The sequence below is a fragment of the Urocitellus parryii genome, chromosome 12 (assembly GCF_045843805.1).
Source record: "Urocitellus parryii isolate mUroPar1 chromosome 12, mUroPar1.hap1, whole genome shotgun sequence".
NCBI classification, from domain to species: domain Eukaryota; kingdom Metazoa; phylum Chordata; class Mammalia; order Rodentia; family Sciuridae; genus Urocitellus; species Urocitellus parryii.
This window is the reverse complement of record NC_135542.1, coordinates 43,547,263-43,691,441: the sequence shown is the minus strand read 5'-3', so window position 1 is coordinate 43,691,441 and position 144,179 is coordinate 43,547,263. Positions and strand designations below refer to the sequence as shown.

The 144,179-nt window shown below is 38.7% G+C and overlaps 1 protein-coding gene across 1 annotated transcript; it reads right to left on the bottom strand.

Annotated features, from left to right (window-relative positions):
• Window positions 1-19,097: 19,097 nt before the first annotated feature.
• Window positions 19,098-20,989, bottom strand: LOC144249758 (zinc finger protein 322-like). Its single transcript, XM_077791928.1, has one exon. The coding sequence runs from the start codon at window positions 20,306-20,308 to the stop codon at window positions 19,109-19,111; it is 1,200 nt and encodes a 399-aa protein (XP_077648054.1). The 5' UTR covers window positions 20,309-20,989; the 3' UTR covers window positions 19,098-19,108.
• Between the last annotated feature and the right edge of the window lie 123,190 nt (window positions 20,990-144,179).

Here is a 144,179-nt window from a genome sequence, read left to right as displayed (position 1 = left end):
TAAAATTTGTGGTTGTAGAGGGACACAATACCTTTATTTTGTTTATTTAGTTTTATGTGGTGCTGGAGATTGAACTCAGGGCCTCACACATGCTAGGCAAGTGCTCTGCCACTGAGCTACAATCCCAGATATCTACATTTTCTTTGTAATATGTATATCTGTTTTGTTTCCTAGATAAAAGTAAGCATTAAGGAGCCCAAAGAAGTGTATTCTATTTTTGTCCCTGAATTTCTGAATCATCATAGATAAACCACTTCTCTACTGCTTGTCTCCTAATTTGTGAAGTAAGAAACTTCCAACTGGAAAATGCTGAGTTGTTCAGCATCATGCGTTGTTAGGGAGACACAAATCCAAACCATAGTGAAACCCCATTTGGGAATGACTGTAACAAACATGACAGAAAATAACGAATGTCATTGAAGAGGTAGAAAATGTGAACCCTCATACAGTGCTGGTGAGAGTGCAAAATGTTGCAACCACTTTGGGTAATAGTTTAGCAGTTTCTCAAAATGTTAAATGTAAAACTATCACATGATCTAGCCAATCTGTTCTACATTTTTACACAAGAAGAATGAAAACATATGACCATACAAAGACTTGTGAGTGAATGCTTATGGCAGAATTATTTATAGAGTCAGAAACTATAAACAAACTAAATGTTCTTCAATTTGTGAGTGATTAGACAGAATGGGAGAGATTCACATAATGAAATACTATGCAGCAGCAAAAAGGAATGAATTGCTGATATGCCACTTCATGGAGGAATTTCAAAAACATCATATTATGTCTGAAAAGCGTTCAGACATAAGACCACAATATATGATTTCATTTATAGAGACAGAAATTAGATGAAGGGTTGTGGGCTGGGGATATAGCTTAATTGGTAGAATGCTTGCCTTGCATGCACAAAGGTCTGGGTTCAATCTCTAGTAACACACACACACACACACACACACACACATACACACACACACACAGATGAAGGGTTGCCTAGGAGTAGGGGTAAAAAAAAAATTCTAATGGCCATGAGAAATCTTGCTTAGTAGAGGAGTGAAAATGTTCTAAAACTGATTATGGTCATGGCTGGTTAGTAGGCATCATTGAATTTCATCAAATAAGTGAATTTTATGATTTGTAAAACATTTCTCAATAAAGCTATTAGAAACATGCTAGGAGCAATAGAGGATGTCCTTGAACTATAGTACCTTTGAGAAATGTGCAGAAAAGAGAGACAGAAAGGCCAGAGTCAACACCTTTTACAAAAATAATTTCTGTGTTCTTGCACAGAACCATTGCTAGAAGTTAGGTGGTATTCTTCCTCTTTCAATGCTTCTCAGAATGGGATTGATTTTGTCTGTGATTTTAATATTTCAAATTGGTTAAGCATTTGCCCAGGAGAAACCATGTTCTTAACTATCTCCAAAGGATAAAAGGGCAGGTAGAAGTTGGCTTGGTGACTCTGTGGGGGTGGTCTTCTTGGAGCATGAACCTCACTCTACTGTAGTAAAGCTGGCTGCTGGATCATCTAAGGAAATACGAACTTAACTAGTTGGCACTTGCTGACCAGAGAACCTATGCAAATTGTTTAACATTATTCTTTGTAAACTAGTTACTAAATTTCATGCTTGTGTTTTCATTTAATTCTACTTCCTGTTTATTTTTTCTTTCAAACTTTTCCCACAAGTTTTCCATTCACTGAAATAATGAAATGTTAACCCTTCTTTTTTTTCTAAATATTTTCAATTCCCTTTTCTATTTTATTCTACATTTTATCTGTCTGTTTTTAAATTTCCTTTCCTTTTGGGGATTCTTGGTTTTTTCTTTTTGGCAGTCGTATTTGACTATGAGAATCCTTGAAAAATGTAAACTCTAGTAAGGAAAAATACTATGAAGAGACTTAGCATTTCAGGAAATTAATCTGCTTTTCTTTCTTAAGTATTTATTGATATAAGACTCAAGTGAAATCACGAAGCTGCAAAGATCAAATCATTTCTGGAATGCATTTCCTACAAAGATTTATTTTTTTTACTGCTTTTTAACTTAGTATCTTTATTTACTGCATTCAATGACACATACAGACTAAAGTACTTGCTAAGAAGTTAGTGCAGCCAACATTTGGTTTTATTCGTTTTCAGAATCAATTGTGGATTTATCTTGGATTCTTTAGAGACATATGAGAACCTAAATGTGGTTAGGAGGAGTTCAGGGTGAGAGCTCTGCACTGTGTTAACAGGTTGTCTGTGTAGACTGCTGCTAGCAGTCCTTCCCACTATCTCAGCATTGTCTCCTCTGTCCAGGATAGATGAGAATTCCAGTGGTCAGGTGATATGGCTTGCAAGGTGTAGTTCCTTCTAATATTAAATAATTACTAAATATGCCCTTGTCTTTGATTCTAAGCCACTTTATTATGAATAATACAGCTTTGTAGTTTTGTGCTCACCTGGGTAGAGTCAGTATGAAGTCCCACTTAGCCATTCACTGTATCCTAAAAGTGTTGAGCCACCAAAGAGTTAATTTTCTTAGATCTATCAAAGATATTTTGCACTAGTTTAGTGCCTAAGATACTAGTTTTAGCCAAGTCTAGTATCAAAATACTAGACTAGTGATCCACAAAAGTGGGTTCTAACAGACACAAACCCTCCCTATAAGCCGCAGTGGCTTTTTTACAACACATCTGAGTGAGGTCTACCTTTCCAGAGATTCCTTACCTTATAGAAGATGCAAGGAGAGCCTTTGTGGTATTGATCAACACTTACGTGGTGTATACACTTACGTGGTGTATACTACGTGCCAGAACACCAAGGGATGTCTCATTTAATTTAAATTGAGGGTAAGGGAATTAAAGCAGAGAGATAAAGCAACTTGGCTAAGGTCATACACTAGAAGGGGGCAAAGTTGGGATTTGAAAATGTCATACTACTGAATCCAAGAAGGGGTTTCTACAAAGGGCATAGTCTATGGTAAATTTAAACATACAACAGTTATTTCACAAATATTCAGATCCTCTACATCAACTCTTGCTTTCAATTCCAGTGGAAAAGGGCATTTCAGAACCAGTGTTTTAATATTTATCTTGTTCTGGATATGCATAGAAAATGTCTGTTGAGAAAAGTGCCCTTTGTTGAACTTTGAAGGAAAGTCTGTTTGATAGGGTATTTATAAGGGCTGCAGGTCAGGACATTCAGTTCCTGGATTGTGAATTTGGAATTGCTTTGAATGCTTGGGTGGGGATTAGTGAGAAGACAAGATTGGTTAGGCAGGCAAAGATAATTAAGCTTGATTTCAAGTGCAGGCTCCATAAAGCTTTGGTGACAGTACAAAAGGGCTGAGAAAGATAATTCAGCACATTGGAGCTGGATTCTTTAATACTCAAAATGAGAAAATTTAGAAAGTATTGCATAAAATGTGCTAAATTGAGCATGTATCTGAATGGATGGAAAAATGTAGTATTTATATATTCACTCAATTTTCTCAAATAATTTGTTTTGTAAGGAGCCAGAGATTATAGTGTTGTATCTTTGGTATTTGGGTAAATCAAACATGAGAAACTGTATGTATTTAGCATCTTTCTATGCTCAAAGGCAGATATGCTTTCTTACCACTTTTCCCTTATTTGGGAAGATAAAACCTAAAAATATGAAAATATGGTAACAATACAAGAAGGAAATTGTTAAGTGACAATTGACTGATACAGATAGAAGTCACTTTGAGGAGAAGGTTCAGAGGAGAAGCACTGATTCTAGTTTGGGATGGTCAATTATGCCTTCACAGAAGGATTGACGTATGACCTGCACTTGGACTTAGAATTTTGATGAGTGGAAAGAGGGGAACATATTTTTTGGTGAAGAAAAAAGTATAAGTAGACCAAAGTCAGCAGAGTAGCAAAATATAAGGTTTAAGAAGAAGAGTCTTAGATGCTATGTAAAGATTCTGAACATTTTGGCAAATAGAAATCTTTAAATGAGAATGTCAGGGGGCTGGGAAATCTGAGAGAAGCAGTCATCTATTATGGTGCTATTCTTGGTATTTAGGATTGAGTTTGATGTGAGCTGTGATCTGGGGTGGAAGCCATGGGAATGAAACAGGATCCTAAATAGCAGCCATGCCTGGGCTTAGTGGGGGGAGAAAGGTGGAGAAAGGTGTGTCAGAGTGCTTCAGTAGGTAAACAGGGAAATGAGAAAGCTGAGTTCCTTCCTGGGAGAAGGCAGCTTTGTTCTTTGATCTATGAGTCAGAAGTGAGGACGAGTTTTTTGGGGAAGAAACATCTGATTGGCAGGTGAAGATGCAAAGCTGGAGCTCAGATGGCATTAAAACACCAGCCAAAGCCATATCCAAGGATGAGTGTTTTCAGGACTTGAATAAATAGTACTTTAAAAATTATGAGACAGATCATGTGAATATCCACCTTTAAATGCCTGAATAGCTTCCTGGTACACTTCAAATAAATCCAAGCTTTATGATGACAGTGGACCCTCAATTACCATTTCCCTGCTCCCTCTCTTACCCCAATCACTTTTGATCTCTGTACTCCAGCAGTAATGACGTTTTTCTTCTTTGAATGTAACACTCTTTTCCTCTCCTCAGGACATTTTCTGTTTTTTAATTATTTCTTTTCTTTATTATGTTTTGGAACTGGGGATTGAACCCAGGGATACTACAACTCCAGCCATTTTGAAAAATTTTAATTTTCAATTTAAAAATAATTTTTAAATATATTTTTTAAAAATTTAAAATTTGTTTTAATTAGTTATACATGACAGTAGAATGAATTTATGCATTTTGATATATCATACATAGATGGGATAGAATTTCTCATTTTTCTGAGTCCACATGTTGTAGACTCATGTTGCTCATGTAGTCACATATATACATGAAGTAATGATGTCTGTTTCATTCTACTATCTTTCCTATTTCTGCATACCTTCTAAAGTAACGTTATTCTTCCCTAGTGCCCCCTGCCTTATTGTGGATTAGCATCTATATATTAGAGAAAACATTCGGCCTTTGGTTTTGTGGGATTGGCTTATTTAATTTGGCATGATAGTCTCCAACTCCACCCATTTACTGGCAAATGCCATAGTTTCACTCTTCTTTAAACCTGAGTATTATTCCATTGAATATATATACACCACATTTTCTTTATCCATTCATCTATTAAGGGACACCTAGGTTGGTTCCATTGTTTAGCTATTGTGAATTGAGCTGCTATAAATTTGATGTGGCTGCATTACTGTAGTATGCTGATCTTAAGTCCTTTGGGTATAAACCGAGGAGTGGGATAGCTGGGTCAAATGGTGGTTCCATTCCCAGTTTTCTAAGGAATCTCCATACTTCTTTCCATAGTGGTTGCAACAATTTGCAGTTTCACCAGCAATGTATGAATGCACCTTTTTCACCACATCCTCACCAACGTTTATTGTTGCCTGTATTCTTGATGATTGCCATTCTAACAGGAGTGAGATTAAATCTTAGAGTAGTTTTGGTTTGCATTTTTCTAATTGCCAGAGATGTTGAGCACTTTTTCATATATTTGTTGATCAACTGTATTTCTTCTTCTGTGAACTGTCGATTCAGTTCCTTAGCTCATTTATTGATTGGGATGTTTGTTTTTTTGTTGTTATTTTGAGTTATTTTATATCCTAGGGATTGATGCTTTATCAGAGGTGCATGTGGTAAAAATTTTCTTCAAATCTGTAGGCTCTCCTCTCATGTTATTAATTATTTCCTTTGCTGAGAAGAAGCTGTTTAATTTGAATCCATCTCATTTATTGATTCTTGATTTTACTTCTTGCTCTTTAGGAGTCTTGTTAAGGAAGTCAGATCCTAGGCTGATGTGGTAAAGATTTGGACCTATTTTTTCTTCTATTAGGCACAGGATCTCTGTTCTAGTGCCTAAGTTTTTGATCCACTTTGAGTTGATTTTTGTTCAGTGTGAGAGATAGATGTTTAATTTCATTTTGCTACATGTGATTTCCAGTTTTGCCAGCACCATTTGTTGACTAGGCTATCTTTTTTCCAGTGAATATTTTTGGCACCAATGTCTAGTATGAGATAACTTTATTTATGTGCTTTTGTCTCTGTGTCCTCTGTTCTTTACCATTGGTCTACAAGTCTATTTTGGTGCCAATACCATGAGGATTTTGTGATTGTATCTCTATAGTATAGTTTAAGGTATGGTATTGTGATGCCTCTTGCTTCACTGTTCTTGCTAAGGATTGCTTTAGGTATTCTGGGTCTCTTATTTTTCCAAATAAGTTTCATGATTGCTTTTTCTGTTTCTATGAAGAATGTCATTGGGATTTTAATAGGAATTGCATTAAATCTGTATAAGGCTTTTGGTAGTATGGCCATTTTGACAATATTCATTCTGCCTATCCAGGAGCATGGGAGATATTTCCATCTTCTGAGGTTTTCTTCAATTTTTTTCTTTTTTGTTCTGTAGTTTTCATTGTAGAGGTTTTTCACCTCTTTTGTTAGGTTGATTCCCAGGTATTTTTTTTTTTGAGGCTATTGTGAATGGAGTAGTTTTCCTAATTTCTCTTTTAGTGAATTCATCACTGATGTATAAGGATGCATTTGATTTATGGGCCTTGATTTTTTTTTTTATTGGTCGTTCATAACATTACATAGTTCTTAATACATCATATTACACGGTTGATTCACGTGGATTATGAACTCCCGCTTTTACCCCGTATACAAATTGCTGTATCACATCAGTTTCCCTTCCATTGATTGACAAATTGCCTTTCTAGTGTCTGATGTATTCTGCTGTCTGTCCTATTCTCTACTATCCCCCCCTCCCCTCCCCTCCCCTCCCCTTCCCTTTTCTCTCTCTACCCCTTCTACTGTAAATCATTTCTTCCATTTGTATTATCTTGTCTTGCCCCTCCTTTCCTCTTATATGACATTTTGTATAACCCTGGGGATCGCCTTCCATTTCCATGCAATTTCCCTTCTCACTCCCTTTCCCTCCCACCTCTCATCCCTGTTTAATGTAAATCTTCTTCTCAAGCTCTTCGTCCCTACCCTGTCCTTGTTTACTCCCCTTATATCAAAGGAGTCATTTGGTATTTGTTTTTTAAAGATTGACTAGCTTCACTTAGCATAATCTGCTCTAATGCCATCCATTTCCCTCCAAATTCTATGATTTTGTCATTTTTTAATGCAGAGTAATACTCCATAGTATATAAATGCCACATTTTTTTTATCCATTCATCTATTGAAGGGCATCTAGGCTGGTTCCACAGTCTTGCTATCGTGAATTGAGCTGCTATGAATATCGATGTAGCAGTGTCCCTGTAGCATGCTCTTGTTAGGGCTTTAGGGAATAGACCGAGAAGGGGAATAGCTGGGTCAAATGGTAGTTCCATTCCCAGCTTTCCAAGAAATCTCCATACTGCTTTCCAAATTGGCTGCACCAATTTGCAGTCCCACCAGCAATGAACAAGAGTGCCCTTTTCCCTGCATCCTCTCCAGCACTTATTGTTGTTTGACTTCCTAATGGCTGCCAGTCTTACTGGAGTGAGATGGTATCTTAGGGTAGTTTTGATTTGCATTTCTCTGACTGCTAGCGATGGTGAGCATTTTTTCATGTACTTGTTGATTGATTGTATGTCCTCCTCTGAGAAGTGTCTGTTCAGGTCCTTGGCCCATTTATTGATTGGGTTATTTGTTATCTTATTGTCTAATTTTTTGAGTTCTTTGTATATTCTGGTTATTAGGGCTCTATCTGAAGTGTGTGGAGTAAAGATTTGTTCCCAGGATGTAGGCTCCCTGTTTATCTCTCTTATTGTTTCTTTTGCTGAGAAAAAACTTTTTAGTTTGAGTAAGTCCCATTTGTTGATTCTATTTGTTAACTCTAGCGCTATGGGTGTCCTATTGAGGAATTTGGAGCCCGATCCCACAGCGTGTAGATCATAACCAACTTTTTCTTCTATCAGATGCCATGTCTCTGATTTAATATCAAGCTCCTTGATCCATTTTGAGTTAACTTTTGTGCACGGCGAGAGATAGGGATTCAGATTCATTTTGGTGCAAATGGATTTCCAGTTTTCCCAGCACCATTTGTTGAAGATGCTATCCTTCCTCCATTGCATGCTTTTAGCCCCTTTATCAAAAATAAGATAGTTGTAGTTTTGTGGATTGGTTACTGTGTCCTCTATTCTGTACCATTGGTCCACCCGCCTGTTTTGGTACCAGTACCATGCTGTTTTTGTTACTATTGCTCTGTAGTATAGTTTGAAGTCTGGTATCACTATACCGCCTGATTCACACTTCCTGCTTAGTATTGTTTTTGCTATTCTGGGTCTTTTATTATTCCATATGAATTTCATGATTCTTTTATCGATTTCTACAAGATATGCTGTTGGGATTTTGATTGGCATTGCATTGAACTTATATAGGACTTTTGGTAATATCGCCATTTTGATGATGTTAGTTCTGCCTATCCATGAGCAGGGTATATTTTTCCATCTTCTAAGGTCTTCTTCTATGTCTTTCTTTAGGGTTCTGTAATTTTCATTGTATAAATCTTTCACCTCTTTTGTTAGGTTGATTCCCAAGTATTTTATTTTTTGGGGGGATATTGTGAATGGAGTAGTTGTCCTCATTTCCGTTTCAGAGGATTTGTCGCTGATATACAGGAATGCCTTTGATTTATGCGTGTTGATCTTATATCCTGCCACTTTGCTGAATTCATTTATTAGCTCTAATAGCTTCTTTGTAGACCCTTTTGGGTCTGCTAGGTATAGAATCATATCATCTGCAAATAGTGATAATTTAAGTTCTTCTTTTCCTATTTTTATGCCTTTAATTTCTTTCCTCTGCCTAATTGCTCTGGCCAGTGTTTCGAGGACTATGTTGAACAGAAGTGGTGAGAGAGGGCATCCCTGTCTTGTACCAGATCTTAGAGGGAATGCCTTCAATTTTTCTCCATTCAGAATGATGCTGGCCTGTGGCTTATCATAGATTGCTTTTACAATGTTGAGGTATGATCCAGTTATCCCTAATTTTTCTAGAGTTTTGAACATAAAGGGATGCTGTACTTTGTCGAAAGCTTTTTCTGCATCTATCGAGATGATCATATGGTTCTTATTTTTAAGTCTATTGATGTGGTGGATAACATTTATTTATTTCCGTATATTGAACCAACCTTGCATACCAGGGATGAATCCTACTTGATCATGGTGTATAATTTTTTTGATATGTATTTGAATCCGATTCGCCAGAATTTTATTGAGGATTTTTGCATCAAGGTTCATTAGAGATATTGGTCTGTAGTTTTCTTTCTTTGAAGTCTCTTTGTCTGGTTTCGGAATCAGGGTGATGTTGGCCTCGTAGAACGAATTTGGAAGTTCTCCCTCTTTTTCTATTTCCTGAAATAGCTTGAAAAGTATTGGTGTTAGTTCCTCTTTAAAGGTTTTGTAAAACTCAGCTGTATACCCATCCGGTCCTGGGCTTTTCTTAGTTGGTAGTCTTTTGATGGTTTCTTCTATTTCCTCTATTGTTATTGGTCTGTTTAGGTTGTCTATATCCTCCTGGCTCAATCTGGGCAGATCATAAGACTCAAGGAATTTATCTATGCCTTCACTATCTTCTATTTTATTGGAGTATAAGGATTCAAAGTAATTTCTGATTATCTTCTGTATTTCTGAAGTGTCTGTTGTGATATTGCCTTTTTCATCCCGTATGCTAGTAATTTGGGTTCTCTCTCTTCTTCTCTTCGTTAGCATGGCTAAGGGTCTGTCAATTTTATTTATTTTTTCAAAGAACCAGCTTTTAGTTTTGTCAATTTTTTCAATTGTTTCTTTTGTTTCAATTTCATTAATTTCAGCTCTGATTTTAATTATTTCTTGCCTTCTACTTCTTTTGCTGTTGTTTTGCTCTTCTTTTTCTAGGATTTTGAGATGAAGTAGGAGATCATTTATTTGTTGGTTTTTTCTTTTTTTGAGGAATGAACTCCAAGCAATGAATTTTCCTCTTAGAACTGCTTTCAATGTGTCCCATAGATTCCGATATGTTGTGTCTGTGTTTTCATTTAACTCTAGGAATTTTTTAATTTCCTCCTCTAAAACCCATTGATCACTCAGCAACCTATTGTTCATTCTCCAGGTGATGTTTGATTTTTCCTTTCTTCTTTTATCATTGATTTTCAGTTTCATTCCATTATGATCAGACAAGATGCATGGTATTATCTCTACCTCTTTGTATTGTCTAAGAGTTGCCCTATGACATAGTATATGGTCTATTTTTGAGAAGGTTCCATGTGCTGCTGAGAAAAAAGTGTAGCTACTTGATGTTGGGTGGTATAGTCTATATATGTCAATTAAGTCTAGGTTGTTAATTGTGTTATTGAGTTCTATAGTTTCCTTATTTAACTTTTGTTTGGAAGATCTGTCCAGTGGTGAGAGAGGTGTGTTGAAGTCTCCCATGATTACTGTATGGTGGTCTATTAGACTCTTGAACTTGAGAAGAGTTTGCTTGATGAACACGGCTGCACCATTATTTGGGGCATATATATTTATGATTGTTATGTCTTGTTGGTGTATGGTTCCCTTGAGCAGTATGAAGTGTCCTTCTTTATCCCTTTTGATTAGCTTTGGCTTGAAATCTATTTTATTAGATATGAGTATGGACACTCCTGCTTGTTTCCGTGGTCCATATGAGTGATATGATTTTTCCCAACCTTTCACCTTTAGTCTATGTACATCTTTTCCTATCAAATGCGTCTCCTGTAGACAGCATATTGTTGGGTTTTGTTTTGTGATCCATTCTACTAGCCTGTGTCTCTTAATTGGTGAGTTTAAGCCATTAACATTTAGGGTTATTATTGAGATATGGTTTGTTCTTCTATCCATATTTGTTTATTGATGTTACTAAACCTGATTTGTTATCCTCTTTGACTACTTTCCCCCCTTTACTGTCCTACCTCCCATTGTTGGTTATCAATGTTATTTTCCATTTCCTCTTCCTGTAATGTTTTGCCAAGGATTTTTTGAAGAGATGGTTTTCTAGCTGCGAATTCTTTTAACTTTTGTTTATCGTGGAAGGTTTTAATTTCATCTTCTAACCTGAAGCTTAATTTCGCCGGATACAAGATTCTTGGTTGGAATCCATTTTCTTTAAGCGTTTGAAATATGTTATTCCAGGATCTTCTAGCTTTTAGAGTCTGTGTTGAGAGATCAGCTGTTATTCTGATTGGTTTACCCCTAAATGTAATCTGCTTCCTTTCCCTTGTAGCTTTTAAAATTCTCTCCTTATTCTGTATGTTGGACATCTTCATTATAATGTGTCTAGGTGTGGATCTCTTATGATTTTGCACATTCGGCGTCCTGTAGGCTTCTAGGATTTGGGATTCTGTCTCATTCTTCAAGTCTGGGAAGTTTTCTTGTATTATTTCACTGAATAGATTGCTTAATCCTTTGGTTTGGAGCTCTGTGCCTTCCTGTATCCCAATGACTCTTAAGTTTGGTCTTTTGATATTATCCCATAGCTCTTGAATGTTCTGCTCATGGTTTCTTAGTAGACTTGCTGAGCTATCTATGTTCTTTTCAAGTTGAAATACTCTGTCTTCATTGTCTTATGTTCTATCTTCTAAGTGATCCACTCTGCTGGTAGTATTCTCAATTGAGTTTTTAAGTTGGTTTATTGTTTCCTGCATTTCTAGTATTTCTATTTGTTTGTTTTTTATTACCTCTATCTCCCTGTGAAATTGATCTTTTACTTCCTGGATTTGTTTGTCAATGTGATCTTTCATTGTCTGATTTTGCTGTCTCATGTCTTCCTTGAGACTCCAGATCATCTGAAGCATGTATGTCCTGAGCTCTCTATCTGACATTCCATCTGTTGCAGCTATTACCTCTTCTAAAGTTGAGTTGACCTGCATTGCCTGTGGTCCTTTCTTTCCTTGTCGTTTCATACTGCTGGCGTTTCTTTCTGCTTGGTGAAATTGTTGTGTCTTTGATATTTTCCCCCTCTATTTATTTATATTGCTCTTGTATAGTTGAAAAATCACCCTTGCAGGGCAGGTAGTGGCTGTGATCCTCCTCCAATTAGTGTGATCCGTCTACCATGCTGGCAGGCCCTAGGTCTGCTTTGCTGGTCGGTCAAAGGTCCACCTACCCAGCAGGCGCCAGGGGCACCTGTGTCACTCCATAAGTTGCTGGGCCTAACCTCCCGATGGGTTGCAGGTTTGCCTAGCTTGCAGGCACTGGGGGAGGGGCCGGTTCCGCCCCTCAGCAGGCTTTGGGCCCGCTCTGCTGGTGTTCACAGTCCCGCCTACCTGCAGACACTGGGGGAGGGGACGGGCCTAGCCCTCAGCCGTCCGCCGGACCTGTCCTAGTGGGTCCGGTCCGCGTTCCCCTCCGGCGCGTGTAGCTGCAGTCACTTGGCTGGTTGCTGGGCCTGACCCGCCCGCCCGTGGCTTGCAGGTTGGCCTAGCTTGCAGGCACTGGGGGAGGGGCCGGTTCTGCCCCTCAGCAGGCTTTGGGCCCGCTCTGCTGGTGTTCACAGTCCCGCCTACCTGCAGACACTGGGGGAGGGGACGGGCCTAGCCCTCAGCCGTCCGCCGGACCTGTCCTAGTGGGTCCGGTCCGCGTTCCCCTCCGGCGCGTGTAGCTGCAGTCACTTGGCTGGTTGCTGGGCCTGACCCGCCCGCCCGTGGCTTGCAGGTTGGCCTAGCTTGCAGGCACTGGGGGAGGGGCCGGTTCTGCCCCTCAGCAGGCTTTGGGCCCGCTCTGCTGGTGTTCACAGTCCCGCCTACCTGCAGACACTGGGGGAGGGGATGGGCCTAGCCCTCAGCCGTCCGCCGGACCTGTCCTAGTGGGTCCGGTCCGCGTTCCCCGCCGGCGCGTGTAGCTGCAGTCACTTGGCTGGTTGCTGGGCCTCTGGGCCTTGATTTTATATCCTGCTACTGAGCTGAGTTCATTTATTAGTTCTAGAAGTTTTCTGGTGGAATTTTTTTTGATCTTATAGAATCATGTCATCAGCAAATAGTGATAGTCTGAGTTCTTCTTTACCTATTTGTATCATTTTGATTTCTTTCTTTTGTCTAATTGCTCTGGCTAGAGTTTCAAGGATGATGTTGAATAGAAGTGGTGAAAGAGGACATCCTTGTCTTGTTCCAGGTTCTAGCAGGAATGCTTTCAATTTTTCTCTATTTAGAATGATGCTGGCCTTGGGTTTAGCATATATAGCTTTTGCAATATTGAGACATGTTCCTATTATTCTTAGTTTTTCTAGAGTTTTGAACATGAAGGTGTGCTGTATTTTGTCAAATGTCTTTTCTGCATATATTGAGATGATCATATGATTCTTGTTTTTAAGTCTATTAATATGGTGAATTAAGTCTTTTGATTTCAATATGTTGACCAACCCTGCATCCCTGGGATGAACCCCACTTGATAGTGGTGCACTATATTTTTAATATGTTTTTGTATGCAATTTGCTGAAACTTTATTTAGAATTTTTGCAACTAAGTTTATCAGGGATATTGGTCTAAAATTTTCTTTCTTTGATTTGTCTTTGTCGGTTTTGGTATCAGGGTGATATTAAGCTCATAGAATGAGTTTGGAAGGGTTCCCTCCCTTTGTATTTCATGAACATAAAGGGGTGCTGTATTTTGTCAAATGCTTTTTCTGTGTCTATTGAGATGATCATATGATTCTTATATTTAAGTCTATTGATGTGATGAATTACATTTATTGATTTCCATCTGTTGAACCAACTTGCATCCCTGGGATGAATCCCTCTTGATCATGGTGCACAGTTTTTTGATATGTTTTTGTTTTTGATTTGCCAGAATTTTATTGAGAATTTTTGCATCTATGTTCATTAGAGATATTGGTCTGAAGTTTTTTTTTTTTCTTTGATGTGTCTTTGCCTGGTTTTGGGATCAGGGTGATATTGGCCTCATAGAATGAGTTTGGAAGTGCTGCCTCTTTTTCTATTTCCTGAAATAAATTGAAGAGTATTGGAATTAGTTCTTCTTTAAAGGTCTTGTAGAACTTGGTTGTGTATCCATCTGGTCCTGGGCTTTTCTTGATTGGTAAGCTTTTGATGGCTTCTTCTATTTCCTCACTTGATATTGATCTGTTTAAATTGTGTATATCTTCCTGACTAAATGTGGACAAATTGTATGACTAAAGAAATTTGTCAATGACTTCAATGTCTTCTATTTTATTGGAGTATAAGATTTCAAAATAATTTCTAATTATCCTCTGTATTTCTGTAGTGTCTGTTTCATCACATATGCTGGTAATTTGAGTTTTCTCTCTTCTTCCCTTTGTTAGTGTGGCTAAGAGTCTGTCAATTTTATTTATTTTTTCAAAAAACTAACTTTTTGTTTTGTCAATTTTTTCAATTGTTTCTTTTGTTTCAATTTCATTGATTTCAACTCTAGTTTTAATTATTTATTGCTTTCTACCACTTTTGCTGTTGGTTTGCTCTTCTTTTTCTAGGGCTTTGTGATGTAGTGTGAGTCATTTATTTGTTGACTTTTTCTTCTTTTAAGGGATGAACTCCATGCAATGAATTTTCCTCTTAGTACTGCTTATATAGTGTCGCAGAGATTTCGATATGTTGTGTCTATGTTCTCATTTAACTCTAAGAATTTTTTAATCTCCTCTTTGATGTCTTCTGTGACCCATTTTTCATTCAGTAGCATATTGTTTAGTCTCCAGGTGTTAGAGAAACTTTTAGATTTTATTGTCATTGATTTCCAATTTTATTCCATTATGATCTGATAAAATGCCTGGTAGTATCTCTACTTTTTTGTATTTGCTAAGAGTTGCTTTGTGGTATAGTATATGGTCTATTTTAGAGAAGGATCCATGTGCTATTGAGAAGAAAGTATATCCACTTAATGCAGGTTGAAATATTCTATATATGTCAGTTAAATCTAAGTTATTGACTGTGTTATCAAGTTCTATAGTTTCTTTATTCAACTTTTCTTTGGAATATCTATCCATTGGTGAGAGGTGTGTTAAAGTCACCCAAGATTATTGTGTTGTGGTCAATTTGACTCTTGAACTTGAGAACAAGAGTTTGTTAGAAGGTGAGATATGAGAGGCCTTGGTAGGGAGAAAGGAATAAATAAAATTCCAGAGTTGGAAAACCTAGAGTGTCTTTAGAGAACGACACAGGTCCAAATGTGGTTAATTGCAATTGCCTTTGATGGAGGGGTGGAAATAAAGATAGATTGGGACCTTGGGAACATTTGTGACAACTTGAGGTAGGATGTGTACATTCTTGACTCAGGTAGTCATCTTGGAAATACTTTTGGAATAAATGCATTCTGTATATAGCTTAGTGCTTGGGTTGATATGAATTTCTCTCTTGATCAAAAAGACTTGTCATATTTTTCAGTGCACCATTGATGCATAAACAAGTACCTGAAGAAGAATGAAAGGAAGATATTTAAAATAATCAGTAGCTGTTTATGCAAAGGGCAGTAAAGAACAGAAGGGGTTCTAAGGCAGAATTATTGGCACATGGTAACTCCATTAATGAAACTTTTTCTTAAGTTTTAAAATGTCTGTGTTACATTATAAACTAGGGAGTGGAATCACTTAGAAATGAGGAAGAAAATCAGTGAATATTGAAGTTGGAAACATCTGGGCAAATAGCAAAAAAAAAAAAAGATCAGTTTTGGTTAAAAGTTGGAAAGAATAAGTTGGAAATAAAAAATTAATAGTGCAGTGGGAATTAGTGAGTGGTTGAGTGGTTGAGCAAGAACGTCAGAAACCCCTGTGTGAACATGCTTTTGAGGTAGAGTTGAGGCTTTCAATCTTGGTCATTCATTGACAGTGACCTGGGCCAGACACCTACCTTACCAAACCTCATTCCTATTCAGGTCAAACATTGTTGATTTAAGTGAGATATTGCACATAAATATCTATCAGTGTGTCTGGTACCCAAATAGTTCTCAGTAAATAATGGTAACTTTCCACTTTCCCTCAACTTTCATTTAGCATAACTACTGTGCTTCCACACCAAAGATGAGTTAGTAAGATGCAGTAAATTTTGCTTCACAAAGTCAGAATTGGCTTGCTATTTATCCAGCCTGGTGCCTGGATGTCTTTTCATATTTGATCTAAGTAAAGACCAAATTCCATCTGGAGTTTATAAAACATCTTTTACTTGTCATTTTCAAACAGATTTTTCTGCATGTGTCTTCTAGATGGTTTGAAAGCTGTAAGGAGAAAGAAAATGGTGAGAAAAATTTCCAAGGTTAACTATATTTCCTTATTGCACCAAATAATTTTTTATTACTAAAATCACCAAAATTTATTACCAAAATTGCCAATTAGACTTTCCATAAAAGAGGAATAGTAAATTTTTTATTTAACATATTCAATTATCTTACTAATTCTAACATAGTAAACCCTAAGTTATTAGTTTGTCAATTACGTCCTCCATCCCTGAGTCTAGGCTTTTCTGTCTTGTATATATTTGTAAACTCTGTTTCATATTATCCTTCAAGCCTCTCATTATCTATCTCTTAAGTTGTGAGGCTACTGATTTAAAACTTGATCTCTGTGATGTTAAGTTTTTTCTTTTTCCATAACAGAATGCTTTCTTTCTTTTTTGCTTTACGTCAGTTGCAACTGTTTTGATATATACTCTGTACATTCTGTTCTCTATGCTTTTGCTCACAGCATTCCCTCTGCCTGGAGTACCTTTTCACTCATATATCTTTCTGATTATCTTATCTTTTGTGACCTGGCTTACATCACACCTTCTCATTTATGGTTTTCCTGATGCTTCTAGTTGCAATTGTAGTTCCTCCCCTGTACTCCTAAAGCAGTATGAACTTTTATTGTAGCCCAGTATCTTTGTTTTATTAGAGTTAATTATTATGACAGAGATAGTGGTTCATTCCCTTAACATACCTTTTCTCTCTTCTCTTTGATAAGTGTAGAATTTTCAGTTTTTCATTACACATAAGCAGCATTCTCAGCCTTTCCTGTGGGAAGAAATGCCACAGGACTACATTCTGGCCATTGGGATGCAAGTGGAAATGTCATGTATTAAGGGTACTTAATGGGAAGGTGATTATTCCTTTTCATCCCTGTCAGCTCTGAAAGATGCTTTTTCATTTCTGGAACTCAGGCAGCCAAACTGGGCAATGGATTGCAGCTGTATGCAAAGAAAAGGGGGAGGAATTAAGAAGGAAGCTCAGATCCCCAACAACTTTAGAATTAATGTACCAATCCTGTCCTACTACAAGTCTTCTTTGGATTTATTTTACATGTGGGGCAGACTTCTACTTGTTCCAGCTACTGTTTTGGTGCCTATTATTTGAGCTGAATGTATTCTATTGATATTATTATTACTATTCCCATATAGGCTCTCTTCTGCACCCAGCCTGCCCTCTTTCTCCTCTTACCTGGCTGAACTGCTAGAGGGTAGGAGCTGCGTTATACCACTTTTTCATTTGTGTTAGAGGGTTAGGTTCTCATTCATTTTCAACAAATACATTACCATATGTCAGGCACTGTGTTAGGCAGAAACAATTCAGACATAGTTCATATCTTAATAGAAGCACAAAATCTAAAGAAGCAGATAGATTGTTATTAATCAATGATAACTATGGTTCTCAATATTTATTCCATATTATTTTTACCTGGGAGATTTTCAAAACTACTTAGCAATGTGTCCACTAAATCCTAACAACTAAACAGAAAACTCAGGAGATGGGGACTGAGTATCCATGTTTTAAGAGCTTCCCAGGTGATTTTAACGTGCATTGAAGATTGAGAACCATTGAATTAAACCAACAAAAAGGCATAACAGTGACTTTGATCTGATTAATAAGGATACCATATGAGATCCAAATCAGTTTCCTGTGACTGCCATAAAGAATTACAAATGGGTGGTGTAGAACAACAGAAATTTATTCTTTTACAATTCTTAAGGCCAGATATCTAAGATGTTGGCAGGCCACACTTCCCTGGACGTGCTAGAGGAGAACTCTGACTTGCTTCTTCTAGCTTTGAATAGCTCCAGGCACCCCTTACTGTCCTTGGCTTATGGTCACATTATTCCATCTTCATGTCACCTCCTTTTTTCCTGTTTATCAAACTTGTATATTTCTTTTTTTTTTTTTTTACAAGGTTACAGTCCTTTCCTTTATTGAATTTCTGAATTTTAAAAAGTGAAAATAAAGCAATCATTAAGTGGTTCAGATAAAAGAAAAAGCATCTTTTCCTGAGTTACCCAACAGGTCTACTCTGACCCGCCCCAGCTTTCCCCAGAACAAGCTTCTGGGTATCTAAAAAAATGATTTCCTTACTGACTCCACTTACAGTTCTACCCCATGGGTCAATTAAATTTAAGACCAGTTCTTACATGTACTATATATACACAGATTCTCACCCACAATTTATAATCAGACCTCTCAATGAGGCAAGCTTCTCTGCAAAATGGGTTCTTTGGGCCCAATAAAATAGGAGCTACTAGCAAGGCTTTTCCAGACTCAAGGTATTTATGTGAGCGCCTTGATATACCACAAGAGCTGATCACTGACAAGCTTTTTCTCATTCAGACACTTATCTTTCCTCAGATTTTTTTTCTATTTTCTTTTTTTGCCATACTCAAGACAAATATATAATTTTTCACCAGTATGCCTTCTCTGATGGGTAAGAAAGTCAGAGTTCTGTTAGAAGCCTTTCCACACTTGCTGGGGCTTCTCCCCAGGTGGGTTTTCTGGTGTCCAACGAGATGTACATACTGTCTGAAGCTCTGCTGACACTGAAGGCATTTATTAAGAAGCTGTTTTCTGGTGTGAATTCCCTTACAATGAGGAGGGCTGGGTACTGCAAGAAAGCTTGTATAGGCAGTGCATGTTTCCTACCTGTGCAAACCCTGTAGGTGATCAAGCTCAGACTAAGGGTTTTCCTAAACTCAGGGCACCTGTGGAGTTTCTCACTGGAGTGGCTGTTAGGGCAGCTCTTGTGGGTGAAGTATTCCTCATGCTTCCTACAATTGCAGGCTCTCTGGTCCCCACTGAAGTTTGCACTCTAGGCCAAGTCTGAGATTCACCTAGATTCATCCTAATGAGCTCTGATCTGTAATTAAATTATTCATGGTATCATAACTTCTTCCCTGGTCAGGACATTTGTGAGGCTTCTGATGCATGAGCGGGGCTGAGCTCAAGAGCTTTGTCACCCACATTACAGATATATGGTTTTTCACCAATATGATGTTGGAGAAGGGCTGAGCTCTGGTGAAAGCTTTTATCACACACACTGTACTTATAATGTAGCTCCTCCGTCTGAGTTCTCATTTTCTGTTGGGCAACAAAGTCCATACCTAACAGGAAGCCACTCTCACATGTAGACCACTGATGTGGTTTCTCTTCCACATGAATTCTCTGATGCACAATAAGGTCTGAGCTACAGCTGAAGCCTTTCTCATACTCAAGACATTTAAAAGTATGAGTGTGAGTTGCCTGGTGTCTAATGAGGTTGGCACTGCGAGTAAAACTCCTCATGCATTCCAAGCATTTATAGGGCTTCTCACCTGTGTGGACTCTCTGATGCACAATAAGGTCTGATTTCTGGCCAAAGCATTTCTCACAGGCACCACACTTATAGGGTTTCTCCCCAGTGTGAACTCTTTTATGTACAATGAAGGCTGAACGGTGTCGGTAACTCTTCTCACACTTGTTACACTTGTAGGGCCTTTCACCAGTATGTGTTCTCTGGTGGCTAATAAGGTCTGATTTCCCACTGAAGGCTTTTTCACACTCCAGACACTTAAATGGCTTCTCACCTGTGTGGGTTCTTCGGTGCCTTATTAGGTTGGTACTTCGACTAAAGCACTTATCACACTCACTACAAAGATACGGTTTCTCGCCTGTATGACTTCGCTGGTGAACAAGCAGATCAGAGCTCTGACCAAAATTCTTGCCACAGATGTCACATGTATAGAATTTTTTACCTGCATGTGTTCTCTGGTGTCCTGAAAGGGCCAAGTGGTGCCAAAAGCTCTTCTCACATTTGTTGCATTTATAAGGTTTCTCATAATTGTGGATCCTCTGGTGGGAAATAAGATCTGAGCTCTGGATGAAGGTTTTCTCACACATATCACATCTGTAAGGTTTCTCCCCAGTGTGGGTTCTCTCACACATAATAAGAGCTAAGTTTTCACAGAAGTCTCGTTCACGTTCAAGGCACTCGTATATTTGATTATCTACTGGAGTAATCTGATGCACATGAATAAAAATCTTTTTACCCTTTTGAGGGTATACATGATATACTTTCCTTTTCTGAGTTCTCTGATCCCATCTTTCTTCTGAAGTGTACATTTTCTATGGCTCTCTCCTAGGGAGTCTTCCACTGGTCTTCTTGACCCATCTTTGTCTTCTTAGTCATTCTGTTTTTAAGAACTTGGAAGGTTCATCTATGTTAAGCCTTTCAGTCATGAGCAATTTGCCTTTCCAAGTTTCCAGAATCATATACATGAATTTCTTACTTGGTATTTCTAAACCTAGAATCTAGATGAAGAAAACCTGCATTCACTTCCTGGTCCTGAGAATTTGATTTCTCAAGGCAGATAGCATTTTCTTTCACAGTGTAAGAGACATTAGGTCCTCAGATCACTTTCAAATTCATAAGAAAGATTCAAGACTGTATTCCTTTTGGCTCTAAAAGGTCTCTAGACCAGAACTATTCACAATACTGAAGTCCTCCCTCTCCTTTGATTCCAGCTACTGGGCACGCTAAGGCAGAAGGATCACAAGTTCAGGGCAGCCAGGTCAACTTAGCCAGACCTCGTCTCAAAATTAAATAATAAGAGGACTTGAGGTGTAGCTCCGTGGTGGAGTACTTGCCTAGCACGTGCAGGCCCTCGGTTTCATCTTAAGCGCCGCCCGCGCCGCCCCTCGGCCTCAGAGGACACTTCCGGTGCGTCTCAGAGGCTCGCATCCGGTTCGCGGCGACCGCAGCCTCGGCATCGGGGAGCGACTACCCGGCTTCCGGAAGGAAGGCGAGCGGGCCTGGAAAGCCGGCAACAGCCAGAGCCACTCCCGCCGCCCCGCTCGGCTAGGGCCGGCAGTCCGCGGGGTCTCGGGGCCGACCGGGACGGGACGGCTGAGCGCGGAGCCCTCCGGGCCCAGCTGGGAAGCAGCCGCCTCAGCCCCGCCCTCAGTCTTGTATATTTCTTATAAAGACAATTTCCACTAGATTAAGGGCCCAATAAGATAATTCAGGTTGATCTCTTTGCCTCAAGATCTCTAACTGATATCTGAAAAGATCTTGTTTTTTTTTTTTAACCACATAAGGTAACATTCATAAATTCCAGGAATTAGGATATGAACATTTTTGGAGGGTTAACCATTGCAAGAACTTATAGTATGTCAGGTATTAAGACAGCTTTCATGCATCTATTCTTAGTTAATTCTGTTTTTTAAAATTGCGATTTTGGTCTTGAGGTCGCTCTCTGGGTAGTGGCCCTGCATTGACTGGGCTCTAGGGGAGATGGTTGTGGATGTTTACTGTGGGTCTTTCATGGGATGCTCCTTTCTCTGGCAGATGGCCCAATGCCTAAGTGTAGACCCAAGGCCTGATGTCCCTGGCAGTCACCTGTGGTTCTTGTCTGATCGAGGTCAACTTTATTCCGATGGATATCACCACACTCTAGGATAGCTCCAAATGGGAGGAGAGTTAATTTCATATCAAACTGGACAACTGAAGATCAAAGATCCTCATTTGGACAGGCGAGACACAGAGAAGAGAGCACAATAAAACCCATGAAATAACAGAAGTAGTTTATTACTCTCAGATCCCAGAGAGAAGAAAGGAGCTCATGAGGGCCAGTGGGAAGGCCAGAGACCACAGCATGTTCACCCAGTTTGTGGAAACCCGTACACTGAGTAGGGGAGAAAGCGAGGTGAGGAGCACAGGGAGAGGGGTTGGGCAGAGAATGGATGAGCACCTTTGGGACTATGCCTCTAGGATCCATGGGACGTACTGGAGAATGAAGTTGACCAAATAACTTCATGTATGGATATGTCACAGCGAAGCTCACTATTATGTACAATTAGAACACAAATTAAAAGTGACCTTAAAAAATCCATGGAGTTATTCCTATGGGAATTGTGGATTGGCTGGTTTAAAGAGAACATACGTGAAGGGGAGACCTTAGTGATTTGTGCTGAACATCAGACTTTTTCATAGTCAGCACTGCAGGGTGTGCTAGGTTTTGAGTTAGTGAGATGAGAAACAAGTTTTGTGGTTATGGTGAAAAAACACACATACTGGGAGGGGAGGTTTTAACTGGACCAAAGGTATGGGGTCCAAACAACTTATATCAGGTTCTAAACAACTTATATCAGGCATAAAATAGCAACTATATTATAGAAGTTTGTGACAAATCCTAATGTTATATCTGTGATATCTAAATTTAACAAATATAAGTATAGAAAACTATGACTTTTTGATAGAAGACAACTACTTTGATATTGTTCTTGGACTTGATTTTTGTCTTTAAAATTATATCTACTATTAGCAATATCAACAGTGCTGTATAGGGTATAATGTCACATAACGGGCAAAGATCAGCCTAAAAAAATATTGTTTCTGTGTTACTGCTGGGACTACCACTCAAAATAGAAAGTTCTGATACAGCGTTTGGGTGAGGGGAAGGCCAATGGTCATGTTGGAGATGAGGTACAATTAATTTCCCTTTGGTTATTGACATATTGCAGGTATTCATATTTTGAATGAACACATAAGATAGGAATATGTTTATTTAGAATACATGATTGTTTCTACTTATGAAAAAGCAAATGAATAGAAGATCACTGCTAATGTTTCTTTCACAGTTTGAGAGAATGAAACAACATTCCTGTAGTTTTACGTGCCTGGTCTCTGTAATACTCAAGGCAGGTTGAAAAGCATCTATTTTGATGCTTCACTTCATCTCATGATTTCCTACTAGCAATGAAAACTGTATACTTCACATTGTATGTACCCAAATATGCAGTTACTTGTATATGTAGCATATTCTCAGTTTCCTTTCTGCATTTTAAGTTCTAATGATGATTGATATTTTGGCAGGAAAATGACTGTTTTTAAGAAGACAGGTCTTATGTATATGTTAATCTCAGTTTAAACATGTTGTAAAGAGTGGAAAATAATACCTACCTAGTAGGGCAGTCATAAAAATTTAGTGACATTATGAACATAAGAGGACCTGGTACACAGCTATCATTCAGGACTTGGTAGTTACCTTTCCTCCCTTTAGATACCTCTCCTAAAGGATGATTGGTAACATTTGCTAGATTCTGATTGCCCATAAAGATAATACTTTTTGCTGAATACATCAAGGAGGAGATTGATCATGTGCATTAAAATCTTTAATTCAATTTAGAAAGTATATTAATGCTAAGAAATGTAATTCCATAAGAAATTTTTATTATTTAATATCAAGAAGACTGTAGAATATTTTTATAGAATGTTCTCAAGGAACTCCACTGGTTCTTATTTTTTAATGTAAATAACAGTTAGGCATTATGACACTGGTCAAAATTGATGAAACTTTAACCCAAGCCTCTATTCATAGCTAAAGAAAAAGAAAAGAAACCTGGGGAAAATGCTATTTTATTAAGTTCACCACTTCACTTCCTTAGAAAATCTTTGTCTCATAGAAAATGGTACATATTTAATTGTACACAATAGATGATGGGGCTTATTATTTCAGAGAAAGCTCAGAATGGGTGGAAACTAATTAAGGGAGAATCAGGTCTTTTAAATCATAAACACCCGCACATACCCAACAGTATACAAAAGAATGAAAATAAAAGCTCAGTACCTAATTAAAACTCATACTATCTAATTATGCTTTAAACAGTACATAATTAAAACATGCATGCATTTAGTAGGCTATTTTCTGAAAGTGAAAAGTGTTTCAAATAGTAAGAAATAAAAAACATCTAATTTGAGCTATTTCACCTAAGAAAATTCATCAAGTCTAAAACGTTTTAGTAAAGGACAATTCCATTGGATTTTAAAATACTTGCCTTTTGTAAAGAAAGACCTTCCCTCTGTATCCGTTTATGAGAGATGGACACTTTAGCTCAATGCTTTATGGGGAACATTACTGATTTAATGACATTGCCACCTAGTAACTGGAGGTTTCCTATCTAAGGTTAGGGTCTTTGCACAGGCTGTCAGTGAAAATTTATCTGAGTGCCCCAGAATGCCCTAGGAGGGGACTGGCCTTAATAAGAATACATAGTAAGTCCTCTTGGCTAACTTTCTTCCCTACGCCCTTTTCTCAGAACCTAATTTGTGGTCTGTTGCCATTCCTGTCCTTTTTGTCACAATGAGGAATGATTTACTCATCAGGTGATTTTAACTGGAGTACCTCTGAGTGCTTCAGGGCCTGCTTCATGGGGTGAAGGGGCTGCTAAGAGGGACAGACCCTGGTTCACTGACCTTCTTCAATCAGGACAGTGCAGCTCCTCCCCTGTTTGAGTAATTTTAGCTTTACAGAGAAAGTTAGTAAACAACAAATATTAGACTTTGACTTCCAGGACAAACATTTTCTGACACCCTAAGAAGTCGAAAGATTTTTAGATTGAGCAGCCTTATGCCCTCCAATGAGACACAATAGGTGTCAACATTTTTACCCATTTGCTGAATCATTTCAGAGAAAGTTACACCCCTAAACAGTTCAGCATACATCTGCTAAAATTAAGGACATTCTCTTGCTTAGGCAAAATATACTATTATTGCACATAGAAAATTCACAATTCTCATATTTTTTAACACTTGGTACATACTTTAAGTACAAAGTTTGAGCTGTGGCCTATTATTCTAGAATAACTCTTATACAATTTTATCTTTAATGCATTAAATTATTGGAGAAATTAGACCCATTGTCTTATAGAAAATCTACTTTTTGAGCTTATCTGTTGGTTTCCTGTAGTATCTTTTGTTTCTTTATCCCCTGAATTTCCTATAAACTGCAGATGAGGCCAAAAGGCTTGATTAGACTTGATTTTTGAATTATTTTTGAAAAAAGTATTTCCACATGAAGCTATAGCTCACCAGTAGATATAAAGCATCGTTATTATCGATACTTGCTTTGATCATTCAGTGAAGGTGGTAATCACAAGATGTCTCTCTTGCAAAGGTTAAGTTTTCCCTGTTGTAGTTAGTAGTCAATCTGAAGGGTGAGACCAGCATGACGGGAATACTGTGGTCCATCAGCTTGTCTTCTCATGGATCTATCCATTGATGATCCTTGACTGAATTATTTTTTAAAAATTACTTTATAAAACTATTGTTTCTTCTCCATTTGCTATACATTCTTCTATAAGAGTCTTCAATCACCAATTTACAGTAATTTATAGTTCATTTTTAAAATATATGTTTAACTCTTCCTTTGATGGCTCATTTTCACAGGTAAGAGCTAGAATAAGGGGCTGGAGCTGTGGCTCAATGGTAGAGCACTCACCTAGCATATGCGAGGCCCTGGGTTCGATCCTCAGCACCACATAAAAATAACATAAAGGTATTGTGTCCAACTACAACTAAAACATCCCCTAAAATATTTAAAAAAATAATAAAAAGAGCTGGAATAAGTGCTACCTCAAGTGTGTTTCCTCCCTACCCCCTTCCTGCGTCTCCTCTCTTTCTTTCTTTTCTTTCTCATATTTTCTGGCATTACACAAAATAAAGATGAATGGTAAATTTATGCGAATAAATTAAAAGTGTGTTTTTTCTTAGAGAAAGATTTTAATCAGCCACTGAAAATCACACAGTTAGAGAAAGACAGTGGAAGAAATGCAGAAGGTCAATGTGCTTCTTGAGAGGCACTTTACCCCTGCTTTTGAACAGGGGTTCCACATTTTCATCTTGCACCTGACTCTCAAACTGCGGAGACTGCCTTCCTCTGCAATCTCTTCCTCAGTATTATGTTTGTGAGATTCAGTGACAGGGCAGCATGGGGTTGAGTTTGTTCATTCCTACTGCATAAAATAAATCTCATTGCACAAATGAACCTTTCATCTTTGCTATTCTCAACATTTAGCTTGCTCATTGCGGTCCGAACAAAAAGAGTTGTGAACCTTCTTATATTTATCTTTTGGTGAAAAATAGTTGTATACCTAGGAGTGATATGTTAAGTTATATTAAGGGATTGTATATTGGTTATATTTTATTGGATAACACCAAATAGGTTTCCAAAGTGGTTATAATAATTTCTGTTTCTAAGCATGATATAATGGGAATTCTAAAATAGTTTCATATTCTCAACAACACTGGTATTATGGATTTTTTTATTTGAGACTAGCTTGTGATTTTATTTTGAAAAAAATATTACTAAGGCAGTTGGGTAGCTTTTTTAAAAAAATGTTTATTGGTTTTTGAGTAGACTATAAAAAGCCTGTTAACTCTCTTGTACATTGTCTGTATGTGTGTTTGTGTGTATGAGTGTACACTTTCTCTTATTTGTTTTGAAGGAGTTCTTTTTTTTTTTTTTTTTGGGTCCTGGGGATTGAACCAAGGGGTGCTCTACCAATGAGCTACATCCCCTTTTTAATTTTTTTTTTTGTGTTTTGCCCTTTCTATTTCTTTAGAATATCTTGAGACACAGAGGTTATTTGTGGTTATATAGTCTGAGTTATGACTCTCCTAAAGATATTTTTATGTTATTTACTTGAAGTCTTATTAGTTTATCTTTCACCGTTAGAGCCACATACCTATTAGAAATGATTGTTGAGCAAGATGTGAAATAAAGGTCAAGATTCTTTTTTCCCCCTTTGGAAAACAGTTGACTAGGTTACTGGATAAAGACCACCTTTCCCCCACTGTTCTGCACTCCACCTTTGTCATGAATCAAAGGTTTCCTATATGCATAGTTTTGTTTCAGATTCTATTTTTTACATTTGTTCTACTTGTCTTTGTTTGCTATAAAAATATGTGGTTGCCTGGCACTCTAGAACAAACCTATAATTCCAGTGGTTTAGGAGGAGGAGGCAGAAGAATTGCAAGTTCGAGGATAGCCCCAGCAATTTAGCGAGACCCTGTCTCAAAATATAAAATAAAAAAGCTGGCTCAGTGGTAAAACTCTCCTTCCACCCCATTCAATCCCCAGTACCCAAACAATAATTTAATAATAATAATAATAATAATAATGCATGGCCATTATTAATATAGCTTTTCAGTATGTCTTCATATCCAGTAGAATACGTCTCCCAACTTTGTTCTTCAAATTTGTCCTAGATATTCTCAGACTTCAGCATTTTGAAATAAATTTTGAATCAACTTGTCAATTTCCACAAAAAACTCTTCCTAACTTTGATTAGGATTGGACTTAATCTATGAAGGAATTTGGAGAGAAACTAATAATTTTATAATTAGTGTCTTTGCAACTTCTGAAGGCAGGCTAAGTCTTCTTTAATTTATCTCAATAATTGTTACATGTATTTTTTTCTATTGTAAATAAAATATTAAAATTTTATTTTCTTGTACTTTGTTCCTGATATATGAAGACAATTTTATGTATATTGTATGTTAATGTAGCCAGCAATCCTGAAATATTCATAAATTCTCATAATTTGACTATAGATTCTTTTGGATTTTCTAGGTATTCTTATTTTTGTCTGCTTCATATAATGATAGCTTATTGTGCTGATATTAATGAACTATATCGACTTTCAAATGAGATACCAATTTGCATTCCTGTAATAAATTGAAAATATTTTTCGAAAATTAGCATTTAAAATATTGATAGATTTTATTTGCTAATATCTTCTATATCATTTTGCATATATTTCATCATTCCTTATGCTGTTTCTCCTCTCCTCTACCATTCCTTTTATTCTACTTTCCCTTTTTTGTTTGTCAAAGATCTCCAATATAATGTTTGATAGAAATGCTGATAGCAGACAGTCTTGTCTCCTTCCAGCTACTGAGGACAAATTTTCAATATTTCCTTAGTAGAGATAATATCTTCTGAAGGTCTTTGGTTATCTTTATTTTCCTAGATATCCTTATGCAGAATAGGTAAACTTTCTTTTTTGATTTTTATTAGATTTTTCAAAGCCTTTTTTCCCTGCAACTATTGAGAAAGAAAAATCATGCAATTTTTTTTAAAAAGTTTACTGTGCTTATGTAATGAGATACATTGATTGACTTTCAAATGTAATACCAATCTTGCATTTCTTGCAGCCCAGAGTTTTTTGTAAAGCTATTAAATTCAATTTTGTAAATATATTCAATTTTTTTTCTAATTTATCTTCTTCCTTTTTCTTGCTAATTAATGTTCGTAATGTTCGTATGAGATATGTCCCTCTCATCTACATACATTGATAATCCTACCAACCGATGTTATAGAGTTAGCTTTTAATAGTCATACATACTTTAAGGAAACTTAAAATATATTTTCTTAGGTATCTATCATTTCTATTGCATTTTCTTTCTTCACAAAGGTTCAAATTTGTTTTTAGTATCCTACTCTTTGATCTGAATAAGTATCATAAGCAATTTTTGTAGAGCAGATCTGCTGGTGACAAATTTATTTATTTTTCCCTCATCTGAGATTATCTGTATTTCATTATTACTCCTAAAATATTTTCACTGGATATAGCATAAAAATTCCGAGTTGATGTTTTTTTTTCTCTTTAATCACTTTAAAGATATTTTTCTACTGTTTTTTTCCCTCATAGTTTCTGATGAGATGTCCATAGTTATTCAAATTATTGTTCATGATATATAATATAATATTTTCTTTAGTTGTTTTCAATATTTTTATTTTTGATTTATAATGGATCAATGCATAAATTTCTCTGAATTAATTCTGTTTGATATTCTCTGAGACTCTTGGCTCTAAACTGTCATTTCTCATCAAATCTGGGAATATTTTTCCATTAGTTTTTCAAATATATGTTTCCCTAATCTTTTCTTCTGTGACATAAACAGCAATTATATGTTAAATTTTTTTGATATTACCCCATAAATTCCTTTTTAAAATTTTATAATATATTTCCTATTTCTAAGATTGAATAATAATGTTGTTTAAATCAATAAGCTTCATTTAAAAAAATAATCTTAGATTCAGGCAGTATGCGCTGAGTCAGAATGACCCTTTTCCAGTTACGGTTAAGTTTACAATGCTATAAGTCTTATCTCAGTCTATTTTTTTGACAGATTAATTATAGTGTAAATATGGCTCCCTTTATAAAACTAGCCATTATAAGAAAACAAATACTTTTTTTTAATGTGTAGAAAAACAGCCTAAACAATTCAATGGTAATAAAGATGAGAAAAGTCATATGTCTATTGTAACCATATTTAGGAACACATTGGTGACTTCTGGTCCTTTGCTGTAGTGTGGTCTTAGATAAGCAGATCTGGTATCACCGAGGTGGTCCTTAGAAACAGAGGCCCCACCCCCTCCCTTACTGAGCCAGAGTCTGCACTTAAGCAAGATGTCCACATGATTCTCAGGCCCATTAAAGTCTGAGAGGCACTAATCTAACAGTCTGGTTTGGAATACTTTCTTTTGGAAAATTTTTGATTGACTAGTGGGAGTGATTTCACAGTAATACAAAGTCCAAATGACATGGAAATCTTGAAAGGGCAAGTTTTTCTAGAGAGAATCAAATGCTTTCTGAACAAAATATTTGTATTCACTGCACATTTATGATAAAGTTTGATAACCATTTGTAGTTGAAATTAAGTTCTTCTAAAATGCACACCTCGCCCAGAGACTATTAGAGAGAAAGAAATCCAGATACAGAGACAAAAACATGACTTCATCAAGTATTTACAGCCAGGAAAAAATACTGGTGAATGCTTGGAAAAGATTCATTATTCATTGTTGAATGGTATTTTGATGATGAGACTGAAAATACTTCTACCAGCAAATTAATGTAAATTAACCTTATTATATATTGATGTATAAATTGTTCTAGAAGGAAGAACACATATGAAAGACATTTTTATGGTAACATTTTGTATAGAGGAGAACATACACATAAAATTATGATATTTCAACTTCAAAGATATTAGAGATGATCTAGACAAAACCCTTCATTTTAAAAATTGGGAAAACTACCCAGACAGATTACAAGCAAAAGAGTAACAAGACTCCTGGATATCTCTTCCCACTCCTACTGCTTCTGGTTTACTCTATAGCCTATCACAATATGAGATAATATGTAAGAAAAGTGAATCCAATGATGCAAGTTGTCAGGTAGTGTGTATTGTTTTGCAGAATGTGGTGATCACTATAGGTTGGAGAAATTGTGAAGAACATCCAGGCTTAAACTGGATCTGTTTCAAACCACTCCTCCATCCCAACATGAGTCACTTACTCCATTTGACTTTTTCCATTATCCTTAGCTTCTGACCTATCATTCACATATTTATTAAATTCATGCTTTAATATCTGTCTCCTCGTGCCCCCTCAGGAATATATGTTCCACAACAGCAATACTGTTTTGTCTGTTGTTTTACTGATGGGTCCCCAGCTCCTAAGACTGTCTGATACATGGATGAATGAATAAACTTATAAATGAGTGAGAAAAACAATTTTTAGATTTGAAAACTTCTTCATTTGGAAAATAATGAGAGACAAAAGAGGCAGAAGAGGTTGAGGCTAGAATTTGAAAAATCTGAATGCTGATCACAGAATTTAGAGCTTGTAAGAAATGGATTCTTGAAGACCAAAATTGCCATATATATGTTTACCTTCATCAAATTATTGTTTGCTTTTTAAATTAAAATTAATACTTTCCTCTGAAGTTCCTGATAATATGAATGTTTAAGATGCACTAAAATATTACTTTGTTATGCTGGAAAAAAGTCTCTGGAAGAAAATTTTTGTTTTGATTTTGCAGATATATATATATATATATATATATATATATATATATATATATATATATTACTTATATATAAACAGGATGTATTTTGAAAAGACACATAATTAAGCCAAAGGTAAGTCCTGTTATTACCTACATTATATACTGTAAAGTATTGCCCAGTAGTTCTCAGTCAATTCAAGTTGAAAATTATCAAAATGTTACAACAAGGCTTTCCCCCACACAGCAGAACATATTTTAGATTTTTTTCCCCAGTGAAGATTATGTTCTGTTGCTTTTGGATGCAGAGGCCTTTAGTTTTATTGTAAGATAAAAGCAGTCAAAAAGCAAATGGAAATACACTGGGAACATTTGGAAAATTACAATTGTTTGGCTTTAACCTCATAATCTTTTTTTTTCCCATCTGTGGAAACCACTAATATCCCTCTTTTAATTTAACGATGTCTGGAGGATCCTTCATTGTACTAAATTACAAAAGTTTTTGGCTGACTTATATAGAACATAGATGTCAGTGACACACATTTTGAAATAACAAATCCTGGATTTTCTGAGACTTGTAAAGCAATAGAGCTAATGCATAAAAGCAAGAAGGGTCTGATCAAAATTCCAGTGGGTAATTCATGCTTCAGTTTCAAGACCATGTGTTTTCTTCCTATAAGGCTCTGTTTTGCTAATCCCATGAAAACAAATAAAATATGCATGGTATCTCCCTGAGGTTAGCCAATATGTTGGTCCTACTCAGCTACCTCCTAAATTCCTTTGGTTCTGTTGAAATTATTTATATGTGTATGCGTATATGAATGTGTGTTTGTGTGTGTGTGTGTATATATATATATATATATATATGTGTGTGTGTGTAAGTGTATATCCATGTGTGTTTATATATGTGGATGTATATTAAGTGTGTTTATGTGTGTGTATATGTATGTGTGCCTGTTTATGTGTATGTATATGTGCATGTGCATGTTTTTATGTGCATACATGTATGTTTTTGTATGTGTGCAAATTATATAACTGTGCTGAACAGCAAGAAAGAATTTCATGAGTCTACCAGATATTTTGTATTTTATTATCATTATTTTTATTTTTTTAGTTGTGGGGAATGAACCCAGGGCTTCCTGCATATTCTCCAATGGAGTTACACCCTCAGCTCCAGCATAATCTTTTTTTTAATTGTAAAAAGCAGATAGGATCAGATTGACAAAGGAAACTGTAATCTGACATAGACACAGACCAGGTTTGAAGAAGTCAAGTGCAAAACTGAGAACTATTTTTATCACAAGAACTGTGAAAAAACAGCGCAAAGTCAACTATAAATAAAAATAACTTCTTGGGTAATTCCCAGCATGAGTGGTATAGTGATACCTAGTAGAGGAGACCCATTATTACTCAAAGCAGCCAGAGACTGGAGTTTGGTCCAAAATCCCAAGGACCTCTCTTTTAATAATGTCTAGGACAAGTCAGGCATGCATTCTGAATAGTGTGTCCTTAGGTAATTTCATGGTTGTGCAAACATAATAGAGGATATTTATACAAACTAAGAAACTACAACATTTACAACATTAGAATAATACATTAGAAACGAAAACATTACAATAATACATTTAAAATGATAATGGGTGATATCATTTGATGAGGTCATTGCCATTTATGTAGCCCATTATTAACTGAAATTGACTGTTAGGGTTGTAGAATCCAATAGACTGAAGTCTAATATTGTCTTGTCTTTCATAATTCTTTATTTTTAAAAATATGAAATGATGGTGGAATGTGATGGACATTGTTATCTAAAGTACATGTATAAAGACACAAATTGGTATGAATATACATTGTATACAGAGATGAAAAATTGTGCTCTATATGTGTAATAAGAACTGTAATGCATTTCATTGTCATGTATAAATAAAAAATTAATATGAAAATAAAAAATAAGAAATTAGAATCATCTTTGAAATCCAGTTTCCAACTATATAAGAATATAACTCAGTCTAATAGACTCCTTTCTTGACATTTACTGCATGTAGGAAATTGTGCAAGATTATCTTTGCTACATGTTTTCCGAAAACACAGTTGTGTTTGAGATTAAGTTACTTGAATAATACACTTGTGAAAGTTATTTCGGATACCTGAAATTATAAAGTCATGTTAATGTAGGCAGTCAAATAACAATGTTATGAAAGCAATTAGAATAATACATAAAGAATAATAATATTCTTAATTTGTATGAATTTAAATGGTTTCTATTCCCACACTGAATTAAAGGAGGCAAACAGGCATATTTTATATCAATAAACCATACTATCTGCAAATAAGAAATACACAAACTTTTATGGAAAAAGCGACATATAATGAAAATTGACAATTCTGTATAAATGTAAAATAAAAAGGAGACCCAGATGGGTTAAATATACACAAGATTACAGACATTCCAGTAAGAATTACTTAACTAGTATAAATATGTAGGTGACATATATTATTTCAAACACCTATGGAACATGTATGTATAGAAGGAAGATTTGTCAAACCACAAAAAGAACTAGCAGTAATTCAGGCCAAATTGTTTGATCATAATGTAATAAAACTTAAAAGAGCAACTAAGAATATCAGAAAGTTATACCAATAAAAAAATATCACCAACAATCCTTTTGAGTAACTTCCGGTTTATTGAAGAAATTGAACTGAAATTTCAAACAATTTAGGAGCAAGTTACAGTAAAGAATGAGCTATAAGAACTGCTGCCTAACATGGTATTAGAAGAAAAATGTAAAACATTAGAATAATAATTTTAAAATGATAAAAAATTAATCTAACAGAAATTACCTGGGGCAGGCTCAGGACCCAGAGCTGGGCGGGTCCTAATGGGGGTGGTTAGGGGTTGGATTGATATGAGGGAGTGGTGAGCCTTTCTCAGAAACACCCTTGGGGAGGAAAGCGGAAAAAAAATTTTAAATGACACCTGTCACTCAAGATGGCCATCCAGATGCTAAGCAAAGACCTTATAATACTAATCTCATTATCAATAATATAAAAAATATTAAAACTCTTACTATTAAAATATATATAACTTGTTGCAAAAGCATAAAAACAATGAAGTAGAAGAAAATAAAATATCATTTAGGAAAAGTTGATTGTAGATTAAATATAACCAAAGTCAGTAACATTAAATACCACTGAGCAAGAATACATATAAGGGAAAAAAATCTGCTATGACTAAGTCTAAAATAAAGAGCTGTATCTTTCCTTGGAAATTGGTGGTATAAAGCATCCTGAGACAGGTTTTTGTGATGAGAATTCATTAAGAACAGTGAGTGTTATCTCAGCCTTGACCCAGAAGTTCCTCTTTTGGTAAGATAATCCTCTGGCAGCTTCTCAAGATAACCTGCCCAATGGAGAACAATGTCCAGTGGTCATTAAATAAGTAATGATTCAGCAGTCATTTTCTTTTATGTTCAGCTCAACTTTTACCATCAATCCAAAAGCTTTTGGTAAAGCCTTTGTATTGGCCCTTATAGTTAGTATAAAGGCATCTAAGTGAACTAAGGCAAGTGTTCTCTCTGAAGGATGCTGGGAAGACTGAAGTGGGGGAGTGTGAGGACCCCAATATCCTGTTTACCTTCCGTAGGGTCAGGATAACGAATTCAGGTACCAAAGCGGACCCCACCCTTTTGCTTTCCTTTCTAATGTGTGGAAGCATGCTTTTATAAGTCCTGGAGGCAGAACACTACCTTCCGATCTCAGTGCTGTAACATTAATTATCCTTGACAGTGTTACAGCACTCCAGATGTTCCAAAGACTTCAGTGTTCAAGACTTTAAGGATTCGTGAGCTCCTCCTACCTGCTTGTGAAGTCCATTTCAGACACGAGATAGATGTCTGAGACTTGAAGAGCACATGGGTTGACATAGGCCAAACTGCCCCCAAAGTAGAATAAATGGGATCAGAACCCAGGTATCTCCAGTCTTTCAAAAACGACCAAATCCTCTGTGTTCTACAGCCTCTTCTAGTTGAATCCTTTCATTCTGTGTAGGTTTGGGATTGGGGATTTGTATGGGAAACTGAAAAAGGCTATTTCTCTGGAGCATTTGATTTCATGAAGTAACAAGAGGTATCACTTTTATTATATACATAAACAGGGTATAATATGTTCATATTTTTAAATTTTTGTCTTTTACTTTTTGTACTCTAAACTGCTAATTGCTTATTTTTTTTAATTTTATATCACCAAGATTGGATAAGTTTGGAGAAGAGGATGGAATTTTCAATTTGACATTTAGGATTTTCTTATTTTACCCGCTATTTCTTTTGTGTGTGCAGGAATTCAGGAGGCATGCACATACATAAAAGAAAGCTAATAAGTTTTAAGGTCTGTGTTTTGTCACTTATTAGCTGTTTCATTATGAACAAGCTACTCACTTTGAATCTTGCTTCCTCTTCTGTAGAATGAGAATAAAAATGCCTGGCTCAAACACAAGGCATCTTCTGTCATAGGCCTTTGGGATGCACCCTCAAAGTTTATATTTTGGAAACATAATCTCTAAGGTGTTTTTCAACATTTTAACTTGAGGAGTATCTTTGAAAGAAACACTTATTTCTTTGTCAGATGAAGAAACTGAGGCACAAAGAGGTTAATTAGCTGGCTCAAGGTTTCTTGGCAGGTGAGAACTGGGATAATGCTAGGTCTTCTATTTCATGGCAGGTGTGCATTGTACTATACGTCTTTCTTTGTATGTTTGTGGGGGACATCGTTACCAAACTGATTGTTTTTACATATATATTTTTCAGTCTCAAAAAAAATCTAACTTATGGGCATAAAAGAGAGCAGTTTCTCACTTGGTTCTCTGAGACTAAGCTACCCTTTGCATTCTAAAGAAGCAGCATAAATGGGCGCCTAATGTGTCCCTATCAAGAAAGCATCAGATGTAGCTCAGTGGTTGGATGCTAGCTTTGCATTATGCAAAGCCCTGAATTTGATTCCCAGAACCACCAAAAACTCATTGACAGACTAGCCACCACTATGTTGGTATCGGGTTCACTGTCTGTCAAAATAAAATGTCCTGCATGAACTTTTCTCTGATTTACTAATGGTTTATCAAAATATTATTATAATAATCTATTATTATGTGAATGTTCATTGAATAGTTATAAAGATGTGTCTTCAAAATGAGGAATAAGAGTTAAGAGATGAGTGACTAGCTGGACCCTTGCTACCCTTCACCTGGTCTCCTCCAGAAATGCCATCTGACCACATTGTGGCAGACTCTGCAGAGAGGCTTGAGTGTCCACACACCGGGGCTCTATTGAGATTAAACGTTTTGGAAAATGTGTACCTCATTAAACCCACAAAGCCAAAGTCCCTGCTACACACAATTCACTTTCAGTGTGCAAGTTGCTATGGGCAATTATCTTCTCAGTGCTCCAAATTTCATGTTTTTCAATTTTTCACTATGCTGGGCTCATCCTTCCATTCTTTGCTCCCATTTAAACCCCATCTGTTTTGGGGATCTGCTGCCTAATTTATCAGGCACCAACCTAACCATTCACATCCTTCACTTTGGCCCTAGATCTTTTCTCTGACCCCTTCCTTAATTGATATTTGGTTATTTCCCAAAGGCACTGCTCTTCCATGTTCCTGGTGCACAGAGCTCCTTATTTTTCCATTTCCTACATTAGTGCCAGGGGGAGAATTCAACATCCATTTCTTTGAAGTCCTTATTAATGCTTGTGCCATGTAACTGCTTCTCCTTCTGCTAACTGCAGAATCCAATACTCTCTAAATTCTCAAGTATACTTAAATGAAATTTATCCACCTAATTTATAATAAAACAATATGTATTTTGTCAAATAATACTCAGGCGTATATGATTACAGACAGTGAGGTGGTTTTGCTTGCATTCATATGTAGAATTGCTGCATATAGAAACTAACGTTTATGCTGCATTGGTGATTCCAATAACTTAAACTAAGCTGACATTGATCAGCTTATTTTTCAAAATGTTGATCAAGTTTCACAATTCTTAGCAAATTCTAGATAAGATCTTTTTGTGTCTTACATGGCTCTTGCATTCCTGAAAAATTCCGTGTATATGAAAACAGCACAAAGAGTGTCTTGGATTTGTATTTAAAAAGGAATTTGTTTTCAGAATCAGATAATTGTAAACAGAGTTATGACCCAATGAATGCCAGGAAAGGTATTTTAAAGTTGTAAGGACACAGGCAATTTGTGATTGTGGAGCAGTATCCCACACAGGGACAATTACAGCACAGGTGTTTTCACCCACTGCTGCCTTGGAGAATGACCCACATTGTCTTTTTTGCCTTGCTGTTACATATATAGTCTTCATTACAGCATATCTAGAACCTGAGTGAATTTGTTTATTCATGAATTTGTGTCTTTTCCTAAACTGTAAGTTCCTTGAGGACAGGAAAATCTTTATTTTTATATCAAGAAAAGCAAATACTACTTTGTGCTCTAAAGGACATTTGATGTGTGAATATATTATGCATGTAAATAGAAGTGTGTGCGCGTGGGTGAGCATTTATGTATGTACGCTCTCTTTTCTTTTCTTTCTTTCTTTTTTTCTTTTTCTTTTTCTTTTTTTTTTTTTTTTTTGTTACTGGGGATTGAACTCAGGGCACTCAACCACTGAGCCACAGCCCAGGGCTTTTGTATTTTATTTAAAAACAGGCTCTCACCGAGTTGCTTAGAGCCTTGCTTTTGCTGAGCCTGGCTTTGAACTCAGAATCCTCCTGCCTCAGCCCCGAGCCACGGGGATTACAGGTCTGCACCACTGTGCCTGGCTCATGCTCTCTAAGTTTTAGCAAAATTGAAAAGAAAGGACTGAGAGTTCTCACATACCCCTTTCCCACTCAGATGCAGACTCTCTGATCAGCATCTCTTACCATAGCCATCACTTGCCATAACTGATGAACCTACATTGATGCATTATTATCATCCAGAACTCATACTCTACCTCAGGGTTCACTCTTGGTGCTGTATATTCTTTGGGTTTTGATAAATGTATAGTGACATACATCTGACATCATAGAATCATACAGATTATTCTCACTGCCATAAAAATCCTCTGTTTCATCTATTCCTTCCTTCTTTCTTCCAAACCATTGGCATCCACTACTCTTTTTACCTTTTCTATAATTTTTCAAGATTTACTTTTCTTGCATGGTATTTCAATTATCAACTGCTGCATAACAAGACATTCCAAAATTCAGTGACTCTTTGCAGTTGTTTATTATTATTGTTAACCATAGTATCGGCTTCTTGGGTTGCTCTTAGTTGGACTCCCTCAGAGTTACTGTGAGGTGGTGGTTGGCAATATTTTCACCTAAAGATTTGAATGTACCGATTTCCCAAGAGCTTCTTGAGTCATGTCTAGTGTCTTAGAATGGCCAGAACAGGTGGGTGCTGGCCAGACCAAGAGTGTCTCTTTTAACGTGGTCTCTCCGCATAGGTCAGGTTTCCTCACAGTGTGATGCTAGCAGGAATGTCAGACTTCCTATGTAGCAGCTGGCTTCCCTGAGGGAGCACGGTGCCAACGAGAATGCAGAAGCTGGCCATTTCTTTTAAAGGCTTGGAATGGATACAATATTACATTTGCTGAATTCTACTGATGGACAGAGTCTCAGGTCCAGCCTATGTTTAAGTGGGTGGATAAATAGATCCCATGTCTTCCTAGGGAAGTAAAAAGAGTTTTGGTGTTTCTAATACATTACAGATGGAGAGAACGATGGAAGACATGGCATTTAAGTCTGGACTGAAAGACTGATATTTATAACAGATAAAAATAAGATGGGTAAAGGACAGTCTAAGGAGAGGAAACTGAAATAATATGCTAGGAGAGCAAAGTCCAGAGCATTCCAACTTCCTGAAGTGTAGTTAGTAGAAAAGGAACTGGTGAAAAATAAAACTAAAAGATAGGCTAAAGCCAGACCACGGAGGTGCTGCATAGCATGCCGACTGTTCTAGCTGAAATTAGTAGGCAGTGACTGAAAAAGAATGTCGTTTAACCATCCCAATTTGTCCTATCTTGATGAGATAATGGCTTGCCACTTATGCAGCAACTAGAGTTTTAAAAGTCATTTTTCTGGTAATCTATTCAATACAATAAGGGATGATGTGGATTGGATGGTAAGAAAAGGATCAGTCTGAAGTCGTTCTCAGCCTTCTCATATCACCTCCAGTAGGATTGTTTCCCTTCACTAAGTTCCCTTAGTGCTCTCTTCAGTTTTACTACCACCGTCAGTCGCAGCCTGTGGTGTCACAATGATTTCTGCCTGTGCCTGTGGCTTCAGTCCCAGGACACACTTCTCAAGGACCTTTTCTTATTTGGTATCCATACCTCGTTAAATGGATGATTCAGCTCCATAAGGTCAAAATAACACCAGAAGACAACTGTATTTCTTACCAGTTGGCCAGAAAATTCATTCCTCTCTTTCTTCTCTGTGATCTTGAATCATAGATATGGTTTAGCTAATCATATCTTTTCTCAACAAGGTCAACGAGAAAGAAGAAATTAAAATAATAATCACTTCTTCATCCTTTGTAAAAAAAATGGACTTTGGGTTGAGGGCTGAGGTACTATTTCCTACTCTGCCTCATTGTACTCCTATACTTTCTCCTTTAAAATGTCATTTTGTGAAAAGATCTACATAAATGACAGAACCCACTTGAAGGCAATATGCTTGTAGAAATGTTATGCTTAGTTAAAATTGAGATAATCTGTAAGGGGAGGAAACCATATAAAGTTTTTGACTGTAGTAAAACAAATTTAAATGAAGGAAGAGAAGATGTTTATGAGAGAAAATCTATGAATTTTTCTTCTCTTGAGTATGCACTCATACACATCTACTCAAACATTTGTTCTTTATACTATTTGAAATAAGAAAAGCAAAGTAAAATGACAGCCATTATGAGTGATTTAGAAAAGGGCTCATTATGAGTAATACAGCAAAGGGCTCCTCTTCTATTTAACTATGTCTATTTCTGTAACATGTTAGAGTTTTTTTTTCCCTAATGTTAGAATTGGGACATTAATAAGTAGATAAGATCTTATATGAAATTAATTGTGCTTCTTCACAAGCTGCTCCTGGGTCACACATCCAGAAATGAGTACTTAGCAGCTTGGAATCTTACTGTTCCTCCTTTGATGTGTGACTCCTGGATTCTTGCTGAATCCCATTGCTCCCAGATTCGCTCATCTGTAAATCAGGAGATTCCCATGAGGAGTTGGCACATTATATTTGAATATGGTTTCGTAAATAGGTGTTGAGAATTCAAGTTAAAAGTGAAAGAGAAGTTCACAGATATTCTTTAGGTCAGCCTCTGGACTTTAAGAAAGAGACTGATTGTGTCTGTCCCAAGTATATTACCAGCTAGCCACAATTATCTTTTATATTCCCCAAAGTTTGTAGTCTTGGGGTGCTTGTCTTTCTAATAATATTTGAAAACACCCCAGGATATACTGGATTTAATTGAAGTGAGACAAGAATCTTGAACTTTTTATTTGAATAAAGAATTCAACATTTTTATGCTATTATTACTACATTTATATAGAAAAGAAGGAAAATGAGAATACCCAAAGTGCTCTTCTGGCCTAAAAAAGCAAAAACTGCCGGTATTAATACCTTTCAGAAAACAAGGGTGTCAGTTTGAATATTATTACAGAGGTGAGTGATAATCAGAATATTGACTATTAGAATTGCCAGCTTAGAAGCCTAAGAGTGTTGGGAGCCGGCGACCGCACCCTGAATATGGCGCTGGTCTCTGCTTCTGCTTCTTTAGCGGTTAGAGTTGTTAGAAGTAAACAACTCCTTGTAAGGCTGTGGGGCTGGGCTCTGGCCTGCTTCTGCTGCGCTGTACCTATTAGACTTTCCCCGCGTGGTGCTAATTCATTGGCGGGGCTGGGTACTTAAGCTAGGGCAGACCGACCGCTGGCTCTCTTGTTCCTGTTTTCTCATCATGATTCAAGGGTCCTGAGTAAACTGCTGAAAGAAGAATCCTGTGTCGTGTTTCCCTTGCCGGCGAGGGGTCGCGACATAAGAGGTTAAATATTATTTGTTCTAAAAGATGCCTTTATACAAATAATACTTCCAATGACAGTTTCAGTAACTCAGCATGGGTTAGATTATATTTCCCACGTTTCAAGTAGTATGAGATTGTAAATGTCCTCCATTTACTCCTTTATAAAAAGGAGAACTTGCATTTAGGAGCATGTGTGCTTTCAAATCTTAGCATTGAATATCTTAGCACCCAGGGGAAGAGAAAGGGTGGCCTAAGAAAGTAATAACTTGAAATACAGAAAAGGAAAGGACACAGAGAGTTTTTACAAAGGAAGCTGTGTAACATCTAATGTTTTGTATTTACCATCCTTCTGTTTTCTGACTGTTATGAGCATTCCATCTTAAATTTGGATTTCTGTAGCCCCTCTTAACTATCTCACTGTGGGGTGATACTCCACCTCAGGGAGGATTTTTTCTGATGTATTTTTAAAGATTTCATTTCTTGTAGCAATTCAGAAACATTATTTATACAGTAGTCCCCCTCATCTTTGATTATACATGACAAGAATTCCAGTGGATTCCTGAAAGCTTGAATGATACCAAACTCTATGAATACTGTGTCATTTCCCCCATATTCTGTATAGTGGTGCCTCTTAGTACTAGAGTTTATCTGTCTTTCCAAGTTTTATGCCCTGGTGTCTCTTTTCGATCTCTACTCTTGAATTTTGGGGCTTTATCATTCGGTAAAATAAGTATTATGTACAAGACTATTGTACTAAGAGAGTGGGCCTGATAATGGAGATGATCACTAAATAGATCTGTTAGGCAGAGGGATGATTCACATCCCAGAAGAGATGGAGTTGCATGGCACAATTTCTTTATGCACTCAGAATGTTGTATAATTTAAAATGTATGAATTATTTGTTTTCTGGAATTTTCCATGGAAGATTTTTGGAGTATGATTGTCCATAGGTAACAGAACTATGGAAAGTGAAGCTGTGGATAAGGGGCAAATACTGTGCATGTAAATGAGCACTCTCTTGCTTATTTTATTTTCTATTTCTTCGTTTCCTACAAGGATACCAGCTGATATAAATAAGCTGTTATCTTTAGTGTAATGTAACTAACTTATCAACTTTCTTCTGTATGGGGATGATGAACTAATGGATATACATCGAATGGACTGGAATACAGTTGGAGGGACCTTTAAAAGAGGTGAACGTATCACACCTTCAGTGACGAAGGTGAAACTCCAAGCCACTCCCAGTGGAGACCAGAGTTGGAGAAGCCTTCTCACACTGTGCCTTTGTTTTAAAAGGTTGGTTGCGTTCTTGATCTCTCTGACTCATGAGATAACCTCACAGGTTGGACACTCTGTACCATGAAATCATGTGGCCTCAGCCCTTCCTCAGGGAGGGTGAAACTTTCCCTTTTGGAGCTTTGGGAGGTTAAAATTTGCAAAGCCTTTAAAACTTCAGGTGTTAAAGCGAAACCAAGCTGTGATATACTCTATAAGGGTCTCAATTAAGTGAGATCATGTATTTAGTTACTAATACTGTTTTTCAAAAATATGATAATACTTATGACAAAAAAATCCAGAGATAATAGTCCCTAAATATAGACCAGAGAGTTCTTTATTTCTCTGGGGTGACATGGGAAACTACTAATTCTACCACTCTTTATTCTGACTAATACTATGCCAAGAACTTTTAGGGTTACCCCTGCAGATACTAAACTGAAACTGTCACTTCAAGTGAAAGACTCTTTTGTGAGGTGTTGTGAGAGCAGACCCTACATGCAGAAATGCTTAAGGAATGTGTTAAGACTGTGTCTTTGTCACACAGAGAATGCAGTAGCAGTCGCTCAGTGCAGGTAAATCATTTTGGAAGAATTAGCTCTGTGGTCTTGAAAATAAATTCTTCTCTTACAGTTAACACTCAGTGACAAAACCAGGGACAGTATCGATGGGACAGAGCATTTAGGAATTATTAAAGCACTCACTGAGGACATAATAGCACTTTTGGTTTTAGGGCCATTTGTAAGTCTCGTCCTTTGCATTTAATGGAAGAAACTGGATTACAAGCCTCTCTCTTGTGACAGTTCTCAAGCAAGAATGTGTTTTCAATGAGAAAATAGTCAATTTGGTGCCTGGAAGAAAGGGAATATTAGAATAGCAGTTGGGACTTAAACTTTTTTTGAAAAGTTTTTCTTTCCTTTTTCTATTTTTTCTGTTTCCAGATAAAACAGAGAATTCCAGGGCACTCAATAAGGATTCAGGTAGGGAGCCCTGTATTTATGGGAGATCAGTTAAAATCTAGCCAAGAACTGTAAGTGAAATCAAAAGCATGCCTCTGATTGACAAGCTTATGGACGAATGCTGTCTCCTTGTATACTGTTCTTTCTCATGTGGACTAGGTCAGGAAGGTCTGGACAACTTTAATACAAAACTGAATTTCTATTTTTAGGATTAGTTTAGTATTTCTAGATAGCTAAAAAAAAATAAAACTTCATTTCTCTACAAGAAACTTCCCATTTTCATTTTGGATCTGGGACCAAGGCATCATTAGTCCTGGTGTCAAAAACAAAACAAGAGCCAGAGACATATTAGGGTAAGAGGTTTCAATTGAAGATAGTAGGTCTGCATACTTAGCTGATTATTAAAAGTCAGCAGGCTGTGAGGAGGACTTCTGGTGAGGTTCTGGTGCTACTCACTCTCCATTGGAACTCAGTCATGTCTCAGTGTCTTGTCCCTGATTGTCCAAGGCTACCACACAGTTTCTTGCAATTGCAAATGGAATATAGTCACATAACTTACTAGTGTTGTGTAATTATAAAGCACAACATCATTTAGCACTTATATTTTTCTAGTGAGTGATCACTGGGAAAGTATTTGGAAATATCATATGCCATCCATTAATATTTTATCAATAAATATTATTCACCACATCAATAGACTTAAAGATAAGAACCATATGATCGTCTCGATAGACGCAGAGAAAGCATTCGACAAAGTACAGCACCCCTTTATGTTCAAAACATTAGAAAAACTAGGGATAACAGGAACTTACCTTGACATTGTAAAAGCTATCTATGCTAAGCCTCAGGCTAGCATCATTCTGAATGGACAAAAGTTAAAGGCATTCCCTCTAAAATCTGGAACAAGACAGGGATGCCCTCTATCACCACTTCTATTCAATATAGTTCTCGAAACACTGGCCAGAGCAATTAGACAGACAAAGGAAATTAAAGGCATAACAATAGGAAAAGAAGAACTTAAATTATCACTATTTGCAGATGACATGATTCTATACCTAGAAGACCCAAAAGGATCTACAAAGAAACTACTAGAACTAATAAATGAATTCAGCAAAGTGGCAGGATATAAAATCAACACGCACAAATCAAAGGCATTTCTGTATATCAGCCACAAAACTTCTGAAACGGAAATGAGGAAAAACACTCCATTCACAATATCCTCAAAAAAAAATAAAATACTTGGGAATCAACCTAACAAAAGAGGTGAAAGATTTATACAATGAAAACTACAGAACCCTAAAGAGAGAAGTAGAAGAAGACCTTAGAAGATGGAAAACTATACCCTGTTCATGGATAGGCCGAACTAACATTATCAAAATGACGATATTACCAAAAGTTCTCTATAGGTTTAATGCAATGCCAATCAAAATCCCAAAGGCATTTCTTGAAGAAATAGATAAAGCAATCATGAAATTCATATGGAAAAATAAAAGACCCAGAATAGCAAAAGCAACTCTAAGCAGGAAGTGTGAATCAGGTGGTATAGCGATACCAGATTTCAAACTATATTACAGAGCAATAGTGACCAAAACAGCATGGTACTGGTACCAAAACAGGCGGGTGGACCAATGGTATAGAATAGAGGACACAGAGACTAATCCACAAAGTTACAACTATCTTATATTTGATAAAGGGGCTAAAAGCATGCAATGGAGGAAGGATAGCATCTTCAACAAATGGTGTTGGGAAAACTGGAAATCCATATGCAACAAAATGAAACTGAATCCCTTTCTCTCGCCATGCACAAAAGTTAACTCAAAATGGATCAAGGAGCTTGATATCAAATCAGAGACTCTTTGCCTGATAGAAGAAAAAGTTGGCTATGATTTACATATTGTGGGGTCGGGCTCCAAATTCCTTAATAGGACACCCATAGCACAAGAGTTAATAACAAGAATCAACAAATGGGACTTACTTAAACTAAAAAGTTTTTTCTCAGCAAGAGAAACAATAAGAGAGGTAAATAGGGAGCCTACATCCTGGGAACAAATTTTTACTCCTCACACTTCAGATAGAGCCCTAATATCCAGAGTATACAAAGAACTCAAAAAATTAGACAATAAGATAGCAAATAACCCAATCAACAAATGGGCCAAGGACCTGAACAGACACTTCTCAGAGGAGGATATACAATCAATCAACAAGTACATGAAAAAATGCTCACCATCTCTAGCAGTCAGAGAAATGCAAATCAAAACCACCCTAAGATACCATCTCACTCCAGTAAGATTGGCAGCCACTATGAAGTCAAACAACAACAAGTGCTGGCGAGGATGTGGAGAAAAGGGTACTCTTGTACATTGCTGGTGGGACTGCAAATTGGTGTGGCCAATTTGGAAAGCAGTTTGGAGATTCCTGGGAAAGCTGGGAATGGAACCACCATTTAACCCTGCTATTGCCCTTCTCGGACTATTCCCTGAAGACCTTAAAAGAGCATGCTACAGGGATGCTGCCACATCGATGTTCATAGCAGCACAATTCACAATAGCTAGACTGTGGAACCAACCCAGATGCCCTTCAATAGATGAATGGATAAAAAAAATGTGGCATCTATACACAATGGAGTACTATGCAGCAATAAAAAATGACAAAATCATAGAATTTGCAGGGAAATGGATGGCACTAGAGCAGATTATGCTTAGTGAAGCTAGTCAATCCCTAAAAAACAAATACCAAATGTCTTCTTTGATATAATGAGAGCAACTATGAACAGAGCAGGGAGGAAGAGCAGGAAGAAAAGATTAACATTAAACAGAGACATGAGATGGGAGGGAAAGGGAGAGAAAAGGGAAATTGCATGGAAATGAAGGGAGACCCTCATTGCTATACAATATTACATATAAGAGGTTGTGAGGGGAATGGGAAAATTAACAAGGAGAGAAATGAATTACAATAGATGGGGTAGAGAGAGAAGATGGGAGGGGAGGGGAGGGGGGATAGTAGGGGATAGGAAAAGTAGCAGAATACAACAATTACTAATTGGGCATTATGTAAAATTGTGGATGTGTAACCGACGTGATTCTGCAATCTGCATTTGGGGTAAAATTAGGAGTTCATAACCCACTTCAATCTAATGTATGAAATATGATATGTCATGAGCTTTGTAATGTTGTGAACAACCAATAAAAAAAAAATTAAAAAAAAAGAAATAAGTAAATAATAATATATATTTAAGTAGAAAATTAAATAGATGAAAAGATGTGAACCTAATTAGTTATCAGAAATACATAAACAATTGTCAACTTATATATTGTTTTATGTTATTCTGTTGGAAAATTGTGTCCTTCATGGGCTACCTTGTAGAGAAACAGGAATTCTACTCTACTGCTGGTGTGGATATATACTGAAGAACTCTTTGGCTTTTTTTAGTAAGTCAGAATGTATGTATAATCTTTGGCATACAATTCCTCTTCTAGGTATATAACTTTAAAGAAATTAAAAATACAATCTCTCATATACCTATTAGAGGAGAAGTATACAAGGAAGGTTATTGCTACCTAATTTATAATTGTAAGATAAAGGATATTACAAATTTTTCATAGTAGAAGAAAGGTTAATTGTGGTTCAATTAACTTCAAAGTAGATATACCTAATTAGTTCAGATTTCACCGTACAACCAAATCTCCAACAAAAAAAAAAATATTTTATGTGGGAAGCTCTCAGTCTTCTGTTTTCTATAGACTTCATGTTCTTAGGAGCTTGGAGGAGTGCAACTAATCAGTTCTGTTTCTGCACAAACTTTAGTTGGTTAATATTTTCAGAATTTGTTTTAATATCCTGCTATCCATTGATACAGCCTGTGAAACACTGATGTATTTGGAGGGCTTTACAGAGATTCCTTTGCAATCCCTCATCTAAGATAAGTACTTTGATAACTCCTTATAACAAATATTCTAACCAGGGAAATACAGTCTTTAAAAGTGTTTTTCTAATTATTATTATTATTTACATACTAAAAATGAACATATTCATACTATTGCATTCATAGGAGCATATATATTTTTTGTTTTATTCTTTATTTTAAAAGACATTTTTACTAAAACAATTAATTGTACATATTGTATTAAAGGGGTTTGGTGTGATATTTCCATTTTATATAGCACATATGATTGTTTCAAAATATGAATAAAATCAGTGGTCTCCAAAGGAAAAGATAAGGCTGCATTCACCATTTATAGAGCTTTCTCATATTTAAGACATAAAAGATAAAGTGATTTTTATAATAAAATTGAATAATATTGAAAATTTTTGGAGGGTGCTAATCATGTTAAGCATTCTCAGCATCCCTTTATGTTTTTATTTCTCTGCTATTAATTACAGGAAAAACATGAGGAAGTAAAAATTTTTGTGCTACTCAGTAACATATCTGAGAAATGTCAGTTATAACCTATATGAAAAAGACACACTGAGTGTTGTCTCACATATCATCCATCTATAAATCCATCTTATCAATTTATTTATCTAAATATAGTTTAAATTCTCTCTCTTATTTATTAATCTTAAAGTGAAATTTAATTTTTCCAATGAATCATAAAATATATTTTTATTATTTTATTTTAATATTAAGGGAAGAATCCTAGGACATTTATCATTGGAAGTGTATCTCTAGAGACACCATACCATGTGTTTTTGCTTCATCAACTTAAAAAAATTTCAGTAACTAATTTTCCATTTCTTAGTATTTATTGATGAAACTAAGGGTGTAGTTGAGTGTTCATTTCTTAAGAGAAAAGAGAAGATTAAGTAGGGGTGGGACAGTGCAGAATTGGTAGGACTGTTACTTTGAAGTGGAAGAATGGAGGAGTCAGTGACAGAATGAACAAGGCTTGTGGTCGGAGCAAATGCCCGTTTATTGAGGAACAGCTCTGCATATTTATAGAGCCAGGGGTGGTTTGACAGTTGGCATGGGGTGCTTTTTGATTGGAGGGTAAGGATCAGGTGAGCCAGCAGGGTGCTGATTGGTGGATAAGGATCATGTGAGCCAGCAAGGCTCACCATTGGACAGCTCTTCTTGGGGGATGAGGAAGTTAGTCTTTGGAGCCGGGGTGACTCCCAACAGTCAGGGCACTCCAGGGAGTTAAATGTAGGGATACCAAGAGTGGTTAGAGAGATACATACAGTTGAGATTATGGAGGGACTAGTTTCTAGAAATGAATTTTAAATCATAGTAATGGGATTGGAGTAGCTGAGATATCATGGAGGACTCGCCATTTGGAGGAGAAAAATTCAAGAAACTGAGAGGCTCTGGTATCGGATCAATAATTTACTCATATCCAATTCATCGAGAATCTAGGTGAGGAAAGTTTTAGAGAAAGTGTAAGTCAGGAACTAAAATGATCGAGAAATGAAAGTGTCTTTGGGGTCAGGGGTAAAGAGTGATATAATCCAATGGCATAAAGTTTAGTATCTGGGATTTTACAGAGAAGGTGAGAAACGGTATGGGAAAGTCAGTAATGCACAACAGCAACCCTGTGTCCAGTCCCAAGGGTAGAAAGGCTGTAAGTGGTTAAACAGTCACCACCAGAAGGATAGCAGAGAAGCAGTGACCTGTGGCAGAGCCAGGTTTCTATCAGGAGAAGAAGGCAAACAGAATTGTAAAGATGAACTTGAAGGGGCTGGGATCAGGGCTCAGTGGTAGTGTGCTTGCCTTGCATGTGTGAGGCACTGGGTTTGATTCTCAGCACCGCATATAAATAAATGAATAAAATAAAGTTCCATCAACAACAACTAAAAAAAAATTTTAAAAAAATGAAGATTCAGGGAAAATTGCATATGATGCACTAAAATGCCTGAGAACACAAAGAGTTGTTTTAGGATTTACAGAAGGTGGGAAATAGGTCAAATAGGGACACATAGAGCCTTATAAGTATTAGAAAGGGAGAAGATGGGTGATCTGAATAATATGGTTTTCAGTGAACAACATAAATACAGATAAAGAAGGTAATGGGATTTCTTTAATATGGTCAAATTTATCAGCCTTTTTTCATGATTAGAGCATTTTATGTTTTGTGAAGAACCCAAAATAAAATAAATAAAACATATTCCTCTGCATTTTCTTCTAAATGTTAAACAAAGCTAAGAAATTTGCATTTAAAAAAATCATATAAGCAACAGGGAACTAGAAAATAATTTCAATCAGAGAAATAAAGCCACTGGTTTGAAGATTACTGTTAGTGCTATAGATAAAATGGGCTGAAGTGGGAGAAATGTGATTAAAAGACAATTTATAAGCCTATTGAATTTTCTTAATGGAAGATGACACAGAGAAAGAGAGAGGGTCAGGGGTAGGGAGAGTGCCAGCGAGTGCGCATGCCCTTGCAAGTGAGCAAGCTGGCTGGGCACATCTGGGGTAAAATCAACACGATGCTGTGATTGGGTGTTGGGTTTGAGGGTCAGGCAGGAGTCAGTGATGACTCTGGGGTTTCATTATTTGATTTCAAGGAAAAGAATACAGCTCAGAGGTCAACATTTCTATATTTAGCATATTATGTTTTCTTAGGAAATAGTACTTGGATATGCAGTGAAAACCACCCCATGACATTTTCTGAATAATATGAGGCACACATATGTACATATGATAGGAAGATATTTTGTGCCCTTGTGTATATTCTAAGTTTGATATTTGGAAGGTAAATGTTATGCGACATGGTTATAAGTGGTTTCCCTTTTGGCTTTTGGGAGAACCACAACAGACCTTTTTAAAAATATAAGAATTAGACAAAGTCACACAAAACCAAATGTCAAAGGAGATCAAATGCTTAGCTCTGTGACTGGCTCATGGGATAAAATCAGGAAGATTTTCTGACAGTTCCCCAAATAGCCTAATGAAAAGGAAATATAATTTCAAATGCACCGGAGCAGTAAGTGTGGCAACAGTACAGCAGATGCTACATGTTTTTTGCTATAACCCTCATTCTGAAGGGGTCAAACGCGGGTCTCCTGTGCCTAGAGTGTAATCTGGTTGCCTCGTTGCAGTGAAGCCCTCCAGTATAGGGATGCTTTCTAGTCAACACAAGCAATACATCACATCCCACCCATCTTCTGGCTCAGAAAGCACACTGCCTTTAAAAGTATGTTTTAAAATGTTTTAATTAGAAGTTTATCTGCAGCTCGCACTACCACAAACTTAATGCATTGCCCTTTCATTCTCTTGTTTCCTGTAACATATGCTTTCCGGAGGCTTCCTACAACTGCTCTATTTGAATAGCTTACAAGTCCTTTAGGAGGGAATTTAAAATGACAGCACACCATCACTCTGGCAACTCTCTATTTTTCATAAGAATTCATATTATATGAGGTTCAAGGACTTCAGTAGCAAAATAAAAAAAAAATACATAAATTGTCCAGTTCACCTTCTAAAGGAGATAGATTTTTAACTGTCAACTAGTGTCAGTCTTAAATTTTCAACACAGGTTAGTTTTTGAATAAGTAAACTCTTAGGTTTTCCTTAACTTGCCACAGTCTGGCTGAGCACAAAATAACCAAGCCGCCAGGAGGCACTTGCAGGTTCAAACAGGAACTCCTTTATTGCCACTGGCACTCCCGCGCACTCCCTGGGAACTCTCTCTGCTCTCTATGGGGCTCCACGAGGACTCAAGGGGAACTCAACGGAACTTAGAACTCAAAAGTAGCGGGCGCCTGAGGCAGCAGGAGCCGCCCTATTGCCAGACAGCAGGGGTCTATATACAACTGAATACACAGCCTGTTTCAATCCAGCATCATCCAATCACAGCAATTATACACAGCTTAACTTAATGATCATCATCTTAATGGCTCACTGGCATCATCTCTCAACCACTCCTTCTGGCAAAATGCCAGGTGCCATCCCTACTCGGCTGTGGCTCTCAACATTAACTATTTAGCCAGTCTACCAATAGATTTTTCATCTGGGGAAAGATCTGTTACTCTGTTATTTCTTTAATATTGTTAACTCAAAAAAGCTTCAAATATTGAAGATGTAATGAAGTTCTTTAACAATGACAATATCATAAATGTTTAAATTGATGCAAGGTTAGAACTTCACTTGGCAATGATTTTGCTGGCTATAAATTTCAAACAGTGGGACATTTATTTATTTATTTTTAAGAGAGAGAGACAGAGAGAGAGATTTTTAAATATTTATTTATTTTTTAGTTTTCGGCAGACACAACATCTTTGTTTGTATGTGGTGCTGAGGATCGAACCTGGGCCGCTCACATGCCAGGCAAGCGTATTACCGCTTGAGCCACATCCCCAGCCCCTGGAACAGTGGGACATTTACATTGTGTTGGGACTTAGGCAAGGGTGTTACCAGTACTATGGGGCCAGGTTAACTTCTCTGCCTTAGTTTACTCATCATGAAAAATAGAGAGTAAAATGGCTACTTGATAAGGTTCTCCAGAGAATTAAAGATGATTTATGTAATGTTTTAAAAGCATAGTCGACTTTCAATAAAATATGGCTGCTGAATATTAAGTACTAGTCACGGTGCAGTTGTAAAGCTTGTAATAAAGAGTTTATTTTTGTCTCTACAGGGTAATCCCGTTCAAAGCCAGTGTTAGATGGTTTTTAAAATATTGGTCATTCCATTGTTGTTTGATGTTGATTCCTTTCCTTTGGAGAACTGGTGAGTTTACAGTCAGTAGACCCTTCCCTCTTCCCAGGGTGTCTCGTGGTTTCTGATTTTCAATAAGTGCTTTGAATCATGGGATCTCAGACCAGTAAGGGATATAAGGATAACAGTTCTACTTAATTTCTGTTTTTTTTTTTGTTGTTGTTGTTTTTTGCCTTTTAAAAAAACTTCTCCCATGAAGCACACATTAAGAAAAGAAAGCAACATAGATTTTGGAGTCATACCTGCGTTTGATTCCCAGCTCTTTCATGAATTCATTGTGTATCATTGGCAAACTACTTCATTTCTGTGGGACTATTTCCTCACCAGAAAAACAACAGATAGTTGTAAAGATTCAATCAGAGGTCAAATGGAAGGCATCTGGCACAATGTCTGATATTGTAGGGTTTAATGTTATTCTCAAGAAATTTACCCAAGGCCACGGTGCTGGTGACATCAAAGAACTTGCCACAACCCAAACGTCTCGATTCCAAAGGCAGCATTGCTTCAGCAGTGTTCAAGGGGTGACATGTGGGCAAGGAGGTTAGGAGTATAACAAAGCATGCATAAAGTGGCATCAGATCACAGAACAGCTAATGTCCCCCTTGCCATAAATAAAGGCAAAAAGCAAATCAGAGCAGAAGAATTTTTCAATCCATATAATCAATAAAAGATTAGTATCCCTAAACAAACAAACAAACAAACACCCTCCAATAAATCATCAAGAAAAGCAAAACTTAAAAGATTCTGATTAGAACATTTGCAAAGATGGAAAACTGGAAAAATAGGATTTTTCAGTAAGACAGTTCCTTTCTTCCAATCCATTTTTTGTGGCCCTAAAAACCTTTGCCAGCCTATAGAAGGATCTGGCACAGTGACTGGCTCACAGCACCTCAATAAATATTTTGAATAAATGAATGAATGTACTGATAGACACTTCCCCAGCTTTACTGCCTGGTGCCCGCCCATTGGGAATCCTGCCTCTGGTGCATCCTCAGCATCCAGAGAGACACCACTCTGCAGCCGCCACCAGCTCTTCTATGCCAGTGTGATGCTGCTGGCTGGCAATGCCACTGCTGCTCCCACCTGTCTGCGCAGTCTTCTCCCTCTCCCCGTTTCCCATGTTTTCAGAGACTTCTCCTTTCTGAATCATGTATTACCTGCTTGGCTAGGGGCGATAGAGTGAGTAGAGTTCCCACCGCCAGACTAATTGGTTCCCAAATTCTTCATGAATTATTGTGACACTCTTTCAGTTAACATCTACAGAGCTGACCCCTCCAGAGTGTGTCCAAAACGATTGCATTGGTGAAAGGCAGGTTCTGCCTAGGTTTACCGTTTCCTTCTGATCGTAGCACATTGTTTATAAATCAGTTTCCCTGTAGCACATTCATGCTTTCTTCCTGATGAACTTTCTCTCTTTGAAATCCATGGCAACTGGCTTCTATCAACACTGGTCTCTTGGGCTCTTGAACCCACCTCCAACAAGTCTGTGCTACTGAAGTTTCTTCATTTGCTATGTAAACAAGTATAGCCCAGTGGGAGCGTAGATAAAGCTACAGTCCCCCTCCATTCACTGAATATTTCTGAGTCTTAGCTCTAGATGAGATAATAATAACTACTGGCAGAGTTGTAAGGATTAGTGAGATAATATAACACCAGGCATATGGTAGGTAGGCTTCTAAATAAATGGAAACCATATCATCAGGGTCTGTGAGCAGATTTCCTAGAGCTAAATAGGGTGCTCAGTGTTAGAAAAAAATGGGAATTATGGCAAACTATCAAGGCAAGGCACAGAAGAAAAAGAAAAAAAATAGATTAGATTACAAAGACAGAGTGGAATAGTATTGCCAAAGTAAAGGTAAAGCTGCTAGTTTTTAATTTTTTTTTAAACATTGTTTTAGCTGTAGATGGACACAATGTCTTTATTTTATTTATTTATTTTTATGTGGCGCTGAGTATCGAACCCAGTGCCTTACATGTACCAGGCAAGTGATATACCACTGAGCTATAATCCTAGCCCCTAGAATACACTTTTAAGGCCAGTACAAGGTAATCTCTTGCCAGAGACTATCTTTCCTAACTACCAAACCAGCAGTGCTCTGCCTACCGGATGGGAGGTGAGCCAGGCTCACAACTCCTATATACCATTCATTCGCTAGTGCCACTCTGTCAGGCTACGGTGTCTGAGCAGCTTAGTTCAAGACAGGACTATTTATTAAGGAAAATAGAGGAAAATGGGGAGCCGGGGCATACTGGAAGGACCCTTATACTACAACGATGTTCTTCTGATGCTAGTAGAGGAAAGAGGGAGGGTTGGATGGAAAATACTAATGGTGTGAAGTTCTAAAAATGTTTGAAAAGATGGATGCTGACTCCTTGAGATGAACTGCAAAGTCTTCCTTAAGAGGAGTCCTGCATCTCCCAGGAATAGACCTCCTCTGAGATTCCTCCTGCATGTGATGGTGGTCTAGGTGCCCATGAAGGGGTGGATTTCAGAATGTGGAAGCTGAGGCCAGCAGTCAACTCTGTTCTTTGTAGGGGAACAGATGAAAGGTACACTTATGTAACCACCACATTCAGTATCAAACTTGGTGTTCTCATGTCCTTGTCTCATTTAGAGGCAGAGTAAAGATATTCACCGAGATTTGTCTTTGTTAAGTGTACACATTGCAGTGTTTAAGAACAACTACAAAAATAAAGAGAAAAAAAATTTAAAATCCAAAAGGATATACGGAGGAAATAAAAGAAGCTGAAAAAAGTGAACAAATAGAAATCACATAATAAAAATGTACAAATGTATCAAAAATTGCATCAGTAATTCAAATAAATAAAAATGGACTAAATTCTCACTTTGAAAGGCACAGTTTGTTAGATGGTAAACAAGGCACAAATGATGACGTATGTTTTTACAAGTGTCATACCCAAAACAAAAGGATGCATAAAAATAGGATTTAAGGAATGGAAAGACATGAAAGACAGACAAAATAGCACTGGATTAGTTGTGTTAAAACCAGAAGACTTCAAGGCAAAACATGTCACCCATAGAAAGTGATTGGGGTCTTTAGAAAGTTTTAACTTTTTTGTGTGTAAGGATACATTCACCAAATAAAACTTGATAGACTGCAAGTGAGAAGTTGATTAATCTTTCATGCTAGCGGGAAGGTATAACACAGTATATGAGTTCAGACAAAAATATATCAGGAAGGATGAACAATATCTGAATATTAAAAATAATAATGCTGACCTCTTGGTAATATAAGGAATGCTGCACACAATCATTGGAAACTTTTCCAAGTATAACTAGAATATTTAGGAGAATTAACCACATATGCAATCATAAAACATGATGCACTTCAAAATAATCATACTGTATGAAAAATCAGTTAACAAAAATAGTGGGGAAAAGGCATGCAGAAATGAAAAAAATAGAATGGAAAATAACTCATGATTCAGGAAGCAGACATGGGAATAAATATTAAACTCAAAACTTGAAAAACAAGGAAAAAATAAAGTAGAATTAAATGTACCGAAAATAATGAGGTAAACTTAATAAAAAGAGAAAATAGACATATAAAACTGAGAATCAAGAAAGCCAAAAGTCATTACTCCTGACAAGTACAACATTGACAAATAAATAAATAAAAATGGCAATTTTTATCAACACAGAGAATAAAGGTGCAAATAAACACCATTTGAAGTAAAAAGTGTATATATTGTTTAAGTTAAACAAATGAATAAGTGTATTGTGAAAAAAAATATGCAAATATGAGGCTTAGATGGATTGAAAAAAATCCCTAGAAAAATTTAACCTGCCCATGAAGAATAGAAAATGTGTTAACGATAGAGTCGTACCTGGCCAAGTAACATCAATTAATTCTTCCAAACACCAAAGAGGAAATAGTCTAAATTTTTAAAAACAATTACTCCTCAGAGAAGGAAATACAAAAATGAAAAAGAACAGTTGAACTCATTTTATGAAGTGACAAAGATCCGATGATAACAAGAGGTCAGTAAGCAATAAGAAAACTAGCAACGCTCTGGTGGGTGACGCATGTAGGGTGGGTAAGACGAACAACCAAAGGCAGGTCTCGTGTTCTCCTGCAGCCATTGACGCTAAGCAAAGGGGATGCCATCCTTTGAAGTCCACTGTCAGAGGAAAGTAATTCTTGTAAAGGTTGGTGTTTTAGACTCTTAATTCTCAATCTTAAGTTTCCCTCCTTTAAGACTCACAGTTTTATGTCCTATCTCCTCCAGAGTGACCACACTCTAGCTCAGGTATAGCTTGTCTTTCTGAAAACCACTGCTGCTCTATTTCTACCAAATAGATAAATAAGAGTAATAACCTGCCATCTGGCCAATTTACTTGCAATTAATGCCCTAAAGACCAATTTGCTCATCTTTGCTAGAATATTCTCCCCACCAAGTTCCACTTGGTTAAAGATCAATTCTTCATGGGATATATATTTAACTATTTTTACTAGTTACTGATGTACCTTTATTTATTTATTTGTTTATATGTGGTGCTGAGAATCAAACCCAGTGCCTCATACATGCTAGGCAAGTGCTCTACCACTGAGCTGCAACCCCAGCCCCAGGATTCATATTTTTGAATGCAAATATGTCTCAATATTTACAGGGTTGACTTTTCCTTAAATGCAGTTACCATTTATTTTTTTTCTGATTGATACCCTGAACCCATGTCTGCCTCTCCAAGTAAATGGCTATGAAAAAACAGTTTTAGGTGCTTGGTAGTTTTTGATGATTTGGAAAACTATCTTTTAGAAAATTGTTATTTTGGTAACTTAACGTGAAGTCCACAAAACTATTATGTTATTCACAAGATTCAGTACTTATTAGGAAGCATCAAGATGAATAAATTATGGTCTCTGTCTTCTGAGAAAAGACTCTTTCAAGTCTATGTCCCTAGTACTTAGCATACTCTCTAGTATGCCATACTAGAGAGTATGAGTGAATGTTTGAATGAGAAACTCAGTGTCTGGCGAGGGATGTAGACATGAATAATGACAATGTAAGGCAATATTTGCAACAACCGATGTATGTTAAGACAACTGCAGATATGTAAAGACTGATGGGGGAGCATGAGTGCATGGTAGAATAGATTAGAGAAACTTAGCAGAGATGTTTAAATTAATCATAAAGGATCTAGTTTATGTTTTGCTACTTGTATTTTGCAGACACACTTAGTAAGCGAATAAGAGACAGAGGTCATTATAACCTGAAAGACTAACTTGAACATAGCACAGGGGCTATGGAAAGGTACTCACGGGGGTTATTTTCTATTGCTGCCTAACCCATAAGCACAAAAACAGCACACCTTTGCTCTTGCACAGACCCCATGGATCAGGATTGCAGGCATGGCTTACCTAGGTCTTCTGCTCAGGGACTCCCAAAACAGCACTTGCGTTGTGAAGTGGGCTGCATGCCCTTGGGGAGCTAGGGATTTTCTTCCAGGTTACAGTGTTTAGCAAAATTCAGCTCTTGGTGTTCTTGAGGAAGGCCCTCAAATCCTAGATACTGCCTGTGTTTCCCAGCTTTCTGTCCTTCTCCGTTCATCCCTTACCGATCTGACTTGACTCTTCAAGGCCGGCAGAAGAGTCTCTCTAGTGCATTTAGCAATACAGAGTCATGTAGACATTGTGACTAGATCATGGCAACGACATTTCACCACATTTGTTACCTAAGATAACCTCATCACAAAAGTGAAAGCTAATCATCTTGGCTACGGTATATTGGCTAGAAGAAAGTGACAGGTCCTGACTACACTGAAGAGGAAAGGATTACACAACAGCTTAGACACTTGGGGGGAGACTCATTGAGGTCCAATTCAGGCTACATCCACTACATGTAGTTGGGGAACAATAGAAAATGAAGCTGCTGCTTTTGAGAATGGCAGGGATTGGATCTTACAAAAGGGTTCAATGTCCTGTGGACGTCTTAGTTAGCTTTTCATTTCTGTGACCAAAATACCTAAGAATAACCCAGAGGAGGAAGAGTCTGTTTTGGCTCATGGTTTCAGAGGTTCAGTCCATTGCTGGCTGATTTTATAGTTCTGGGCCCAAATTGAGGTAGAACACCATGACAGAAGGGTGTGGTGGAGGAAAGCAGCTTAGGACCCAGCAACCCAGAAGGAGAGAGAGAGAAAGGGAGAGAAAGGGAGATCTCTCTCTCTCTGCTCATCAGGAATAAAATATAAAACCCAAAGTCACGCCCTCAGTGACCTTCTTCTTCTAGCCACATCCTACCTGCATATAGTAACCACCCAGTTTATCCATATTAGTGCACCAATTAGGTTACACACCTCTCATAATCTAGTAATGAACATTCTTGTGCACATTCTTGCATTGTGTCACACGTTAACTCTTGGCGATACCTCATCTCTAAATTACAACACTGGGAAATTGAAAATAAATAGACTAAAAGACAGCAAACTAAGTCTATCCCTACGTGTTTTTGGGTAAAACTTTTTAAAGAAATTAGTAGCATAAGCAAGTTTGCAGGGAACATATGCTAATGTGTCTCAGATCACCACGAATATTTGAATAACATGGAACTATTTCCTTTAGAGAAAAATAAGTGATACAGCATTTTTTTTTTTTTTGCTTTTCTGTTCAGGTAGTTTAAATTGGTTCACTTCTACAGTCTTGCTGAAAAGAAAGATGCAGACACTCTGTCCAACTGCTTTGAGTTATATAGCAGCATTTTATTTGAGGAAGCTTTCCTAGCTGTTCTCCTGGAGCATTAGAGAATTGTAAACATCTGACCCAAATGTTGACTTTTATCTTTTATGACTCTCAAGGAGGAGGAGGAGGAGGAGGAGCAGGAGACGGGGAAGGGGAGGAGGAGGAGGGAGAAAGGAGAAAAGGACAAAGGAGAAAGAAGGGGAAGGGGAAGGAGAAGGAAAACCCAACAACTGAAGGGAAGTGTATCTACCATCAACTCTTTCTGGAGATGACTTTGCTTTGAGCTTCAGTGAAGTTGAAAGGACTATCAGGATTACATTGGGTTCCCATGTCCCATAGAAAACTGCAGGTTGAGAATGGGTGTGTCAGGATTTATAATTTGTTGATTTTGTGAACCTGTTTTTCCCTGATGAGAGATTGTCAATGGCAGTCTAAGTCTCCTTTTTCCAGCATTTTTAAACAATGGGGAAGTCATACATATGATAGTATAGGGAATAGTTCCAGAAGTTCCCATGCATTCATAACCTGTCTTCCATAGTCATCAATACCCTGTCAAACTTGTTAACCTATTCTCCTCTCTCCTTTGCCACATCTATTCCTTAGAATATGTTAAAGCAAATCCCAGACTAATTCAATTTCATTTGTAACATACTCCTGTCTATGTCTCTGAAAGACACCCTTTTAAAAATAACCATCATGTCATTAAGTCATCTAAATATTAAGTAATTTGATATTATAATCTAATATTAAAGCCGTTTTAAAGTTTTCTTAATTTTTTAAAAATTTTATTTTTGATTATTTGACAGGAGCCTAATGAAGTCCACATCTGTGTTTCACCAATAAGTCTGCTATATCTTTCCTCTTTATAAGTATTCTCCCCTCACCTTTTAAAATTTCCACCTAAATTTGTTGTTGTTATTAAGACCTAGGTGGATTGTTTTGTTTGGATATTGTCAATTGCTTCACTTTGGAATTTAATTTAACTTTTATACTTAGGTCAAAATGGTCAAGCATTGGAAATTTTATATGATTCAGCTAATTATTAGGTCTACAAGTGGGATCGAATTATGCTTCAAATTTCTGATAAGAATACTTCATAGTGGTGAGAACTTCATATTTCATAACTGCATGTGAAATCTAATGGTTGTTTTGTTTTTCTTTTTGTAATGTTAGGATTAATCAGTATACTAGGGGAAATCAGTTTGATTCAGCTCTTAACCTGGTTTAAGAAGCTCTTGATCCTTTGTTTCATTAGAGCTTCCAATGTGGTGCTATTATTTACTAATTAATGTAATTTTTTTTTAAAAAAAGAGTAATTGTTTATCAACTGTTTGGTTACCCAGAGGAACAAGACACATGCTTGTTTCTTTGCATTTCGTTAACAGCTTTTAGAGTTGTGTGCTGATTCTCTAAGCATCCTCCAATGGTGAATAATGAGTTGGTTTTTAATTTCCCTTTTTAGAAGAGTCTAAAAACAAAGGATTCCTTTAAATTTCATGAAGACAATAATTGACTCTGATGCTTAAGTTGATATGCCTTTGATTAATTGAGTCTCTCCAACTTGATTTTTGAGTCTTTTTTTTTTTACAACTCACAAAGACTTTGCTAACTTCCTTGATTTTTTGAACGGAAAAATGTTGTACATTTATTGTCCTAGACCTAGAATCAGCAATTTCTTGAAGGTACCACTGTTTGTTCTGGTGGGAAATGCCATAGGAAACATTTTAGGGAATAAAGGTGCCTGCAGGTATCGAATCATCATTTCTAGGTCTTTTTAGTGGACAGAAGTTGGAAATGCATATTTTAAAAAGATGACCCATCTTTAATTTATACTACCTATTTCAACTAACATTATTTCTACAGGATTTTTAATTAACATCCTGATTCTATACTTGTATTTCTATTTTCCCACAGCAAACGTTTTACTTCCAAACTATCAACATAATTGCCTACCTGTTTTATCCTACTCACATACCCAAAGTTCAGAATCATAACCTCACTATTACCACCACTAGGGATACCAAAAATCAAGATTTCTTTGCAGTTCCTTTTTGCTGTTAGAATAATTAGTTTTAGGGGCATAGGGGCAAGCCATTGTGTTTCTTAGTTGAAATAATTTCTCTCCGTGTGGTTAAACCAAAACTCAGTTCTCAGTCAAATTCATTTGTTTCATATTGATTCCAACTCATAAGAGTTATTTTATTTTATTTGTCTAATTTTTTTTCTTAGCCATTGATGGACATTTATTTTATTTATTTATTTAGATGTGGTGCTGAGTATTGAACCCATTGCCTCCCACATGCCAGGCAAGTTCTCTTAACACTGAGTCACAATCCTCACCCCTATTTAATTTTTTGAATAATTTTGTTTTACAGTTTTAAAAATATTGCATGATTTTATAGGAGAGTATAATAGTTTTAGAAACGATCCTTTCTCCTTCTTATGACTGGTAGTAATCCAGCATGTAAATGTACTAAAGTTTATTTAATAAGTCTTCTGTTGAATGGGCCTTTGGGTTTCTACTCTTGCTGTTATGAGCAATGACACAATGCCTTTATTAAGAGATTTTTTTCCCAGGGGACAGAGTCAAATCATTATTGTGTAAACCATCATTAACAGGAGCCTGCTGATTCAAATGGAAAAAGCATATGTACTTGTACTAAATGTTGTTTAATTCTGTTCTCTACAGGTTGTTCCGTTTGGCATTCCACCAGCAATGTATGAGATTAATTTCCCCAAAGTCTAACCAACAGAATATATTACTAAACTTAAGATGTTTTGACAGTCAGGTGAAAAAGATATCTATGTAGTTTTAATCTGCAGCTACCTTATTAAGAACGATATTGAGCATATTTTAATGTTATAGGACAATTGACCTTTCTTTTTCTGTTAAGTGTATATACATATCTTTTGCTAATTTTCTATTAGTTATTGGAATTATTTTTCTCAATAATAGACCATATTTCTTTTTGTTGACTCCAATTCTTTTCTTTCATGTAAGTTGCAAATATTTTTTTCTAGCTTGTCATCTTTTTTCTATTTTGCTTACAATTTATTTTGCCATACTATTTAAAATGTTTGTCATTTATTAATTCCTTTATTTATTGCTTCTTACTTATGCTTGTTCTCTTCCAGGTTATGGAGAATTTACTCAGGCTTTATTCTAGTATTTGTATGTTTTTAATTTTTACATTTAAATATCTTACCCAATAGCATTATTTTCTGGGGTAGGTGTGAGAAATAATCCAGTTTTATCTCTTTTTTTTGTGATATGGATATACAGTTACATCACCATCACTTGCTATGAGTTTTTCTTTCCTCCACTGATTTGCAATGCTGCTTGTTAAATATACCGGGTGCCATATGCATCTGGTCCAGGTATATTTAACAAGATATTCAATTGTGCTTTATTGATTTGTATGTTAATCCATTTTCCTGTGCCACATAATTTTACTTTTAGAGGGCTTATCTTTTGCTATATAGTATATACCATTGTTCCCATTCCATTCTGAGTCATTCTAGAGATATCTGGCTATTCATGCTTATTGCTATTTTTAATAATAAACTTTATAATTTACTTGTCTAGCCCCAGGGAAAAAAATGTTTCTTTTCTTACTGGGCTCACATTGCATTTGTAATTTAACTGTAAGATAATTGCCTTTTCTTTGTTTTTGGTACAACTCTTCTTACTCAAGAACATGGAATATCTTTCTGTTGTACAAGTTTGGATTTGTATCCTTCAGGAATGCTTCATATTGTTTTGTTCAGTAGATGTTGAACATTTTTTGATACATGTTTTGCCTAGGTCATTTATTTGTAGGGTAAATGAGAGGTTTTCCCCTTTTGTTATTTCTTCTTACTCTTTCTGTGCATGGAACATGATAGGTTCTAAATCATAACGTGGTATTCTAGACTTTGCATTAATGTGGTATTCTAGACTTTGCATGTCTCTCTTTTCGACTTTGTTTTCTACATTTTTTTGGTGCAAACTGTGCACCCAGGAAAACCTCCCAGGGAGACCTGTGTTTTCCTAGTACCTCAGCATTGCTATGCTCCCTCTGGCCTTGGTTTTTCCTGATCCTTCTCTTTCATCTTCAATTCTGTGAACCCCTCTGTACCTCTTATGTCCTTTCTTCCACATGTATCTCCCACAGCATTTAGGTCTCTGTTCATCCATGTGCTGCCTGACTTGAGCTGATTTCAGTTACCATCTTTGGATGTACTTGTCTATTATCTGATGCAATCTTCTGCTATAAAAATGACAGCAACTGTGCTTTGCTTCACACATCTATTTCTTTCTTGTTACTCAGTGCTTTGTAAATAGTGTCTATTCAATAAAATTTAACCACTGATTTTAACCAAATATTTTAAATTGTTTCTGGTTACTCTCACCAACTAATCTTTGGAAGAACTTGAAATATTCTTATCCTGGTGATCTAATATTCTGCTTCCCAAAGACAGCCCACTAGAAGATTAAGGGAAATTTCCCACAGGCAGGTACTATAAGCCAGGGTTTGATGTCAGCTCTTCTAAGAGTCCAGGGCTTTTTCTACTAAACCCTTTGACCTCCCTCTGCTGAAAGGGATAAATCCATATTTATCCTAAATAAGCCTCAAGGGTCTCTTCTCTCAAGATCAAGCCTTGTATCCATCTCAAGGAATAAGTTGATGGAGTTTGAGAAAGAAGGAGAGTTTGGAGTCATTAAAACTTCAGTTTTTATGACTGCACAATTCAAGCCGTGGTCATTGTTAATCTTGAAACAAGAATGACCAAACTGCTTGTTTTAGAAATAAACCACAGAAACCTGAAAATGGTGACAACTCTCTTAACCTTTTCAAGGTATTTGATCAATAGCTAGAAAAATAGTAGCCCCACTTGACTAAAGCATCTATTTTGAGGCCACAAATAGACTTTGACCAAAGAAAAGGTGCATCCTTCCCATCTGTGCTCTGTGCTGTTCTTCCACACACACTACTTTCAAACCTCTTCCTACTTGGGAGACATCATGGCTCTGTGAATAGAAGCAGTGGTTTAAGCAGAGACCTAATTCCTTTCTTTCTTTCTTTTTTCATTCCTTACTGTTCATTGGGCATGTAACTTAATCTCTTTGGCTTCCTAAACCTTCCCACCATGGTGGCAGAGACTGAGAAAACTTTTGTGGAGCATTTTGTAATCAGGAGATTAAATGTGCTATGTAAAATCCCTACCAAGTTGTCATCAATCATAATCAGGACTTAAGTCAGCTGTCAGTATTGCAAGGAAGAGCAAGTCCGCAGGGTAAATTGGCAACCCCTCTGAGCTTTCAAATGCACAGAACTTGCTGACATCAATACTGCAGCTATCCCAAGATTGGAAAATCAAGGAAATGACTGCAGTGGAAGAAAATGGCATGTGCAGGCTTGGTATCAGAGAATGCTCAGTGAAGGAAAAGAGTAATCCAAAGAGGATTTGTTTAAAAACTAGAGGCTACTGGGATAGTGAAGCTGCAAAATCCTTCCTGCCTGCGTCTAGCCCTGTGAGAACTTGAAGTGCATGCCCATGCATTGGCATCTGACAGGAGAAAACAGAGTTTCTTCAAAGGATCCAGAAAATCTCCTGGTGTCGTGACTATGCTCACTCAGATTCCAATTCTCTCCCGTTGCTCTAAAAGGTTTTGTGCTTGGCGAGTCATAAATGCTCAGTCAATGCTACCTACGGCCACTTTATTTGGAAAGAGAAAAATCTGCTTGGATTGGTCACTGCACACTTAAGAATGAAGCATGTAACATTGTTGCCACAAATAGCAAAATGTGTGCTTATCTGTTTCCACCTGAGCTAGTAAAGAATCATTCCCAATCTATTTTTTCCCCAGAAAAAAAAATAGTTGGAAACTTTTGGAGCTCACCCTGTTTTATCTCTGAAACTATATGTGATTCCAGTGTAGCGGTTCTTTGACCGTTTCCTCTAGACAAAAAGTTATTACACAGCTATGGCAGGACATTGGCTCCTGGACTTGCTCATAGAATTCAAGCTTGAAGCTCAGTTTCTCTATCAGTCTAGAGCAAAGGTTATGATTCCCTATTCAGGTGATGAGAAGAAGTACAAAAAGGCTAATAACTCTTCTTCAGACTGGCCCTACAGGGACACTAATAATTGTTATGTACATATTATTTCTTGACTTCTCTTTCCTCCTTTACCACCAGCTGGCTTGCTGAGTATTCAGGCAGCTGAGCTCAGGGACTCCAGCCTCCTCCTTCTTGAGAAACTCTTGGCCTCCTCAGTAGATCTGCATCCTTTTGCTATGTAGGCCTGACCACCAACTACAAACAAACTCCTAAGATCGCCCCAGGGACGCAAGCAAGGGTGAGTGCATGCTACTCTCCATCATGAAGGTTCAGTTCTTCCCACCGTGCAGAGCCCTTTTCCTTATCCCTGGTTTAAGAGGAACTATTTTTAGAGCGTCTCTGAAGGCAGTTTTGCCCACAGAGTAACCTCGGAAGATAATAAGAGCAGCTGTCATTTGTTGAAGGCTTAGTTGTGGATGTGTTGTTGTGGCAAGTCTTTAACTTACACCACTATCTCATTAAAGCAACTTGAAGCTCAGAAAGATGTGTAACTTTTCCAGCACTGCACAACAAGGGAGTCACCAGGAATCCTACTTAGGCTTGTCTAGCCTATATTTTTCATCATTATTAGTAATGTCAATAACAGAAGCCCAGGAATCCTCAGGCTATGAAGTTGGCCACATTTTCTTCTTGGTGTTATGCAATGAATAAATAAAGATTTCCCAAGATCAAAAAAAGCAAGTGAATATACAAAAAGATAAGAACCGAGATTATGAAGATGCCTGTGGATGCCGCTTTGGTCATTTAAGAATTTTACTTTCACTACATTATGTAGCTACACATGGGGCAGGGTCAAACATTTCTTCTTGCTGGGGATATAATTTCTGAAGGCTGTTCTTTGAAATGGAACTGAACTCAATGCCATGAAAGAGTAATTACCATTAGCCGCTGCTTCTGCAGCATCATATTTAACAGGGCTTCACAGGAATTGTCATAATGATATGAAATGGGGTTTTGGTTTTCAGCTTAATTGCAAAGAGAAAATAGGTGCTTTTTAAAATCCACCAAAGAGTGTTTGATAGGAGTGCTTTCATCTCCAATAAGCAGACTACACTGGTTTGGTTTGGTTTTAGGTATCAGGGATTGAACTCAGGGGCACTTTTCCATGGTGCCACATCTCCAGTCATTTCTATTTTTTATTTTTGAGACAGGGTCTTGCTAAATTGCTTTGGGCTTTGGTAAGTTGCTGAGGCTGGTCTTGAACTTGCAATCCTCCTGTCTCGGCTTCCTGGGTTGCTGGTATTACAGGTGTATGCCACCTGTACACCATGTAAAATAAACTACATTAATTTTAATGAGATAATGCACCTGCAAAGAAAATGCAATTGCAGGACAGAAAGCTCAGGTTGGACAGAAAAGTCTAGAAGGTGAGGTCGTCCTGCAGTTTCAGCATAATGCTGAACACTGACCTTCATGCTCTCTTATCTAAGCAACAAATTAACAAAAATGTAAGACACAAGTCTAGAAAATGAATAAATCACTTAATAGAGGTCCTTGTTTTCAGTGTAACACAGTGTGAGGAAAGATGGTACCCCCAATCTTAGTGTCCATTTCACTTCCTATGACAGTTCAATACTCTGCTGAAATGTCTGCAAAATCGTGGATGAGAAAGGCTGATATGGTCAAGGGCATGAGTTCAGTCTCAAAAGAAGACTGTTTTGTTTAAGGGCACATTTGTTATGCTCCCAAACTGAAGGGACCCTTTCTCCAATGGATATTCTGAGCCATAAAGTCCTATGTCAGAGCCACCTGCATGGAAGTCAAGAACAGCTTAAGTAAGTAATCTACACTTGCCCTGGGCCTCCTCTACAGCTACCAACTTTTCAAATCACTTGGTAAATTGGGGAAAGTAGAATATATATATCTCAGGATGTCTTGCTTCTTTCTCTAACAAAGCCTGTCCAACACTGTACTTTTTTTCTTAAGCAATTTGCTGCTCCATGTCCTATAGATATAATGTGTTTAATGGAATAAATCAGCATGATACCTGTTTTAGTCAGCCTTTTCGCCGCTGTCACCAAAAGACCTGACAAGAACAAGTAGAGGAGGGAAAGTTTATTTTGGGGCTCACAGTTTCAAAGGTCTCAGTCCATTCCTCTGGGCCTGTGTAGTGGAGGAAAGCTGTTTAAGACAATCAGGAGGCAGAGAGAGAGAGAGAGTTGTAGCTCAGCTCACGAAACCCCAAAGGCATGACCCCAGTGACTCACCTCATCCAGCCACACCCTACCAGTCTGCAGCTACCACCCAGTTAATCCCTGTCAGAGGATTAATATGCTGATTAGGTTGAGGGTCCCATAAATCAATCATTTCTCCTCTAATCCTTCTAGAATTGTCTCACACGTGAGCTTTTGGGGGAATACCTCATATCTAAACCATAACAATGCCCACATGCTTGCGAGGTATTCTTGAGCACTAGACTGTGACAGACTTGGGAGTCTGACAACCCAGAGTTGACACCCCCAGGACAGGTTAGGGACCATTTTGTCCTCATTAAGTGAAGGCAAACTACTTCTAGTGTTGTAAGAGGCATTATCACTGAGTTCTTGTTCCCATCACAGTTTTTCCTGATCTGCCAGAAATCAACACATATATAACTTTTGCTATTTTATGGTGGCATCTTTGTGGTTCAAGAGGATTTGGATTATATGTTGGTAGAGATGAGGGTAATGCCAATATGTTCATTTGGTTTTTAAAACACAGTAGTTCTGAATTCGTAGATCAGGATCCAGTTGAGCATTTTGCAAGATGGAGTAAAAAAACTGTTGTGTACTTATTCCAACTAGATATTTGTGAATTTTGGTCTTACCATGGGATGAGGAGAACATCAATAAAAATGTATTTGGGTAAAAGATAAAGGGAAAATAATAGTATGGTTGTCACCATTACCTGGTGTAGGTATTTACTGAATTAATGTATTGGACCTTTTAAAGATTAAAGATAATGAATGAGAAGGAGATTTTAAAACATTGGTTTCCTCTCCCACCACAGTGGTGTACTTCTTTTAAGGGCAGGTATCATCTCATCTACCTTTGTGCTGCCAAACCTCTCTGGCATATAGCTTGGCCACAGAAAAGAAAAATCAAGAAATTTATATTGAGTTAAATTGAAGAAACTTTATAATTTATATTGCACAATTCTTTCAGCACTAGAGGGTAGCAGTCAGGGTATTAGAACAAGGGAACTAGATGAGCTTGAGAGATACTCATGCTATAAATTGACATCTTGTCTAGAACAAGGAAAAGGACATGTTAGTAGGAAAACCATGTGTATTAGAATCAGAGAGACCTCGGATTTTAATTGTTATGCTGGTTGTTGTTATTTTAATGGGCAGCAGGAGAGGTTCATGTTCTGCACACCCAATACAGGTATGAATTTCAGCAAGAATATTCCAGATTGCATAAGGCTATCCAGGCTGTGAAGGGTTTTATACATCATTTAATACAGAATTTTTTCTTTACACTGAACAAAATTGAGATCATGAAATTATAGCTACTTAATGGAAAAATTCATATTCAATTTATGTCTAAGATCATACAGCTAAAAAGGGGCTAATATATACTAGCTCCATGACTTTGAAGCATCAACTAATCCACCCAAATCTTAGTTTTTTCATTTGCTGGGTTTTTGCAGGATTATGAACGTAAGTGTCCAAAAAAGTGCCTGGCATAGCAGATGGCAGCTTATCGGTAAGGTTATTGATTATAGACTACTGGACAAGAGTTTTTCTCTAGTCCATTGGAGTTATCATGATTTAAAGATTTTCTGCTTTATAAACATCAGGTTGCATGTTCATAAACTTTCTTTGTAGCATTTTTTTTTTGGGGGGGGGGGTATGGTGCTAGGGATTGAACCCAGGGCCTTGTGCATGCTAGGCCAGCAGTCTACCAACTGAGCTACATCCCCAGCTCCCTTTGTAGCATTTTTAAAACCAGCCTTTTTAAAGAACTCTTCTCTTCTCTTGAAATTCTTCTTTCTAATCTGATAATAACATCAAAGATAACATCTCTTTTATTCAATGTTCCCTCTCCTACAGGGAGTTTCCACATGCACACAGTTTCCTGTACTTTCCTGCCTGAGCGTGTTCTCTGGGAGAGTGCTTTCCTTCACTAGAAGGGAAGTTCTGGAGAATTTAAAGTCCCAGGAATGACTCTCCAGTTACATGGGTCAGGAGGTGGTGGATTCACAAATACCCCAGGTTCCTTGCCTCTTCGTGGGATAATTCTGAGATTGTTCCACTCCTTCCTAGCAGGTCCTTACTGGAATTGTGCCTTTATGCATTCATTAAATGCTCATATTCACTTTTCTCCATTAATAAGCCACTTTTCCCTTCTCCAAGTGCTTATTAAGACCACCTCCCCAAATCCCTCTTTTATCCAAATCCCTGCTTTAGGGTCTTTTGTCAAGAGAACATTCCACCCAGAATACCAATTTGCCTGATTATACTGCTCTGATTCTGCCACTTAAAATCTGCTAGAGAGGAGTGGTCTCATCTATAATGAACATTTTATTTGTTTTACTTCAGAAGATAAGTTTAAGATCCAAGTTCAGAAGGTACTACACTTTTACTTTATATCGATGCTGCAAAGTTTCAGAAAAGGCACTGATACTCAATTACTAGTTAATAAGAGGGGTTTTTTTTAAAGCTTATTTTTTTTTTGGTGGGGTTCTTTTTTTCTTTTTTCTTTTTTTTTTTTGTCTTTTTTGGAACTGGGGGTCGAACCCAGGGCTTTGTGAATGCAAAGCAGACGCTTTGCCACTGAGCTACATCCCAGCCCTTGATAAGAGTACTCTGAAAGAAACTGGGAGCCCAAAGATCAGTTATGAACCTTCTGTGCTTTTGAACAATCCAGACGAGAGATAATGGGAACCCGGACCAGAGCTGGACATGTGGCATAGGAGGCAACAAATATGAAAGAATTCTGAGAACTGAAACTCACAGGATTTAGTAATATTTCCCCCACTTCTTCATGCTTTGCTCTAAGATCATTGAGGTTTCCTTCTACAGAACTAAGCCTTAGACTTAGGAGATAGAGATTGCTTCAGGTTCTAGAATTATGGAATATTTGCACTGACATCAAGCCAGTATTATTTAGAAGAAAGAGCTGTGACTGATTGGACTTGTCATACGAGAAAGCTGAAAATAAGAGAGGGGGAAATGGGGCTTTCAAAGTCGAGCATCTTAGGTTGGGGTGGGAGTTGGGGCAAGGTCTCTGTTCAGGCTCCTGGATCTTTGTTCTGCCCAGAGTTTCTGTCAATAGAGGACAATATAAGCATTGATCTTTGGGAAAGCTTAGATCTTCAGCCTTGATTTTTTTTTTTTTTACATTTGGATTTTATTTACCAGAATACTAATGATATTGTGCATTTCTTTTTGACCCATTATTATTAAGTTAAAATTATTTTTACTGACCATGTCTTGAAAGTATTCTACACTGTCTCCCTAGTGATAATATTGCTTTGGTCTTGTGCTTTTTTATTTTTCCATGAGAATGTATTATTATTTTTGAATCTTATTACTACCTAAAAATGAAAGCAGAATAGCTATTCTCCCCATTTTACACATGTGAAGACTAAAGAAAAGAGAGAATGATTTGTTGGAAAAACATTTATGAAAGTTCTGAGAATCTGAAGACTCTTGGGTCTTTCCTTATGAATTAGCCTGTATTACATTGCTTGTCGAGAGCAAGGAGTCTGGAGCCGGATTGCCTGAGCTGGACTTCTAATTCTGCCACTTGCCTTGAACAAATGGCTGGGCCTCTCTCGGACTCAGTTTTCTCATCTTAGAATTAAACAAGAATTAAATACATTAATGCAATTTAAAGCACTCCAAACAGGGCCAGACACAATTATCATTCTGTCTATTGAAGAAGCAGTAAGTGGAAATGTTAACATTGTACAACCTAAATAAGTGTAAATGTAGGAGATTTTAAACATGCCACCTTAAGAGATGGAATACTTTTCTATAGAGTTCTAGGTTACCTTTACCTTCTTCAGTGAGTGGACCAAATAGAAAAAAATGGTCTCATTGTTTTAAACTTGAAGTAGTAGCTTTATGCCAAGTTCTTCTGTTAGCATTCAGAGAGCCCTTGCATTAAAAGCACTGGCCTCACAAATTGCTGTTCGTTTTCCAAGTGATTCAGCCCACCCGTTTCCCCCAGTGCGGAGAAAGCCACCATTCCCAGTCACTGACCCAGTATTTCAGGAAGATGGGGAACTCACACAAAGTACTTCACCATTACTTTCAGGAACTAGATGGCTGTATTTAAATCTGCTAGCACAAATTCATGGGTGATATATGTGTCTCTGTCTACTTCTTTCTCTTTCTTGAATACAGAGCAGGTTGTTAAGATTGGAAGTTGAAAGATTATAACTGTGAAATCTATGGTGTAAATTTTAATGCATGTATTAGCATTTCAGGTGTATTTTATGGATGAAAACAAACTAAATTATAGTTTGTGGTTTGATGGTGAGAAATTAACAGAAAAATATGAAGTGTTTTTTTTTTTTGTTTGTTTGCAATAGGGAATGAACGCAGGGGCATTTCACCACTGAATCACATCTCTGGCCCTTTTTATTTTTTTTATTTTAAGAGAGTGTCTTGCTAAGTTGCTTAGAGCCTTGCTAAATTGCTGAGGCTGGCTTTGAACTTGTGATCCTCCTGCCTCAGCCTTCCTAGCTGCTGGGATTATAGGCTGCATCACTGTGTCCAGCTGAAGTATTCTTAATGTAAATATATTTTTGACCTTAGGGGCTCTTTGGTTTACATTGTGTTGATAAATGTATGAATCTTACAATTTGTCATAAAATACACAGAATATTTTAAGAAATTTGCCTTTTGAGTGTTGTAGACATTTCTTTGTATTGATTCAAATGATTTCATTATGTTGGAGAAAGGACTTGCTTTATTTTTATAAACCCATTAATTTTATGAAGGTTAGGGATTTGGATGTTTTGTAGAGTCATACCTTTTATTAAACTGGCTTGATGTTATTCTGCTGTGTTTTTCTTCCTTCAATATTATGGTGAAATCCTTCTGCTCTTAGTTCTGTAACTGCTATTTATATTCCTAATGGAAGATAAGGCCTTGGAGGCTTCTAGAGTTTCTCTTACTGCAATTGTCTACTATTAAAAGGTTGTTGGTCCCCTGAGATGGAACAACACCCAGACTTGTTACACATTGTAGTTTAATATCCATCTCATAAGAACTGCTGGAGGTCGATCTTTAATTTGTCAGTGTCTTTCACTTGAGGCATTGGTTTGTGAGAAATCTGTATCATTTTTGGTAATTCCCACCTATACAATAATGGCAAATCAATATAAGTTGATGTGTTTTATTTCTAACTGTTTAAACATAATATAGAACAAAATTGGTCATCAGAAGACTTGAGGTTTAATCTGAGTTTGCCTTCAGCTTGCTTTGGCAATGTCACCTCCCTGTGCCTTGGTGTCTTTGTTTATGTAATGAAGAGGGAAAGACGGGGCCAGCTCTGAGCATCTTAAAGCTCCTTTTCTCTTTCCCTTTCTGAGCTTCTCCATGGTGGACCTGGACTAGCTTTGGAAGATTCAGAATGTGATGAGGTTGGTTGAAGTTAGAAAAAAAAAGATACAAGGTCACTTGGGGACTGGCTAAATTAAACAGTACAGAAGGGAAAGTTCAAGTAGGGACTATTCAAAGGTCCTATGTGTAGGCCCAAAAGGCTGGCATCATTAGGTGAAGTTCATTGCTATGCCATTGACAGAGCTGTGGTGGTAGGAAAGAGGGAACAAATTCTCTGAAAGAGGAGTGCAGAGAAAAATTGCTGTTAGCAGGCATTGTTCAGGGTCAGGTGTTACAAAAGCATGGCTCTGGATGACAGGATAGACAGGGTCAAGAGAAGCAGGATCTAGCCACAAGGGGTGGCTCAGAGCAGCATGGGAAATGCCACAGCTGAGAATCTAGAGGGCTGTTGAAAGTTCAGCCCTGGGATACAGACACTGGGTCTGTTGGTAGAAAAATATTAATGCTAAATTCTGCCAGCTGTAGGTGACGTGTATTTAAGAGTAAGCATGTCTCCTGAGGGATTATGGATAAAGACAGGGAGGACAGACCTGAGCTGCTATTGCTCCTTCTGCAAGACCTTATTAGTGCTTTTCAAAAATTTCCACTATGCAAAAAGAGAATCAGAAAGAAGATGCAGCAGGAGGAGAAATACTCAGAGAAGAAAATTTTGAAAACTGAAAGGATCTGTTTTAGCTAGAACGGGAAAGATGTTTCCTTGGTTACAGATCTTTATATGTGGTAGAATTACGGTGAAAACATTTTAAGGAAAATTGCTTGATTGCCAGGGATATCAGAGTTTTTCAACAAATATTTCATTGAATAGAAATGGTGACGGCACCTGCTACGTGCAAAGCTTTGAATTGAGTGCTCTGGGGGGATATGAAAAATTATACTGCCTCATTCCTGTCCCCGAGAAGCCCGTTCTTAAGTTTAAGAGGCAAAGCAGCAGATGAAATGGTAACACAAGACTTAAAGGTCCATACATAATGGTGGTGTGAGAAGGACTCTCTCCCCTCCCGAGTTCTGGGCCAATGGAGAAATGTGCCCAGCAGCAAGCACCTAGGGCAATGGCTAGCCTTTCCTCTTTGGGCATAAAGGCTACATTGAAATACATGCAGCTGGGTAGGGATCTCAGTGGGATGTTTGACCCTGGAATCAGAATTAGACTTAATCTCTTAGCCCCATAGTGCCTTTGCCCTCAGGGAACAGGGAGAGGCCGGTCTTTGTGGAAGAGTGAGGTTCCAAGAAGAGAAGGACAGCTGAGCCCATTGCAAGGTTAGTCCTCCCTATGTTCCTGAGATGAAGCGAAGAGGCATTTTTTCCTAATAATAAAAAAAGAAATAACAGCATAAGAAAGGAAGAAAAGACCCAGAAAGTGTCAGACAGGTCCAGATGTAGGTGCTGGAGAAAGGAAGGAACTTCCAGGCAGACAGCGCTGGGACAGGTGTGCCAGGCCGAGGGGTTTGAGTCTTTTTTTTTCTTAGTGATGATAAAGTGGCACAGAAAAGCTCCTGCTGGTGGGGATGATGTGGGCAAAGCATTGAGAATATGAGAAAGAATGTGGGCACTGCAGTGGGGTAACGAGAATGGACACTGGAAGAAAGAGTTGAGGTAGGGTGAACTGAGAAGTGGGTGCTACTGAGGGGAGGAAAAGAAAGGGAGGGGAAAGGAGGAATGCTGAGCTCATGGGCAAGATCTGAGTTCTCATTCACTGTTGGTACCTTAGTGTGTCGCTAACCTCTCTAGGTCTACCTCAGTTTCCTTAGTTGCATGAGAGAGTTTAGACAGCTAGGCTTCTCTATTTTTGTAGAGCATGGCCAGTTCTGTTGGGAGGAGCAGGTAAAACCAGAAAGGTGAAAAAAATAACAGAGCGATGTGCAGCGTTGTTCTCAGATGCCTGAGAACAATATGGGGATGAGGAGGCTGTCAGTGATCAGCAGAGGTTTCTGGGAACAAGGCTGTGTTATTTCCTTGAGTGCCGGTGGCATTTGTCATGGGACCAACCTTTATAGCCATAGCATGCTCCACAGACAGAGTGGAGAGCACAAGGAAGCTCATCTAGAACTCGCTTAGCCTTCAGTGCTCAGATCCAGGTAAGGAGCGTGCAGGGTCAAGCATGGCCTGTACTCTGGCGACACAGCAGAGAACTCATAGGAAGAGTAGAGGGGCAACCTTGTTTAGGACTCACCTTCCCCAGGTGACCCATTCTAGAACAGATTGGTCTTTAGAGGAGGAGAAGAGAATTTTCTTTGCACCTTGAGGTTATTCACTGGGACTCTCTTGGCCTTTACAAATTCATAAATCTACTAATACTTTGGGACAAAGCATAGTCAAAGTAGTAACCGACCTTCAATATCTTTCTGTATTCCCCTGAATGTTCAGTCTTTCATTATTTTTAGTGCATATTTGGTGAGGTTTATTATGTATTTTAAAGAAGCAGTATTTTATCTAAGCTTAAAAAAATGGATATATATTCCAGAAGGCTCTCATCCTAAAGAAGGGAATCTGGGGGCTATGTGGAGAGGAGCCAATCTGTAAAGTAGTTATTTTCAAATATGATACACTTAATACTGTGTGCACAGTTGACAGACTTTTAATAATGAACTGATGCCTAATTTAGCTCAGTCACAAACAAATAACAATGCCTTATTAATATGGAGCACCGAGTGCTGAGCTGGTCTCGGTTTAAAATCCGTTCATTCATTTACTCATTATCAAATATTTATGAGCTTTATTGAGCACTAAGTCCTGTGTTGAGAGCTAAGGACATAATGGTGAGCAAAACAGCTGGAATTTCTGCCTTTTGGGAGCTGGTTTAGGATAAGGTAGAGGTGACAGGGAGACAAATGTGAGCAAATATTGCAAATATCTAATTACAATCCGTGAGACTTGCTTTACAGGAAAAATACGAGCTGCTCCAGTGATTTCTAATCAAACCAGCAATCCATTTCCAAGGCATGGGAATGCAGATCTCTCTGTCCTCATCGAGTCTAGATCAAAACATGCATTTGTAATCCTTGGTTGTTTTCCAGAATATTCTGTTTTATCTCTCCCTCTTCGGCCCTATGAACTCCTTCATCCCTGCTGGTCCAGCTCTAATGTTGGTTTCTTGTTAGCCAGTTTGAGATAATCTCATTGAGCCTGGGCTGAGGACGGCCCTCCGCCTGGCCTCAGTTAACCCCCAACTCCTCCTCTCAAAACGGCATGGCCTCGGTTTAAGACCATGACCTGGCTCTGTGCTTACCTCACTCTGCTCCCTTCAAACAGCCATGTTTCCTCTGTCCATACATAGTTAACCTGAAAGCTGTGTCAGTTTATTGAGGTACACATCAAGAGTGAGTGGTGAAGTTGTCATCTACTTACACCTGGAATTAGACACGTCAGAGTCCTGCTCTTGGGCCCTCAGGCTGTGCTATGAGACTTCACCAAGAGCTCTGAGAGGTGGTCTCCTAGGCTCCCAAGCTTGGGCATACCCCAAAGGGTCATTTCAGTTCTGGTCTGTGAAGAATTCTCATTCTGAAACCCTGTACTGAAACTAGGTTTGCGATTGTAAAGTGCTTAATGAATGTTTGCAGAACCTGAAGAAAAAAAGAAAAAATATATATAAATGGATGAACAATGACTAGAGGAGGAAAAATAATCACATTCTAGAAAAGCCTGGTCAGTGGCCAGAAGTTCTGTTGTCCTCAGGAGAAGGGCCTTTAGCACCCCAACACAGGTTAAGGGGACTACCTGAAAGTCCACAAGTATTTGGAGGGGTCACCCAGGCCATGGACAGATTCCAGCAGGCTGATGCAGACCTGAGGTCCCTTCTCATGGGCTAGAGACATCTGTCCTCTGCTAAGAGACTGAGCTTGGCACAAGTATCCTTCTCACTATTAGGTGGGGCCAGGGAAATGTGTCACTCGGGATCTGAACCCACAAAAGTAGACATCATTCCATGAAGCCAAGTTTTGGTCTTGGGGAGGAGAGCTCTAAGATCTCTTAAAGCAGGAAATGACTTCTTGAGGCATGGGGTGGGGAAAGGGAAGGGGCAGGATTTTAGAAGTAGACTGTAAAATGTTCTCCTGCAGCTAAGCTCCAGCTCTGGAACGTAGGGTTTATTTCTTTTGAGAGCTTCATCTACAGCTTAGCTTCCTGGGTCCTGTGATTTCAGCTATCCCTGTCAGGGAGTAAACATGCAAACAGGGTTCCACCAGACGGTAGCTGTATAGAAACAGATGGGAAACCTTTCTGCAAGCAGTACCCTTTTATTGTTTTAAAGAGTGTCTCTGACTAGCACTGTCAGTACCTCATCATTGCAGCACGATTGAGCCCCAGCCATGCACCCTGCCCTTTCTGTAGCCTCTCAGCTGCTCCTTCCACGTCACTGACTGCTGAACCATCCTCTCTTAGCAAGCTCGCAGGCTGATGCTGCATTGCAGCAGAACGTGGCAGTACTGCGAGTTCACGTCATCTCTCTAGCCACTCACATGGGTGTGCCGTGCAGGGCCTGTCTGGATTTCAGGGGACTCTGTGCACAGGTACAGTGGAACTAGGGGCTCTCTCTAAAATGGATGCAGAGCTGAGCTACAATGGATTGAGGTTTGGAGACTGCACAGCGTGACAGGAAACAGGATCATTTTTGTTTACAGTCCAAGGTTGGAAAGGAGCAGCAGATCAGAAATGGAGTGTTAGCTCGTTCGTTGTGCTTGATTGTGAATTTAGCCAAAGGTTGCATTCTGGATTGTTCCCAGGATGGTGTGAGATTCTGGGGAAGGCTAGAAACAGTCACTTCTGCCTCTGGGTAGATTGAACTCTGAACCCTGATGCTGGACAAGCTAGTATGAATTAGTCAGCATTACTGGGTACCTACTATGCATAGTGTTGTTCTGAACCTTGCTGGGAAGAGGCAGAAAAATAAAAATTGGTCCCCATGGCTTACATTTGAGGAGAAAATGGGATAAGTTTTAATGAAATTTGTGAGTGTTCAATACTCAACATGGATTACGTGAAATAGAAAAGAGGAGGAAGAGAACATGAAGAGGGCTCCCTGGAGGAGGTGGGCTTTGAACTGAACCTTAGGGGATGAGGGCAGACAGCAAGGAGACTGGAGCTGCACCTAGCACGAGATGCACCCTGCAGACTTGGAGTGACAGAGGCTTCCTCCTTGAAGACATCAGCTCTGGAGGAAGAATTTCACTCCTCCCACCTACTAACTTAGGGACTTTTAGGAAAGGAGGCAGTATTAATCCAAAGGATGGCCACCAGGATTTCAATAGCCTTTAATGCAATTATTCAGTGCAATTGAATTCAGCCTAAGGAAGATGTTATTGAACGTGATCTGTTCAGAGTTGTGGAGAATACGGCGTGAGGAGACCTGCCCCTGTCCTCCAGGGGCATAGACATCACAGAGACGCTTATGCCCAGGGGATGGTGAGAGGGGCTGGAGCAGGAGCAGGGACAGTTTGATGAAAAGATAAGGGGTGCAGGCAACAGATCTATGAGTCCTGTCCCATAGTCCCTTGTTTCCTTTTGCTTTCTAGTAAATCATTTAATCTTGTGCACTTCTAGTTTGTTTATTTGTAAAATGGATTGACTATGCCTTTTCTTTTTCTTGATAAGAGAGTTTGAAAAGCAGATGGGATCAGGCATGTGAAAGCATTTTGGTGAGCACACACCAAGGCAGGGAAGTGCATCATTGCCACTCGTGAATCACGCAGACCTTGTCTTTCAATAGTGCCCATGGCTCATGATTGAAGTGTGCTAACCTCTCACAGTTACTTTCAGTATATGTTTCTACCAGAAGCATTTTGATAGCCTACTTTGAATTCCTGTGGATTTAAAAGGAATAAAGCTCTCCTTTAAAGAGATCCCACCACATTTTTTCATTAATATAGATTGACCCTTACATATAATTGGTTTGACTTTATGTTGTGTTATATGCTGTAGATGCAAGATAAAAGAAAATCATATTTGTGTAATGTGTTTGTCAAGATGCTGGAAAGAAAAATAAGAGAAGAAAGAAGGAGGATGATTTTAAAAATACAAAAAGGCACATGAAATAAATTATACACTGATTAAAAAAAAAGCAGAGGGATACTGGATGGAGGTCAGGAATCCAGAATTCTAGTCCAAGCCTGCTTTGAGCTCTTGTTACTTTCCAAATCTCTTACCTTTTTGGAGTCTCTCTCTCTCTCTCTCTCTCTCTCTCTCTCTCTCTCTCTATATATATATATATATATATATATATATATATATAGTCTAAGATGACAAATGATAAGCATTAAGATTTTTTTGCCAGCTTAGGAATTCACGATTCTAATCTTAAAGGGAAAGATGACTTAAGGCTATACTAGAGAATATCTAGGCCTTTGGGGTCAGAGACTCTGAATGTCAACAAAAGTTCATCCGGTTTCCTGGGTAAGCTTCCCTTAGCTATCAGCATTCTGATCTACCCTCTGTTCGGATATAATTATGACTTATTGCGTGTGTCCCAGAGGAGCCATGAGTGCATGTCTGTGAGACAGCCTGAGTTGCTCACATGAAAGGTGGCCCATATAAATACGTGGCTGCACAGTCTGTTAAGGAGTTGCTGGGTTTGCATAGATGCTTGCTTCAGAGAGGTTGTCTGGAAAAGGCAGGACAGAAGATGGGGTATTCAGCATTAGGTAAGTTATGAAAGAAAGAAAACCTAACAGAGAAGGAAGAGACGGGGTAAAGAAGCAATGCTGGTGAAAATATCATAAATCATCTTAGAGTTTCATATAGAAAGGAAGGCGAATATGCAGTCTCATCCACCTGTGACATTGCTGGCTTTCTTCTACAAGGATGTTTAAACATTTTAAATGATAGAAATTAATTGTAAAGATCAACATCTTCATCATTGAAGAAATGTTGCTGCCAGACACCTTTTTTGTCTGAGTCTGGCCATTTCATTCTGAAAACTAATCTTCCATTTTCATAAGCCTATGGTAGCATGTAACCCAGAGCAAAAGGCCTCAGGCAAAGGCGATGGGATGGAGAGGGGTTGGTGGTGTCCTCCTGTCTGTAGTGATGGCTTTAAACATTGCTTTCCACTCACTAATTCAGGGCCAGATTCCAAAGATCTGGAAGAAATGGCTCCTGCCTGTCACACCCATCTCAGATGCTGTGTGGGGTCACAGGCAGAGCCAGAGGAAAGGCACACTGGTATCTCACAGCCCAATCAGCACTCAACTCCAGACCAGTCCCCTCATATGCTCCAATGCGCATAGCTCACACACCCAGCCCACGGATGGCTCACGACAGCTTACCTTAGCTCCAGAGCCCCCAAGTGTGTTCATGCTCCTTTGCAGTCTCAAAGTCTAATCTCTCTCTCTCTTCCTCTCTCTAATCTATCCATCTATCTACCTACCTATCTACTATCTATCCTCTTTCCTTTTTGTTTTCACTCAGAAATTTGTGGGATTTGTTAGTCATTCACCTTTGGATGAGAAAAGAGTTCCTCTTAATTCACGCCATAAAAACATTCATACATTGCTGGTGGGACTGAAAATATGTGCAACCACTATGGAAAGCAATATGGAGATTCCTTAGAAAACTTGGAATGCAACCACCATTTGACCCAGCTATTCTACTCCTCTGTTTATACCTAAAGGACTTAAAATCAGCATACTAAATCTAGGTGTCTTTCAATAGATGAATGGATAAAGAAAATGTGATATATATATATTTTTTTCCAATGGAGTATTACTCAGCTATAAAGAAGAGAGAAATTATGGCATTTGCCAGTTAATTGCTGGAGTTGGAGAATAATCATGCTAAATGAAATAAGCCAATCCCCAAAACCAAAAGCCAAATGTTTTCTCTAATACATGGATGTTAATTCACAGTAAGGTAGGGGGTACTAGAGAAAAACAGTACTAGTTTAAATTAGGTAGAGGGAAGTGAAGGGAGGAGAGAAGAGGGAAGTGGGGATAGGGAAGAGTAAAATGAAACAGACATTATTACTGTATGTATATATGTGACTGCATGACCAATGTGATTCTATAACATGTACACTCAGAAAAATGAGAAATTATATGCCATCTATGTATGGTATATCAAAGTGCATAAGTGCATTCTACTATCATGTATAACTAACTAAATCAAATAATTAATAAAAAAGTATATAATTAAAAAATCTTCTGATCTACCTATATATTTCTGACTAAATCAGCATGGCTAGTTAATAGTCTATTATGTCATCTGGTAATTGTATCTTTCTTCTTCAAGAACTCTGTTTTTAATTTATAAAATGAGAAGATTATGTTAAATTGGGCTCGTACTTTTGCAGCATTCTATAATCTACAATGAATCTCTAGCCCACCCACCATCTTGAACAGGAATTCCTGGCATTTCCAAGTAACTTCTTTTTCTCACACATGTGATTTATTTTATTTCAATTCATTTTTTTTGGGGGGGGTAATGCTGGGAATAGAACTCAGGGCCTTAAAGTGCCTGCTATTGCATTCCACCCCCATTCCTACATGATTCTATCTGATCAGGGATGTACATATGTGAATGAACATATAGATATTTTAAAAGGAGTCCCAGAAACATCTGACTTATCTTGACTTTGTGCATCAGAGGTGTGAGCATGGGTTGGGGAAGGCCTTCCTAATACCTGCTAGTATTTTGATGAATGAAATTGCTTTAACAAGGAACAAAAATTTTATTTTATAGAGAGATTAGAAAAAACTGAAGAGGGCTGTGGCTGTGGCTCAGCAGTAGAGCGCTCACCTAGCACGTGCGAGGTGCTGGGTTTCATCCTCAGCATCACATAAAATAAATAAAACGGTGGAAATTTACTTGCACTCTCTAAGTGGGAAGAGTACAGAGCTCCATTGATTGCTTTGAAACATGTACATGCATTCATCTTTGGCATGCAAAGTCATCTGGAGCTTTGAAACCCAATGATGCAAGACATGCTCCTGTTTATTGGGTATGAATGATTTATTGTGTATCTAAACTCCAAACCTTTAATATGCTTGTCAGGATGTGTCTGGTTTGGGAAATTATAAGGACATGAACTGCGGGAAAATGAAGAACAGTTTTGATGATTCCTTTTCTTTCCTTCAGAAATTGACTCTTCTTCAGACATTAGAAGTGGATTCATAATTAAATCTGTTTCTGTATATACTTGTTATTAGTAGAAAATTGCTTATTGCTTTATTCGTATTAGGAAAACATTGAACAAATGTTTAAGGAAGATTTGTCCAAAAGGGGTTCAAGATCTCCACAGTGTTCAGTTTGCTTCTGCCTTCCATGCCGGGTAAGTCACGGTTGACAGTGACAGAGCCATCTCAATGCACAGGCCTCACAAGTGGAAATGCTAAGGCCCAGGATCCTCAGTCTCTCCATTCCTTGATCAGCATTATCCTGTCTTAGTTGCTACCTCTTCAGATAACATTTCGTTTTGGCTGGACTCTGCTACCTTTCTTTGACAGGTTTTAGAACATTCTAAGAGTCGAAATAGTTGTGCTACCAACTTAATTTGTCTTTAAAGAGTTATTGTTGGTGTCTCCCTTTCCCTCAGCAGATACATTCTGTGCTGGCTCAGCAGAGGACACCCTGGGGAACAAAGGTGGGTATAAGCAAATCCTTTCATCTAAGGATGTATTTGTCAGTTTTGTGTCACTGTGACCAAGAGAACAGACAAGAACGATTTAGAGGAAGAGAAATTTATTTTGGCTCATGGTTTCAGAAGTTCATTCCATGGTCAGCTGACTCCATAGCTCTGGCCCAATATGAGAAAGAACCTCGTGGCAAAACGGTCCGGCAGAGGAAAGCAGCTCAGGATGTGACAGCCTGGAGGCAGAGAGAGCTCTGCTCACCAGGGATAAAACATAACCCCCAAAGGCATGTCCTTCATAATCTACCTCCTCCAGACACAGTGTACTTGCTTACAGTTACCACCCCGGTGATCCATTCTGCTGAATTAATGCACCAATTAGGTCACAGTTTTCATAATTTAATCATCTCACCTCTGCATATTTTTTTTCAATGTCTCACAGATGAGCTTTTGGGGGATACCACATATCTAAACCATAAGAGGTATGCTCATTAGTTTCTCAAAATGATAAGGTAAAAGATTTGTCTTAGCTTTGCATGCTTTCATGAGGTCCTGAGGATGTATTTCTGAGTTAATATTCATTTCAAATATAGAGTGAATTCTACTTAGGGCTAGTACCTGTGCCAGGTGCTTCAGGAGTTCCTGAGGAAAATGAGGTATTTGTTTTAAAGTAAAAATAATATTGCTCTGCTAGAGCAATTCCAGGCATAACTGAAGATTAGGATGGGGAAGAGGGTATATTTTATTGGGTGTGGGAGGCTCTACCGCATTATGAGTCTGTGGCTAAAGGGCCAATGGAAACAGCACTCGATATAAAGCATGATGCTCCAGTTGGCTTTCGAGGTGGGAGAACTTCCATTCTTTTTCAGGAAAAACAGCCAGCAGTGGAGGCCTCATCAGCAGGTGACATTTGCACTTGAGCCATTTGTACAAATTTGTTGGGATTTGGACTGTGGAGATGAACAGGGAAGCCACAGTAAGTAGAGGAAAAGAAATAAAAGATGAGGCAGAAAGACGTGGAGCATGTTTGGAATGCTGACTGGCTGAGATTGGCCGAAGCACAGAGCCAAAGGAAGGGGATGGCTGGACATAGGGCTAAAATCACTGGTTTGGGCCACATCAAATGTGGCTTGGATCTGAGGAACTGGAAATTAATTCAGTAGTTAATGAGAGTTATTAAAAGCTTTTGTGCATGGAATTGATAGGATTAGAATTTCACAGTAGGATTAATTTTGAAAGAGTGTATAAGATATAGATGGGGTGGAGAAATAAGGAAGAAAGAGATTAGCTGAAAGGTCATTACAGGTTTTCATTTCACGTCAAAGGTAATGGATGAGGCAATAGGTGTGCAACTGCACAGATGAGGATGGATTTAGAGGCCATTTCCCCAAGTGGAATGTTGAGGAGTTTTCAATTGACCATTAGGGACAAAGTGGGAAACAACAACAAAAATAGTTCCAAGCAATTCAAACCAGGCTGACTGGAGTGGAGGTTGAAGGTAACAATATTGTTTATGGAGTACTGGTTTCTGCTTGGAGACTTCCTTCCCCATCCTATTGTGCTTATTAATTGGAAAGATTTTTTTCTCTTCTTCATTCTCATATATTTTGTTAATAATTCTATTAGAGCATGTATCATGCATTTCAAACTGCATTGTATTTATTTAATGGTAATTTTGATTGTAAGTCTCCATGAAGGCATCCCCAGACTTTTGACAAAGTACTTTACATGCAGCAGATCTGCTATCCAACACTTAACTTTTTCAGGAGATTGTCAGAAGGTGGTAGTTGAGTAAAGCTGAGAGATTTCAGTTCAATAGTTTTCAATAGTTTTTGGTTAAGTACCAGTTATGTTATGTGAAGATTTAGAGATGGAATAAATATGACTAGACTCTTAATAAGCACTGGTATGTAGACACATAAACAAGTAATTGCTCTACCGTGGGAAGGTATCAAGAAGGAGAGCTGCATTGGGGGCTTTGGGAACACAGAGGAGGGAAACGCAAGTACACATGGAGAGAAGGGGAGGCTTCTTAGGGAAGCCACTAGCTCTGGATGTGGACCACCATAAGAATAGCTTTATGATGGAAGAAGGGTAAAGAAAGTGAACAATGATTGTATTGTTCTCTGGGAGAAAGACTTATGGGAAAGGTGGGGAGAGAGAAAGAGAAAGATCTACCTACCTATTTATCTATTTATCTATTGAGAGATTCATTTTTTATTTTTTCGAGGCCAAAACCTCCAGGAAGATGTGTGTGTGTGTGTGTGTGTGTGTGTGTGTGTGTGTGTGTGTTGGCAGGACCATTTGGTCTCATGGTGTTCTATAATCAATTGCTACAAATGTTATTTCCCCGACTACATTTCTGAGTGCCATTTTACTCTCAATCAGATCTTCTTCCTCCATCCCTACTGAGGTACTGAGGGGTACAGCGAGGGCTCCTCTAAGGACAGGAGATGCAGTTTCTGTTGCAGTTTTCTAGTTGACTTCTGATCTTCCTGGAGAAGGAAAAGGGTAGACAATGTCATGTGGGTTAGCTCTTAGCCTTTAAAATAACTGGTGACCACCAACTCTAGAAATAATCGAGGCATCATTGAAAGGGAAAAGGGATTCCTATTCAGGATGCTGAACTGAAAGTAAAAATGGGAATGTTTCAGCAAAAGGAAACTGACAAATCTGAGAGACGTGCTTTGACTTACCTGAAAACTTTGCTGAAGAGGTAGATGTTTTTAGAAATCTTTTACATCTTATGGATTTAAAGTAAAGATATTTTGTTGAAAAGGAAGAGTTCTTAAACAATTTCTGGGAAAGAAGAGAAGAAACAGAACTGAAAAAATTGGGGGCCACAAGAATATTAGTTGAGCTGTAACTTTTTCCTGAAAAGACTCAACCCCAGAAATGATATCCCACTTGCAATTTGGCACATCGAAGCTAACTTAAAATAGTTTGCTCTATAATCAAACTATATTTAATAGTGACAAATGAAACTCTTGTTTATCCTAAAATCACTAATAAAATAGATTACTTAAAAAATCTATTTCTATTGGTTTGGTATTAAGATGAAATTGATATTAACTTATTAAAAATTTCATTGAACTGTACAAAGATTGTAGTTTAAATTTTAATTTACTAACAGTGACAAATTTTTAAAAATCCTTTATTTTAAAATAGACAAACCTAGTAGTTTCTTTCATTAAAAATATCTGAACTTCCTTCACTGGAGCTTATGTGTCTGAAATTTTTCCCAAAGCATCCATTTCTTTCTTTTTCTTCCGGGGGTGGGGCTGGTGGTGGGGGTGGTGGTGGGGGTGGTGGGGGTGGGGGGGTGGGTGGTGGTGGGTTGAACTCAGGGGCACTCCCACTGAGTCACATCCCTAGTCCTATTTTATATGTTATTTAGAGACAGGTTTTCATTGAGTTGCTTAGCACCATGTTTTTGCTGGGGCTGGTTTTGAACTCGAAATCCTGCTGCCTCAGCCTCCTGAGCTGCTGGAATTACAGGCAAGAGCCACCGGCCCACACCCCCCGAACGCATCCATTTCTAATGATCTTTCCCCTTTCAATACATTTCCTTCTTTTTATTGTTAAATATAACATTAATAGAGAAAAGCATATTAAACTTGTACATGCAACTTAACAAACAACTGTCAGGCTGAAATCAGGACAACCAGTGCCTAAGTCAAGAAGCAGTGTGTTGCAATCGCCTTGTTTGTGCTGACCATGTACTTGCTTTGCATGACACTTCTGTGTTTGCATCTGCAAATGATACAGTTTAATTTTGTCTCTTTTGAGCCATTAAACAAATGAAGTCATATGGAATAGGTTTCTTGTGTCTTTTGTCATTTTGCTTCATCCTGTATTTTTGAGAATCATTCATATTATTGCAGGCAACTGTAGGTTCCTTTCCTTGCTGTATGCTAATCCATAGCACAATTTTCCCGTAACTTTAGCATTCTTCTGCATTTGCATTATCTCCAATTTAGGGTATTATGAAAAATGTTGTCATTAACATCCTCGTTCAGTTGTCCTGGTGCACCTGTGTGTTAAGTTTAAAGATCAAAGTCCTTAGACTTTCATTCATATCACCTAGGAACATATTCAGAATGAAAATTCTCAGATTCCTTTCCAACCTACTCAGTTGTAAACTCTGGGGCTAGGGCTCAAAAATATGTGCTTTAACTAGTCTTACAAATGATTCTGATGATTATTAAAAAATGAGAGTTTTCTAGAGCACATATCCAAGACCAGAATTAAGTCTTAGGTTATGTGTATCTTCAATTTTGTTAGATAGGGTCAAACTATTAAGTAAATTGGTTATAACAATTTACATTATGACTAGCAGTATATTAAGTCCATAACTTGATTGCATGAAAACTTGGGACCCTGTTGCTGTGCACAAGCTTTCAAACATGCTTATAAAAGTTCAAATACATTATTATTTATTCATGGGTACTAATGCATTCTTATTTTTTAATATGAATAAGCAGATACTAGACAGTTATGGCTTTTCCATTCTGGACAAGAATTCATTTCTTTATTTACTTGTACCCACTATTCTATTTTAAATTAGTTAATTAATTTGTAAATAGGTGCTGTATGCAAAATGTGCACACTTCAGAAGTTGCAAAAAAATGCATATGACACAAAGAAACCAAGTCTCTTTCCAATTTTATCTTTCAATCACATATTTCTTCTCTTAAGCTGACCACAATGATAAGTTTACCAGCAAGATTTAAAAATAGCTTCTCTGTGTGCTTGTTCTATGTGCCATTTAGGATTAGAGGTTTCTCGTGTCTCCACCCGCAGCCCTATGGCTTACCATTATCATGAAATTTATAAGATGGAATGGCAATTGTTTACATTTCTGTCTCCCTCCTTAAACTGGGAAATAGTTAGGTGTGAAGATTGAGTTTCATTATACTCATATCCTTAGTACAAATAGTGCCGGGCACAGCAAAAGCAATCAATAAAAATGTGACACCAGAATGAATTAAACTCATAATTTTCTCTTTTGGCTCTGATGCTCTCTTAACTTTGAAGGTCGGGCTTTCTCACCTGATTTTTCTTTCCCAGCAAGTCTCCCTTTGGGTAGTTTGTAGAATGGCATCTCATGATGAATGTGGCTCTGCCCAGGTAGATAAATAGCTAATGAGCTTTGTTGGCCTTTAGAGCCCCAGGGGTCTGGAAGGCAAACCTCTTCTCCATCTCGGCTCTCTGCAAGGCTGCAAGGGACACTGCTGCTTTCCAGCTTTGAAAAGGCTTCTAAATAGTCTGGTTTGCAGAATCCATCCATTCTCATTGATTACAGAGCAACAAGACACCCATTTGATTAGTGGAAACGATTAGTTAGGATTTTGTACCCCTAGCAAAGCCAATGTTTGCTGAATGGGAGTTTCTTTTTTCCTAAATGAAGTTTATTCTCTGGCAAACTTTCAAGTTTGCCTGTTCCTGGACATTCTGGGACCCTGTCTGTTTTTATTGGTCTCCCTGTGACTAGATATCCTCCTTTTGAATCTAATCTGTCTTTCTATTAAGGTCCTCATTGAGTTTAGGAAAGGATTTTAGTTTCATTCTCTCTGAATTTCTTGAACGTTGAGAAACTGTCTTTTAAAGTCTGTATTTGTCAAAATAATTGCTCAGAATTACAACTAGCAAATTGATTGATCTTTCTTTCTCCGCTGTGAAGGAACTGAAAAAAAAAATTCTTTTTGTTGTTGTGAACTTGAAAGTGGTTTTTTTGAGCTACAAGTTCTGATTAAAAGTTACTCCAAGCTTGTGTTGGGTTGATACAGTGAACAAATGGGTTGGGGCTTTTGATTTGTGTTGTCTATGCAAAGAGAAGTTGCTGCCTGGAATTTTCCTATTTCTTGTGCACAACATCATAAATAACACAAATGAAAACTTTGCCTTTCAAAGTCCTGTGGCATGGCCAGATTCTAATAAAACTCTGTTCTTCAAGCTAAGTTCTGTTGAAATGAGTATTATGACCTTTTCTTCCTTCAATTTTTCTGAAAGAGTCAGGAAAAATGAGTTTCACTTTTGGCTCTTAAGACATTGAGTTGTGGGCTGGGGATGTGGCTCAAGCAGTAGCGCGCTCGCCTGGCATGCGTGCGGCCCAGGTTCGATCCTCAGCACCACATACCAACAAAGATGTTGTGTCCGCCGAAAACTAAAAAATAAATATTAAAATTCTCTCTCTCTCTTTAAAAAAAAATAAAGGTCATTGTTTTTGTTTTTTTAAAAAAAAAAAGAAATTGAGTTGTGTTTTTAAATAGAACAAGGTATCTGTTATTGTGGAACCCCCTTTAACTGTGTCACCACTGGTACATGTAGAGTGGAGAATATTATTTATAAGATAATCGCACTTATGTCTTAACAAAGAGTATTTGTATGCAATGACTCAGAGAACAGGCTGGGTGCTTTTTGGTAGAGAGAGTAGGACAATCATGGAGAGAGGTGGATAAGACTTTTCTTTTTTTTCATTCTAATTGACAAATGTTTTGTCACATCATGAGTTTAGTATCACTTTTGTGAAAAATAAAAGGAACATTAGATAGATAAACACACTCAAAGTCCAGCTGTGTGACATTCTTTATATGCACTTGATGGCTTGAACTTCAGTCTTCTTATCTGAAGCAATCGATGATAATTACTTCAGCAATTATTGCCTGGAATTGTCCTCCTTCTTGTGTTCTGAATCATAAACACGTGGATGAAAACCTTCCTTTGGAAAGGAAGGCCTGTAGCATGGCTGGGTGCTGATGGAATGTGGTTTGGCGAGCTAAGTCCTCTTGAAATTGATATTATCTCCTTTTCCTCACTTATGTTTAATGAGACTGCTAAGGTAAAGTTACCCCTTGCTCATGAGACTTTTGTGGAGAGCACGTGGAGAAATTATTTTAGTGAATATTTTTTGAAAAGATGCTGTGCTTCAGTGTTATAAGAAGTCTGAAGAGACTTGCTCCTTTAAAGAATATAGTCTGGTTAAGGAAGCAAAGAAATTCAAACAAGTGAGTTTTAAAAGTAACTCTCCTTCATCTCTTCTCCTAATGTCAAGCCTTTCTGAATATTACTGCATGTGCTTAAATTGAGGCACCTATTTTCTGCAGGTATTCAGTGAGATAACAATGACTGCCTATCGAGCTAGGCTGTTTTTTTTCCAAGACAGAAATGAATGAAGAAATAGTAAAGCTTTCAATATTAAGATTGCCTTTTAAGGGAGGGAAATAGTGTTTTTCGGTTTTAATGATTATAGCAACTTTAGTCATAGTGATCTAAATCTAGAAACAGCACAAATGTACATCAACATAAGAATGGATTAAGCATGGTATATTTGTATAGTGGAATGCTACTTAACAATGAAAATAATTGACCTTTAAATCAGACTACATTATGGAAATAGTAGTTTTTAAGGAAGAAACAAAACATTATTTGAAGGTGGTTATGGACTGTGAATTCCTTGAGGTTTCCACGTATGAGCTAATTTATATAACCCCAGCACCTAGCATATATCTGGATAATAGTAGGTGTTATTAAAATATACATTGAGGGGCTGGGGTTGTAGCTCAGTAGCAGACCTCTTGCCTCACATGCATGAGGCACTGGGTTCGATCCTCAGCACCATATAAAAATAAATAAATAAAATAAAATGTATGTTGATATGAGGACATATGAGCAAGAAGTACCATCTATGAACCTGGAAGCAGGCCGTCACCAGGCACAGCATCTATCTGTACTCTGATATTAAGCCTCTGGAGTGATGAGAAATTTCTGTTTCTACATGGAAAAAAACGTATGTAGAATGCTTCAGTGACTATTTTGATAAATGTTCTTACCTTTCTTAAGTTTTAAGGAAACTTAAGAAAGTGAAAATCATAGCTAAGCAGCATAGAAATTAGCAATTCTTATCCTATAAGTATTTGGAAAATAAAGGAGGTAAAATTGTGCTATGGAATGAATGGTTATGTCCCCCTAATACCCTAAATTCATATGTGGAAGCCCTAATCTTCAATTTAGTGATATTTGGAAATGAAGCTTTTGAAAGTAATTAGAGTCAGATGAGGTCATGAGGATGGGGCCTTTAGGGTGGAATTAGTGCCTTTGTAAGAACTCTCCCCTTTCTTCCCACAATGTAAGGTCACAGAGAGGTCACAATGTAAGGTCATAGAGGCTGGCTGTAAGCCAGGAGGACAGACCTCACCAGAAATGAATTGGCTGTGACTTTGATCTTGGCCTTCCCAGTCTACAAAACCAAGAGAGAATAAATTTCTGTCGTCTGAGCCACTCATTGGTATTTTGTCATGACATCTTTAACGGACTGATATGGATGGGGAATATTAATTTAATATCAAAGTGCTGGCAAAGTGCTTTGCATAGATTATTTCATTTATTTCTCATATCTAATGTGGTGTATGATTTATTTCCTTTTACACAAAAATGGAAACTGAAGCAAAGAAAGATACTGAGAAATTTGTTAGGAAGTGGTAAGACCAGGATTTTAGTGGAAATTTGCCTGATTTTTAAAATTGAGTTCTTTATAGTACTCCAACTTTTGAAGGCAGTTTATTTTTTTCCTTCTTTAAAATCTGGATACATTTTCTTTTATTGTGTTTTTGATCTTCATATTTAGGTCAGATGTCAGTGTCCACAGGACTATCATTAATGGATTCATATTGCTCTAACCAAGGTACATTGCCTTTGAAATCTTGGGCTACTGTTTTACATCACATTTGTCATGGGGGTGGTAAGGTGAGAAGCAGGGATCTATTTTTGAATTGGTTAGTTGAGTCCCACAGCACTTATTGAATAATTTCCCCTCTAATTTGAAACATTTTTTATCATGTGACTTATTCTTATCCATACTTGAGGTGTGATGTTTCTTCTGATCTATCTATCACCTATTTGAATGCCATTGCCTTTTTAAAAATTATATGGACTATAATTATAATAAATATTATTACCTCCAATCATAGTAATGTTAGAAAGATCTTTTCTTTTTATGTGGTTACTTTTATTTGTTTATTTATGAAAGTGAACACACACATATCTACTGAAAGCATATCACATTTTATAAATTGGTTTGTGTATAATTGATCTTTCAAAATGTTGTCACCTTATCTAGGAAAACAGTATTTCTTTTACACTTCTTTTATCATCCTTAGAGAATTCTGTGGCTTTCCTTATATAGATCCTATACATTTCTGACTGAGTTAGAGTATTTTTGTCATATTTTCTCTTGGTTATTAGAACTATTTAGGGAAATATGGAATAGTGTATTGTGTAAGTGACCATGTTATTAATGACATTCAAATTTTGTGGTATTTCCCTTGATTTTTCAGATAGACAAATTGCCAATGATAGTAATTATGGTGTTTTCAATATTTTTCTCATTAATTAAAAATGGTGGTATTGGTAATCATAGTTATAATTGTGAAAGTAGATTGTCATCATTATATATGATATCATCTATTGATTTAAGATTGATACTATTTAAGAAATTTTTCTGATTACAAATTAATTTTTTAGAATTCAATTATGGACATTTTCATCACCTATAGAACTTCCCTGCACCTTCTTGTAGTTAATGCTCACCCTGATCCCAGCCCCAGGCCACCAAGGGGCCACTTTATGTTCCTGTTGTTTTGCATTCACTTGTCTTTTAAAATTATTGCATAGTGTTCCATCACATGGAGGTAGTAAAATTTATTTAGTTAATCTTACATCAAGAATAATGTTGCAAAGAACATCATGGCATGTGTACCTTTTGCATTTTAATAGATTATGGAAAACATTTTCTATTTTTATAGATATGGAGACTTGCCTAACAAAAGTCATAAAATTTACATTCATACTATCAGTTCATGAGCATTTTCTCATATCCTCAATATTGCTGGGAATATTCATTTTGATGTTAGCCATTCTAGAAGGTGAAATATGATCAAGTCATGCTTTCATACCTAGTCTCAGGAAGAAGATGACCTTGGTATGAATCTGTCCTACTACTTAGTAGCAGTGAGACTTGGGTGATAAACTTCTTATAGTTTTATTGTCATTGTTCATTCAGATTTTGTACAATCTGTTGAAATTTTATATTACTGCTCTCAATCTTTTTCAGTATTTGTGTGGTATATAAATGTAGCTATGGATGTAGATTTAGATGTATTGATATAATTATCCTGTGGATAACTGTATTTTAATTCATGCTGCCTTATTCAACTATAAATAGATGTTAAAATTCTTTCTTTTATTTATTTGAGTTTCTGTTACTCTCTTTACATGATTCAGTTCCTAAGGGCAGGAAGATGCCTTCTTTATTTTTGAATGTCCAGAATCTAGTATATTTCCTGAAAATAATGAGAACTTAATATATTCATATGGATTTGTAGGTTGAGTGAATGAGCACACAAGTAAAAATATTTGATGATATAAATGTCTATTGCTTCCTTTCAGATGTGACCATGGGGACAACTACAGATTCTGTTCAGCATTCACAGCAAAAAGTTGTGAGAATGCAAACGAGCAGTATCAAGCATCCTTTTGCTGTTCTATGATGGAAAGAAAAAAAAAATAATATCCCCAGCTTCATTTTGGGAGCTTTTGAAAGGCCGTTTCTATTTATTTTCAGGAAGAGTGCAATATTGGCAGTGAGGTTCAATTTCCTTTTTCCTTGTGTGTGATAAAAAGCACACTTCTCAGTACGATTAAGTTTGAAAGCTGAGCATGTGGCTGTTGCTGGAGAATTGACTTTGGTGATGAGCCTCTGGTCAACACTTTTAGTGAAGACTCAGACGAAGCTGCATGAGAGAGAGGGTCTTGTCAACTTTGCAGCCTTTCAGACTGAAATCAAAGAGGAACATGAGAGGCCAGAGCACTGAATTGAAACCAGCAAGTCTGATCCTTAAAAGGTATATGACAAATACTGCTTTTAAGTTTAAATAGTCACCTGAACAAGTTAGAGAAACTCAGCTTGGTAGCACTTCTAGCAAAAAAGACCTTGCTTTTAATTGACCACAAGATCATTTGAGCCCCATGTAGCCCCTGACTGCTAATACCTGAACAGAAACTTAGCTTTACTAATTGATCCACAGTGTAGGTGTTACGTATTTCTCCTGGATGAGATCATACCTGGAATGTTGGGCTCAGTTCCTAATGAAAACATTAGGAAGGACTTAATCAATTGCTATTGTAGGATTTTGGATGAATTCAACTATGCTTCCTCATTTTACAAGCCATGGCTAAAGAACTGAATACATCTTGGGAAAGTGAATTTCAGAAGTTCAGTGGCACTGTGAACTGAGAGGATGCCATGTGTAAATGGGACAATTCTCACTTAATTCTCAGTCTGACTCCAGAAGACAAAATGAGAATGACAGAAATAAAGTTATAGGTGGCAACTTTGTGTTACAAGTGTAACTTCGGTAGAGATAAAGAACTATATAACTTTATGAGTTTGAAGTCTTAAACCATTTTATGTAGGTGGACTCCACGTCTCAGCTAATGGCTAGAAGCTTTTTCTAACTGCAATTTCCACTCTCTTGTCACCAGATGCTCTCCAGACATGATATGGGCTGTCCTTTGAGGTAATGATTATCTTCTAGTAAGGGAACTGGTGAGCAGAGCTTTGGCTGAGTATCCTTTTGTCAGGGATGTTGTAGAAGCTGTTTTTGAATCGGGTGGGTTGTAGGGTCAGATTCTTTGATAAGAACACACTCTGAGATAGTGTTTCCTAAACCAATACTATGTTGATCCTGTTCTGCAGTACTTTAAGAGGTTCCCCATGAAAATGAAATGCTTTCATTGAATAAGTTTATGCTTGGGGAATGTTGGGTTAAACCAAGTTTCACAGGAGTCTTTACTATAGGGCATCTTAAGCCCTTAGTGTCTTTGTGTGTGTTGTGACTGTCTAAATGTATTTGACAAAGAAAATCCTGTTTTCTTGTAGTACTCACTTTTATTTCTTGAGTTTGTGAAACACAATGCTAATATCTCTTTCATTTGGAAGAGACCATGATAACTTTTAAAAAGTCCAGATTGATTCAACAATTTCTACTCTTCTTATACAACAGTGGTAAATGTATAATTCAAAACCAACTTTGAAAAAAAGGAATTTGGTATGTGGGTGATCTGCTATTTCCTTTTCCTTTCTCTAGAACATGAATCTGAATAACCACCTGAATTTTTACCCTAGAAGGTAATGATTAACATAAGCAGGGTATATTCTGCCTCTTTTTTCTCTTCTTTTTTGGGGATTTGTGAGAGGGATTGAGAAAGTCTCCATTTGGATGCACAAGACAGGAGGGAAAATGGAGGTATAGAAGATACCAGAAGCTGAGACAGGAAGGATGATTAACCCACATTTCTCAACTGATTTAAGTATTTTCTACCTGGGCACCGCAGATCCCCTGAGCCAGACTGTTCCTGTGAATTTAATGGGACTCCAGGGAAAGTGAGTCATGATTCAGATGAGTCACTTTCAAGTAGCAGAATTATTGTCAAGTGAAGTGATTCAGTTTGGCCCCATGATGGTTAATTTTACATGTCAACTTGACTAGGCCACTAGGTGCCCAGATATTTGGTCAAAGATTATTGTGGGTGTATCTGAGATGTTTTTTGATGAGATGAGCATCCCAGTGGGTAAACCATAACTGTAATCACTTCCCAGTGGGTAAAACAAATTATCCTCTATTAAGTGAATGGGCCTCATCCCATCAATTGAAGACCAGAAGAGGAAAAATAAAAAGATGAATAAGTGTTTTAGTCAACTTTTCATAACTGTGACCAAAGTACCTGACCAGAATGATTAAAGGAGGAAATGTTTATTTGGAGTTTATGGTTTCAGAGGTCTTGTTTCACAGATAGCCAACTCCATTTTTCTGGGCCCAAGGTGAGGCAGAACATCATGGGGGTGGGACATGGCAGAAGGAAGTTTCTCCCCTCCTGGCAGTAAGGAAGGAGAGGGAGGGGGAGGGGGAAGAAAAGAAGAGGAGGAGGAGGAGGAGGAGGAGGAGGAGGAGGAGGAGGAGGAGGAGATGGAGGAGGAGGAGGAGGAGGAGGAGGAGATGGAGGAGGAGGAGGAGGAGGAGATGGAAGAGGAGGAGGAGGAGATGGAAGAGGAGGAGGAGGAGGAGGAGGAGGAGGAGGAGGAGGAGACGGAAGAGGAGAAGGAGGAGGAGGAGGAGGAGGAGGAGGAGGAGGGGGAGGAGAGGAGAGGGAAGGGGAGTCTGTAGGAAAGATGTACCCTTTCAGGGCATGCCCCCAGTGACCCAGCTCCTGCAGTTACTCCCCACCTGCCTACAGTTACCATCTAGTCAGTCCATTCAAACTAGGATAGACTGATTAGTTACAGCTCTTACAGTCCAATCACATTATTTCTGATTCCAATCACATTATTTCTGATTCTCTGTATCTATTGCATGAATACAGGGGCTTTTGAAGGACACCTCATATCCAAACCATAACTGTAATCACTTCCACAAGATTGCTTGGTCTTCTCTTGCCTTCAGATTGTAACTACGTCACCAACTTTTCTGGGTCTTGAGCTGGCTGGATGTAGAATTTGAGTTTTCTCAGCTTTCATAATTGTATGAGGCAATTCCTTATAATCTCTCTCCCATCTGTTATTTTTATTTATCTATCATCCATCATCTAGCTATCCTATTCTGTTCCTCTGAAGAACTCAAACTAGTACAGAAACTCAAGTTATCACATGTCAATAGATGATATCCGTGTGAATATATGTGCACAGGAGGCTAGAAAAAGCTGAGCAATTTGGTATTGACAGAGCTGGGCTGCAGATGGGGTTTTAACATGTTCTTAATCTACTCAGCTACTTTGTGTATACTTGTTCAAATACCCACTTGTTAAAGATTTACTTATCTGTAGTCTTAACCCTATGTGTATTTCCATACTTTACAGACCTTGCTTATTCTTAGAATCTGCTTTCTTACACATTTTTCTTATATATGGTGAATCTGTATCTCATTGCATCTCTTAAATTTGGTCTCCACTTGGGGCTCATTTTCAAGATATATTAGTTCAGTTTTCAGAAGGAGAAACATAATGATCTCTGCTCCATCTTTGCATGCCAGGTCATATAAAACCACTCGTCTTCCAATGAATTGAGTTTCTGTGGTTAGATCTTGAAGTATTTCTTGGTCCAATCAGCTAGGACTAGAAAATCGATGCTCATATTCCATAAGACATGACCATCTGGACTTTTTCATCAGCAGACTGCTGTCTTAGAAGACTTGTGGTGTGGCCCAAACTGTTAACTGTCACGGCTAAGATAGTTTTTGCACACACATATAGAAGGATGAAGGGAAGGGTGGGCACTGGAGAAGTAGCTTAGTGGTGACATATCTCATTTCACTTTATTTATTTATTTACCAGGGATTGAATACAGGGACACTTGTCACTGAGCCACACCTCTAACCTTTCTTATGTTTGATACAGGCTCTCACTAAGTTGCTAAGGACCTTGCTGAGTTGCTATGGCTGGCTTTGAACTTGTGACCCTACTGCCTCAGCCTCCTGAGCCACTGGGATTACAGGTGTGTGCCACTATCCTTGAATCATCTCACTTGATAAGGTGATGATGCATGTGCTTGATTTTGTTTTTTCATTAAAATATTCTTATCTCAAAAGATCAGGAAATAGTTTTAGCACAATTCTGATGGTGAAATTACAGAAACAACCAAAGAAGTGACATTTAGTAAGTGAATCAGTGTCAACACGTAGAAGTCAACTAAAACACACCATACCTGAAAAATACAATTAGAGGAGGAGGGAACGTTTATTTGGGGCTCATGGTTTCAGAGGTCTCAGTCCAGGGTTGGCTGGCTTCATTGCTCTGGGCCTGAGATGAGAGGGGTGGGGGAGGAGGAGGAGAGAGAGGACACCAGGGAATGGTAAACACTTCCAGGACATGCCTTTCGTGATCTACTTCCTTCAATGAGGTCTCATCTCCTGGTAGTTCAGTAACCTATTAATGTATTAACCCAGCAATTGAATTAGTCTCCTGATGAGGTCAGAGCCCTACTCATTCCCCTAAAAGCTCCACTTCTGAACCTTTCTCCAGAAGATCATGCTTTCAACAAACGAGCTTTTGGGAGAAATTCCGTATCCACATCATAACAGTAGATTTTTTTTTCATGTTTGCATAAATACCTAAAATGTTTTCTGTTCTACTGTGCTCAGCTTTCCATATTCCAAGACTCAGCTGTGTTCTTCATCTCTCGGGGAATATTCCTACCTGCTGGCCCTTACTGGCCCCTTTGCCTTGCAGGCCCAATAGTACCAACAGAATGCAGCAGAGACTTTTTGGGGGAAGACACCCAGACACTTCTGCCCACCCCCCACGGTTACTCCACTTACCCACCTTCCTCACTGGCTCACAGGAGGTGGTGAAGGGACAGGCCTGGGATCTCTACAGAACTTCAGAAGTTGATGGGCAGGTTCTACCTTCACTTCTCTTTCCAAACCCTCCTTGGTGACAGGTGGAGAGCAGGGGCCAAGTTTTCATGACAGCCTTTATTCAGGGATCTTCTCCCAAATTTTCATTAGCTCAATTGACTAGAAATCTTGTTGAAAATGGGTCTCCTACTTCAATCAGAAATTAAATTCCACACTGAAAGCAGTTACTCTGCTGTCAGGAAGGAGGGACAGCGGCAGCACTGTTCCTTCTGCCAAGTCTCTGCAAGTAGATAAGCCATTTTCTCTTGGCCTCTTCCCCAAAGGCCACTTCTCACCACCTGGACAGGGCTGTGGGCTTCTTGGCGGCTCTCCTCCCTTGTTTTCACTCGTAAGGAGAAAACGTGGGAAACAAATAACTCTGCAAATGAGAGATATGTTATGTTAGAGCCTATCTTCCATTTGTAGAGACAGTTTTAATATTCATCACTTACTAGTGCCTATTCTGTACCTGAAACAGTTCCCTAATTATCGAATCATAATGATGAAAACAATAGCTGACGATCATTGGCTATCTACTACGTGCACGACATTCTTTTAAGTTTCATATAAGTTTATTTATTTTTTCCACTGAAGTTTTAAACATCGAGACAGGTAATTGGTGTTCTTTCTTTTTACAATCTGGGAAGTCAAATTCAACAAGGTTAAGTGAATCAACCAAGAGCTCTATCTAGTCAGCTACGATTGAAGCCCAAATCCAGCTCTTCTTGCCTGGTATTCATCCTGTGCATGATACTCTAGCACCGTCAGAGAATGGGAACTCTCTTGGGCCACACATAGAAAAGAAGGGTTGGTGAGGACAATGGAAAAATGTTTCTGTACTGGGAAGCTCTCCAGGACCCAGGGATGCTCTGCCCTTGGTGGGCTCTTAGTTTTTTCTCTCTACTCTCAGCTTGCTCTTGTCTGGCTAATGCTCTTTGGAGTTGCTGGTCCAAAGACAGAGGGTTGTTCATTTGGATTTCATCTGCCTCACCTAGGCCTCCTAGATGGACAGCAGGGCTTGCTTGGAGCCGAGAGGTTTGGAGGTGGCAGCAGCAGCAGCCTGGGCTCAGATGCTCGGGAGGAAACCTTGAATTCAAGCCATGTGTTCACCGACCATCTTGATCTCTTTTCTGAAGCCTCTAGGCAGCAGCATTGTGATAACAGAACTAAAAAAATCTCTCACCAGAGTAAGCAATAGATTTGCAGTTAATCTTGGAGAGAAACACTGTTTCTGAAATGTGTATTGAGGGGGGCATAAAACAAATTTTTAACCTTGATACCAAGACTGTTTCCTCCTCAACTGGGTAACAGACAAATGTGAAATCCTAATGCTGTCTTCCCCCCTCTGAGCTCTGAGTCCCTGTAAGTCCCTCTCCTGTCCTCCACAGTCCCCTCATCTCATGTCCTTGCGTATCCTCCATTCTAACCACACTGCTCCTGCTTTTGTGGTATCCACTTTTGTTTTCTTCCACCCAAAGAAATACCTTCTTGGGGTCATAGAGTTAGCTACTTATGAATTCCAAATGGTCATAATATAAAGTAAATTCACAAATCTGAGAAAATATGGGAAACAAATAACTCTTTGCAAATGAGAGATATGAATTAAAATAATCTAGTGTCTTCGTCTGTTTTGTGTTGCTGGAACTGACCACCCAAGTGTAGGTGATTTGTATTGAATAGAAATTGAATGGGTTTACAGTTCTGGAGCCTGGTTCAAGATCAGGTTTGAAGCACACAGCAAGGGTGTTCTTTCTGTACCATGGTGTGCAGAAGGTGAGAGGGCAGTGGTGCAACAGGGCACACCCATTCCCTGAGCACTTTCTGAAGAACCTTGATCCGTTTACCAGATGGAGCTCTCAGACACAACTCCCACAGGACCTCACCTCTCAACCTTGTCACTTTGGGGATTAAGTTTCTCACCCGGTGGATGCTGGAGAACACATTAACAATCAATCATAAAGGTAGCGTTTTGTATTTTTGCCTAGTCTTGTTTTGACTTTTCCTATATTACATCCGTGGATTGTTTCAAAGGCCTACCTTTATAGTACCTGTTGGCTTTTCTGGGCCTTGACAATGACTTTTTTATTAATAGTTCCTAACTAAGCAGTAGGAGTTTTAAAATTGCCTTCTATGTACTTCTGAATAATACTAAAATCGTGTTAGTGGCTTTTCTTTTTTCGTTTTAATTGTGCACTGATGGTTACTTCTTCATGTGTACAGCTTGCATTTAGCTTGGACAGGGAGAAATTCCAGATCTCATAATGCCATCTGCATCCCTTGTGATGATCTTTCTCCAGTTGGATGATTTGAATCGCCCCTGATTCCCCTGCTGCCTCATCTGGCAAGAGACCAGTGATCCTTAGTCCTGTCAGTACATTAGAATCTTCTAGGGTGCTTCAAGGATATTGATATCCAGTTCCTTCCCCAAAGATTTGGGTTTAATATTGTGGGGTGGAATTAAGTGGTCAATATTTTTAAAATTTATCCCATGAGGTTTTCATAGGAGTTAACTCATCCTTGAGCTCTCTTCCAACCTATGAGTTTGTGGATACATAAGACCCGGAGTTTGCCCCTATCCCTGGCAGTTGTTAGATATAATACCTATTTCTTTTTTCATTCAGAATTCTCCTGCCATCTTTTAAGCTTTGCCTCTTTGCTAAACAATCCCTTTTAATTTTGAAAGAGGACCAATCGTTTCCCACCAGAACCTTATATATTCATTTAAATACAGGGATGCAGAATTGATTCTAAAAAGTGTCATAACTCCAAAACAGCAGATGAATTTCTTTTTTCTAGGTCTCTATCATGTTACCAGGGGGTTTCCATCCCAAGGCTTGCTCATTTGTACCCTGGTTTACCAAGTGGACAGCTCTTACAAAGCATGGGGAATGGATTTATCTAAGTTAAAGAAAAACCAATGTGATTAATCATGCTACTTCTGCTGCCAACCTTCTGTCCTCAACCACACATTGATAGATCTGCTTCAGGGGACAACATCAGCAATTTGACTGGTCCCAAATTTTCCTCTGCTTGAAGAGGAGCTTTATGTGTTTGGGGCAAGATCTGAGTCCACGGGAAGAGGGGCATGGTCATGTATTTGGGATTCAGAAACATAGTGTTTGAGGCTTTTCTTCTATGCACTTAAACTCTGTACTTACCAGAAAATACCCAACAGCAACTTTACTTTGATTTTCTGTTTTATTAAAACAGTGACAATTAAAGAGAGAACATTACTCTAATTAAGTAATTGAATAAAATAGCGAACAGATGCACTCTGACTGCTGTGGACAGCCATCCTCATTTACAATGGTGAGCACAGCAAAGCCATCTGGACCTTTTTGTATTCTTTCGTCCAAATTGTTTTTTGTTTTTGAGATGTCACTCCAAGAATTTCCATACCATTAAAGTCCCTGTTTCTAACACCACAAGGACAGAATAGAGAGGAGTGCTCACATTATGATTCATGAAGTTGTCATCTTAGACATCACAGACCTGCTAGGAAGGACCAAAGGGACTTGCTCATGCCTTTTCTCTGTTGCTAGATCATCACTTGATGAGCATACTGCCCTGAGGTTAGGGTACCCTTGCACAAGTGGCATTAAACAAGAGTCATTCTCAGGGTCTGACCTTCCCATGTGCCTGATTGCCTAGAGCAGAAACGGGGCCGAGACGTCCAAGGTGAACTAGGCAGTACAACTTCTCTTACTTTGAGGACTGCTCTAATGTTGAGTGTGGTGCCGTCTGCCTCAGTAGCAGGAATGGATTCCTGTTTTCAGAGGGTGGAGTATGACATTTAATCCTTTACCCTTGTAGTCTTATGAAAGGTGAAGGCATCTAATCGTTCATCTGATGGGTTCTGGCTTGGTTTGTGAGTTTTTCTAAGTTTAGAAAAAAATCAAAAGCCATTTTTGACTCTTTTATTCAGGATTCACTCTGTCCATCAGATTCTTCTTTTTCTGTGACCAGGATTTTTGTTTTGTTTTTTTCTTTGAGAGAATGGATTTCTCTTTCCCTTAGAATTTTTTTGAACATTAAAAAGGAGCTATAGACTGCATCTAATTTTGTAGAGTCTCAGGGAACCTGACACTAAGAACAATATTGCATAATAGGCCAAGTAGAGTTTCAATAAACTATGTTAGGTCTTCAGAGTTGAACTCAAGACAGTGCACTTCAAACTTGACTTAAGACCAAGATATTAGTACCCAAGAGAACTGTGGGTGTGATATGTGTATGTGGCGGGGGTGGTGCCTAATAGGATGTCACAAACTGTCCTCCTGCCCCATACCCCAAAGAAAGTAGGATTATCTAGATCACTTGAAGAAGAGATACTTCAGAAAATACCCACATCAGCAAGTGGAAGACAATTTTAGAAACCTTCTGCTAATGCACATAGTAAAATGTGAGATGGACCATCTGAATCACAGACAGTCATAATGAGAGACCAAATTAAAATGAAAGTAGAGATAAAGAGGGAACTGGTTGAAATAAAAGGATTTAAGAAAAGCAAAATCCAGTATCTGAATAAAATATGCAAAGGAAGGAGGAAAGAAGTGATATGTGCACAAAAATAGAAGAAAAGAAATTGAAGACAAATTTGAGATATTCTCTTTAAATGCAGAAGAAAAGGACAAAGTGAAAACATGGAAAAAAGCCTAAGAGTTATGGGGATCAGAAAATGGATGTTTGACCCTAGAAAAACATATTTTTTTTCCTAAAGAAATAAAAATAAACAGAATAATAGAAACAAAATTAAAGATTCTATTAGTTATATTTTTTATGGAGCTTAGGAAAATTGTATTTTCAGATTGGAAAGGACTGATACATTCCAGGTAAGATTTAAAGTAATGAGTAATTTCTAAACCTTTGACTTTGGGGAAATTTCTTAATTTCCTTGTGTTTAAATTTTCTAATTTATAAAATAGGGATAATACTAGTGTCTGCTTCCCATGGTTGTTAGACGTTTTGAATAAGTAAACGTAGGTCATTTTGAATAACTGAAGTATAAAACAGTACTGGTGTTTTAGTGAAATGAATGAATGTCACATGGAGTTACAGATGGCACTTTGTTGATTGGTAGCCAACAGGTGGTTCTTGGTGTCTGTCTGGACTGCTCTGCCTTCTACCTGCACCTTGGTAACTGGGTTCCTATCCCTGCATCTGTCATCTAGCCTCTCTTACATTCGCTGGTTGCTACTTTTCTACCTATGGTCTGGCTTCAGCTTGTTGTCCACATACAATTGCTTCCAAAGGCATGAGGTAATGGATATCAGTCTCTATTATTGGGAGGCAGCCATCTGCTGCCTTTTGACTAGAATCTTTCCCATGTCTTTTATGTCCCAATGACACTTCAGAGTGGTCACTCTGGCCTGTAGCCAGCCGTTCTGTACAGCTCACACTTGTAAATCTAGGAACCTGTTAATTCTGTGTCGATTGCAGCTTCTCAGGAGAGCCCAGCTTATGCTGATACAAACCCACAGACAACCTTCCTCAGGCTCACTATGGGTATGAATGCCCTTACAATCAAGCAGAAAGCCCCTTAAGCATTCTGGTCAAAGAGGGTCAACTAATTAAACTTTCCCTGTGATTACTTTTGTGCAGCACTTGTGCCCAAGTACTGATTAAGAAGTGGAGCACATCTCCAAGGGTGCTCTGGACTCAAGGCAGGCCTTCAGAGCCTGTCCACAGGTTCATACATTTGTTTGACCCAAACTAATTTCTTCATGTAGAGGATAGTCAATATGAGTTACAGGCTAGAACCAAGGACTAAATAGTATATAGAAATTAACTTAAACAATATTGCATTGCTTTCAGTTATCTAATTAACTGGCTTTAAATTCCAGAAGAAAGCCATTAACCATGTGGGGACCATAAGATAAAGTGATATTATTGCACTTGGTTAACATTTAATTATGCTTAACCTTAGGTTGATCCTGTTTCAGCAGGTAATTCTACTAATTTATTTTTCCCCCCAGAAAACTGGATAGGAAGTTCTGTTAGTGTTAACGTGCTCTAACCAAAATACCTGATAAGAACAATCTAGAGGATGAGACGTGTGTTCTGGCTCCTGTTTTCAGAGATGTCAGTTCATGTGGGCTGGCTCCATTGCTCTGGGCTGAGGTGAGGCACAGCATCCCTGCAGAGGGTGTGGTGAAGGAAAGTTGCTGAGCTCCTGGCAGCTGGGAAGCAGAGAGGAAGAGAGAGCAAAGGGCTGGGGAGAAGATCGACCCTTCCAGGGCACCTCCCCAGTGACCTCTTCCCTCACAATCATCCATTTAGCTATCACTGGATTAATCCACGGATGAGGTCAGAGCCCTGGTGACCCAATCTCGCTGAAAAGCCTCCTCTGTGAACCTTGCTGCAATGGGAACCATGCTTTCAACGCATGAGCCTTTTGGGGGACAGTCCAGATCAAACTATAACAGAAGTCCAGGCATAGTTTTGAATAAGAACAAGTTTAGAAGCACTATGAGAAATACTATAGGATACATCACGATTTACCCTTTGCAAAATCCAGCAATGATGTCACTGTGCTTCTGTTCAAAACAACTTGGTGAAAATGTTTTTAAGGCTTACAGAGTTTTGAGGTATGTATGCCTCTAGTACAAACTATACTTTGCACAGTAGCTGGTATATAATCATAAGCTTGATGAAATTTGAACCTACTAAAATAAAGCACAGGGCTGGGGTTGTGGCTCAGCAGTAGAGTGCCTAGCATGTGCAAGGCGCTGGGTTAAGTCCTCAGCACCACATAAAAATAAATAAATAAAATAAAGGTATTATGTCCAACTACAACTAAAAAAAAGAATTTAAAAAGCATAGAATAATGCCTTACCAATGTAGTTGTAGAAGGAAAATACACTTTGGAATAAGATGATTTGTGTTTGAAGCTCAGGGCTGCCACTTAGGAGCTATGTGACCCTAGGAAGTTGCTTAATTGGGCCTTATACATTCTGGCTCACAGATTAGTAGGCATATTCTCTGTTAATATGTATATACATGCCAGCTGTCTGCCTGGATTTGGTACATACTCAAGAAATGCTGGTCCCTTTCTTCTTTAGGGAGTGTGGAGAGCCTAGTTTAAGATGGTGGCTTCTCATGGAAATCCCATCTCATGAGGCCAGCAACACTAAAGGACTATCTCACTACCAGTCATGACATTTAATAGAAACTTAGTGAAAATAAAGGCGTGAGTTCTTTGAAAGTTAGGACAGACAAACTCCCAAAGTAGTCCTAAATCTTCTGACTCCAACTCCCATCTCTCAAGGATTCTGTCTTCCTCCAGGAAGATTTCTGTAACCATTCTAGCACTGGATAACCTTTGCTTTCTTCTAAAACTGCAGCTCATAGGGTACTTTATGAAGCCCTGGGGAAACTCTTGCATTGCCTTTAAAGTGCATGGGGATGACTCAGCATCTGAAATCTCTTAAGTGGCAGGAGCTGCATTCTCTCTCTCTCTAGCACCTAATGGGAGAAGAGCTAAGGAAGAAAGCAGAGACCATACGTCAATTTCCAGGCTGTATGAGGCACCCAGGAGAGACATCACCTCACTTCTGGAATTGTTTTCAGGACTAGAACCGGGGATGCGCATTTGCATTATATAGGTTAGAGGAACAGCCATACATTTAACCTCTATTTTCCCCTCCTCCCTACAAAGTATTTTTTAAATGTAATATCATTCTCCACTTCCTATTCTATTGGGGAAAATTTCCATTCTATGAAAATTAGATTTTTCCATTTGTGCACATTTTTGCATGCCAACTTTTCTAATGAAAGCTACAAATCATTATTACTGTAGTAAATTATCTTTGTGCTCCACCTGTCCCTTGCTTGGCAAGGCTATTTAGAAATAGTTTTTCTTTTCTATTGGATGAGTGAAATAATGTAAGAGGCATCATGATAGAAGGCGTAAAAGCATTCAGAACAACGCTTAGCCCGTGGTGAGCACATAGGACCATACTGGAGGAATGTTCATCTCTTGCTGGAGGTGAAGGGCTGTGTATGGAAGGTGGAAGGGGGAAGACACAGAATGCAGAGAGAACACTGAAGGAGTGTGAGTGCCTATGTGAGACCCTGCGTGCAGGTCCTGATGGCTGTTGCAGAGTGTACATGAGGACACAGAGAGAAAGCATGAAAGTTGTCTCTGGAGGCATGGGCAGTGGCCAAGTCACAGAGGCACTGACTGCCGTGCCAGTGGATTTGGACTTTGTTTAAGGTGAGAGAGAGCCCCAGAACAGTAGCATCCAGGGCACTGTATATCCACTCCCAGCCCCATACAGTGTGCACAGCACGGGCTTCCTGCCAGACTCCTGCCTTCTGTGAGAGGATTCGGTATTAGACTCTGCTATCTCAATTCCCCTACCTGTTCATCTCTTGTGCATTTGGAGTCTTCTCTGTGGATTTACTTACATTTTTATTGGAAATTATAATATGAAATTTACTTGTAGTCTAAAAGTGAAATCATGAGATATCAAGGAAATTTCAGAGATGGGATGGTTGGGCTGTACCCAACCATCAGGATCATAAAGAGTACGCATGTGTTCTCATTGGTTGTTGGATGGCTCATTGGAAAAGCTTGAGAAATGCTGTCGTAGGCCACAAACAGCCACTCAAATGTCTGAGCAGGGGAGTGACATGATTCAAGTACCTGGCACTGCTTTGTCTCTGGAGAAGGATTCAGTATTGTTAGGAATAAAAATGTTATGGTATAATAATCCAAGACAATGTTTACTTTTGTGCCAACACGTATAATACAGAAATGAGTGCTGCTCGCTGGGCTCCAAGGAAGGAGAGGTTTCTGTGGGCAGGGAGATGCTTGGGAATTAGAGCATGAGATAAATTTAAGAGGAGAGAAGGATTTGGGAAGATAAAAGAGGGAATAAGAGGACACATGGAAAACATGTAAAGAACAAGGTGTGATGTGCATTCAAAAGTATGTGTCTGTGCATGTGCGTGTGTGTGTGTGCGCGTGTGCATGTGTGCATGGATGCAGTCTCTATGTATGTGTGTGAATGAGTTGGAGGAGGTTCAGTACAAAGATGGGACCCCGAAGTTAACATAGAAAGAGCATTCTTTCCCCTTGCATTTTTCATATGCCTTACAAGGTGGAGCAAGAGAAGGAGGGTGGATAGAAATATGCAGTTTCAAAGAGGAGAAAGGGAAGGGAAGAAAGAGAGAGAGAGACAGAGACACAGAAAGAAACACTGGGCTTGAAAACAGGAAGGGCACTGGGAGGGGAGCCTGGATTGGAGGCCATAGCATTTTTCTTATTTAGTTCTCTGTATCTGGGCTTAGCCAGGTTGGAACCAGCAGTAAGGAGCTCTTCTCTAAAAAGGGCTAAGAAATGAAGATTCATATCAGGAGGCAGAAACATTTGGGGTAAACAAGAACATCTAGCAAAGCCATACAAAATGGAAGATTTTTCAGCCAGACCTATGAACCAGCTCAGTGAAGTGTGAAGTGTGCTTTGAGGGAAAGATAAAAATGAAGTATTAAACTTGCCATCCATGTTGGAGGTGTTTTCATTTGGGCTTTATTTTTAAAGCACACAGAAAATTCAGCTCTCTCAATTCATCTTCCCATTCAGGCTCGTCATGTGTGCATTATATTTCTGCAAAGTACTAGAAACTCAGTGAGAGTTTTAAAGCAAAGAAAGAAGCAGCCACACCATTCAGCTGGTTTAGCACAGGGACTCCAGAAAGCACGGCCAAGGGAGGCTGAATGTGGTTCTCCCCAGAAGGAGGACAATCTCTGTCCATTCAAACTAGACAACTTCCACCATCCTGAAAGGCTGGGAGCTGTCAGCAGCTGTCCCAGAAGGCAATTCCAGACTTATGCTGCTCACGCTGATACCTGATTCACAGATCATTTTTACAATCTGCAATGCCTCAGCACCAAGGATATTCAATATATGTGAAAAAGAATCTCCTCCGAGGGGCCCAGGGGATCAGATGGTTATGGGGGATTGGACTTTCTGTCCTTTTCTTAAGTAAACCCCAGAAAGGACTGCTGGCCCCGCCCACAGGCTGCCAGCTCCGTAACCGTCTCTAATTGCAGAAACAGCTTTGAAGGAAAACTAAGAATAATACCCAGATGGGTATAGGGCTACTTCCTATACCCAACAAAAACTAGTATAATTATACTAGTTCTGTGACCAGGGCAGGTCATTCATCTTTACCTGCCTCAGTTTCCTGATCTATAAAGTGAGCAGTATAAAACCATTCTAAAAGGGTTATTGTGGGGATGATGTTGGAGAATGTTTGCAGCCATGCCTGGAGAAATGCTTTATTCTCCTTTTCTTGCTTTATACTCCTTATCTTGCTCCTTCATATCACTCCAACTGAGGACAGCCTGGTCTCCGAATTTTCTTTCTCATTAAAATTGACAGTTATCCAACTAGGAAAAATACAGACTCCATTGTCCTTGTCAGATACTTGAACTTTCATGTCACTTTTTCTTATGTTTACAGTCAAAACCTGTTCTGTGTGTTCCTTTCACCTGAAGGGAACACCTGGATTGGGTGAGCGCAAGCTTTGTAGTTATCTATGGCTGCCCAACAAGCTACTCTCAAACTTCATTGCTTAATACAAAAATCATCTTCTGTTTATGATCCTGTAGGTCAGGAGCAGGAAGCTTCAACTGGTAGTTTGTCTTTGGTCTACAAGTGTTAACTGGGAAGGCTGGGACCATAAGACCTGCTTTCAAGATTGGTTCTCCACTCACACCTCTGGGTCATCTTTCTTTCCACCTGGCATCTTTAGGGGGCTTCTGAGTAGCTTGTATTGAATGTTCATAAGCACACCCTCTGTGAGCAAGCTTGCACAGTAGGCCCACAGGAAACCAGGAAATCCACAATGGGAAAGAAAGGTGAAATAGATAAGGTGCACACTAGTTTTCTTAGACCTCTTAAGAGACTGACAACAAATTAGGGCTTGGAGTGGCAATTAATTTACGTGGATGAAGGAAAACCAGAGGACAGATAGTGAAATTAATAGTGTAGAGTAGGAGGAGAACAGGAAGAATTATATGTTAAAGAAAAAGTGAGAAATGAACATACACTGCAATTGGCTTGAGGCAGAGAAAAGTAATTCTACACTTTACAGCAGCACTTCCAATTATTCACTATTGGTGCTAAGGAATATTTATCATCTCTCGGTTTGTAAATGGAGATAAATCTTACATGTTCCGTTGTGTCAGGTTATCATCAGGTCCATGCTAATTGAATTTCTAATAGACCACCTGAGTCCTGACTCTCCACAAAGCTTCTCTTGACTATGCCCTCTCTTACTCTGCCCCGGTCACATAGCTTGGTTACATAGAGCTAATGAACTAGTGTCTAGGTCTAGGATCAGCAGTTCTTTCATGGTACTTCTCCTAGTCCCTAAATGTGCTCAAAAAGTGTGTGTACGCACGTGCGCGCGCGCGCGCGCGCACACACACACTTACTCAGCGCTAATGCACATTCATCAACATATTTCCTCTCAGCACAGGTCTAAATTCATGGGAGGCACTTGATAAACATTGGATAAAATGACTGGCCCCCAATATTCAAATACTTAGTGCAAAAGTGATCCATAATCTGTAATTCTTTATGATTCCCATCTAACCTCAAGTGCTGATACCAGGGTTGTCTTGGCCTACTTGCTTCAAGTTCTGTTGATGGTTGTAGCATTTAAATTATCATTTCCAAAAGTGGTTTCTCCAAAATGTCACTGTGAAATGTTAAACATACTGTATGTACCATTGGGAGACCAACAACTCATGCATTGGCATAGTAAATGCTCTGAGAAGATCTGTAGTAAAGAAAGCCATTTGATGGACTGAACATTTTCTGAATTTATTTGACCATGGTATGGAGATGAATATAGTAGCATTCACTTGTTTTCCAGGAAGTGATGACATCTACAAATCTCAGCATTAGTCTTTGTTTTTCTTGATCTTGTGTTTCCACTGTACCGGTTACTTCCCTTTGCCTGAGACTTAGGGCTTACCATTTTGTTTCTGAGTAGGCAGAAACTTGGAGAACCTACAGAAAAATGACTCTTTGGCCATTTTTGCACTGTTTGGGGCGTAGTGGACCTTGGGAGTGCCACGCCCAATCTTTCATTTTAGAATGAAGGAAGTGAGTGCAGATGCAGTGGATGTTCCCTGGACACACTAATATCAGAACTGTGACTAAAACTCAGGTGTCTGAGTTTTTAGGGAAAGAACATTTCTTCCCTTTTCCCTTCATTTATTAGGAAATGTTTTCCTAGAGAGTCAGCATTTCATTGAAAGTAGGCTGGCCCAAAAGCTGGTAGGCAGAATTGTGATTTGCACAGGATGTTAATTAGTGATTTTAAGGAGTTCAATGCACTCCCTGGAAATGGAGCAGACTGGCAACTGGAGCCCATATTTTTGGCAGAAGCTGAATGCTGCTTTTAAACCTCCTAGAACAATATAGTGTGTTAGCTACTCCACCTCCCTTTGAAATAAAGGCTTTTGGTCCCCATGGGCTGGGCAAAGCAGAGAGGGAACAACTTGTTTCTCAAAGAAAGATTTTCTTTGAAAGTCTTCCCGGGAGAAATGATTTGTGGGAGCATAGCTCAGTGGCACTGGATGGTATTGGGAGCAATTAACTGGAGCCCTCGGAAAAGATCCCATCAAACACCCACGGGACATGGGAAGCCCAGAGGAATGAGCTGTGCTTTGGAAAGCCAGCCCTCACTTTCCCTGGAGGCCATGCCGATTGCTCTGGAAAGCCAGCCCTCACTTTCCCTGGAGACCATGCCGATTGCTCTGGGAAGTCTCCGTGCAGGTCAGCGCATCCTAACAGGTTGGCCTCCTGGAGTTTCTGTGGTGAGGCTGAGGCTAGAGGTAGATGGTCAGGTGACAGAGGTTACTAGAAGCTGTTAGATCTTACCAGATTCAGCCCAGCCCTCTCCAAGGCCTGGAGGTCTGGTCAGAACATCAAAGCCAAGGGGAAAAAATATGGAAGAAATTATGGAAAAGAGTTAAAATTGTCAAGAGGGAAAATGGAAAGGAAAGGCTTTGGTTCAGATCTTGTCAAATAGTTATCTGCATGAGGCCTTGCGACCTCACGTCCATTTAGTGAGTATTGAGAGACAAAGTTCTGCCCTGATCGTTTATATACCACAAGTTGTTTCTCTCCCGAGAAGATAGGACAGTGAGAAAATTATGCCCAAGGAGGGTCCAGTGTTCCACTGTCTCTTTGGGGATGCGTCTGAATCCACCAACTGTCCACATAGGCACATATCCTCTAAGCCATATGAGAAGCCAGTTACTGCTGGTTCTTGGGAGGGTTGATCCAGGGTCTCACCCTGTGGTAAAGGGCCTTATGCCTTTTAGCACATGTAATTATCTGAAAGATTATCCTTTGTCTATAATAAAGGTTCCCCGGCTCTCAGAACACAATACGATTACCCTGGCCCAGGGCCCTTTGTTCAGTAGAACTGCACCTTTGCACATATACACATGCGTGCACCTTCACTGTGGCTAAGGGGAGCAGCTTATGGTCCTCAGTGTTGGACTCAATCTCTCCTCCCTCTTCTCCCTCAGGCCCCAGGGGTAGGAGTCCTAGAGCCAGAGAGAAAAAAATTCCACCTCCTGTGGAAGGAGGCAGAGGTGTTGTAGTACAGCATTCATCAGCCAACCTTTTCTGTGCAGGAGACAGAAAACAGAAAGGGACAGATGTGTCTGTGTTCCTGCCCTCAAGGAGCCTTCATTCCCACATAGCTGAGAGGGACTGTGGCATATCTGTCCTTAGGAGCAAAATTGTGTGGAGTTGGGGGAATCTGTGTGGGTTAGAGAAAGGAGAAGGTGCAAGACATTGACTGAGGCCTCCAAACATTGCTCTTTGCCAGAGAGGAATTAACAGATAAGAATCCCAGGCCTTTCTCAGCTTACTCCACACTGCAGGGACCCCAAAGAACACAGCAGCAGAGTTTCAGCACCTACTCGGTGCTGACAAGTGGTACAGATGTCAATGCACACCTAGCAAGAAGGAAGGCAAAACACAGGCCAGGGCACAGAGAGAACTGTATGTTAATGGGGTGAGTGGGGAGAACTCAGATATTGCTGATGTGCAAGTATTGTGAGCATAGCTCTGGGCTCAGGCAGAGTGGTTCCTGGTAGCCAAATATGCACATTTGCCTTTTCCATTGATGTGTGGGTATCCTGTGTCCCATTTGATCCCAAACCTAGACTCTTCTTTGGCTAGATTCTAGCCACACAGCTCTTAATTACAACTCCGTGTCCTGTGTTTGATATTTTTTCACTTATACCCTCCTATACCACACTGTAGAAAGGGACAGTGCTGTGTACATCTTCCAAATGGCATTCCCAGCACTACTTCTACCTCATTTTCTGATTATTGTGGGGCCAGCAAATTTACACAGTTGTCTTGTGTTGGAATCTCAGAGACAGGAGATGTTTCAGAGGTCACCTGGTCTTTCCATCTCATGCAAAGCTCATGCAGGCCCAGCTTCAGGAGTGGGTGACTGCAGTAGCACAGGTTCTTCAGAAGGCTCCACAAATGGGTTTGTGCTTTCTTTTCTTGAAACTTAATTATTTTATTATTTTTTAAAAGAATCCTACATTTTCAATTTCTACTGAATCCCACAAACTATAAGGTCAGTTCTTGGAGATGTGACTAGGCTCCCAGACTCTATTAGAAGAGCTCCAATGGCCAAGAGCTCACTTTCCTTCCAGTGCTGGACAGCTCTCAGTGGTAGAAGGTTTTCCTTATATCCAGTCGAGAAACACTGATATCTGACCAACTGTCTGAAGTCCTGCTGGGAAAGATGGATGAATGGATGACTGAACGAGGTGGCCAAAATAGACACAGAAAATGGCTGGCCACTTGTATATTTCCACTAGGGAAGGACGGGGAGTAACTCAGCCTCGGTTCCCAGAGGCCTTGTTCATTGTGAGCATTAGCAAAGCCTGATGGGAGGAGAAGAAACTTCCTCCCAGGGAAACAGGTTCAAGTCACTCTGGTGGTCTAGTGATAGTTTCTGTTTTCAGAGCATTTTATGGTTAAAAAAACCCCCACTTTTTCATAGCCTGTCTTATATATTTAACACCTATGCTGTAGGTATAAATATCTCTAGTTTATAGATAAAGAAAAATACTCATGGATTTAAGCGGCTTATCCATTATCACACATCTGGTGTGTGCAAGAGCCAGATTTAGGATCTATATTATTTAATACCAAATCACCTGCACTTTCTACCACATGACATATTCTGTATGTCTGAAAATCCTACTAACAGAGCCTGTGAAATTATCATAATCATTACACAATAACAGTAATATAATATCATAGTGTTTTAATTGTACATGATGGTATCACATTAATGTTATTATGTAACAAGTGAAAATGTAGGCTTATTTGGGGAGGTCTATGTGCCAGGCACTCTGTGAAGAGCTTACAGATATTGCCTTATTTAACAGTCATCACCAACATCTGAGAAGTACTCTTCTTCTCTTTAGAAATGAGTGCGCAGAGGCTTAGAGAAGGTCAAGGACCTTGCCCAAGGTTACACAGATAGGAAACACAGGTGTCCAGGAAATGTTAGATGAATGAGTGAAGGTAGGTGGTATTTTTCCTAGAAGCCTGGGCTTGGACAAAACAGAGCTTCATCTCTGGGGAGTGCCAGGGATGAACTGTCAGTTCTGTCTTTGGACCACTGGGATTGTACAAGATCTTCCAGATCTCACGTTGAAATTAACTTCCCTGGGGGCTTTCACTCTCTGATTTCAGTCCTGCACTCACCTGTATCATGGGATAGGTTTCACTCCTACTCTTTGTGCCATCCCTGAAAAACAGGAGGTCAAAAGATGAAGGTGAGATTGGAAGAAGACAACTAAAACAATGAGCACCCAACAAGAACTAGCATTAGTATCATCATGGCTATGATTATTACTAAGTGCCCTACATTGTTCTAGGTACTTTACTTACTAAGGGTGCCATTTCTAAATGGTAACAACCACATGAAGAAACCTAAGACCATGAGAGCTCAGGAAACTTTCATGAAACTATAAGTCCATAGTGACAGTCACTCTTCAAACTCAGGTCTGTGTGGCTCTCAAGTCTGTATTCTTTCCACCACAACGTATGTTCTTTGAAGATAATAGTGATTTCCCTCTTGAATTTTCCTTTGCCCTATTAAACTGATATCACTGTAGATATCTCTCTAATTTATTAGACCCTTTGACTTAAGGGACTCTTTGACTTCAGGCGTGGAAATGAAATGTCTCTGCTGTTCATGGTGAGCCTCAGTAGCTCTGACAACATCACCTCACTCCTGGGCAAACTGTGGCCTGGCAGGCTATGGGAGTGGCAGGATGGATAAATATCACTTATCTCTATAAATGGAGAGGGAAATATTTACAATTCTATCAATAAAATATTTACCAGGGTCTTAAGTAATTTGTTGATAACAAACAGATTTCAGTTAACTGTGAGGTGATGAGCAATCCTGTTACTGGTAAAATCCTGATCAGATGAATGTTTTCTATAGAATGGTGCTCGGACCATATTAGAGGGAGAAATATGTCCAAGGTGAAAATAAAGGTGGATTCTTTAATTTCTTTCTCTTTTCCTTGTTTTTCTCTTTTTGGTTGTGTTTCCTTCTTCCTGCAGGAGAATTTCTCTTGCATTCCTCATCATGAGGCTGTTTTGTAGGACTTGCATCCACTGTAAGCCCCCCTGTCCAATTACTGAAGACAGTGTTAGGGATAAAGACTGTGTCCTTGTTCAATTTGCTTTTCCCCACATCCAGCCCCAATGCACAGGGCATTTCATTATTGAATCCTCTGCTGCAAGCCGAGTTTCTCTGCTTCCCAGGCTGGGTCAGTTGATCTCCAATTCAGATTTTCTGAAAACTCGATATTGCTTTCTTTGCCTCTGCAGTGAGCAGCGTGGTGAATTTTTTATTTTTAATTAAAAAAAGAAGTAAAGATAATTTCCTTGCAGAGGCATTTCCTGAGGGCTGTGCCTGCTGCCCTGGTGAGTTACTGCTTCAGGTCAAGGTTATGTAAGTCCTTCCATGGCCCTGCGCCCTGTGCCAGTGCTGCATAAACTCTTCTGTAGTCGGATGGGGTTGTTGTCTCTGCCCACTCCCCCACCCCTGGAGAATTACTTCTTCAAGGTTCTCCACTGCTGCCTCCACACTGCTTACTTGGAAGGAGAAAGGCACATTGGCAAAGGTAGGCTTGGATTTCAGATTCTGCCTGTGACCTTCTATGTGACCTTGACATAACAAACACTCCAGTGGAAGCTCCCCTGTCTATGAGAGCAGGCAGTGGTGCATGAGCCAGATCGGACTCCAAGCACAGCGCTTGGCACCAGGCTGCCATCAGCAAATGGGGTTATTATAGGTAGGATAGTCTGGGCTGCGTAAGACTTTGGACTTCAGAGTTTCCCTTAAGCCTGGCTGTTGAAAGTGACCTTTGTTCTGAAGACTTGGCTGCTAGTGGGGGAAGTAATGGCAAAAGGAGAATGGAGCAAGCAAGGAGATCCTCACATCAATCCAACGATCTCCAGGTGCCGCTGGGGGAGACACAGTCCTTGTTACCTATGGAAATGGTCTCGCTGGTCACCTGTCCTTCAGCGGAGACTTTGAAAGAGAAGCCACATGTGAATTAGGGATTGCATCATGATAGTTTAGGGAGACAACCACCTCCATCCTACCTTTTAAATTTTATTTTGATGATCCCAACTATCCTCCAAGGCAGACAACTTGCCCCATTAACCAGATGAGGGTTTTCTGTTAAATACCTTGTGGCAGCAGCCCCTATAGAAAAAAATGGCAGACAGAGTTGGCATTCTGGAAGGTGAACTTCAAAATCCATGTCAGCACTTTCATGTGTGTGTGTGTGTGTGTGGGGGGGGCATCTGTGAATTCAATCCACTTGCAAACATTTGGTTCCAAGTCTCTCGTGTACTGTTGTCAGCTGAAGAGTGTTCTGTGATACTTAAAATATGCTCTCTGTCATGCTCCTAAGATGGGACAGATAATCTCTGAGAGAAAGACTTCATGAAGAGGCACACTGCCTAATTGAAACACGAGTTTCAAGGGTGTCTCTAGCTGCCAGTGGGGAACTGATAGTCCGATTTCCAAGTAACAGTGGGTGTTCGAACAAAGCATTGATTCCCAAACTGTCCTGGGTGAAGGAGGGAAGCATTCTACATAGGAATGTCATTACATCAGTGCCCACTGATTGGAAATCTGCAATTGCTCTTGATCAATTTATAATGAACAGGTTTTCGGATTAATAGCCTTCAAAATTGCCACGGTCTCTTACCCAAGGCAATTGGCTTTTCAACTGGGAAATGCTTTGTAGTGGTTCATGGAAGTGGAGCCCCTAAGCAGCTTCATGCAATTCTCTTAAGTTCTTTGAAAGCTACCGTAATACACACTTTTGGCCTTTAGCTTCTCTTTCTCCTTCATTAGTTTATATTACAAAGGCTTTTATTTTAATGTTTTAAAAAATCTGTATGACTACAAGAGAAGCTGCCTCATCTCCAGTCTTGTAGAAGAGATATCATGAAGTCTTTGAAGCTAAGCCTCATGTTCAGGTATGGGCTAAATATTTATGTCCTCCCCACAAAATTTATATGTTGAAATCCTAATCCCCTATGTGCTGATATTTGGAAATAGGGCCTTTGGGAGCATTAGGCCATGAGGGTGAGCTCTCATGATGGGGTTACTGCCCTTCTAAACACACACACAGGAAAGATCTTATGTTCTTTTGTGAGGATATGGCCAAAAGGCAGCTGTCCAAAAACCAGAAAGTGGGCCCTTATCCGGGCACTGAATCAGTCAACACCTTGTTCTTAGACTTCCTGGACTCCAGAACTGTAAAAAATAAATATGTGTTGTTTAAGCCACCCAGTCTATGGTATTTTTGTAACAGAAGCCTGAACTAAGACATGCAATAACTTAGCTTTTCCAGATATATTTGGGTATATTAAACACCAGTCTAGGAAGTATTAGTTTTCTCTCTTATTATACTTGTGTGTATCTTGGTAGGAGTCCCTATAGGAAGTAGAGGTAACTGAGTGGTAGGTTGTTATTGGCACTTGTCATTAAATGCCATAAAGCTCCACCTCACTTTTGACAGTTCATACAGGCATATCTGACATTATGGGTCCTCTCAAGCTTTATAAATACAAGTGCTCAGAATCATAGGAGACTAAGGAATCTCAAACCCTACATCACTATAGAAATAGTACTGTCTGTGGTCCATATAAGCAACTACAGTCCCTGAACCTCTGCTTGGATTCTCCTAGTACTGGGAAGCTCCTATTCATAAGCAATCCCACATGCTCATTGAGCAGCAAAGAGTGACAGAAAGATCCTCCTCCTGTATGCTAACATTTTCCTCTCCCTAATCTTCATCCATTGGCTTTTTATAATGATTTGTAATAATAACTTAGGAAATAACAGAAATTGAAGCTTTTCCTTGGAAAATGATGGAAGGTACCCAATGGTTTCTATATTTGACTAAGCTTTATGCTTCCTAGATCCACTCCTAGTTATAAGTACCGTTCACAGAACATTGTTAATGTGGTAGAGGTTTTGGAAAGTATGATTGCAACTCAGAATATGTGAATCAGTGAGTCATTTGGGAAGTTAGTCAATGTGCAATTATTTCATGCTCCCACTGGGTCAAGTATTTGGGACTAGAGATACAGCACTGAGATAAAAGCTCTGCTTCCAAGGAGTTTACATTCTAGCAGAGAAGAAATAATAATATATAAGATAATGATATACAGGTATACCAAGTTTAAAATGAATAAGGCAATTTCATATGCTCCTAAGTGCTGTAAAACACAGAATGCAGAAAGCAGTGGTGAGGGTGGGCTATGAGGAAGAGGCCAGGCCCCTGAGACTGTGACCATGTGCTCCCAATAGAAGCAGCAGCGACAGGTGCAGTGATGCAGAGATGGGAAGTGAGTTGGCATGTGCAAGGGACAGAAAGCAACCAGGGTGACTGGAACACAGCGAAGGAAGAAGGGAGAAGAGGGAGGTGGGGTGGAATATAGAATGGAACCAGATTTCGGGTCCCCCCCCCCTAAGTACAACTGGTGTAAAATAAAATCATAGGACTCTTTTCTAAGAATTTATTAAATATTCCAAGATGATGACAATAGTCCCATCAGATCCATGGAGGACCTTTCTGCTTGTGGTCCCCTGAGTGACTGTACTGGCATTTCTGAGCAGCAGGTCCAGCCTCTAGGACATGGTGAGGAGGCTGGATTTTGTGCTTGCTTCTATTGGAAGCAATTGGAATAAAAATAGAAAGAGAAGGCCCTGGGGAGTCATGGAATGGGACTACTAAATATGACAGAAAGTAACAAAATATGGTGCGGAGCAGCCAGTGACTGAGGATCTTTGGCTTTAGGAGACCTGGGCTCTGTCAGCTCTGTCTTTTGCTTGCTGTGTGGTTTTGAACACAGGGAAGCCTCATTCCTCCCACTCCTGCTCCCTCAGCTGCTGCCTACAGAAAGCATGATTCTGGAGCAGGGCCTTGGAAACTGGGTGATGCTGACGTGTGTCAGAGTACGCAATATTGCACTGAGGGATCCCTGGCTCATGTGTTTCATGAGTTAGTCTTCCGCTGCTATCTGTAGATCCACCCAGTCTCCGACAAGAGGCTGACAAGTACCCCACAACTGTTGAGTGACTACTTTGCTTTGACAATTCTAGCAAGAAAGCTTTTTTTCTCAGACCAAGATATAACAGATTGGTAGAAATGGTGGTCATTGTTGTATGGAGTTCCAAGGGGAACCAAATCAGTGGTGGAAGTCTCAGGGACTCTCTGGAGGCACTGATCCTTTATGTTAAAGGTAAATTCATTTACTGTACTCATTTATTTTATTCTTTGTTTAGTGAAATACTTGTAATTTCACCTTACCAAATTTCCCCCTTTAATTCATCCCCTACTGAAAGATTAAGTGAAATGATAATTCTTCATTATCTCTCAGATTGAAATATAGCATCTTTCCTTAGCCTTTGTTCCTACATATGGGTGATGATGCGGATGACAAGATTTGAACACATTTCAGCATCTCCAAATCATGCAATTTCAATCATTAGAGAACGCTGACAATCAAAAATTGTAGAATTAGCAAATTTGCATGAAAAACCTCTAAATATTTGTAAAATATTAAAGGACCATATTCAGATGTTAATATGACCTTTTAAACATCTTATCTCCATATTTAAAAAGCTTCACACTGCAGAGTTTATTTGAAATAGTGTGTGGGAGGAGAATCAAAGAAGTCATTTTGTATTTGGAAAAGAAAGAAAAGCACACTAATTCTACATTGCAGGAAGGGCCCTTTGAAAGGTGTCCTTCACTTGCCTTTGTTTGAGGTTAATTATACACTTTTAAAAGTACTTCCCACAGGAATGATATTTGACTCATGAGTTATTGTTATATGTATATGTTATCCCTCCAAATATTTGCCATACTGCTAAGAAAATAGTAGTCAAAGCAGCATTTCTTTGCTTGTATCCAAAGGTCTTTTTTTTTTTCTTGTTAAGAACAATATAACAATAAGACAGATTTGCAAAAGAAAGAAGTAACACCCTCACTCTTACATAAATTTTTTTATCTTGTACTTCCCCTTTTATTTAAGGCCATTTTTAAATGATATTCTCACATGATTATATATAGGATGTGACAGAAGATTGGTCAGAATGTAGAATTACATCATGTAACACCATTTCTCTTTTCTTCCTTTTAAACACCATTTGTTTTCTTTTTCTAAGTAGAAGAGTAGATGATTACAATACTGGGTTTATTTTAGAAATCAGGCCTTGTTTTCCTGTTAAAAAAATAGGCATTTATTATCTTACTTTAGAAAAAATGTCTCCTTTTCTCTATCCCCTCCCCAATTCAAGGTGGTCTCCTCTCTTCCTCAGCACCTTTCGATCTCTGGTTTGTGCATGTTCCTCAGACTTCCAGGTGAGAGTTAGCTGCACAAACCTCAAGGTTTATTAAACTATCATAGTGATTCACTCATTTCCGGGAAGACACAGGGCCATTATTTTATTTGAGAGAATGTGATTCAAGTTTGCTCTTCTGGAGAGGGGCAGGATGTAGCTGTGGCTGTAGCTGGAGTAGGCATCCCAAGCTGCATTAGTGATGTAGTTGCACTGTCAGAACTGGTGTTGCCTGCTGCCTCCAAACAAACCCCCAAAGACAAAAACATCCCTCGCCCCACCAAGAAAAAGAAAAGGAAAAGATTTTGCTGTAGTTGCCTGGCAGTCAGGGAAAATGGAAATCACACATAAAGAAGCTGCAAAATCAGATTAAGATCCTGAATAGTGGTCTATGAGGATTGTTTCTGATCTTTGCTTTCTGTGCAGAGCCTCCAAGGCAATCTAGAGAGGACTCTGCTCAGGACTAATCTATACACATTAATCTATACTCAGTCTCAGTTTTGGTGACAGAGCTGCTTCATGTCTTACATTGTGTAAAAAAAAATTTTAACCTTTGCTTTGTTTTCAGATTTTTATTTATTCCTTTATTTATTTATGTTCAAGGTAAAAATAGATTATCAGCCAAAATATGAAAATGAGAGGATAGTCAAGACAATGAAATTAAAGGATTGACTGTATATAAACTTTTTTCCAGTTTTTTTCAATAGTTTTTTATTTATATTTTTTGAAGTTATTTTTAAAAATCATTTAAAAATTATTCTCCTTTCCTTTATGATCTTGTATATTGTTTTATTTTGGTTATTTCCTCCTAATTTTATATGTCAAAATGAACTTTTCCCAAAACATTGGTAGGAATGGTTATTGATGAGTTTTCTGCATGGCTTATAAATCTAAGGAGGCTTCCTCTGTGGCTTACAGATCAGAAACCTAGGCTTGGTAGCAAAAAGTAAAATAATGCCAAATAATAAAGTATAATACAATAAAAATGAAATGAAAATTCCTGAAGTTATCATGAGAAAAAGACCTAAAGTGTTCAAAACTCAATTTGATTATGAAAAACACTTGATTATCCAACATTGGGTAACAAAATCAGCCTAAAGTCATGTAGCTCTTAAATGTAGGTGGCAGAAGCTCTCAGTGTAGTTATGTGCATGGTGATAAGTGCTTGACCTTCATGTCCCTGCAAGCCACCTTATTCTGATTAGAGTTGAGGTACTTTCCATGATGTGGTGGCCTCTACCTCAAGATCAGTAAATCTAGCATGTTTGGTTCCTGACAGCCGCTGCCCTCAAAAATTGTATTTATCTCACTTTTAATTTTTTTCATCATATATTCATTCAGACAGTCCTCAAACATGTAACCAACTGTGGCTTCATGTTTATTTTTATTTTAAATAGTTTAAAATGCAATCTCTTGAACTGAACGCATGGCCACTTTGCAGACAGCAAGCCTGTTTTCCCTCGTCTGTGATCATTCGGCATCTCATTCAGAGCTGTGGCTGCAACCACGCTCCTGACACACGGCTTCAACTTTCCTTCAGTTTGCCTGTGCCAATCTTTTCCAATAATTACTGTTTCATAGGCCTTAAAATATAAAGCAAATGAATAAAATTCCAGAAAATGAGCTAATTTCAATGACAACAGAAAGACTCGCTGAAGGATATTTTGGGAGGCAGAGAGGAGTACATATCACCCAGTCTCCAGCCTGTGCAGAAGAAACTCAGAAGTAATAGGACATGCCCACCCTCAGCAACCTCTGGATCTAACACCTCTAGTGATGCCTCCTGTGGTTGAATCAGTGCTGCTGTTGACCATGATAGTCTTCAGGAAGATCATCCTCAAAGATTCCCAATTAGCCTCCTTAAAGCTTTGGTCTGCAACAATGTATCTAGTAATTACTGAGTACTTACATGTATGCCCAGGGCTGTGGGTGTCCCTGGCTTACAAAGGAGGGAAAACACACTTGATAAAGCACTTCATGTTCAGTGAAAATGAGTCAGGGTATTTTAGGGTAAATAACAGAATCCCACTCCAGCTTCCTTAAACAAAAAGACAATTTGTCAAGGGGACCCAATGATTGGTCCAAGACCATGTGCAGGTGAATCCAGGTTTCCAAACCATGTCAATAGCAATTCATCTCTTCAAATCTCCAGGATCTTCTTTACTATGTGTTATTGTTTTTTTTCTTCTTTCTTTCTGTTTGATTCTGTCTGTATGGTGGGAAAGATAATCATTGGTAGCTGTTGACTAACATAAGGGTTAAAGTTGGAATCTTAGAGAAATGAAAGTACCTTTTCCCAGAAGTGCTAGCAAAAATCCAGCAAGAACTCTGATCAGGTTTGGGTCACATGATGTTCTAAGACAGTCTGGGTGTCCTCGCACGTGGTGAGTGTTTGCATTTAGCCCTACCCAGACCACGTGGAATACATTCCCACAGGGAGGAAGGGTTCTGTTACCAGAAGACTCAGTGAGGGGAGAGAACTGTACTTACCTCCGTCCATAGCAAAGAACATGACTAGTCTCCAATATCTGAAAAAAAAAATCATGTTGCTTCTTCCACCCTAACACCTGTGTACCACATACACACACACACACACACACTATCTCCTTCACTGGTTTCCTGTCTCATCCAGGAAGCATGCTGTGAAGGTTAATTTCATCTGTAAATTCCACTGTCTAAAAAAATGCCCAGATTCATGGTAAGACTGGGTGTGTCCAGAGGATATTTCCAGAAGGGATTAGCACTGGAATGAACTGAGTAAAGGAATGGTCTTCTCCAGTGTGAGTGGCCTAATCTAACTGGCTGAAGGCCTATATAGATCAAAAAGGTTAAAGAAGGGTGCATTTGCTCTATTTGCTTGAATGGAGGCATCCATCCTCCCCAGTCTTTGTCAATGATGTTCCTAGTTTTTGAACTTCCAGACTTGACCAGGACTCTCCATCGACACCTCTGATTCTCAGACCTTCAGACCAGAGTGGAAGGACACCAGTGGTCTTCTTCATTCTCCATCTTGCAGATGGAAGATCATGGGATTCTTAGGGTTCAGTAAACTTGTGAGCCAATCCCAAGTGTATCTCTATGTCTATCCTATTGGCTCTGTTTCTGTTTTGTTTAGGCCCAATATGTGAAAAAAATTGGTTGGTCTTGGATATTTTAATTCAAATGGTACAAAATGAAAAGCTGAATTTTCATGTTTTAGGAGACATTTACTCTGTGAGGGTATTCTTTTCTTTTCCCCTTTCTTCCTTCCTTTCTTTCTTCCTTCCTTCCTTCCTTCCTTCCTTCCTTCCTTCCTTCCTTCCTTCTTCTTTTCTTTTTTGTCAGTCTATGTTTAGTGCCTAGAATACCACCTGGAACACAAAGCAGCTCAATAATTATTTGTTAAAATGAATTTTGTGAGGTTATTGGAAGATGGATTCTGCTTTTCATAGGAACCATTCAGACTAATATGTGTTATTGGAAAATATGAAAAAAAGTCTTCTATTTTCATTCATGTCTCTTATCGAGGTTGAGTGGGACAGGGTTGTTAATGAAGCCTCGGTACCACCTTTAAAATTCATTAGCATAAATGCTATGGTTTGCTCATTCAGCCATGCTATGGGAGCACCCTGTCTTCTTTCCATTTCAGCTAATAGAGCTTCATCTTTACTAGGAGGTTATTAGGATACATCTATCAAGTATTTTATGGCAATTCTGTATATTGTATTTTCTAATCAGACTCATTCCACTATTATAGAAAAGAATGATGTTAGATGAGAAGGAAATATTTTCTTGGTTCATTTTTGGATTTTGGTGATTGCTCCCCTGAGTTTAATATCATATGACTATAAATAATACATTTGTCAACAACTAATTTGAGAAGTTGACCAAGATAAAGGGTTTCTCCTATATTCTGGTGCTCCTAGGCCGGGAAGGGTCAACTGCAGCGAACCCCTGTAGTCAGCAGAGGGCAGTGTACATGAGGAGTGGATTGCAAAGGTCTCCTGTCTGGAGAAGCTGTATCCAGGATTCCTGTCTGGCAATCCTTTCCTGACTCAGGCTGGCAGCCCAGAGGTGCTGAGGTAACCAAGAAAATGTCTGTGTGAACTCTGAGTCAAACAGTGAAGGGTCAGACTGGAGGGTAAGGTAAGGGTGATCAGCTTGTGCCTGAGGACAAAAGGAATCATCATTCATATTTACGGATCACCTACTGTTTACTAAACTCTAAACCAAATGCTAAACATATTCTTTCAATGAATCTCACAAGAAATGTGTGAGGCAGGGCTTCTGTTCCCACTGTATAAACAAGGAAATGATTGGGAAGTTTGCTCCAGGTTGCACAAATAGCCAGAGAAGGAAAGACAGTCTGTCTGATTGCCAAGCCTGTGTTATTTTCACAGTGTCTTGTTACCTCAAAGGAAAAAGTGAAAGTTGTTCTTTCAGGAATCTGTGTAAGGGAGGAAGGGACCAGGGAGAACGGGGACTCAGCCGTGAGGCAGCCTCTGGCTCTGTTAGTCTGACAGGCCTTGCCAGCTGGTTGGAGTCTAAAAATACCAGCTCTGGGTCCTCTGATGATAAGACCTGTATGTTTTTCTTTTCGTAATTACACTTGCCCATTTCCAGTCTTTTGGCACCTCTCTCATCTCCTCTGTGCCTCAGGGATATGAGCCGCAGGCCTGACCCAGACTTCAGGACTGGGTACTTGCCTGAGGCTGGGCCCAGGAGCCCCTGACAGGGAGCACAGGTTCTCCCTGGATTGGATTTTGTCCAGGAACTTGTCTTCGCTTGGCTCTAGTCTCCTTCCTTGGAGAGTGAGCTATTTGAAGTGTAGAGATTATGTATGTTTCCTTGCACATCTAATATAGTCACATCTACGGAAGTTTACTGAATGAAGAAGGAACCCAGATCACTCTGTGGAGGAGTAGAAAGGCGAATTACAGTTGAACACCCAGCCTCCTTTTTCTCCCATGGGCATCTCTCCATCTTTTGGCTCTCATCTCATGGTGGGACCTCTCCAGGCTCCCTGGAATCGTCTCTAGAAACTTCAGAGGGTTCTGAATTCCAGCCTTCCTTGACAGAGATGGGACACGTCATGTTTGCCCTTAGCTGTGTTGCTCTGACGACCTTCTTTCAAAATCTGAGGCAAAATGAGCACTATTTGTTGGTCCCCTTCACAGGTACAGGCTAGCATTTCAGGGTCCCCCTTATTTTTCTGGTGTGGAAACAGACATTCAGCCTGTGTTTCTCTCCTTTAATCGCTTTCCCCACCCACTCCATCTATTTACGTTCCCTCCCTTCAGACCCACTGCAGAGTGGAATATGGTCTTCCTTTACCGCGCCCACCACGGCACTGCTGATTTCTGTGGGAAAGAGGCCGGGGAGCTGGGATGAGCAAGGCGCAGGAGCCAGTTCTCCTTGTCATGGCACCCGTGATGGTAAGCTCCTAACTTCCTCAATCTTGGTTTTCAACTGTCAACTATAGTTTTTTTTTTTTTTTCTAAAGATGATGCTCACCAAACTGCCCCTGGTCCTATTTGAGTAAAATTCATGGCCCTTCTCCTGGTGAGTCAAGTGCAGTACTTCTCATGGGGACCTTTGTCATATGTTTGGTTTTCTAGATCCACTGATCCTCAGTTTAAGCAGGACTCTGTCCTACCCAGGAATGATGCCCTTTTAACATTTCCTTATAAAATGCCTCTACCTTTTTTTCTATATGTGAAATTATTTGCAAAAACATATCCTGAACTTTATTTCTTAGTGTCCTGTTCCCTTGAGTTCTGTTTCTTTTTTAAAGATCCCGGTAGAGAGGGTCAGAACTTTCTTTTTTTTTTTTTCTTTTTTTTTATTGTTCTACAATTCCTTTTCCTAAGGACGTTGGGCTCAGCTCAGATCAAGAGTTTCATGTTTTCCACCCTGGGAAGACTTGAACCTTAGAATGACATGGCTATATTTTCTGAAAGTTTCGGCTCCACCCCAGACTTTATCTCAATTTTACCTGTAAGTAGAGACAGGCAGCATTTACTCTTGAGGCTTTCTTCTTTCCCTTACTCTTGAAATGTTCTACATCAAAATAGGTTAGGATGATGTTATGGTTTGGATGTGAGGTGTGCCCCAGAAGCTCACGTGCAAGAAGGTTCAGAGAAGAAGTGATTGGGTTGTCAGAGTCCTGACCCAATCAGTGATTTAATCCCCTGATAGGGAGTAACTGAGTGGTAACTGAAGGGGTGGGGTGTGGTTGAAGGAGGTGGGAATTGGGGTGTGGCTATGGGGTATATACTTTGTATGTCAAGAGTGGAGACTCTGCTTCCTGATGATGTGGGCTGCTTCCCTCTGCCACCCTCTCCTGCCATGATGTTCAGCTTCACCTTGAGCCCAAGGAATGGAACCAGCCTTCTATGGACTAAGACCTCCGAAACAGTGAACCCTCAAGTAATTCTTTCTTTCTTTACAATTGTGCTAGTTGGGTCCTAGCCTCACATTCACCTTGGAGGAGAAGGTACATAGTTTTAACTGCATTTTGGTAGGTCCCTCTAGAAAACTTCTAGTATCTGGATTTTAATGTATCCAAATCAACTCATACTGCCCCTGCCTCTTGCCTTCCTAACCAAGTCCTTCTCCTGAGATCTTGACCTTGTCTACAGGTCCCTTTGCTCAGTATAGATTGTACAGATGGGAAGCCTTAGATTCACCATCCATCCTTCATCCTGAGTCCTCAGATCCAGCTGACTGCTAATTTCATTTTTGATCTCAGATGCCACACCCCAAGTTCCAGCTTTTTCATTTTTTAAAAAATATTTTTTTAGTTGTAGGTGGACATAATACCTTTATGCTATTTGTTCATTTTTTTCTGTGGTGCTGTGGATTGAACCCAGTGCCTCATGCTTGCTAGGCACACGCTCTACCATTGAGTCAGAACCCCAGCCCCACTGAGCCACAACTCCAGCCCTCATTTTTTATCTGAACTATTATAATTAATTTTATACTGGTTTCTTTGTGTTTATTATTTTTTTCCTTCTATTTATTTCTCACTGTTGCATTAGTTTCTATTTTGTAAGGAAAATCAAATCAAGGCATCTTCCTGATTAGCAAGGTTTTCTAAAATCAGAATGATTTTCTTCTATGAGAACTTTGGCTTCTAATAGCTTTGGAGCAAATCCTCACTATGGCATCAAAGGCCATTTATAAGCTGCCTTTGTGTCCTCAACAGACCTTTCTCTTTATAACTCTATAGCTTCTTTTAAGCAATTGCTACTGAAAGTCCTCCCCAAATCTCTAATATCTGATGATTTCCTTCCTCTGAAACGTTAAAGTTTTCTGACCCCACTCTTTCCAGGCCATTCTATGATAAAGTAAGTTAAACTGGAGAGTAAAGTTCTTTAAGGGAGAGTTGGCTTTGTTGAAATGATGATCCAATAAATCCTCCATGGGTTGAACTGAGCCTCCATGACCTTCATATCAAATTGAAGCTCAAGTTTCCCAAAGAAATGAAAGAAATTCTGCCTGAGATAGAGAAGAACAAGGGGTCTCAGGTCAGCTGGGATTGGGCCAGCATATTTGATGGAAGGTCCTGAATGTCAGGTTGATGATTTGGATCTTACTTTTGATGATTAATCATCAAATACGTGTATGCTATGGAGAGATACAATTGGAGTTGCAATTCGGAAAGGCCACTTCACCCCATCAGCAGTGTGTGGGATAGTTTGGGTGTAGGAGTGAGTGAGGAGGTAGGGTAACCTGCAATGACCTAGACGAAGCTTAGCAAACTATTCTGTGAAGTGGGAGATAGGAAGTACTTTTGCCTTTATGGGCCAAATGTATTCTGCATTGCTAATACTCAACTCTGCCACTGTAACTTTAAAGCAGTTCTAGACAAGATGCAAATGAATGGGTGTGACTGTTGCAATAAAACTATTACAAAAGTTGGTAGAGAGGGGCTGGGGATGTGGCTCAAGTGGAAGCGCGCTTGCCTGGCATACGTGCGGCCCGGGGTTTGATCCTCAGCACCACATACAAACAAAGATGTTGTGTCTGCCGAAAACTAAAAAATAAATATTAAAAAAAATCTCTCTCTCTCTCTCTTTCTCTCTCTCTCTCTAAAAAAAAAAAAAAAAAAAGTTGGTAGAGAGCCAGAATTTAGTCTAAGGGTTATAGTTTGGTAATTCCTGATCTTGATAAATGATAATAAGCCCTTATCTTGAGCTAGGATTGAGTTAGAGTAGGTCAAAAGGGAGAAAGCTAGTGAGATCTGATTAACAAGTGGATTTACAGGGGAGAGTGAAGGAGAAAGACTCAAGTTATGTCTTAGGCCATAGCATAGGTCGTGGGGTAGTGCTACAGTCCAAGATTGAGAGTATGGGGGTTATGGACTCATTTATGCACGGGATAAATTTTCAGTGCTTGTTGGACTTATAGAGGTGACTGTCCATAGGCAAGTGAATGTGTGGTATGGTGGACTTTCCACTGTCACGGGCAATGCTACTGTTAGACCTCCTTAGTTTCCCTTTGTATCCATTCAGAATCAAGTATTTTCCTTTTAATCATCTCACCTACAGAAAGTACCCTTTTGAATCTAGTTCATGTTGTCTCCATATGACCAGTATGTCCCTTGTAACCAAAGCAACTCTTCACAGACTAAAGGATCATTCATCTCATACAAAAATTATTCTTGCAGGAAGATTTTAGCCTTCTCTTGGGTGGCTGAAGTTCACTTCATGTTGCAGGTAGGAAATACTTTCTGCTTCTATGACTGTAGATTGGTCAACCAAAAATCTTACAAAGTTTCCCTCCCTCTTCCTCCTTTTTCTTATTCCCAGTTGTGAACTGTTCAAGGGGACACTTGACCTCAGAAATGACCATTGGCCTACTTTTGACAGGAACCAGAGTTTCACCTGTCTTCACCCTCCAGCTCTAAAAGGGCTTGCAGACCTAATTGCCTCTAGGTGCTCTGAGGTCCTTTTGCTAGAGGTTGTAAAGACAGTCATTCCTCTAACAGATGAAACCTTTTTGGGTTGTTTTCCAAGACCAATGAAATTGATCTAGCAGCCATAGTAGGCTCAGTATAGAGGGAAAGTGGCCAAGACCAAGATACCCCGACTTCTGTAACTATCACTGGGTGCTTTATTTTGCCCATCCTAATATATCTTTTAGTATTGTACATTTCTGAGACAGCTTGGAGGCTGGCTTGTTACTATTATTTTGGGGCTACTTAGGATAGGTATAAGCCCAGCTTAAAGTGGAGAATCAATGAATCAAATGTTCTATCAAAGATTTGCAATTCTGATTGGACATTAAAACACATTGGGGAATTTTAAATAAATTTTGATGCCCAGATCAATTGAATAAAAATCTCTGGAGGTAGGTTCTGGGAATTTGTATTTTTCGAAATCACCCCAGATGATTCTAAAGTGAAGCTAGATTGGAAGCATGGTACCAGAATTAAAATTTAATTTTTTGATTATGTAGGAAATTGCAATAAGTAAGCACCGAGAATTAAAACATCATTCTCATTTGCTTGCTTGTGAAGGGCCAGTATTTAACTAGCAGCCATGTGTCCTCACAGGACAAACCCCAAACATTAAGAGAGCCCTAAAAATGACATCTGCTGCCATTGACACAAATGTAAGAGGGCATTTGATCATAGTTTTCTTGAGTCAAACTCATGCCCTTTGAAAAAACATAGGCAATAACAACATTCTTCTGTCCTATGTTCCAAAGGAAAATAGACTCTTTACCCTCTGTGCTCTACATACACATAAATGAAATCTATTAAACACAGTATGTGAAATATGTCAACAGCACATAGTTCCTGAGGGACTGTAGTGCCTTGGGCAACAGTTCAGAGAGATGAAACATCTTCTTCTGAAGTGGTGTTCAGGGTGGAGAGAAGTCATGAGAAATAAGTAGTGAGGAAGCTAACATGCTATGAGCCCTTCGTGGGCTATGGGGCAATTAAATGACCCGTGGTGAGCACAAGGAAGAAGGGAGACGAGGAACTGCTCAGGAAGATCCCCGTAGAAAAGGTGGTGTGGGAACTGAGCCTTAAAGGAGGACTGGTCTTTGGCCCTGTGGACATCAGGACAAGAGCTTTCCAGGAGGCTAACCATCAAATGAAAGTGAGAAATTACCAACTGTGGTTCCTGTTTTAGTGAAGATTTGAAAGCAAGAGAAGAAAGATCTGAAATTCTCATTTTCAGTAATGGAAATTGTTTGTTTGTTTGTTTGTTTATTCATCTCTTTATTATGTGGATTGGACCCAAGGGGTGCTTTACCACTAAGCCACACCTCCAGCCCTTTTTTATTTTAAGGCAGGACCTTGCTAAGGTTCTTAGCATGTTGCTAAATTACTGAGTCTGGCTTTAAATTATGATCCTCCTCCAGACTCAGCCTCTTGAACGCCTGGGATTATAGGTGTGCACCACTATTTTTTATTTTTGTTATTGTCAGTTTTAAAGTGCATCTTTCACTCTTTTGTCTTTAAAGCTAGCCACCCTAGTGAGAGTTAAGCCTTATTGCCTATTTTTTTTTTATAAATAAAACTATCGTTCCCCTGTGAATCACAACTCAGCACAGTATTAAGTGTTCAAGGTTAGGTATAGAAAGCTCACCAGTGTGGAAAATGTAAATACAATTTCCCATCTTTTCTTGCTTAATTGCTAGATAACAAGTCTCAGGCATTACTCAGAACCACAGCGGACGTGGGAAATCCCAAAATAGATTCTTCCCTTTTGACAGATTGTAGATTGCAATGGAGGAGGGCCCAGTCAGGCAGCCTTGCTGATGGCAGCTTTGCCTTGAGTCAAGTTTGGTAAACTTAGGTAAAGACAGCACCTCAGAGTGCTGGGCCATTCCCACCCAAGTAAACGAGGAGGAGAAGCAGTTCATGAGCTCTTAGGAAGCCCTGTTTTAGGTTTGGCTGTGCTAAGAGGAGGTACCAACATTTAAGGCACATCCCCCAACCTCCTAGAGATCAAACTGTGCATAAAAACAGTTAAACCAAAATCCCCATTGATGACTACAATTTGAGACATCACATGCCCTTCTAAGGATGAACCTGCCAGGGACATCAAGCCTCTCCTTCCTTTCTGTCCCTCTACCCGCCTTTACACTCCTGTCTGGGTTTTCAGCTGGATGTTTGGAATAGGGATTTGTGATGAGATTACAATTTCATGTAATCATTCATCTGTGTGATGCAATAATTATTATTGGAGCATTGTTTAAAATACTGTGAGTGTATGTGTGTGTATGTGTGTGTACTGCAATCAGGTGATCACTACCTCTGAAATAAAAATAAAAATTTCTGGTTAAAATTTCATTAGTTGTAACTGGTCTGTGCCTAGTGAATGAAGCGATGTCATGTTTGGCTGGAGTTTCATGAAGTAGTGTCAGTCCTTCTGATCTGTGTCCTGGAGTGTCAGCTGCAGGATGCATACCCAGCAGCTCCTTTGAGCCCACGAGGTGGGGAGCTGTTGGTGATCTGGCTGTGCAGGGAGTTCTTTGCCCCCATGTTAGGCTTCAGAAATCAACCTATTTGTCTGGAGCACTGACAAGAGCATCAGCACAGAGTGCTGGCTGGAGGCTCAGTGGAAAGTTCCCACTGATTCTAAGAAGCGTTTCAGGGCAGCCACTTACAACTCCCGCACAAGCTCTTTTCCTTGGCGTCACAGCTGAAGTAGATCAAATCTGGGTGGCAGTGCTTTCAAAGTGTGATGCAGAGCATGGGGGCTGCTGGGGGCTGCTCCATTCAAGCTGTTGAGGGATGCTGGGCAGGGGAGCTCTTGCCATGGGAGGACGGACACACTGTCAGTGAAGGGATGCCCAGAACAATGTCAGGAAACGACGCTGGGCTCTATCCCAAGACATGACTAGTGAGGGATAGATCCTGGATGTTGGGAGTCAGGGAGATGAGTGAGAGATCCAGAGGAGGAAAAGGAGGACGTCAGAGACGTCTGCCACTGATGGGTAATGTCCAAGGCTCGTTTTTATTGAACACTCATGGAGCAATGTGTGGGGTGGGGACTGATCAGCCTGGATTAAAGGCATACACTGCACTGGATTCTTTTATAACTGGGAAGGGAAGGACTCTCTTCCTCCAAGGCAACCTTCGCTAGGGAGATTTTGACGGGTCAGTTGAGGGCATCTAACCCAGCAAATTCTAATGAAGTTGGAAGAAACTGAAAACACTGTAACTGCTCAGTAAGCCTGACTGGAATCTCAATAGACCTTATTGGAGAAGGGAGGTGAGAGAAGATACCACTTCCTGTGGGAGGTAGAACTATGTGCATGGGAAGGACAGAGATTTCTGAGATGGACATCCCTCGGATGGAGGAAAAGGAGAGCAAGGAAGCCTGAGAACACAGTGGGGCTTGAGGTCCTGCAGGATGAGTGTCAGTGAGAACCTCTGCAGAAAACCTCAGGAGGAAAGGGAAGTGAAGTGCCAGCTTTGTCCTGTGAATGTTCTGTGGCTGCCCACCTCAAGTAGCAAGAGTCACAAGGGAGGACAGCATCATTCATGCGTTCCTGACAGAATGAAGTGTGGTCACATTGGGGTGGCTTAAGAAGTGGGTGGTTTGATTAGAGGAGAGGACTTGGAGCAGAGAGTTGAGAGCAGCTTGCACCCCGTTGAAGGAACCTCCTGGACCAGAGAGGAGAAGAGACCACCTCATTGCAGCCTGGAGGATAAGGCCCAGGAGGAGGCAATCTGACATTTGGAGCTGTTGTGTGCTGGCTGGTGGGCAGGACTCTGGGAGACAGTCACCAAGTAAGGGCTGACCCTTTACTGATGTGGTAAAAAGGAGAGGTGTCATGAGGCTGAATGTCGGAACCATGACTATTAAGGTTCTTTCTTTGAGCTGACTCTGGCTATCAAAGAAGGCATCCTGGATACTGGAGGAAGGAGAGGAACTACTGAAAGTCTGGACTACAGGAGAGAAGTTTCGGAAGGCTAGCAAGAGAGGAGAGAGCAGGGGAGAGCTGTCTCTGAAAACGTTGGCTCCTGAGTCCCAAATCTTTTCTCATTCTAGTGCAAGAGAAGAGTATGACCTCTAGGGAAGAACAAATGTTGAAAGTGAAAGCAGAAAGGAAATGTGGATATGAACATACCTGCAATGAGAGGCCAGCAACCAGGGGGACCCGGAATGCAGCAAGGTCTAAGGGGGGCCCAATGAGGGCCCAGGATCTGCATCTGATTGTCCTGCCTGTGCCCCAACTTGCCCCTTTTGTACAGATTCTGGTTTCTATTGATAATTAGGAGGAAGAGTCCTGAAGGAATCTAGCTGGAGTGGGACCACTTGGAACTCAGCAAACTGAAGCAGAGCAGGGTCCACATTCTAGCATTAGTACAGCAGGAATGGCTGGGGACTGACTGAGATGGATGTTGGGAAACCCAAGTGGGAGTGGGGTATGGTGATGCCTGTGCATTCTTTACCTGGAGAGTTATCTGAAAAAGGCTTCTTCCATCTATCTCTGAGTCATATCTCACTCTTCAAGAAACTTTTTTGTATGTGGGAGGTTATTATATTCAGGCAACCACAGAGCCTCTGAAAATCAGTGGTATGCTTTTGTAGTGCCTTCATGCACACTTTGATGGTATCTAGTTTCTATGTATATGTGAAAAAAAGGATAGATACAGGTAGTGAAGCAGCTTAAATTGAGTAGAATTCTCTTCTGGCCCAGAAAAAAACTCTTTTCCTTACTGGAAATCAATATATTTCTGAGTCACACCACTGTTGGATCATAAAGCTGAGGGTGCTAGAAAACAATCTCTTGTTTGGTGATTATGCTGATATTTTTGTGTCAGCTTCTGTAATACCATGGTCATAGCTTTGGTTTTGGCTTGATGGGGTTCCAATCCTGGCCTTTACTGATGTAATCCTGGCTGTGTCACCCACGGACAGTGTAACTTGGAGAAATCACTTAACTTGGCTGGGAATAAGTACTACCAACTATTTATTGAATAATTGCTTCCTAAATCATGGTGGTTAAGAGCATGGACTTGCAAGCCAGACTATCCGGCTTCAAATGTTAGCTCCAACACCTACTAGATGGAAACTCGAGGAGAGTCATCAACCTGCTCACCACCTCAGTTGCCTTTTCTGTACAATAATAGTATTTTTTATGGAGATTAAACAAGTTATCTTATCTGTATGTTTCAATCTGTATCTGCATTACAGACAATGGTTGTAATCTTAGAACAGCACCTGGCACATTGTAAGTACTTTATATTAGCATGTGTATAAGCATTGTCTTTGGTGAAGAAGGTAAGAAAGAAGTAGGTGATGATAGGTCCTTGCTGATGCCTTTTCCTGGAATAATTTTTAAAATTCTATTCCCTTTGCTTTGTAAGAGCATCCCAGTTTGGGCAATAAATTTAATGGTCACCCAAGTAGTAAAAAAATGCACCTGTTTGTAATAAAATTTTCTATCTCCATCAGAAAATGTCTGTGACCATTTGGGCTTGTAACCTCTTTGTATACTAGTTTCTTCATCTTTAAAATGGATGCTTAGATTAAATCCAATTTAAATTCATGTCAACATCCACTTTTCAGATGTCTACTATGTATATGACACTACTGAAAACACATAAAGTTATGCAAAGATCTAAAATTGGTATTGTGATGGGATAGAAAACATGTTGTATCATGTGCTGTAATACAAGAAGACATTCTGTTCCTGAGCACTTCATGGCTTAGTGAAAGAGGCCATTAGAGATGGAGAGCGGTGACCAGCATTAGATACATGAAGTGGTCAGTGAGGGAAGAAGGATAGTGTGAGGACATTCAGAGTTTCTATTTCAAAGAAGACTTCTGTTCAAGGTGGACTTTGAGGTGGTCTGGAGAAAGGCAATGCAATGGTGAGAGCATGGATCTTAGTGGAGCGGTGTTTAAACCCTGCCTCTCTCAATAGTGGTGTGCTTTGACTATATGACTTTGCTGAGCTTCTGGTTCTCACCTGTGAGATGGAGACAGCGACTCTTGATGACTTAAGTGCAGGAATAGAGGCACCCTGCTGGATAATCAATAAACACGTGGAGAAGAGTTAAAAAGGCATTTCAGATACATGGTATCAATGAGTATAATCACAGAGGCAAGAAAGTTCAGAGGATGTTGGGAATCAATGGGCAGTGCTGCCTTTTGGAGTTGAGGATTTATGATGGAGACAATGGGAAATTAGAACAGACTTGGATTCACTGCTTGATCCATATGCATTGGTCCTCAGCAAGACATCCCTGCTATTTTCATGGCCAGTTGACTTCATGTGTCAACATGAAGGGAACCCTATAAAGTTAATTTAAAAAATGTCTATAATTAGAACTGAGCTAGGGAAACCATTTGACACTTCTCTGTGACATCATAAGATAGTACATTGTTAATCCAGAGATAATACTTGTCACTGACTGGCAGATGAATGGTGTCTTATTGTGCCATTGGTCTATGTGACTTTTCATTTGGTAGTTAGAAAGCTCACTGAAGAATCATCAAACAGCTCAGATTTTTTTTTTTTGATTTATGAGATAGTTTCCATAAATCTGCATGATTACCAGAAGGCATTCTTAATGTGGTGGTGAAAAGCTATATTAAGGCATCAGCAGTGCAGCTCAAAATCCTGAATTGCAGGCCAGAGAAAGCAGCCAGGCTTGACTAGAGGCTCACTGAATTATTGATAAGGTCAGTTGGGGGTGAGTGAATAGTTGACCCCACCCCTACACCCCATCTCCCAGCTTCCAGAAGGAAACAGCACAGAGTTTAGAAAAGACATTAGCCATCAGACCTCTGTTCTCTTTGGAAAAAATTCTCATTTCTTCCTCAGAATTATGTCCAGAATTATAAGACTTTTTAATTGTTCATTTAGCATTCTTTCTTCTACTTTTATTTTTAATAAAAATAATGTGACTCAATAAATTTTAATAAGTATTAATAGGAACCTAGTAATATAATTTAATTATATTCTTACATTATATTACCAAGTTAATGTTAAATTATATTAATGCACATTAATATTAATAATAAATATTTTAATAAATATGGCTCATTTTGGAGGAAGCAGGTTAAAAATAACCATTATAATTTTATACACGAGGACATTGAAATTCAAAAATTTAAAAGCCTTGACTGAAGGCCCTCAGTTATAAATTGTCGGATTCCAAAGTGTTCACTTACTCATTTTGGCCAAAGGGTGATTCTAATGAGAAAGGCCTAACAAAGGAAATCAGGGAATCGGGGTATTATTTCCAACATCACTACTTTCTAGTCCTGTATCTTCTGGCAAGACACAAAACCTCATCTATAAAATGCTGATAACATTAGCTTTGTATACCAGAATTGATATGAGGATTATGTCAGAAAATGAATGTGTAAGCATTCCATAAAGCAAAAGCATTATGCAAATAAATGCAAATATAGACAATGTTAATTACTAAATTATTCACAGAGTCTTATTTCATTAATAGCTCTGCTGCTTTCTATAGCCCTTTGGGGAATTCCACTGCCAGTTAGTGAAGGGGGACCTTGCGTCTGCCGTTCACCCTCCTCTGTGCTTGACCATGTCTGAAATGCCAGGGTGCAGAGATGAGTGCAATAGGACCCCTGCCCTCTGGGGCCTCTGTCTGGTTGAAGGAGATAACGCTCAGGCTAAAATACAACTTCTAACCTGAAAATTCAAGTGACATTTTATGAATAATGATTAAGAGCTAAGCACGGTGCTGTTTCCTAAGGGTATAAAATTAATAAGGCATAGTCTTTGCATTCCATAATGTCACCGTCTAATCGGAACACAGATAAGTAAACAGGGATAATGGCAAACAGGCAAAGTGGAGGTGAGCCTAGCAAGGTAGAACCCAGGCCCCAGGCTCTACAAATCCATTTTAGCATGAAAGATGGGGCTAAAAATACCTTCTTAGCACTGTTGGGAATCTCAGCATCTCTGAAATTCAAATGAAAAGGATGGGTTCCTAGATGGAATGAAGTAAGATTTTTGCCGAGGGGTCTGGCACACACAAGGTTCTGGAAACCTGACACAAGAGAAAGTGGCAGAATGTCTCAGGTAATGCACCTGGTGGCATGTCTGATTTGCCAGGGACTGATGGCATTTCCTGATACCCCTTACATAACATTGGCTTATTTATGTTCCTGGTGTACTAAGCAACTAGGAACTGCATTCAGATGCAGAACAGAATGTGGCTGATGAAAGGAAATGGATTTTTACATGATTTCTCTGACTAGACAAAACTCTAGATTCTCATTTGATCATCTTGGAGGGAAGATAGATTGGAAATCTTATCATCTTTGTGGGGAGTCTTTCTCTGGGCAGCGGCCTGGGAACAAATTTTTCTAGAAGCTGGCTTTAGAAAGAACAATCTACTACTAGTCTCCAAGGTCTCCAGAGACAGTAGCACATGGAATGGTTCACCTGTTGGGAACGCAGATGAGAGAGGCTGTGCTTTTTTGATGACAGTTTCTGGATACCTACAGACAAGAGAGCTGCAGTATTTTTATGCCCCTGATTTCTCAGCATAGTATGGAGGTTTCACTACATTTACTACTAAGTAATTTTGTGTATTTTTATTTCAGTTGTTTATTGCTATAAACTATCCCATATCTTCATGGCTTATAACAACAACATTTAAAGAGAACATCCTTTACATTTTCATGTATAGACTTGCTTTAGCTAGATGGTTCTTAGATTTGTGCATGAGCTTATAGAGTCATGTGAAGTTTCACCTGGGTTACAGAAACAAGACGAGTCACTCATGCAGCTGGTGGTGAATTCTGGAAAACAGCTCATCTAGGGCAACCTACTGACATGCCTTCATCTGGCCCCTTCATGAAGTTTGGCTTTGTACCATGTGGTGGTTGAATTCCAAAAGAGAGTGGTCCAAGAACAGTTTCTTGTTTGGAACTTGCTGGGTGCCTTGAGGCACAATCTAGAAACTGCCATCATCAATTGCATCATATTATTTAATCAAAGCAGTACAAGGAGCTTACCCAGGTTTGACAGAATGGACACAGAAGCCTTCTTCTGGTGTCAGGAATATCAAAGTAATTATCAAAGGCAAGGGGGGAGAACATAGAATGAATTTATTGATAAGAGCAATGTGAAAATATTTATGTTCATCTTTAATCTGCTGTGGTACTGATTTTTTATTTTATTTCTAGTTATTTGTTGCTGATATATAAAAATGGTATTGATACTCTTTGATGGCCTTGTATTCTATGATACTGTTTTATTTATTTATTAGGTCTAGTTAACACACACACTCATGTCCCTTTGGGTTATCTACAAAGGCAATTCTGCCCTCTGTGAATATAACTATTTCTACTTTTTTTATTTTTTAAATTCTTATGCTTTAAAATTTTATTTTTTAACTTGACTTTACTAGCTTAGTGCTCCAATACAGTGCCAAATAAATGTGGTATAAAGGGACATCCTGTCTTCATCCTAATCTAAAGGTGTGATACAATTTATGATTTCATCATTAATAAGATAGTAACTTTTAGGTTTTGTATAGATGACCTTCATTAGATTGAGGAAGTTTTCTTATTTTCTGAGTTTTCTAAGAGTTTTTCATGTGCATAGGTTTTGAATTTCATCAAATGCTTTCATCATCCATTGTAATTGCCATATGGCTTTTCCTCTTTAGTGTATTAATTGCAAATTACATTGATTTTTTTTAAATGCCAAGGCCACATTGTATTCCTGGCATAAAACACACTTGGTCATTATGTATTGCCATTTTATGTGTTGGATTTGAATTTGCTACATTTTGTTAAGGATTTTTGTGTCTAAGCTCATGTGGAATACTGATACATTTTTTCCCTCTCTCCCTCCCTCCCTTTCTTCCTTATTTTTCTCTGTTGTCTTTGCTTGGTAATACTCATTGTAAGTTAGAAATATTTCTTTCTTTTCTATTTAAAAAGTATTTTGTATAAAATTGACATTACATTTTCCTTAAATATTTGATGAAATTCACCAATAAAACCATTTGAAACTGATATTTTCTTTGCAAAGGGATTATTAGTTTATTAAAAAAGATGAGTTACTCAAGTATCTATTTCTGCTTGAGGGAGCTTTGATAGTTCTTGTTTTTCACAAATTTCCTCGTTCCACCTAAGTTGTGAAATTTATTGGCATAAAGATCTTATTTTTCTTTCAGTTTTCATAAAAATCTGTTGCGATATCACCCCTCTTAATCATAACATTGGCAATATTTCAATTTTATTAAATCCTTCAATGTGCCAGTTTTTATTGCATCAACTTTCTCTTTTATTTTCATATTTCCTAAGTCACTGATTTTCTTCCTCTCATTTTAATTATTTTCTGTGTTCTGCATACTTTGGTTTCGATTTGCTTTTCTATTTTAGTATCTGAACATAGATGAGACGTTAATTTGTGAGCATTCTTCTTTTTTTAAAATCCACATTTAATATCATGAATTTATATTTAAGTACTATTTTTAATTGTATCCCATATATTTTAATACCTCATATTTAAATTTTCATTTGGTTCAACATATTTTCAAATTTCTCTTGTGATTTGGTCATTGTGGTTTTGTTTTCAAGTTTGTTAATCATTTTTTTTTCCTGCAAATTCAGCTGCTATTCTGTTAATCTTTACTTCAGATATTATATTTTTTAATTATAGAATTCCCAGTTGATTACTTTTAAGAGTTTTCCTTTTATCTTGGAATTTCCTATCTGTAGATCAGTTATTTTCGTCTCTTCTTTAACATATTCAATTAGGTATTTAAAAATCCTTATCTACTGGTTCCAATAGTTTAGTAATCTGCTAGTCTGCTCCTAGTGACTGATTTGTACTCTTGCAATGGTCACATCTTTTTTTTTTTTTTCATAGTATTATATTGCATTCCACACACCACATGTGAAGAAACAATGGAGAGGAAATTATAGTACTGTTTTGACCAGGACAATTTGCCCTTCAGTCTGTTAGGGTTAGAACTGATCATTTAGATTCCTTTACAAGTAAACTTGAGGTTTTGGTAGGCCTAACTTTTTAATAGATTGAGCCATTCAATCCCTGTTTCTTTTTTCTTTCCTTTTTCTTTTTTGGTCTTGTCAGTATTTGAGTTGGCAGAAAGTTGGGCTGTGTTTCAATATAGTTTTGGTTCCCTTTTGCATTGAGTCAGAGCTCCTATGACTCTAGAATCCAAATACCCCAAAGGATTCCCAAGCTGTACAGATTTTCTTTACTGTTGAGGTCCCCTATAGCTATTCTCTTGGGAAAAAAATTCAGGGGGAAAAACTAATGGGGCAGGGAAAGAGTTGCTGGGTAGTGTTTCATCTCTGCTTTGAGATCTTTTGCACATCTATCTCACAACCTGTTTGTGGGAATGATTCTTTTCAGAATCCTGGCCCCCTATATTGAAGCTTCTGCATCTTCTGACTCACATATTAATGGCTTGTTTCTCTCTGGAATGCAGTTTATCAAGGCCACCTAGAATTCTCTGCTTTTCAATGTCTTCTTTTGAAGAATAGTTTTTATTTTGTTATCTTGGGAGATAAAGGACATTCACATTCTCTTATATCATAGCAGAAGCAGAAGTTCCTCAGAGAAATTGAGACAAATTGATTGTAACCAACAAAGTTTAAGAAATAAAAGCAGAGAAAAAGAGAAGATAGAGGGAAACTTCACCAATGCAACCAAGGTCAGAAGGGGACACAGAAAAGAAAAAAAGAAAGAAGAGGATTTTAGTAAAGGTTGTGGAGGAAGTAATTTCAATTACCATAGCCATTATAAAACTATAGATGAATTAAATTCACCTGTTAAAAGAGAGATTGTTAAGTTGTGATTAACTTTTGAATAGATCCTGCTTTCAACACATGTGTCTGGAGACAGTGGCAACAGCTGGTATGTCAAACCTCTGATACAGCACAGCTGCTGAAACCACCATGATACATGTGTGACATAGAGAACCGGCATGCACCTTCTGAATACGTCTAATGTCTCAGAGAACAGATGGCAACAGAGAAATGGAAGTAAGCAAAACCCAACAAACTCCAGAGAGCTGGTAGTGATACTAACGTCGGACAGAAAAGATTTTATGAGGAAATTCTTTGGTAGGGATAAACAAGGCCAACATGCAAAGCCAGTTGAAATCAACTAAGAAATTTACTGCTTTTGATGCACCTAATAATCTAATTTCCAAATTATTAAACAATAATTGACAAACATAAAAGTACAAACAGAAATAGAAGCAAACACAAGAATTTTAGGAGGTTGTGCTGGGCAAAGTGGTGAGGGTCTATAGTCCCAGCTACTCAGAAGGCTGAGGTGGGTTGACCACTCCATTTGTGAGTTAGAGACCAGCTTGGGCAACAGAGAAAGACTCCCCCACCCCACCCCCCAAAAAAATCTGGGTATACATTTTTATAAAATGAGTATAAATACTATGTTGAACATAATGCAATTAAATGTAATAGATATTAAATGCAACATAAGTATAGGTATTATACTACAGGTAGAATATATATTGTTTTCAGACTTGAAGATATTCATTTTTTATAACAGTATAATGGTGATATTGTAATTGAAGAAAATTATGTATAACTGAATGGTTGAGAAAATACTGGACATTAAAACTTGTGAAATGTGGCTATAGGAGGATTTAGAAGGAAATGTACATCTTGAAATTTATTTAATGAAAAATTTAAAGTTACAAGAGAATTGTTCACTTAGAAATCTAGAGAAAAGAACAACAGAATAAAACTAAAACATGAAGGAAGGATAAAATAAAATTAAGGTAACAAATTAATAAATTAGAAAGCAAATAATGAGTAATATAAATAAATTGAAGGGCTACTTCTTTGAAAATAAAAGAGTGGGCAATTTGCTTAGTGAATCAATGATTAAATAATGAACAAACATAATATTAAGGGACAAAGGAAATTTAATCGAAAATTAGAGATTTAACAGATTCCCAAGAGAAAAATACAATTAACTTTATGCCAGTAACTTGAGAGCTTGGTTGAAAAGGATAATGTAATATAAAATCAAAACAAACTATTAAGCACTAAGTACTTTGAATTGGATCCTTCAAAGTTATCATGTCTGGGATTTTAGTCTTATCAAACAATTAAGGAACTGCCTGCCACAGTTTCCAGGTTGGAAAGAGAAGTAGAAGTTCTCGCTTCCTATTTAACAAAATTTGCAATTCAATTCCCCAGTCAGTATGACAGCATTGTATGTCACACCTACCACATTCAATTGCTCAGTAGCCAGGAGTCACCAGTAGCCACTGTGATAGACAATGTGGGTTACAGAAATTTTTTATCATCACCGAAATTTCTGTTGCAGAACTTGGATTTAGATTGAAAAATTGTCAAAGGTATAGGCCAGTAAACTAATGGAGTAGACTAGGGAAATCTTGAAATAGCTTTTGAGGCAACTGGCGACAAGAGACATTATGAATTAATATGGCCAAAGAATATAGTGCTGGCAAATTAGATATTCATATGGGAAATGCCTACAATCATATCCTAGATCTATTTCCTCTAAGTGAAAATTTTTAGATAGAATTAAAAATCAACATGTAAAATCATGAAATAGAAAAAATAAGCCATATAACTGAAATATGTATAAACAGAGGTCCTGTTTGCAAAAGATACAGTCACAAAAATGAATATTTTATATAATCTATATAATTCCTGTAATTAAATATGAAAAACAATAACCCAATGGAATAACAAGCAAAGGGTTAGAAGAGGGAATTGATGGAAGCATGAACCCAAAGACAATAAGTACATAAAACAGTGCTCAAAGTTATTAATAGTTGGGAAAATAAAATGAGACATCCCTTCACATTTGTTTTGCCAGAAATTTTTTTTTTCCTGTCAAAATATCCTGTAGTGTTAAGGATGTGGCATAAATATCCTGTTAGTGGAATTTAAGTTATGTGATCAATTCACAGGGAAGAAAAACATGACATTTTCAAGTAATGTGGAAGATTTGGACTCCCTTTGGCCTCAGGGGTATTAAACTTGAGAACTCGCATACACGTCCCGCTCTCTGTATCCAGGGATGCTCATGCAGCATTGTATGTAAACATGAAAATGTTCATGTACTAAGTGTTCAGGAGTCCCATGACAGATAAGCACACTGTGGTACACCCATGAAACAGAATAATATAACAGCATTAATAGTCAATGAAATTCTTCTAAAGCTCAACATAATGTTACCGTCAGCTCCAACAATTGTGCTCTTTGATAGTTACTTGAAGGAGTTGAAAACTTTAAGTCCACATAAAAATCTGCACATGGATACTTACAGAAACTTTGTTCAAATTGACAAATTTGTCCTCCAGACAAATGAATATTATTTAGGACCAAAAAGATCTAGATATCCAGCCAGGAAAAGACATATAGAAGGGCTGGGGATGTGGCTCAAGCGGTAGTGCGCTCGCCTGGCATGCGTGCGGCCCGGGTTCCATCCTCAGCACCACATACAAACAAAGATGTTGTGTCCACCGAGAACTAAAAAAAAAAAAAAAAATATTAAAAATTCTCTCTCTCTCTCTCTCTCTCTCTCTCTCTCTCTCTCTCTCCCTCCTCTCTCACTCTCTCTTTAAAAAAAAAGACATATAGAAAACTCAAATGTGAATTACTAAGTTAAAGAATGCAATCCAAAAAGGCTCCCTACTGTATATGTCCAGCTATATGACCTTCTGGGAAAGACAAACCAAGGCACCCAACAAAGATCAGTGGTTGCCAGGGGTAAGGGAGAGAAGGGGATGGGTAGATGGGCACAGAAGATTTAAGGGCAAAGAAAGTACTTTCTATGATACTGTGGATATATGTTATATCAATTTGTCCAAACTCATAAATAAAAAACACTAAGAGTAAACAGTAATATAAACTCTGTGCCCTGGGTGATAATAATGTGTTGATATAAATTCATCAGCTGAAATATACATGCCCTTCTGGTAGGAGATACAGAGGATGCGGGAAGCTATGCATGCATCCAGAAGGAATATTTAGGAAATTTCTGCATCTTCTGCTCAATTATCTTGTGAACCTGTAGCTTCTCTTAAAAAAAAAAGTCTATTTAAAAATCAACAAAATAGAACCATAAAATACAACATAGACACATTAAAAAAAGCCTTCAATGTTAAGTGGAACAAGTCACAGAATGATAGGTAGGAATGAAGCATTTATATGCATCTGAAAATATTCAAAATCTGCACTAAGATAAAACATCATGGAGGGTGAACACCTCTACCAAGACGCATACTATCTCTGAGTGCTTTACAAATGCTTTTTCTTTACATCTCAGCCTTTTAGCTTCAGGCACACTAAGCTCCTAACAGTTCCCAAACATCTTGTACTGCCTTCACTTGGCCTTTGCATACAGCTCTGCCTATGAATACTTCACACTGTTCTTTGGTCAAATTTTACAAAATGATAGAATGTAGCTCTAAATTTCCTTTTCAAGTCAGGCTCTTCTGAATTCTGAGGTAGGGTCAAATTTTTCATTCTCCATCGAAATTGAATATTTACTTCTCAGTTGCTGAATAGGACATTTCTTTAGCATTGGGTTTCTGTCCCATTGGTCTTTGGATCCTCAGTGTAACATAGTGCCTGGTACTCAGCCAGCACTGAGTTAGTACTTGTTGAATAACAAAATGAAAGATTTTCTCTTGTGGCCTTTGGGAAGGCTCAGCTTGTTTTAAAGAAAACTTTGGGTGTCTGTGGGAGTCTTTAGGAGTGGTATTGTCCCAGAAAAGTGGTGATACCCACTTTTCAGCATGAACAGCTTGGGTCCATCCACTAAGTCCTGCCCATTGAAATGGACTCAAATTAAAAGAGCTTCCTATCCCGCAGGATTTCTTAGTGGGTTTATAACTTACCTGGGCAGCTGGGTAGTCTACCAGGAATCCTAACATTAGTGGGACAGGTCCGCCGCATGCTCAGGATGAGTTCTGCATCTGATGTTTTAGCCTCTTGTTTTTGTTTTTTTGTTGTTGCTTGTTTATTTTTTTTGCATTCCTGAACTCAAATGCACATGTAATTAACTGCCTGGTTTCTATGGGCTCTTGCTTTCAATTAACTATTTACTCCCTTGCCAAGAATCATGCCTCACATTGTCAAATTTCAAAGTCATGGTATTAGCTCTATA

Excerpts from the sequence above, each read along its gene's own strand:
- LOC144249758 (XM_077791928.1), bottom strand. The coding sequence starts at position 20,308 with ATGTACACTTCAGAAGAAAGATGGGATCAGAGAACTCAGAAAAGGAAA.